The sequence below is a fragment of the Chiloscyllium punctatum genome, chromosome 14 (genome assembly GCF_047496795.1).
Source record: "Chiloscyllium punctatum isolate Juve2018m chromosome 14, sChiPun1.3, whole genome shotgun sequence".
Classification (NCBI taxonomy): Eukaryota; Metazoa; Chordata; class Chondrichthyes; order Orectolobiformes; family Hemiscylliidae; genus Chiloscyllium; species Chiloscyllium punctatum.
The window spans coordinates 29,976,196-30,120,374 of NC_092752.1; the positions used below are offsets into that span (position 1 = coordinate 29,976,196).

Sequence of the window (144,179 nt, forward strand, 5' to 3'; positions counted from 1 at the left end):
CGAGATAGGCCAAATAGTCTCCTTCTGTGCTGGAATGACTGTTTATTTTTATCTGTTTAAGGCAATGTCATTAACATTGCTCAGTGGTTAGCACTGTTGCCTCACAGCACAAGGGTCCCAGATTCAATTCCAGCCTCAGGTAGACTGTGTAGAGTTTGCACATTCTTCCCGTGTCTGCGTGGGATTCCTCCCACAGTCCAAAGATGTGCAGGCTTGGTGAATTGGCAATGCTAAATTGCCTGTTGTGTCAGGTGCATTAGTCAGGGGTAAACGTAGGGGACTGGGTCTGTGTGGGTTGCTCTTCGGATGGTCAGTGTGGACTTGTTGGGCCGAAGGGCCTGTTTCCACACTGTAGGGAATCTAATCTGAATAATTGACATTATTTAATTTTCATTGTGCTATTTATCTTTCATACAATAAAAGTATCACTACTTGCAACGAGAAGCTCAAAACATCAAAAGCACTTTTGTAACCAAATGATGAAACGGAATTCCCTTTAAAATTTTGATTCGCACAAAAAGAAGTAGTTTTAATGCCAGAGCTATAACATTATCACCATAGTCATGACTGATCTAGTTAATAGGAATTTTACTTGTAACTGACATTTGAACTGACATATTCTTCATAGTTATTAGATAAATTGAATGAAATATTTAGACATCTTATGATAGCAATGGGTGGAAGTGGCCAAGGGTTCACCTTAACCGCAATTTTTGTTGACTGGACACATAAGGAGATCCAGTAAGAATTTAGATTGAGTTAGTATTTATTTAAGTGGTCATAAATCCAAAAGATATATGGCCTTACTGGTGTATTTACTGACTGACTTAGCAGTGGTCAATAAGAGTGACCTTAAAGAAAAGTTAGAATAGCTCGGCCAAAGGTTGAAATGGACATGAAGCCCCCAGTCTCAATCAAGCATATGGGTGGTGGGCAGAAATGGGATTTCAGGTGACAGTAAGTCACGACCAGTGAGGCTAATGTTTTCATGTACTAATTGCTGAACTGATTGGAGAGGAATGAAGGCATGGGCAGAGGAAGTCCAAGATTTCCTTGCAGGGCATGAATGCATGCCCATCTCTAGCCTATGAAGATATAAAACAAAAAAAAATTATTAAAAAATCTTCAAGAACTGAAATTGATGGAAAAGCTCAGCAGGTCTTGCAGCATCTGTGAAGAGAAATCAGAGTTAACATTTCAGGTCGAATGACCCTTCCTCAGAACTGATGGTTACTAGGAAAGTTTCACTTTATATGCAGAAAATAGGGTGGGGGGGGGGGAAAAGGGGATAATAAATAGGGATACAGCACAAAAAGAGAAGAATTTTTGGACAGATAAAGGAGTAGATAATGATCTAGCTAGGAGGGTGAAAAGCTATTAATGGGGATTGTTAGTGGCTAACAATGGCTTGTGTGTAATACCAGACAATGTAATAACAAGGCCTCGTGTGTGGAGGTTTGGAAAGGAAGAGTTCAAGCCCAAAAGTTATTGAACTCTATATAGAGTTCAAAAGGCTGCAGGCTCCGCAAGAGGAAAATGAGGTGCTGATCTTCCAGCTTGTGCAGAGCTTCACTGGAGCACTGCAGCAAGCCTAAGACAGAGACATTGGTCACGGAACAGGGTGGCGTGTTAAAGTGGTAGGCAATTGGAAGCTCAGGGTCTTTTTGTTGTCAGAACATAGGTGTTCTGTGAAGTGGTCACCCAGTCTATGCTTCATCTCCCCATTGTAGTTGAGACCAAATTGTTAGCGGCAAATGCAGTAGACTAGATTGTGTGAAGTCCAGGTAAAGTGCTATTTCACCTGGAAGGTGTGTATGGGCCCTTGGATACTGAGGAAGGAAGTAAATGGACAGGTGTTACACCTTCTGCAGATACAGGGGAAGGTGCCACAGGACTGTGGGGGGGCATTGGGAGTGAAGAGCAAGCAAATTAGGATGTCCCAGAGGGAATGACCCCTATAGAAGGCTAACAAGAGAGGGGAGGAGAATGTGTCTGGTGATAGCAGAAAATAGACGCTAACAATCCTCTGGATGGGATAGTAGGTGAGGACAAGGGGGACCCTATCGCTGTCGTGGGAGGGAAGAGAGGATTGAAGGCCAAAGTACAGGAGATGGGTTGGACCCGATCAACAACGATGCTGGGGAATCCTCTGTTGAAGAAGGTGGACATTTCAGAGGCTCCCTTGTCAAAGTTGGCAGCTTCAGAACAGATATGATGGAGACAGAGCAACTGGGAGAATACAATAGAGTCTTTACAGGAAGCAGGGTGAGAGAATGTGTAGTCAAGGTAACTGTAGAGGTTGGTGGGTTTATTGTGGATATTGGTAGCATGCTATTCCCATAAGTGGAAACAGAGATAGAGGAAGGGAAGGGAGGAGTTAGAGATGGACTAGGAGAAAATGAGAGTGGGATGGAAATTGGAAGTAAAGCTGATGGACTCTTCCAATTCCAGATGAGGGAAGCAGATGATGATATCATCAATAAACCGGAGAAAGAGTTCAGGGTGGGGCTGGAATAGGACTGGAACAAGGAATGTTCCACATACCCCACAAAGAGACAGACATAACTGGGGCCTATGCGAGTATCCATAGCCACCCCTCTGACCTGAAGAAAGTGACAGGAGTTAAAAGAGGAGGCTGGTGGTGGCTGGGGACAGATTAGGCCTTTGTTCCAGGAAGCAGCGGAGAACCCTGACACCATTCTGATGGGGGATGGACATGTAAAGGGATAACACATCCATGGCAGAGAGGAAGCGGCTGGAACCCACAAACTGGAAATGCTGAAACTAGGGTAAATTGTCAGAGGAATTGCAGATGTAAGTGGGCAGGCACTGGACCAGGGGAGAAAAGATAGAGTCAAGGTAGGAAGAGAGGAGTTCTATGGGGTAGGAGCAAACAGAAGCAATGGGCCTTCCTGGGCAGTCCAGTTTGTGCATTTTGGGAAGGAGGTAGAAGCCAACTGTGGCTGGGGTTGAGAGGCTATAGGCTTGGGATGGGGTGGGAGAAGAGATCACCAGTTGAAATGAGGTGACCATAATTCACACAATGGCTTGATGTTCCATGGTGGCATCATAGTCGAAGGGGAGCTAGGAGGAGGTATATGAGGGCTTGCACTCAGCCTCTGCAATGTCGAGGTCAATCCACCAGACTACAACAGACCACCCTTATCAACAGGCTTAATTACAAAGTCAGGGTTGAATCTGACTCCATGGTAGTCAGTCCCTGGGAGGATAGATTGGAATGGGCAAATGGGGGGGGGGGGGGCAGTTGGCAAAGAAATTGAGGCAACCTATTTCATGTTGACAGCTCTCAATGAACAGGTCAAGTCCAGGTAAAAAGCCAGAGGGATGGGTCCAGGCGGTGGGTGTGTTGAAGGTGGACAAAAGGAGTCTGTGGGACAGGGATAAGACTCTTATCCAAAGAAATGGACATGGAGGCAGAGACAACAGGAAGAAGAGTTCAACATCATCTTGTGCCCAAAATTCATTAAGGTGGGGACACAGAGGGATAAAACTGAGACCTATGATAACTATAGAACGTTCAGCATCAGAAAGTGGAAGGTCAGGAGGTGGGATTGGGAGAGGGGATGGAGTCAGATGTGACCAATTTGCAGACCACCTATCTTCTATTTACAAAAAAAAAGACCCAGAGCTTCCAATTGTCTGCCATTTTAACACACCATCCTGTACCCTGGCTAACACCTCTGTCTCAAGCTTGCTGCCGGGCTCCAGCAAAGCTCAACACAAGCTGGAAGAACAGCAATTCGTTTTCCTCTTGGGGACCCTGCAGCCTTTTGGACTCAATATCTAGTTCAATAACTTTAGGGTTTGGGCTTTCCCATGTCCTTATCCCAAACCTCCACACATCAGGCCTTGTTATCACATTGTCTGCTATTATACTCAATCCATTGTTAGTCACTAACAATTCCCATTAATAATTATTCACTCTCCTAGCCAGATAGCTATCCACTTTGTCCAACTGTTCTTCTCTCTCTTTGGGGTCTATCCCCACCTATTGTTTACTCCTTACCACTTCTTCCCTACCTTCGGCATATAAACTGACATTTTCCTAGATACCATCAGTTCTGAGGAAGAATCACTTGACCCGAAACATTAACTCTGATTTCACTCCGTAGATATTTCCAGACCAGCTGAGCTTTTCAAAATAATTTTAAAATATGCTTTCTGGGCATCTTATAATCCCGAGCTGGTCAATTGTTGCATAACTTCTATCAAACAGGGTAAAATTCTGTTTTTTCAATAGAATGTCAGAGGATTCTCTGGATGGAGATGGTGATGTGAAATATTAGAAAGCTGGAAAGGTTCTGAGTCGTAAGCAAAATTACATCAGTACTAATTTCCCAGAGCTGGGTGAAGGATGTGAACTGGATATATTCGACACATTTGTGGTTGATGCAGGTTGCTTGAGTTAATGGTCTTCAAATATAAGCAATCAATTAGCTTTTTGAAATAAGACTTGTGGATTTTGTACATTTGGAAAAAAAGGCCAAAACCTAACAAAGTTCTTTGAAAAGGCAAAGTACGTTTTTGAAGCAATAAGTATCTCTTTGGAGAATGTTAAGACTATATATTAAAACTGTTAAAGGGGGGTGGATAAGATCTGTGAAGCTATCAAGTTGTCATGTAAATCCCCAGCTCTCTTTTTGAAAGAGAAACAGATTTGTGTTGGAAAAAAAAAACTGGTGTTTGCAAGTTGACTAGCTGTTTGCTGAATTGCTTAAGGGAATGTGGGCCTTTTTTGACTTTGCTGCTCTTCTATTACATTCTTTACAAGTTGAAAGTCACAGAGCAATGAGGTGCATTGTTTAAACAGAATAGAGCCTCCAAACTCTCTCTGTAATCAGCAGGCTCGAGGCCATTAGTCACTCTGATCAAAAATATAACTGTCCTCAGGGGTCTCTTAGGTTTGCAGAGTTAGTAATACCCCAGAATTGGAGGTGCAAACATTTGGCCATCTAAAATCAATTCAGTAAGGCATGACTATCTCTCATGGGCAAATGCTATATCAACTAGTTCAATTTCTGTATTTTTAACAGTGACAATTTGTCCATTCTACTCAACCCAGTATTGCATTTTACCTTTTTTTCTTCAGTCAATTGGCTCTGTAATGCATTTTTGGAAGATGTGATGCACTGCACAGTTGCTTCAAAATGATACTTTTCCTTTTAGTAATTGTGTGCTTCTCACAAGAAAATGCTGAAGTGTGTGTGATATTGGTACTGACCGGGGAAACACCAGGGAAATTTAAATCTAGAAGGTTCCGCCACCTTGTTGATTTACTACTCATTAAGACATTTCCTGACCATGTAATTTAGAGTGTCACAATCCAGTAAAAACTATCTTTCATGCACTTTGGATAATATGTTGGTGCTTATGCAGCATTCTCAGTGCATTTTTGCATGCAAATGTTCTTTGGTAGCATAATAGATCAAGTTCAGAAATGAGTATCAGGCAACTTAACATTATAAAGTAATACTATTGATTTTTGGTTACATTAGCTCATAAAGTCCATTAAATAGCATCTGTTATGGATGGAAGGAGGGATGAAATTCAATACAGAACAGAAAGATGGTCCAGTGATCACAATAATCTGCTATTTCAAAAGGAAATCACACAATTAATATGTGGATGAATTTGGAAGAACTGGACTGTTGAGTTCCCAATAACTGCTGTATATGTTATTTTTCTTTGTACAAAATTATCAAGAACAGGCTTCAAAATAATTTCAGCAAGGAAAAAAAAACCTGGAATTATCATCATCTTCCATTCATTGGTACCTCAAATGACCTCCAAAAAACAGCAAACCATGAATAAAAATTAGGTGTCATCAGCAGGCAATAGCTGCAATGCAAAATATTCATTTAAACCTGTATTTCAGATGATGGCATGTCTCAAAATGTAGCTGCATTAAGGCCTACAAGTTTTATCAGAGGAATGGTGTAAAGTGAAATGTGGCTCCCACATAGAGTTAAAGGCTTTTCCTGTTTCTCTTGTACAATCGAGAGTGATTGTACAGATCGCCCCAGTCACTAGACAAGAAAGCAGCAACCAAATACAGTTTTGAACTTCCCTAATCCACCACTCTCTGGTCCAGCAACCTCTGCATTTTGGCAGCTGCAGTGCTTCTAGTTGCCCCTGTGTTGGCACAATATGAACCTTTATTCTGTGGTGTAGTGAGAGAGATTTATATATATTTTAATATAATTTATTTTTAAATTTGGACTTTTCAAAGCTTCATGTGCTCTGTACTTATTAAGTGACCCTCTCCTTACCAACGTATAACATATGGTTTCCCCTTCATTTTGGTCCAAGATATTTCTGTAATTTCCTCTCTCCATCTACAATTAATTGTCTGTAATTTGTTTCCTCGTTCATTCTTCCATGCAAACATTTTCTCTAATTAATGAAAAACTTAATTTTTTTAATTGCATGGTGAAAAAAGTCAACAAATTAATTAGCGTAACACATACTTTTTAAACAGTGTTTTAATGTTATTCTATACATTGTTCCTTTAATTTTATAGATCAAACCAATATTTCCAAGAATCCTTTCAAAACAAAAAAGTAAAGAAGCCAATTTAAAACCACTATTTTGATTTGGAAACTAAACTTAGAATTGTATTAGCACTGAATCTAGTATAAAAATGAAGTTTCCAGAAATGGTTTCAGTAACAAAGAGACATTAGTTAACATATAAAGTTACAAGGAATCACTGGGTACAAATGATTAATAAACAAACTTAAGTAAACTTTTTTATAAAGCAGCATGAAAATCAAAGTGCAGGTGCTCCAGTTTTCTACAGAGAATGTCTTAAATTAATGTCTTAAGTTGAATAAAATGCAATGAAAAGTGGGGTTTGGAAAAATGGGACTAAGTATCGCCTATAATTTACAATACAGATAAAGAACACCTGACAACTCTGGTGAAACTACTGTACACTCAAGTTTACTAAATGTTATATTGGTTTATATGGTAAGTTTATAGGACATTACTTCATTTAACCTGTTGACTAAACAGCAGCAACCACCTCATCCCGAGATTGCAGAAATCTCATAGTCATTTGCTGAAGTGGTTGGTTTTCCCATAATTCTGATATTTTTAGCATTTGTAATCCTGGGCATCACTAACCCAGCTTTCTCAAAGTATCTCACCAAAGCATTCTCAGTTAGAAAGGAAGCTAAAAACTGCTCAAAGGTGATAGCCCAATCTTTGTCCATACTGCCACTCCTGGGAAGAGGATTTTCATTGTTATTGCGCACAAGCACAGTGTCCTCTGTGATGTCCTCACACTGTAGCTTATCATCGTCATTAGATCCAGCACTCAAAACAGAGTATGAGGACATGGAAGTGTCATCTTTTGTTTCATCATCTGAAATCAACATTGCTGAAGATACTCCATTGTCTTTTGGTGAACTGTTATCCAGTTTAATGTCTTGCAATTCACTAGAAGCCACCTTTTCATCACTCATTTCATCAGCAATTGGGCAGAAAGAATCTCCTTGTCCATAATGCAATGGCTGGTTTTCCTTTTTTGAGTGTACTCTGCTGTTGCTATCATCACTTCTGCCTGCTTCCTGTGTTGACTGACTGACAAATTGTTTTCCTACTTCACCAATCTCCAAAAGTAAACTAGTTACAGCTGCAGTTGAATGGTACAGTTCTTGCTCATTTGCATCTTCACTGAACATGTTGTACAGAGTTCTACATAGTTCAATGAACTGTTCCTGCAAAAGATCAGGAATAAACATGAAGTTACCATTGGTAATTTGGAAAATTATAAAATTACTTACTGATCTCGGCACAAAGGATACCTACTTGATTCAATTTAGGTAGGTCTTTGATACTCTCTAACTTATGCTCCCTTTCTTGTGCCCACATCCTGATATAATGTCGGTAATCATGAGAGTTTGGTCGTTTATCAACTGTAAAAGATCAAACTTCAAACTTAACAAAAATGTACAGCTATAAATTAAATTTGGAATTATTAAAAATGATTACAGCAAAACCTTTTCATTAATACAGTATTATCCAAATTAAGTGTATGGATCCTTCACAGTCAAAATTGGAATACTTTTTAATGAATAAGTCTGCAGAGAATTATGTGATATTGTTTTTCTACCTTTTTCATTCCTTAGGTTTACAGTGACAAAGCCATCTTCTGTTTCATGTTTTGCCCTGGTCTCAACATCTGTATCAATTGAGAATAAATATTGACAAGTTATTATACTTGTTATCAATTCTCTTCATCATATTGTGTGTATCTATGTGTGTGTGCACGCGCGCACAACATATATAAATATAGCTTTTAAAGCTATTGGGCAGAATCCTCTTTGAAAAATATCAGCATGTTGACAACCCACACCATTAGCAGGGGGCAAATCTTGAATCATTTTCTAATGTTCACCTTTCCTTTCCTCTCAATATTTCTTTCTGTGCCCTGCATGATCCCACCATTCACTAAGTGTCAGACCACCTGCTGTCCTTTTTATGCCATTTGTGTCTCACAATTACAGCACACAGTTTGAGCTGTAGAGTGCAGTAAGTTGAATACTTAAATTGTGTAAGCTGCAAGATGCCCTATTTCAACAAAATTTGGTCTGTTATGTTCTACAAAGTACAATTAAAGTTTAAAAAAAAAACAAAGAAATTCTATTCACTTTATTAACTTGTGTTCTTTATTGGAACCAACAGCTATCATGTATTTTTGCTTATCATGATGGAGTTGTTAATTTTATCTTTGAATCTCTACAATTCCTCCAATCACAAAGACAGTACTCAAGATAGAGTCAATAATGCAGTCCTTTAAAATTATTGTTAAAATGAAATAAACAAATGACTTTGATATGTAAAGACTTAATTTATTCAAATTGCTCCTCCGAGATTAATCCCCTCACTTACAGAATAAGTTGTGAACTTTTGTTGCACATTCTCTCCAAGGCATGCATATACCAACTTCAGTAAGGAGATCAAAACTGCATCCAGAACTTTTGGCATGAACTCAACAAAGCTCCATATAATTGTAGAGAGACATCTTTTCACTTATACTGATTTCCCTTCATAAAAAGCTGTCATAGCATCTGTTTTAATAACTGCATGCCAACTACTTATGATTTGTCCTAGGTCCATAACAATAACATTTCCCTTTCTTTCACGTTTCTAAGAAAAATTCTTTCAGTGAGACTGAATCTAATTTTTTTTTAAAAGCTAAATTCGAGTTGCATTAACTGTATTGCCAAACATGCCTTGTTATCTACCACATCCCAATGGCATCTGTCACATCCAATTCCCTATCCATTGTGTCACATGCCATTCCCAGAACAACTTGAAACTCAGCAGCTACCCCACAATTCACTGGTATCTTTTGCACCCACGCCAATTTTAAAAACACATGGAGCCCAGTGGCACTGTGGCTCAGTTTGTTAAAGTGCCTTCATCATAATCGGGAGACTGTGGTTTCAAATCCTAATGGTGCCAGTGTATTTTTGCACATGGACGGCAGTGAGTTGAGGGGTGCATAGGTTAAGTTATTATATTTTACATTAGGATTAAACCTCAGCACAACATCGTGGGCTTTAGGGCCTGTTCTGTGCTGTAGTTTTCTATGTTTCATGTTCTATGTTCTAAAAAAGCACCATCAGTGTGGACATTTGCATCAGGCAACGTAGACAGAGATTGGTGCCACAGGACCTTGTGATCTTGCTGGTCAGTGTGGTGCATATGGGAGACTTCCTCTTCCCTTAGTGGAGACCATGTTAGTCTGATCAGAGGATACCATTAGGGTTAAAGCAGTCTCAGCAGTCTGGAGGAAAACACAATACCAAAGGAACTCCACCAGCATAAGTGCCACTGACCTCTCTTTGACACCTCACATCCACTATCTTTGCTACAGTACCTACCTCCTACCAAAGCTCATGCTCTACCACCCTCCCTAATACTTGCAATCCATTCCCTGATTACTGTCACACATCCCAATTCCTGATACTACTTATCATGCATGCCAACCGCGTTGCCTATCACTCACTCAGACTCCTCTCCATCTGTACCAAAAGTAAAGATACAAAATATCATATTGGAGACAGTGGGGGGCCAAGGATGTAATGTGAATGAAGAATATGAAGCAATTAATCTTAATTAATAAAACATACTGGGTAAAATAATGGAACCAAAAACTGAAATTCCATTGACTTGTTGGCCTACATTCTAAGATTCTAATAGAAGTGAATATTGAGATGAAGAACGCACAAGTGTAATCTTCCAAAATTTTCAATGGAATATTCTTGGACAGAACAATGGATCAGAAAGGATCAAATGCAACTCATTATTCAAAGAAAGAAGGGAGAGAGTAAACAGGGAACTACAGGGCAGTAATGATGCCATCACTTGGCAGAAAATATTGAAATCCATTAATGACTTTACTTGGAAAATGATTAGGATTTTCACTCAGGGCACTTAAAAAATTATAGTATGAATCGACAAGGTTAGCATGGCTTTGGAAAAAGAAGTCATGTTTGACAGACCTTGGAGGATGAAATGAGTGGAGCAGATGAATGAAATCAGTTCAATAGTGTATTTGGATTTTCAAAAGGCTTTTGGTGTGGTGCCACACAATGGATTGTTGTATAGTATGCCCATAAAGTAGGGTATAATATCAGTTAGAGGACTAGTTAATGAACAAACAGGAGAGTCAGAGCAAATATCATTTTCATGTGGGCAGTCTCTTGGCTAGTGGTGTGCAGCAAGGATCCATGCTTGGCATCTAAAATCGCTTGGATGAAGGAATTGAGAGTAATCTATTTACTAATGGTACACGGTATGTGTGAAAGTAAGCTGCAAGGAGGATACAAAAACTTTAAAGAAAAATAGATAAATGAATAGAAAGAAGGGTGGCAGATAGTTTATACTGTGGGGAAAATGTGAAGTTATTGATTTAGTTAGGGAAGGATATGAAAACAGAGGGCAGAATATTATAGGCATATGGACAATATGAGCTTCGGTGAGATTTGTTGTGGAATTCTACAATAAGTCGAAAAGACCAATCTAGATCTCTTTCCAAGTTTTATGCTTTTTATAAGCGGAGTAATGAATCACTCACTAAGCAGTGTGAGTTGCCAATCAAGGGAAATTGTTGCTTGTTAAAAGCCTTGCTAATGGCTCAACTCACGTCATCCACTTTCTCTAGTACTAAACTCTCCAAACAAGTTAGACATTGAGAGAACTTGAGATGAAGCTAGAGCCGTGATACCAAGTACACAGCAAATTCAGTTTGCTTGCTCTGAATGACCTCCATTATGGACTCCAGGCACTATCTTGTTAGGAGAAAGTGAGGAATGCAGATGCTGGAGATCAGAGCTGAAAAATGTGTTGCTGGAAAAGCGCAGCAGGTCAGGCAGCATCAAAGGAGCAGGAGAATCGACGTTTCGGGCATAAGTTCTTCTATCTTGTTAGGCACAATCCATGGACATCACCCACAGACATTGGAACTGATATATACCAGCCTCTAAGAACCCTCAAGGTAATCTACAAACCCCTTACAGGATGCTTCTGCACATCAGTGCTGCATTTTGGACTGCAGCAACAGCTATCATGGCGATGATCAGAAAGAACAATTCGCACTCAGGTACATCAACCCTACTCATAGACTGGGCCAGGCAGCATTTCTGGACTCTTCACACTGTCATTGCGCTGATCCCTTTGACCCTATATGGATGCTCATAGCATCCTTGCTTTGGCTCTCAGCTAGAGCTAACAAGCTAATATTACTTCCGTCTTGTCTTGCTATTTTATGCAGACACAAAGGGAGGAGTTTTGTCATTGTCGTCAACGGACCTTGGTCAAGTCAAGGGGGAATACTCTTCAATCATAACTTGAAGTCAGAGTGTTTTTGGGTTCCCATGAAAAGTGAATTCTATTATTGTATTCCACCAAATATCAAAACCTTGAACAATATCTATTAGTCAGAGCACATGTTCAATGGAACATATCAGAAATTAAAGATCTGTATGGAATTTCTTCCCAATTGAACACATCATCTACTTAATAGCTACCAGCTTTTCTTGTTATGTTATTAAAACCAGAAAACCAAGATTTCAGAAGAATGTTACTTTTATCCAGTAAGCATAGTTTGACCTTGTAAACTCAGTCTGTCACCATGCCTTCCCTTTTTGCAGTCCTTTATACCTTGGTCCATTATATAATCAACTTGATCCATAATATAATCTCTCATCTTGACTTACAAACTGTATAAATATATAAACAACACAAAATAAAAACTTACCTTGTACAGTTTCAGGTGTTACATCTTCAAAGAAGTATTGCGTGGCTTCAAATGCAGAATCAGGGTCCTCTTGCTCATTGAAAATTGGTTCTAAGAACAGTAATGAATGAACAAAATAAGCATTTATTTCAAAAAGATTTAAAGGTATAAAGCATAAAAGCTGTATTTGCAACAAGTAGAATACTGATAAATCAAATCAAAGTCAGAGGGCTAACTGAAATCTGTAGTTCTGATAACTTTAGGCTCTGTAACAAAAAAGCAAAAGAGGTGTTTGTGTTGGAAAATGGGGTGATAATGGCTGGGAAATTGAATAAGATTGATTCCACGCAGACTATGGAAGCCAGTTGTTTTGTGTGGTGTGAAGGAAGATTGGTGCACATATTTCCTCTTAACTGTAGGTAGGCACGGCACGACCATTTTCTGATTCTTACTAAGTTCCCAACAGATCTAACTCAGGGTGACTTCAAGTTGTCCCATAGCAGAAGACCTACACGTTTTTCACGCAAAATATTTTTACTTTATTTTCAATTTACCTGACGGAGAAATAGTAGGGGGCCCCCATCTGAAAGGAAGCTTTGCCAGTTTATCTCCAACATCATAAGTATGAAATTTTCATGCCTAAGTAGCTGGTATGCTCAACAATTTGAGAAGCACACAACCATGTAATGCATAAGGTGACGTGATTTATGTGTTAGAAACGTCATACCAGGTTCTACCTTGAGATACTGCCAGACGTTTCTGAAAGAACTATGATATCTAGAATGACTATGTGTACTTGTGTTAGCTAAGCGGTTGATATGAAGCTGCCTTATTTGCGATAAGGATGCCTGTGCCGATGTATTGCAGTTACTACACTTGCCAAGACAGCAAGGATCAGCAATGGCTCAAAATGTAGCTAACCCTGCTTGGATGCATGCTGCAGTGCTGATCTATGAAACGGATGGTAGTGTGCAGTTGCATAGAAGCAAATATCTTTACATGTATTCCATTAGGCACCAACCCATTAGCATTAACAGATATAGAAGCCGAGAGGTAGGTTCCATTGTTAGTTATCTGCAGAATTAAGTCTTAAATTCTAATTCTGAAGGTGAAAGTGAATTCTGTACTGTGGGAAAAACATAGAATTATAGAATCCGTAAAGTGTGGAAGCAGACCATTTGGCCCATCAAGTGCACACCAACCCTCCAAACGGTATACTACCCAGACATCCCACCCTATCCCTGTAACCGGCATTTCCCATTGCTAATCCACCTAGCCTGCACATTCAGGACACTATGGACAATTTAGCATGGCCAATCCACCGAATCTGCATTAATTTGGACTGTGGGAGGAAACTGGAGTACCTGGAGGAAACCCACACAGACACGAAGAATGTGCAAACTCCACACAGATAGTCAGTTGAGGTTGGAATTAAACCTGGGTCCCTAGTGCTGGGAGGCAGAGTTGATCGCTTCTGCATTGTGGCTACAAAATTGTCAAAATATAAATATACATGTGCCTAAATGAAAATTAAAAGGTTTTTGTATTGTGATTTAAAACGTTCTTTCTCAATGGAATCTCCTGACTTGTACAATACAATTAATATTACATAATTTCTTCAGATATATTTTCCATTCTGGCTTTGCAAATTCAAGTGACATCAGCAAAATGACCAGTCACTAATCATTTCTTCAGCCAGAGAGTGGTGGGCCTGTGGAATTCATTGCCGCGGAGTGCAGTGGAGGCCGGGGCGCTAAATGTCTTCAAGGCAGACATTGATAAATGCTTGATGTCACAAGGAATTAAGGGCTACGGGGAGAATGCGGGTAAGTGGAGTTGAAATGCCCATCAACCATGATTAAATGGCGGAGTGGACTTGATGGGCCGAATGGCCTGACTTCCACTCCTATGTCTTATGGTCTTATTTCTTGATGAAGTACAAAGCAGTAAAACATGCAAGATTTTAGAACATCATTGAAAGAAAGTTATTCAAATACTTAGATTTGTTTTAGAAACTTCCTATGAAATTGTACAGTAATGGAGTAATTTTCTCATTAGAACTTGACTCTAAAATGCATAACATTTCTTACCAGGAAGTACGTGTATCTTATACAACAATTTCAATTTTTCTACAAGATCGGCATGGCACATTGTACCTATGAAAACAAATCGCGTAATCTAATTAAAACGGTCTCAAAAGATTATGTACTCAAGCAAATACAATACTCACTGTTCAACTCTGTTTGGATTTTCTCCCCATTTTGACTTCGCTTATAACTTAAAAAGATTAGTTACAATAGAACACTACCATAGTGCTTCCCAGGAAGGGAAAGCTTTTTATCCATAGGTTTCTAAGTAAAAAGAATCTATTTAGATATTTTAGGGCAGAATTCAAGCCCTAAAGTTTGGGCAATTAGGTCATGCTCACTATTGTACTTTAAACAATAAAAAGCATATTTAAAAAGGAGACCTGCAGGTATTAGAACTTGGTTGGAGTTCCAGAGTAGCTATAGCTCCACTGGAGCTTGTAAATCCAAAGCTAACCACATTGGGGATTGCAACCTGCAGTTTGGGAAGTTGTCTACTACAGTTTAATGAAAACAATACATGATGTTCTATTCATACAAAAAATTATTATTTCAAGAACACAGTTAATTTCCGTGAACTAATGGAAGAAATCACCGAACAAAACACAAAAGAGTAATATAGAAAGTGAAACAACTGACTTTGGGAAGATAGCTTGGTGTGTTTATTAATTAATAGCTTTTTTTCCAGCTCCATGGCAGCCATTTTCTATTCCCAGTTGTATGCTATCCAGAGTGCAATAACTCCAATACTGGATGTAGGTTTGCTTGCTGAGCTGGAAGGTTCATTTCCAGACATTTCTTTACCCTACTACTAGGTAACATCTTCAGTGGGCCTCAGACGAAGCAATGCTGAAAGTTCCTGCTTTCTATTGATATGTTTGGGTTGGTAATGTCATTTCCTGTTGTGATGTTATTTCCTGTGGTGAAGTCACTTCCTGTTTCTTTAATCAGGGGGTGGTAGATGGGGTCAAACTTGATGTGTTTGTTGATAGAGTCACAGTTGGGATGCCATGCTTCTAGGACTTCTAGTGTGTCTTTGTTTTGCTTGTCCTAGGATGAATTTGTTGTCTCAGTCAAAGTGGGATGAGGAAGGACACCACTTTGACTGGGACAACACATCCATCCTAGGACAAGCCAAACAAAGACATGCACAAGAATTCCTAGAAGCATGGCATCCCAACTGTGACTCTATCAACAAACACATCAAGTTTGACCCCATCTATCACCCACTGAGAAAAGGAACAGGAAGTAACTTCACCACAGGAAATAACATCACCACCCAAAAGAAACCCAAACATATCAATAGAAAACAGGAATTTTCAGCATTGCCTCACCCAAGGCCCACTGAAGATGTTATCTAGTAGGGTAATGAAAAGTCTGGAAATGAACCTTTAAGCTCAGCGAGCAAACCTACATCCAAAACCTCAACCTGAGCTACAAATCTTCTCAAAGCTTGCTAACTCCAATACTCAAATTTGTTCACCATGGCAAAGTGCACAGTCTTTCTTCAGCATCAAGCATAGCATTTCCCTCAAACTGTTGTCCTATCACACTGCACATTGTAACAGGTTGGCATATCAAACAATGATCAATCATATGTACGTTAGGAATTATTATCTTGATTATTTTCTTTAAATTCTTAATGTGGAAATGTCAACAGGATCTTTAGTTGTTTACTCACTTAGTTTCCAAACTGTCTCACTAGCAGGTATAATTTAATTAAAAAAATCCTTTCAGTACAATGACATTGTAAATCTTACAACCTTTTGAATGGAAAATAAATCTGTCTACTTACTTAATCCTGTGACAAATTCTTTGAAGTTTATTAAAGAATCTCCATTCTCATCAAGTAGTCGGAATAAGCGTGCAGCTAATATATCCGAATGTGCACCACATGACCAAGGGAAAAGAAGTGTAAATAATCCTTTGAATTGTTCGAAATCAATACGATATTGTTCAAGATAAGGCAGACTAGGGTCATGACGTTCTATAGCATTGCTATTTCCACCCCAGTAACAGCTGGTGAGATGTTCAGCCTAAATGTGATAAAAAAAAGCAAGTTCACAATTTTCAACTGGTGAACATAGATAATATGGAGCAAGTTTAAAAAGATAAATTTTAGTGGCTAACAAAAAAAAAGTATCATGGCAAATGGTGGAAATATGAAGCAGATCTGGTAATATCTATGGAGAAGAAAATAGAGTTGATATGTATTTGGACATTGTAAGCATAGCTAAGTTCTGGAGATATCTTTCTGCATTTCATTTTTCTTTTAAAACCCTCATTAAAATATAGCTCTTTGATCAAATTTTTGCCTAAACTGGCTTGGTATCAAATTTTGCTTTGCATTGCTTCTTGGAACATCTTATTGTGTTAAAAGTGCGAAATAAATAGAAATTGTTGTTGTTTATAAATGATAGCAGATACAAAGTTGTTTATTCAATATGGACGTAATTGTGGAATACTTCCCTTCTAACAGCCATGGATTGAATCCTGGGGAATTACTACATAGATGAATAAGTTATTAAAACCATCTGGTGAGATACTTAGCCTAAACATAATAAAAATTAGAAAGCTTAACAAGTTAAATAATTTTAAATTTTGTTACAACCTCTGCAGCTCAGTTTCCTGACTGGAATAAAGCAGAGGTATTTAAGTAATTTGTCTCTGAAGCAAGAAAAACAAACTGAAATCATTCAGGCAATGGCATTTATGCCTTTGTATTTATTACACTATTTCAGTTACACTAAGGTAGTAACTTCAGCTCTGTCCCTTATCTTCTATTTTAGAGATATGGGGTACTCGATAGTATTTGTTATACATTAACTTTACACATAATACTACAAATAATGACGTCAGCTGAAAACACAAAAAACACTTTGTATGCTAACTTGGACACTGAGATCAAAAAGCTGCTTACCTTAAAAAGGACATACAGTTCTTCCAGTTCATCAATTGTAAATGATGTGTCTGTCACAATAGCTCGAACCTGGATATAAAAAAAGTATTTTTTTAACGAAAAGCACAAATATATTTTTTTTACTGTCTTGTAATTTAAATAAAACTCAAAAATATAAATCAATTTGGAATAGTTGCATTGCTGCACTCACTACATTACGCTTTGTTGTATCTTCAAGAGTCTGAATCACTCGTAGTCGCTGCTTAAAGCGCATCTGCTCAATCACATCAGCTCTGATGCTACCAAATTTCTGAAAAGATGGAATATGCACAATATATGGTGTATATTAATTATATGGAAGCTACATTTGACACAAATAGAAATTAAATCCATTCCACATACTTTCTAAAATAGAAAAAGAAAACAAATTTGTAATTAGTCATGAGCATCTCACCAATTCTGGAGCATGAAACAGCAGAATTAAGGTTAATTTGATGCACAAAAAGCTTCATTTGCCTTCAATTCTTCTAATCTTCTACTGATGTTAATATAGTAGTGTCTTTAATTTAAATATGTTCAAAATTTAAAGCATTTAGATTGTGTTTGGTGGAAATCAAAAGTTTTTGAACTTTGTATTTTTCCTTGTGGTGAGTAAAATTCACTGACATATTTCACTAGCTCATGATTTCCAGAAATAATCTCTTTACTTTTGGAAGTTCTTCACATTTTCATTTATGTCTTCTGGAGCTCATCTCAGAATCTTACAGATGATAAATTATTTCTGCATCCATTATTCTGTCACTATTCTCTTTCTCTTCATTTGCTGTGCAGGTTTGATCAAATAGAGTACAACAGAAATTATGATCTCATCACAATAATAACTATACATAGACATAGTGTTTTCTCCATGCCATGCCTTTTGATACCTTTAACAACAGGCTGCTCCATTGGAGATGGCTCTAGGCAAAAACCAAGGTACCAAGGATTTGGTTCCTGATTTCCTGTTTGTCAATGGACGTGCACTAGCTGTTGTTTTTGAACTGGGCATTCAATGTAGTTTGGACTAATTCCCCAATGCATGCGACGATTTTGGCCTTATGGCCAGCACAAGGAAAACTTAAGCAATGTACCAACCTGTTCCAGAAAAGCCCTATCTTGAGCCCAAGGTTCCAATTCATGAACAAAGTCAAAAACAAAATTGGATGGACTCAGCAGTGTCTAATATCACTTATCTAGGCAGCACACTCTCTTGAGTTGTCTGTATTATGGCAAGACACATTCAAGAATTGACAAAGCAAGCATAGCCTTCAGCTATGGGAATAAAGAGGAGTAAATCTGCCTACCAAACTACAGGTTTACAGGTTAACAGTTTTGTTTTTCTGTTCTACACATACAAGACTTGGAGCCTAACATATTTGGACCAATGTACCATGTGCACCAATAGCATACGAAAAAGTTCAAGTACTTTCATTTGAACCACCTTCAGAATCTTATGGACATAAAATGACAAAAAAGAAAAGTTTCAGATACTGAGGTGTGTCAAGCATCTCTACTATATTGAAATGGTCACAAATTAATTAGGCGCCATGTAGTCAGATGGCTGACAAATCGTTTACCAAAGCAATCTTCTGTACAGAGTCTACTGCATGCCCCCATGGTATTAAAAGAAAGTGCGATAAGAACTCAAGGCTTCACTTAGTTTTGACATCAACCTCTAAGCTCTGGGAGAAACTCACCCACGAGTGTTGCACCTAGCACAGCCAAATACAAAATACAAGGCAATGAAAGCCAAAGCCAGTAACTCATTCAAAACTCAATTGTGCATGGGATCTTATCCTATTTGCAGCAGAACCTTCCATGTGTTGAAAGGCCTTAATGGTCAGCTACACATTTGTTGGAACCCTGCTAAGTACTCCTGATAATGAGTATAGTCAAGTTTGTCTCAAAGGTCAAACAAAGAAATATAGTAGCTACTAAAAAATCCACAACACATCTGCATTCACAGTGGATTTGAGACTCTCCAATTTTCATTCCACCGCTTTCAATTAGCAGAGATAGGTTTAATTTCCCAGAGACATAGGAGTCCACATTATGCTTCAAAGTTTTCCACAATAACTTTTGCAACCTTGTTAGCCTCAACTTTTAGCAAGCAACTATTACGTTGGACTTTGTATACTCTTTTGTGATTAAACCACTTAAAACAAATATTCATCAATATTGTTCATACTAGTCGCATGCTTGATTTCCTATTCCATTTGCCATTCTTCCAAACTTTCACAAAATCTGCATTTCTTTTCAAAATTCTCAAAATCAAAATTCAGAAATGTCAGACTGACTAGCATTTGAATATTCAATTTCTTCGCACAATTCAAAACGTCTCCTTGCTTGTGCCAGAAGTTAGGCTGCTCTTTTCAAGCAATCTTGAAACTTCACTTCCTTATCCACATTATACCAACAAGCATTGTAGATAAGTGGAAAGCAGGCCAAAATCAGATTGCAGCTTATGGTTTAAATCTCACTCTTGTTAAAATGTGATATTTTAACACATTATTTTTTACATAACTAAGAATTACAATAAATTAAATATAATTGTTAGTGCAAGGGGAAGGAGAGTATAAGAACGATTGCACTAAAACAAAATTTGATCAAAAGGCTTATACATTTATTTTAAGTAGGGTAAATTTCATGTTTTAATATCTATAACCTGCAAATTCAAATTGTGAATATAGGTTGGCCAGTTCAGTGGGTTATTTGGCCTCCTAACAGAAAGGAGGACCTCCACCTTCCCCACTGCTGACAAAATGTTTGGATGTTGGAAAAACAAGACAAACTTTACATTCTCCACCCCCTCCCCCCCACACCCCCATGCTTTGTTGGCAACCTCCATCTTCTAAGCCTGTCCCTCGATGACTAATAAAATCTTAGCCAAAATATTGCACAGAGTGTAAGTATCAAATGGTGTTCCTTCAACTCTGCCTTTCATGCATCCCTTGCTTTCTTGTTCCAACCTTAGTGTACATTTCTTCGATCACCTCGGGCTTGTCTTAACAGGTAGCCCATAAGGCACAGAGAGACTTAAAGGAGGTCTTGTGTTGCCTGCACACTTTTGTTCAAAGCACAGATTGATGTAACTGGGAGATTTTGAACAGACTCCTGCTCCAGCCAGAGGCCATTATTCTTCTGTAATTGTTTCTGTTAGGCTCACTGGTGATGCAGGAAAGTATGAGGACAGTCAGCAGGCCAGTGGCAAAGGTGTTGAGTCGGACAGCTATTTACAGGCAGCAAGGTATGGAGAGTTAGGCAGGTTGCCAGTGGTTGCAAGAACAGCACAGTTTGAATTTTGTAACACTCAAAAGAAATGCACAACTTTGATTTATTTATTGTCATGTCTATTTTATTACAAAATACAATGAAAAGTGTTGTACAACATCTTAAACACAGAAAAATAAACCAAAACATAGAATATAAAGGCAGAAGAATAAAGAAACAAAGAAGTGTTCAACTTTACATTACTTATTGCTAAATGCTCTATCATTGGCCACTGATCTTGTGGCCAGGCACGAGTCCTTCCACCGTGCAACAGAAATGAAAATCACCACTCTTCTGCGCCATCTCGCTTCCAACGCCCTCACCACTAATGTGTCCTCAGTGGACCTTGCCAATGCAGATGTCACCGAAGCTACCATGTGCTGCACCATGAGTCCACTTTAGGCCCACCTCTCTGATGCAGCCATTGTACCAGGCACAAGCTCACCTCCACTGACCCCTCACATGAATCTGTATTGGACGCAAATGCCACTAGGAACCCAAACACTCTCCAACACCACTGAGTCTGCCCTGGGTCAACTTGCTAACCACCATGAGTCTGTGCTGGGCCAATTTGATGCTGCCATTGTCCTCACTGCAACCAAGTTCTTCAACAGAAGTAAAATAAAGGAGGGGAAAAAAAAAGAGAGAAAAATTTAAAAAGAAATTAAATGAAAAGCGGATGGAACAGTTGAGCCCTGGGCTCAGAAGCCCTACTCCATCACATCCAATGCCATTACAACAACCTCATACTGCTCTTCAGTAGCATTAATCACCAAACCCCCTGGGCTTGACACAGTATGACTGAGGAGAGAGAGGGGAGAGTGCAGAGTGCAAGGGGCTGGGTTGATGGGTGAGTCAGCGGGTGGTGGGTGCATTGGATAAATCCATGATTTCAAAATGAATAGACACATACCTAAAAAGGGAAGGAAAGCCCAAGGTGAAAGGTAACCTACTTCAGACAACCCCTGCCCCCCATGACATGAATTCTGCCAAGGCCACCTGATAGCATGCAGTGGTAGGCCAAGGACTAAACTCCTTAGTCTATCCCTGATTTCCAGGGCTTGCAGCCTAGTTCTTTTTGCTCTCCACCTCTGCTTCTTAACTGAAAAGGCAAAGAAAGGTTTTATTAATTAGCTTTGTTGCTTGTTACATTTGAATTGTAATCATCATTATTCATTTAAATAATCAACTTACTGCTTTGGAGCAGATTTTTTTTTCTTCACAAAATTCATGACTACTGCTGTGGCAAACCTTTATTTTTTAAACTCTACTTTCTGTGCTGCTGAATGGAGGAAAAAAATGCATCACCTGCCCACTATAAAAAAGGTTGATCTTGTTCCTGAGCTTTAGAATTCTCTTTCCACCCACGCTCTTCCTTTTAGAGGTTCTTTAAAAGGTAAGTCTTTGACCAAGCTTTTAGTCACCGTCCTAATATTTCCTTAACTTAAAAATAAAACCAAGAATTGTGGATGATAGAAGCCAGAAACAAAAACAGGTTATTGCTGGAAAATCTGTGGAGACAAAGCAGAGTTAACATTTCAGGTCTAGTGACTCTTCCACAGAACACAGGTGCTGCCAGACCTGCTGAGATTTTCAACAATTTGTTTTAGTTTCTCATATTTTCCTTACTGGTTCGTTTTGAAATCTAAGTTCGATTTCCTACAAAGGGAACACACAGGAATAATTTCCTTATGTTAAAGACTACAAAAACAGAAGTTGTTCTTGTAGAGCTGCTCAATGTTATTGTGTACATTATATTGAAATAAGGAAGACTACATCCATGGGGTATCCCCAAGCACTTTACAGTCAATTAATTATTTCCCTGGTGTAACAAATAATGTATACAAATCAAGCAACCAATTTGCACACAGGAACGTCCCACAAACAGAAATGAAATTAAGTTAATTTCTTTTGAGATGTTACTTGGGGGATGAAAGTTTGGGAAATCAGGTGCACCTTACTCTTCTCTGGCCTCCCAGCCAAAAAAGTCACTGGATTGTTTACAACCACTTAAAAAAGCAAGTGCTCTGAATTACAACTCATTCGAAAGGTGGCACGAATGCTTCAGACCTTCAGTATGGCAATAGAGTTTTCTAAACTTAAGCAGCACTCCTATGCAAACATGGCAGCTTGCATCTTAATACAGCCAATCTGCTCGTAGGCTCTTTTGAGAGAGGAATCAGTCTATCTTAATATGGAAATATCAATTCTGTAAGTTGCTCAGAAGTTTGGTATAGAGGTTATATAGAAAGCCATCATAGTATAAAATAGTCAGATGTTCAATCAAAACATCATAAAAGATAAATCTAGGGTAAGGGGGATTTAAAATTCCATTTAATTGACTGTTTTCTGCTAAATAGGCATCTAGACACTTTATTCTCTTTACTATATTGTTTCCCAACTACTTCTGCAGGAAGGACAGAATTGAGACTACATTAAAAAAAATCATCTGTTGTTATCCAAGGGTTTTATTTTTAAAGAATCGAATTTTGGTACACTTTGGGTGGCCTGTGAACCAACTTAGTTCTCTTCCAAAGTATGTTACCTTAAATGAAGATGGGAGTTTCATTGCAATGATCTCATCAATATTTCATTTCTATTGCATTACGATGTCCAAATTACAGCTTTATGATATTCCACAAGGAAAAGCCAGCAATACAGTCAACTTTCCTTTAAGGCAAAACACTGATAAACATTTGAAGCTTTAGGACGAGGGAAAAAAAAACAAAAGGAGGCTGGATTAGTTTTGGATTTTTCTAGCAAAGTGGTAAGGCAGATAATGGTCTCCTTCCTGACTATGGTAAATGTTTACTTAAGGTCTTTTAGTGTCATTTGTAAGTTCCAGATACACCGCCATTTAATTTGGTGACTTCATTGTGATAATTTATATCATAACTGTATAAAACATTTTCCAATACTCCAACAGATGTCTATTACCTAAAAACATAAATTGAGACAGTACTTTTTCATTTCACAGTCAACAGCAACCACATGAATTCACCAAACTGAATTTAGCTTATAGGGGCTACTCTTAACACTCTGGTTTAAAATTGACGTTAGGAATGACAAGAAACATAAATTACATGGACAGTTGCTAGTTTTCTATGCTTACTTCAATCTTTAAATTAAGATTAGACTGAAAGTAATGAGTTTGGAAAAAATGATCAAGTTTGATGATTAGAGAGTACGATCAACAGCTGTCACTGAATCATCTGGCTCTTCCACAATTCAGTCCAAGTGTGAAGATAAGCCAAACATGTTTTGTCAACATGTTTTATTCCCCCTCTTTGTTTTGAGCTTAGATCATCCTCTTCTCTAAAATGTGATTGAAGTTAAACATCAGTAACATTTTATTCAAGGCTTCAGCTATCAAAAGACCCTTCACTCAAATCAAGATCATATTAGAGATAGCAGAACACTGTTACTCACATCATATGAGCTCCTGATTAACTTGAAGATATCAACTTCAGGGTAAGGATCTCCATCGTCACTGAGAAGAGAATGAAGATGAGGAATGGGTGGCAATGTGCTGTCCTTGTTCGTCACACTGTCCAAATATCTAGAGAACCAAAACATTTTATGTTGTGAATGCTTTCATGACAGCTGACTAGCAGACGTCATTTAATAAGGGCAGTTTCTTGACTGTCAAAAGTTCAATTTATTACAGCGTTAGAGAATTTAAATAATAAATAATTTCTCTTGAGATATGGAAGGCTTTACACACAATGCAGTAATTTCTCCCCATTGTATTACATTAAGTTGTACTACAAAAAGAATATATATTCAAAGTTCAATGCAATTTACATTGGTATGAATACAAACAAAATTACAATAACGGAATCTAAAAAAATGTTCTGTTTTATCTATCCTAAGGAGGATTATTTGGTACCCAATTATTTCTTTTGTCAGATCAAACTGAACCACAAGCATTAATGAGTTATTAGACATGGGAATCTTGCTAACGATTGCTAAAAATGTATCTATTTGTAACATAACCTGAAAGAAATTCTCTGAAATCAAATTTTTGAAATTTTATGTACCCATTTTATTGTAGAATTGTTACAACAAACTGATTTTTTAAAAAAATCAAAAAGAGCAAATAAAATTAACTCACTTTCCAAGAATAGTCATGGCCTCGCCATCATCCTTACAATTCAACAACTTTTCAATATTAGCATCCAACACAGCAAGAGCGAGTTGAAAGATCACTTTAATTCCCTCAAAGAAGAAACAGTCCACGACAACAACAGCACTTTCAAAAGGCATCACACTGAGGAAGAGTGTGAGGAACCAGGAAAGCGAGATGGTTGATATAACACCCAAATACTGCATACAGTCATACAACTGTGGCACATAATCCCTGGTAAGCTCTTCAAACACACCCTGATCCACCAACGCACCTACAGAAAGGAGAAGAATAAATGTTAAATATTCAAAATAACTGGCTAAATTCACATTAAAGAAAATAATATTACAAGCTTTTACATTAGTGTAACTGTCTTTAAATCGGTCTTATTGCCCTTCCCAAAACATGTTTGGGATGAATAATATAACCTGCATAGGGCACCACAGCATTCTCTTCTTTTTAAAAAAAAGTACAGAAACATATGGGACAGGCTAGGCCAGCTTCTTTGAGTCCAGACACTCTTCTATGCAAAGGACAAGTGAAACAACAGAAATATATTAACAACAAATTCGGAGGAAGGGTCACCAGACCCAAAACGTTAACTTTGATTTCTCTTCACAGGTGTAGCCAGAACTGCTGAGCTTTTCCAGCAACTTCTGTTTTTATTAAAAACACAAAGGATTATGGGTAATCTAAGATGGAGGACAGGAAAAAATTGTGGCTATAAGAGCTGCTCCTTTTTTTGAGGTAATTTAAGTGATTTCCTCAAATTCCAGGAACAGCAATTACTGTTTTATATACTGTTGCATTGTTTTGGAACTGGGGGGGAGAAAGATCAAAACAACGGCATTTTAAAAAGGAGCAAGACAGACAAAGGTAGCGACCACATGGTCAGAGAAAGACACCTATACTGCTGTCTGACACAGCAGTGAATCTGCACAGTTACTGCCTTTGCTGTTTGAATTCCGGTATCTCTGGACATTAGAGCATGTCTAGGAAAAATTAACAAACAGCAAAATTCATAGTTGACCTTGGAGGAATCTGTGTGGGAGAGCTCACAGCACAGGAACAGAAAAGTGCATTGCTTTAAGTGTAGCCTTGCTGTGAATATACAATAGTGAGTTCTTTCTTGTTTTATTGAGATCTGTCTCTTGATTAAATTTTAAAAACATAAGCCATAAGTATTAACTTAGCCTGGAACAGTGTTTTTTTTAGAGCAATAAGAAAATGTTATTTTCTGGGTCTGTAGATTGTGAAGGTGCAAAGACAGCCTTTAATAGATCGATGTGCTCTTTCTGTTGGATGTGGAAGTTTATGGAGAGTATCCATGTTACTGATGATTATGTCTGGACGAAGTGTCTTTGGTTGCAAATCCTATCATATCACATGGATCAGATGGAGCAGCAGTTAGAGGCAACAAGAAATTTACAAGAGCTAGAGGGTGTGATGGAGGGCAGTTATAGGAAGGGAGGAAAGTCGCAGATACAGTCAGGTAGAAGAGTTAGCTCCAAGAAAAGTAGGTTGGGTATGCAGGTAGTACAGGAGTGTCCTGTGGCTAATCCTATCTCAAATAAATATGCTGTTTTGGAAATGTAGGGAGTGATGGGCTCTCAGGGAAATGCGCATGAACAGCTGGGTTTCTGGTATCAGAAATGGCTTTACTATAAATGAGGGGTATGTCAGGTTCCAAACTATCAATTGTGATAGGGGGACTGTCTAGTCAGAGATGCAGACTGACATTTCTCCAGCAGGCAGTGAAAAATCAGAATGGTATGTTGCCTCCCTGGTGCCAGGATGAAGGATATCTCAGAGGGTGCAGAATGTTCTGAAAAGGGGAGTGGGAACAGCAGAAGGTCATTATACACACTAAAACTAACAACATAGGAAGGGAAAAGGGTGAGATTCTGAAGGGAGAATATAAGAAGTTAGGCAGGAATTTAAAAAGAATGTCCTCGAGGATAGTAATATCTGCATTACTCCCAGAGCCACAAACTAGTGAGGGTAGGAAAAGGAGGATGGAGCAGATGAATGTTTGGCGGAGGAGGTGGTGCAGGGGAGAAGGGATCACATGAGCACCTTATTGGGATAGTATTATAGACCTCCCAATAGTCAGCGGGAAATTGAGAAACAAATTTGTAAGGAGATCTCAGTTATCTATAAGAATAATAGGGTGGTTATGATAGGGAATTTTAACTTTCCAAACATAGATTGGGACTGCCAATGTGTTAAGTGTTTAGATGGAGAGGAATTTGCTAAGTATTTTAAGAAAGTTCTCTGATTCAGTATGTGGATGTACCTACTAAAGAAGGCGCAAAACATGACCTACTCTTGAGAAATAAGGCAGAGCAGGTGACTGAGGTGTCAGTGGGGGAGCACTTTGGGGCCAGCGACCATAATTCCATTAGTTTTAAAATAGTGATGGAAAAGGATAGAACAGATTTAAAAGTTGAAGTTCTAAATTGGAGAAAGGCCAATTTTGACGGTATGAGGCTAGTTGACTAAAGAAATTAAGGGTTTGGTTAAGAATAAGAAGGAAGCATATGTCAGGTATAGACAGCAGAGATCAATTAAATACTTAGAAGATTATAAAGGCAGCAGAAGTATACTTAAGTGGGAAATCAAGAGGACGAAAAGGGGACATGAGATAGCTTTGGCAAATAGGCTTGAGGAGAATCCAAAGGATTTTATAAAATATTAAGGACAAAGGAGTAACTAAGGAGAGAATAGTGCCCCTCAAAGATCACCAAGGCAGCCTATGTGTGGAACCAAGGATATGGGTGACGTACAAAATGAATATTTTGCATCAGTGTTTACTCAGGAGGAAACGGAAGATATAGAATGTGGGGAAATAGATGGTGATGCATCTTGAAAAATTTATATATTACAGAGGTGGTGGTGCTGGATGTCTTAAAACTTCTACAAGTGGGTAAATCCCCAGGACCTATATTTCATAGAATCCCAACAGTGTGGAAACAGGCCCTTCAGCTCAACGAGTCCACACCGACCCTGTGAAGAGTGACCAACCCAGACCCATTTCCCTATTACTCTACGTTTTACCCCAGACTAGTGCACCTAACCTACACATTCCTGAACACTATGAGCAATTTAGCATTGCCAATTCACCTAACCTGCACATCATTGGATTGTGGAAGGAAACCAAAGCACTTGGAAGAAACCCACGCAGACATTGGGAGAATGTTTCTGTGTGGAGTTTGCACAGTCATCCAAGGCGGGAATCAAACCCAGGTTCCTGGCGCTGTAAGGCAGCAGTTCTAACAACTGAGCCACTGGTTGCCTGATCTGATGTACCCTCGAACTCTGTGGGAAGCCAGGGAAGTGATTATTGGGCCCCTTGCTGAGAATACGTTTAGCATCAATAGTCACAGGTGAGGTGTCAGAAGACTGGAGGTTGACTAACGTGATGCCACTATTTAAAAGAGATGGTAAGGAAAAGCCAGGGAACTATAGACTGGTGAGCCTGACATCCGTGGTGGGCAAGTTGTTGAGGGACATGAGTTACATAGAAAGGCAAGGACTGATTAGGGAAAGTCAACATGGCTTTATGCATGGGAAAAAGCATCTCACAAACTTGATTAAATGCTTTGAAGAAATAACAAAGCAGATTGACGAGGGCAGAGCAGTGGACTTGATCTATATGGACTTCAGTAAGGTGTGCAACAAGGTTCCTCATGGTAAGCTAGTTAGCAAGGTTAGATCTCATGGAATACAGGGACAACTAGCCATCTGGTTACAGAATTGGCTTGCAAGTAGAAGACAGCGGGTGGAGGTTGAGGGTTGCTTTTCAGACTGGAAGCCTGTGACCATGGTGTGCCATACGGATTGGCACTGGGTCCACAGCTTTTTATCATTTATATACATAATTTGGATGTGAACATAGGAGATATAGTTAGTAAGTTTGCCAATGACACCAAAATTGGAGGTGTAGTGGACAGCGAAGAAGGTTACCTCAGAGTACAATGGGATCTTGATCAGGTTGGCCAATGGGCTGAGAAGTTGCAGATGGAGTTTAATTTAGATAAATGTGAGGCGCTGCATTTTTGGAAAAGCAAATCAGAGCAGGCCTTATCCACTTAATGGTAAGGTCCTGGGAGTGTTGCTGAACAAAGAGACCTTGGGGTGCAGGTTCATAGTTCCTTGAAAGTAGAATCACAAATAGATAGGATAGCGAAGAAGGCATTCAGTATGCTTTCCTTTATTGGACAGAGTATTTAGTATAGGAGTTACAAGGTCATGTTGCAGCTGTACAGGACTTTGGTTAGGCCATTTTTGGAATAGTGTGTGCAATTCTGGTCTCCCTCCTAACAGAAGGATATTGTGAAACCTGAAAGGGTTCAGAAAAAATTTACAAGGATGTTCCTAGGGTTAGAGGATTTGAGCTACAGGGAGAGGCTGAACCGACTGGGACTGTTTTCCCTGGAACGTCGGAAGCTGAAGGGTAACCTTATAGAGGTTTATAAAATCATGAGGGTCATGGATAGGGAAAACAGACAAGGTCTTTTCCCTGGGGTGGGGGGAGTCTGGAACTAGAGGACATAGGTTTAGGGTGAGAAGGGAAAAATGTAAAAGGGACCTAAGGGGCAACATTTTCACACAGAGATTGGTGCACATATGGAATGAACCAGAGGAAATGGTGAAGGCTGGTACAACTACAATATTTAAAAGGCATCTGAATGGGTATATGAATAGAAAGGGTTTACAGGGATATAGGTTAAGTGCTGGCAAATGGGACACATCTGGTCAGCATCCACAAGTTGGACCAAAGGCTCTGTTTCCGTGCTGTACATCTCTATGACATTGTTTTTTCCTTGAATCCCTGATTAATTAATTCAATTGAAAGTATGAGGGAAATATACAGTTAAAATAAATTATTGACAGAACCAAAATGTAAACAATGAGTGGCGGCTCAGTGGTTAACCCTTCTGCCTCAGGGACCCAGGGACCCAGGATCAATTCCAACCTTGGACGGCTGTCTGTGTGGAGTTTGCATGTTCTCCCAATGTTGTGTGGGTTTCCTTCAGATGATCTGGTTTCGTCACACAGTCCAAAGACATGCAAGTTAGGTGGATCGGCAATGCTAAATTGTCTGGAGTGTCAGTGGATGTGTAGTCTAGATGGACTAGCCATGCAGGGTTAAGGAGTCAAGGAGAGGGGTGGATCTGGGTGGGATGCTCTTCGGAGGGGCAGTGTGGACTCGATGGGCTGAATGGCCTGCTTCCACACTGTAGGGATTCTATGATTCTAATGCTTGAATACTTTACAAGGTGGAATTAAATTGGATGATTATGTCAAGATTTTTATTTAAAATGGGTGGAATTTAAGTTCAAGATGTAAATAAGCAATTTGTTTTAACCAGTGGCAGAAGAGAAACAACATGTTTGCAATAAACAGCTTTTTCTTGTTATGCATGGAAACCTGATTAGTGTTTCCTTTTAATCTGGGCTAGGTCTGTCATGTAAATGAAAACTTTGATTAGTTTGGTTAAATCTTTTCAGGTTGTGGTGACTGTGGGAATAGTGGGGCATAATTTCTAAGGTGCTACTCATGAAACCGAAGGCAAAGCCAGTATCCATTGTGTTTCTAATTAAAAAGGTGCTGGCTCAGTGTGTAGTACAACTACAAATGTCTGAAATTGTACTCAAGTTTGGCAAAAACATGAACAAGTTGAGCAGCTGAAATGTGCTTTATTCTAGAAAGCAATTTTATTACCATTCATCTATATTGAGCTTCCTGAGCAACAACAAAAGAAACAGATGCTGGCAAAACATCTTTAAAATTCCTTCAAAATAAGTAGAGGCTAATTGTTTCAAATTTAATTCCTCTGGCTCTAAATTACTGGAGAAATTCTTTACAGTTAATTAGCTAAGATTCTTCACTATTTGTACAGAAGCAGAAACACTTAAAAATGCAGCTTTGTGATATTTGTTTTGACTACTTCTCTTGCATGTACAAATATTAAAAAAAATAGCGGTTTTAACAGCAGCAGGGAAAAGATTACCTTAGGAACAACCTTGGTTATCCGAACATCAATTATCTGAACAAGATCTCAAGGTCCCAAAGTTTGAGATCGGAAACCAGACTCTGTCACTACCTGCAGAAACTCTGTTTCCGAGACGGACTTGTCCACCAATGAACTCAGCAACTTCTCTCCCACCCTGCCGCTCTCTCTCTTGCTTTCTTCACTGCTCTTCTGCTTCGTTTTCTCTCTCTCTCTCTCACATGGTCTCTGCCCCTTTCTCTCTATCTCCTTCTGACTCTCTTAGTCTCTCTCTCTGTCATACACAGCAGAAAGCTTCTGACAGCTGTTCTTTCAGCAAGTACATTTACAGACTTACATGCAGCTTTTTTTCCCCGATACTTTAATTACAATCTGAAGTTTAGGTTCAACTATTTTAGACAATTGGTTATAGACTTGGGTACCTCATTCAATGACCCAGATAAGTGAAACAGCACGTCTCTGAGCAGAGACACTGACAGAAACTCAGGCAGAGATTTGAGAGCCCACATAAAACTACAGAAAAGATGGCCCTGATCCATTCCAGAGTATCTTTCGATTTGATTTTCTCAAGTCAGTGCTTCTGGCTGAGGCAGTGTCATGAAGTTTCATTTACACTTGAGAATGCTTCCTTCGTTTATGTTCAGATCAGTTAGCCAAACAATTAGTTACCAGAATAAAATACTCCCTGCCCACATCGTTCGGATAATCAAAGTTGTTCTGTAATGACTTAGATGCTGAAACTAAATGCAATTTCTCCAGGTTTGCAGATAATACAAAACTGGGTGGAATGGTGAACTTTGAGGAGGCTACAGAGCTGTTTCAGTGCGATTTCATCAAGTTGAGTGAGTGGGTAAATGCAAGGTAGATGTAGTATAATGTGGGTAAAAATGAGGCTATCCACTTAAGTGAAAACAGGGAAGCAGATTATTATCTGAATGGCAATAGATTGGGAAAGGTGAGGTGCAATGGGATCTGGGTATCACAAAGTAAGCACATAGATACAGCAGGTGGTGAAGGCAGTAAACAATATGTTAGCCTTCATAGCACAGGGATTCAAGTACAGAAGCAGGAATTTCTTGCTGCAATTGTATGGGGCCTTGGTCAGACCGTATCTGGCGTAGTGTGTACTGTTTTGGTCTCCTTATCTTATAAAGTATGTTCTGGTTTCAGAGAGTGCGCAACAAAGGTTTACTAGCCTAATTCCTATGCTGACAGGACTGCTGTATGAAGGACAATTGGATCAGTTAGAAATATGTTCACTGGAGTTCAGAAGAATGAGGAGGGATGTCATAGAAACCTACAAAATTCTAGTACAACAAGACAGGATAAGCACAAGAGGATACTCATGATAACCAGGGAGTCCAGCACTATGGGTCACAGTTTAAGAGTATAGGGTAAGCCAGTTAGGACTGAGTTGAGGAGAATTTTGTCGCCCAGGGATTGGAGAGTCTGTGGAATTCTCTGTCACAGAAAGCAGTTGAATGTTTTCAGAAAAGAGATAAATGTAGTTCGATACACTAAAAGGATCAAAGGGTATGGGGACAAAGCTGGAACAGGGTATGGAGTTGGATGATCAGACATGATCATATTGAATGGCAGAGCAGGCTCAAAGGCCAATCAGCTTACTCCTACTCCTATTTTCTACGCACGCACGAGTCACCTCTGTGAAGACATCACTACTGAACATCTTTTCATGCTAAATGTAGGTCTTGAACTGTAAATTTGATTATGATACAATGAAAAGGACAAACTGGATAAAACAAACTGAATTGACAGACATTTATTTTGCTAGGAAAAATTCCATTTTTTATTTAGCTGCCCACTTAGGTCAGCGGGCAGACCCCTCTCCAATGAACAATTATTTTCCTTGCCATCAATACTACATTTTAGCACTTTCCACAACTAAACCACACTTACCAACCACTCTAGTGTTATAGTAGTCTGGCAGCATCCGTTCACAAAGTGCAACTAGCAACCAGAAAGCTTCCTCTTCTTTTGCATACAACAGTAGCACTGAAGTAACAATGTTCATTGCCTGTATTTGCAAAGATAAACAGTATTCAGTAAGATGTTGTATAATCTATTTTATATAAAAATCCATTTATAAACTTTAGTCTTTGTCACAAATAACACATCATAAATTAGTAATGCTCAAGTAGGTTGGATCTTCTGAACACATGAAAATTAATTTAGCAAAGTTAGTTATCATTGAATAATACCATAAGGTCTTATTGTACGGAAGAAAGCTATCATTCTGGATTCATAAACAGCTATCTGTTTAGTTCTCACTTTGCCTCATTCAAATATTTACCACTTCGACCATTATGGATTATATCCCCATTAATATCCCCATCAAATCTTTGCATATAGCATAATCTCATAACTGTTAATGTATTATGGATGTTACATTTTTGCTGCAAACCCACTAAGTAGTGAAAATATTTAATAATGGAAATCTTCACAATGAATTACAGTTCTATCAAATACCTTCTAAGTATTCTTAATGCTGTGAACAGAGCCTCAATTTCACTATTCTCTCCTCAAGCCAAAATCTTCTCATCCCTTGTTTAATTTCATGATTCTTTTTAACATCTCTTCTATGGAGTCTTGTCTACAGTTAAGGTGGCAAAAATGAGACATAATATTCCACCTAACATATGATTCATACAAATTTAACATTGTGCTTTTATATTACTTACATTCTATTATTCATAAGTATAGAATTATATTGTTAAGGATCATAATTTAATTTACCAACCTGAGAGCTTTTAAAGATATTTGCATCTAATATTTGCTTCATCATGATTTTTTTTCCTGCTATTTGCTTTAGATTTGGCAGATGTTTATTTCATCTTATTTTACATTTTAATTGCTCTACATATCCAAAGTGGTCTATGCTTTTCCGACATAACACCTTTACTTCCTGAGGGAACAAGTTGTCAGCATCCTAATTTCATTTTCTGTTAAAACTATTCGTATTGTTTATGCATCTTATCTTTTTTCCCCAGATTAATTAGTGCTATGGCTCCAGTTGATGTTGTTACTAGAAAAGTCAGATTTCAGACCGAAATCTGGCTTGATGAATTATACTTGGCTTTTTTGGTTTTTAATAAGATGGTCTCTCACTGAAACACAAGCAAAATGTAGCAGATTGGTTTCAACAACAAAAGCTTACAAAGCAAGAAAATTAAGAATTTAGAATAAACCCAACTATATACATAACACTTAAACTACCCCATTAATCTCAGAATACTCCTTTTCAGATTCCAAAAATACAACTGTATGTACCCAAAAGCACCCAGTATTTACACCAGAATTTAAAAAACAAAATCTTTCTCTCAAACCTTGATAGGCTCAATTTAACTGTGGCTATGACTTCCAGTCTGGAAAATCTGACAGCTCCAGGGAGAAGCTTTCATACACCCGAGTTTAAAAGTATTCTGCTTCAAATAATCTCTTCAGATTTTGATTTGAAATTATGACCAAATTCCTACTTCTAAGGTAATCCCCTTATATCTTTTTATTGTTAACATTAATTTATCTTAATATTAAAGACTCAAAACTAAATTTAAAAATAAAATGATAATAAAATATATATTAAAAAGCAGATCTTACATCACACTTGCTTAATTCCCTTTAATCTCAGAAATTTCTCCAATCAATGAACTTTATCTTTAATATATTTTCATATATTTTCTTCATTGTGTTTTTTGAATATGTTGCAGTTCAAGCATGGGTTCATGAAAGGCAGGTCATGCTTAACTAATCTGCTGGAATTCTATGAAGACATTACGGGTACAGTGGGCAAGGAGGACTCAGATGATGTGGGGGAATCTAGATTTCAAGAAGGCATCCAACAAGGTGCTGCACAAAATACTGCTGCATCAGATAAAGATACATGGCATTCTGGTTAATGTGCTAGCATGGATAAAGGATTGATTAACTAACAGGAAGCAAAGAGTGAGAATAAATGAGTACTTTTCTGTTGGCGATCAGTGACTAGTGGTATACCTCAGGGATCAATATTGGGACTGCAATTATTCATAATTTACATTCTCACATCACACTTGAAAGCCAAAATTGGAAATACTGTGGATATCAAATCTAGAGCCTTACCCATTCAAAAAATGCCATGTAATGCATTACTCATTAAAATGCTATTATATTTCAATTAAAACAAGAAAATAATTTTATAAAGATTTATATGTCTCATGACAAAGCAAAGTATTTAAGCACCAGGATTCTGAGTGAATTAACTCCACTGTTGGCTTTGTCAATGTTTTTGAAAATTGAAGCACACCACTGTTGCATTACAATATTATTTACCTGGCAATATCCTATGTTAGGATTTCGGAAAGCATAGGCAGTGAGTACCCGTCGCAGAGCACCAATTCCCATCTCATTCTGAAATGCTGGATGCTCAGGGAGCGAGCGGTGTAGATCCCTCTCTATTTCTTCTGTGGCTAGGTTGTACTTTCCAAGGGATTTCTCCACCAAATCGGAGTAATATCCAGGATGGGTGGCCATCTCATTAATGGCACCTGTAAGAACATGCTTTTATATTTTACAAAATGAGCAAAGTTGTATAGTTTATCTTAGGATATTTTGAATCACAATAGTTGGCTTCAATATATAACACTTTAATGGTCTCATTAAGTGAAAGAATGGTGAAGTAAGAGTAAGAAAGGAAAGACAAAAACTTTTCATTTTAAGATTGAGATTGCAATGGGCAATTTCTTTTTTTTTCACCTTCTAATAAACACGGTCATTAATAAAAGTGAGTTTTATTGTTGATCTTGAAGCTATTTTGTTGAATATTTCCTCTTTTCCTTTAGGTGGAATTAAGGCAAATTCTAGTTTAAGAAATTCTCGATAATATTAAATTCTATCAGGAATAAGGCATTCCCTGTTTGCAACTAAAAGGCTGTGCTATTAACAAAAAGAACAAAATTAAATAAAGACTAAATTAGAAAGATTTTTCTATTTAGAGTCACAGAGTCATAGAGATGTACAGCACGGAAACAGACCCTTCGGTCCAACCTGTCCATGCCAACCAAATATCCCAAACAAATTCTAGTCCCACCTGCCAGTTCCCGGGTGCATATCCCTCCAAGCCCTTCCAATTCATAAACTCATCCAAATGCCTTTTAAATGTTGCAATTGTACCAGCCTCCACCACTTCCTCTGGCATCTCGTTTCATACACGTACTACCCTTTGTGTGAAAATGTTGCCCCTTAGGTCTCTTTTATATCTTTCCCTCTCACCCTAAACCTACGCCCTCTAGTTCTGGACTCTGCCACACCAGGGAAAAGACCTTGTCTATTTATCCTATCCATGCCCCTCATGATTTTATAAACCTCTATAAGGTCACCCCTCAGCGTCAGACGCTCCGGGGAAAACAGCCCCAGCCTGTTCAGCCTCTCCCTATAGCTCAAATCCTCCAACCCTGGCAACATCCTTGTAATTTTTTTCTGAACCCTTTCAAGTTTCACAACATCTTTCCAATAGGAAGGAGACCAGAATTGCACGCAATATTCCAATAGCGGCCTAACCAATGTCCTGTACAGCCACAAAATGACCTCCCAACTCCTGTACTCAATACTCTGACCAATAAAGCATACCAAACGCCTTCTTCACTGTCTTATTTACCTGCGACTTCACTTTGAAGGAGCTATGAACCTCCACTCCAAGATCTTTGTTCAGTAACACTCCTTAGGACCTTACCATTAAGTGTAGAGGTCCTGCTAAGATTTGCTTTCCCAAAATGCAGCACCTCGCATTTATCTGAATTAAACTCCATCCGCCACTCCTCAGCCCATTGGCCCATCTGAACAAGATCCCGTTGTAATCTGAGGTAACTTTCTTTGTAGTCCACTACACCTCCAATTTTGGAGTCATCTGCAAACTTACTAACTAAACCTCTTATGCTCACATCCAAATCATTTATATAAAGGACGAAAAGTAGTGAACTCCACTGGTCACAGGCCTCCAGTCTGAAAAACAACCCTCCACCACTACCCTCTGCCATCCCATGGGGAACCTTGTTGATCACCTTACTGAAGTCCATATAGTTCACATCTACTGCCCTGCCCTCATCAATCCTCCTTGTTGCTTCTTCAAAAAAATTCAATCAAATTTGTGAGAAATGATTTCCCACGCACAAAGCCACATTGACTCTCCCCAATCAGTCCTTGCCTTTCCAAATACATGTATATCCTATCCCTCAGGATACCCTCCAACAACTTGCCCACCACTGATGTCAGGCTCACTGGTCTATAGTTCCATGGCTTGTCCTTACCACCTTTCTGAAAGTGGCACCACATTTGCCAACCTCCAGTCTTCCAGTACCTCACCCGTGACTATCAAGGATACAAATATTTCAGTAAAAGGCCCAGCAATCACTTCCCAAGCTTCCCACGGAGTTCAAGAGTACAACTGATCAGATCCTGAGGATTTATCCACTTTTATTTAATGAAGATAATTTTGAAAGGCAAACCTTGATGATACTTTCAAAACAAAAAACAAGTATAGTGCTGATCTAATCTTCTGTCTTGCATACCTGAAAAAAGTAACCAAAGCTCCCCCCTCATACTTTCAGGGATGCCTTTCAGTACAAGCTCCTGAGTCTTCTCTGTGCGATACATGCATACTCCACGGCCATATTCAGCAAAGTGAACTTGCCAGGATTGCTCCTTCATTAGTTCCTTTGCCTAGTTGTCAGATACAATGTAAAAAAAATGAACAGTATACGAATTGTGGACACTAAAGATTTCATGGCAAATATACACATTCATTTTCTAAACTTTAGAGTTTTAACTAACAACTATCAGAATTGGATTTTTAACATAATGAAAAGTAATATCTATGGAACATTTTGCATTAAATTAATTGCACAAATGTATCACTTTAAAAAAATGATTAAAGTGTTTTAAAAGGTCAGGTCACTGCCATAGTATTAATAAGGCATCTTGTTTTAATAATCAGCACTTGCTTCACTGTCTAAAATGGCATCACTGTCAACTCTGCAGTGCTGTTTTTAAATTTCAAATTTCAAACTTGCAGAAAGCAGCACAGTGTTTTTCAACGAACTGCAGTTTTAATAGATTCTTGGTAGAAGTGGTGAGATGCAAGACTACCACAACTCTCAATGACGGAGTTAGATTCTGTATTATGGGGAGGATACAGAACATAGTCAAGACATGCCTCTTGTAGATGAGTTGAAGACACACATTGGTAGGAGTAAAAGAGGAATTTATCTGTTTTATTTAAAAAATGGGAATCTTATTTGCATACCTACTTTAGTTGGGGATTGTGCAGATATATCTGAAATAGTCTGAGGTATCTTTTTTGTTTTCTTTATAGAATAGGATGCATATTTTTCAATAATATTTCAGCTTGTATATAATAATTCATGCACAATCAGGTCAAAGATCACTAGGTTTATACTAGATATGCAGCAATTTAAAATGAAAACGTCAACAATCCAAAAGGTACGTGTTAAAAAAATCTAATAAATTTATATATATTAATATATGAATAAGCAACATATACCACTTTAGGATTGAATTCTTCAGGTGATCTGCGACGATACATTGTCATAAGTGTTTGTGTAGCTATTGGAATACTATTTCCATTTAGATTAAGCTGTCGCTCTCCATCTGTGTCAGAGGTAGAACTGAGACTTCTCTGTGGGCTACCTGAAACAATACTGCTTTGTCTGGAAAATACCTGGAAGGCAAATAGTTAGAAAACTGTTTAATAGTAAATCATGATGCTCAGATTAGTCTTTAATAGAATTAACATATTTTAATACATTTTGCTATACTTTAAAACAAACAAACAAACAGTAAACTTGAGTGTTCCAAATATTTTAAAAGTTATCAAAAGGTCATGGAAAACTGTTGGAAAAAGTTGTAGAAGTTTAGAGATATCAGCCTTAATTATCATCAGATTATGTCATTGCACAATCAAAATAGTTATCCAGTAAATCTAAATTACCACAGTAACTTTGTATCATTCACAGTAGCATGTGGTTTGTTGATAAAAATATTCAAATTAAGTAGGAAGTGCTTCCCTCACTTTGTCCAACAACATGATCCAAGATCAAACAAAATGGAGCAGCCTCAAATGGTAAGTTTCATCATTATTCGTATTCAGAAGTATTTATGGGACTGAATTTTGCATAGAAATTAACAATGAAACAAACAGCGTGATCTATATTAAAAATTAAGTGGACAGCAACATCTGGAGTATGCACATGCTCGGTTAAAATTCAGAAATCCAGAGGCAGCAATCTGAGTTACTCTGTTTCGCCATCACCTGTATTTTAACCTGCTTTCTGAGAACCTAGACAATAACATCCATGTAAAAGTTTAAACTTGCAATATTCCTGAGATATTCCTGAAAAGGTTAGAGTTGATTCATTCTTCCGTAAGTAACTTGTCAATCAGCATGGTCAGTAAAAGTTGCTATGAAACACACAATGTGCTCCTAGAAATTTAGTCTTAGAAGTATGAAGTCATGTTCCTTCAGAAAGTAGTTAATATTGGACACTAACTAAAATTAAATGTACATTGTTACTTTGTCTGTCTCTTTGAACACACTCTCTCCCTTGTTCTAATTGCAGCTTTCTTTCCCTATCTTTATGTTACCTTCTAGGCATAATTTATTTCAAACTCATAATTCTTGGTGACCACCTGGTCAGGTCCACGCCCCCCAACAACCCACCCTCCCGTCCTGGCACTTTCCCCTACCACTGCAGGAATTGCAAAACCTGCGCCCACATCTCCTCCCTCACCTCCATCCAAGGTCCCAAAGGAGCATTCCACTTCTATCAAAGTTTTACCTGCACATCCACCAATGCAATTTATTGTATCCGTTGCTCCCGATGTGGTCTCCTCTACACTGGGGAGACTGGACGCCTCCTCGCAGAGCGCTTTAGGGAACATCTCCGGGACACCCGCACCAATCAATCCCACTGCCCTGTGGCCCAACATTTCAACTCTCCCTCCCACTCTGCCGAGGACATGCAGGTCCTGGGCCGCCTCCACCGTCGCTCCCTCACCACCCTGGAGGAAGAACACCTCCTCTTTCACCTCAGAACACTTCAACCCCAGGGCATCAATGTGGACTTCAACAGTTTCCTCATTTCCCCTCCCCCCACCTTACCCCAGTTCCAACCTTCCACCTCAGCACGGTCCCCATGACCTGTCCATCTTCCTTTCCAACTATCCACTCCACTCTCCTCTCTGACCTATCACCTTCATCCCCACCCCCATTCACCTATTGTACTCTATGCTACTTTCTCCCCACCCCCCACCCATTTATCTCTCCACCCTGCAGGCTCCCTGCCTCTATTTTTGATGAAGGGCTTTTGCCCGAAATGTCAATTTTCCTGCTCCTTGGATGTTGCCTGACCTGCTGCGCTTTTTCAGCACCACTCTAATCCAGACTTGGGTTTCCAGCATCTACAGTCCTCATTTTTACCTTGGTTTATACTCTGCATGACCCAATAAGAATTTTTGAAATATTATTGTTTGACAACAAATGCCTTTTCTTATCTTGCTCACAAATCACACAGATCCTCTCTAAAGACCACCAACCTGAATTAGATGTTGACAAAGGAGGTTCTTTGTACAAAGAAAGCCCTCAAAATGCACCATAGACATCTATCGACATAATTTGTGTGTTGTCACAGACTGCAAAATAAGTCATGGTCACCTAGAAAGAAAATTCCAATCTATTTCACACCCAGGGACTTATTAGCTACTGAGAATTTGAAGAAAATGCTGAGATTTGTTTCATTTAGAACATTCAGAGGCACCAAAGTGAAGTGAGCAGCAAGCCTTTCATCTCATCTCAAACAAGGTTCAAACACATATTAGATTTAAGAGTAGTCTAAGCTAGCTCACTTCATAACCCGATGATACATCTCAGATTAAGTATGCAACCCAGAATATGCGCTGAATTAAAAAGAATATATGCAGCAATAGATTAGGAATATTTTTAAAGCAATATTCACCACCTTCCTTTTCTTAATTAAGTATAATCTTCAGTATTTCTTAAAATGTTACATTCCGTTACTGAAGAATCTGAAGCATAAACAGGTTTTGATTTATAGAACTTGGTTGTGCAATGTTACTTTAGACATTTTGGAAATGCTATAACATTTCTAGTTATAGCTTCAGATTATATGATGTGACATTTTACAATTGTTTCTCCATGCAAAGATTCATTCATTAAAAGTTATGGCTTGGTAGTTTTAATCATTCTGCAATCAAACAAGATTATTAAGCACATTTCAGAGTCAATATACTACTATTCAATACAAGCGATCTCCAAAATATCCTTGATTTCAACTTTTAGTCTCTCTCCGTAAAATACTTCAGACAGCAAGGAATTCTGATTTTCAGAACTTAGCATTACAATGAACACTACTAATTTCTTAAAATTTGCTTCACAGATGGTATTTTCCCACATACCTCATCATCTGAACCGAGACTGCCTACAATTTCTTTGTCAATGCAAATTTTTGATGTTGTTTGCTGTAAGAAGTCAGAAATTCTTTGCACCAGGAAGTCTCGGTCTTTCAGGTTGGCAAAAAAGAAAGTCATCCTATTCTTGGTACTGATAGATAATGGGCTTGGAAGCACACTTGAACTATCTGCCTTCTCCACTATTGTCACCTAAGAAAGGAAAAGGTTATACATCTTTCAGTTTATTCATGGGAAACTAGCAAGAATCACCATGACATCACTTAACAAATGAAACACGCTGCTCCTCAGTGAGTTACCGGACTTTAGTACAGTTGTACTGTTTCTGCTATTCCCATTTACGGCTCCTGTAGATATGTATTTGTTTATATTTTTCATCAATTATCATCCCTTTTTGCTTTGTGCCATAAACCTTTCATCATTTAATTGCTCCCACTTTCTGCCTTGCCTTAGCTCAAACTGAAGAAACCTGTTAGATCTCTTAGGTTTTTCTAGTTCTAATGAAAGGTCATTGGCTTAAACATCAACTATTTTTCTATCCACAGATGCTACCAGACCTGCTAAGCGTTTGCTGCTTGTATTTCACATTTCTAGCATATCTTATTGATGCTCTATCATACTAGAGTTCAAGTCAGAAAAATGAATTGCCCTTCCAACCCACACCACTGCTCCTTACTGTGTACAATGTGACACATTTCCAGACTATTTAAACATATTGACACACTAAGAGCATACATGTCAATACAGATCTGTCCACGTGGTGCTTTGTCTTTTGGTCATGCATATCTTTGCAGAAAGAAATACAATTTGTATTTAAGGCAAGTGTTGTGTTGCAGGTCCATGACAAAGTGGGTAATCATGTACTTCAAATAAGGGTCACAGCATTCACTGCTGATGTTCAAACATTTTGCAGACATTAACCAGTACTACTGGTAATAATTATGCATACATTTAGCAACAGGTAGAACAAAACTTGGAATTTTACCAGAGAATCACAAACATTACAGCTCTGAGCACCAAGATTTTGAAGCTAATCAGTGAACTGAGTACTCATTTCAACTCATTTTTATATCTTCTTGCGCCATCTCAAAGCATTGTGAAACATTTTGAATTCTACAGCACTACCCTATTCCTTTACAAAACATTCTTATTCAAAAATTTCACTTTCAAGGGATGTAGCTCATCAACTAAAAACTCAAGCGAATCAGACGGAAGACAGCTACATTGAAATGAATAAATAAATAAGACCCCAACAAGACAAATTTTCACTTTTCCGCAGTCCTTATGAAGAAGTCACGAGAATATCTTTCTTATAACTCCTAAACTGATGGTCAAAACATGTCTTTGTTCTTTATATCTGGGAAGGACACTTAACATTTATAAAAATATGGCCATATCTCTAGTTTCTCTTTAAAGCTGGAACTTACATTTATTGAAGGGTGGGTGGGAACAAGAGGAAAGCATTCTGTAACTCCCGCTTTCACACCATGCTCTCTCAAGATTGAAGCAAAACAAAACTGAATTCTGTTTTAGAACATAGAACATAACGGCGTAGTACAGACCCTTTGGTCCTTGATGGTTTCACAGGTCGGCGTAACAATCTAAAGCCAATCTAACCTACACTATTCCATTTTCATCCATATCTTTATCCAATGACCATTTAAATGCCCTTAAACTTGGCGAGTCCACTAATGTTGCAGGCAGGGCATTCCATGCCCTTGCTACTCTGAGTAAAGAAACTACCTCTGACATCTGTCTAATATCTATCACAGCTCAATTTAAAGCTATGTCCCCTCATGCTAGCCATCACCATCTGAGGAAAAAGGCTCTCACTGTCCACCCAATGTAATCCTCTGATCATCCTGTATGCCTCTATTAAGTCACCTCATAACCTTCTTCTCTCTAACAAAAACAGCCTCAAGTCCCTCAGCCATTCCTCATAAGACCATCCCTTCATACCAGGCAACATCCGAGTAAATCTCCTGTGAACCCTTCCCAAACCTTCCATATCCTTCCTACAATGCAGTGACCAGAACTGTACGCAATACTCCAAGTATGGCTGCCCCAGAGTTTTGTACAGCTGCAACATGACCTCATGGATCCAAAACTCAATCCCTCTACCAATAAAAGCTAATTCACTGACTGCCTTCTTAACAAGCCTATCAACCTGGGTGGCAACTTTCAGGGATCTATGTACATGGATACAAAGATCTCTCGCTCATCTACACTACCAAGAATCTTACCATTAGTCCCGTAATCTTTATTCCTGTTGCTTCTTCCAAAGTGAATCATCTCACCCCTTTCTGCATTAAACTCCACTAGCCACCTCTCAGCTCAGCTCTGCAACTTATTTATAACCCCCTGTAACCTGCAACATCCTTCCACACTATCCGCAACTCCACCGACTTTAGCGTCATCCACAAATTTACTAACCCATCCTTCTATGCCCTCATCCAGGTCATTTATAAAAATTACAAACAGCAGTGGCCCCAAAACAGATCCTTGCAGTACACCACGAGAGGTCCAGGATGAACATTTCCCAACAACTATCACCTTCTTTCAGCTAGCCAATTTCTGATCCACACTGCCAAATCACCTTCAATCCCATGCCTCCATATTTTCAGTAACAGCCTATCATGGGGAACTTTATCAAACACCTTACTGAAATCCATATACACCACATCAACTGCTTTACCCTCATCCACCTGTTTGGTCACCTCAAAAGAACTCAACAAGGTTTTTGAGGCACGACCTACCCTTCACAAAACCGTGTTGACTATCCCTAATCAACTTATTCTTTTCTAGATTATCAAAAATCTTATCTCTTATAACCTATTCCAACACTTTACCCACAAACGAAGTAAGGCTCACTGGTCTATAATTAGCAGGGTTATCTCTACTCCTTCTTGAACAAGCTATCCTCCAGTCTTTTGGCACTACTCCTGTAGACAATGACAACATATAGATTAAAGCCAAAGGCTCTGCAATCTCCTCCCTGGCATCCCAGAGAAACCTAGGATAAATCCCATCTGGCCCAGGGGACTCATCTATTTTCATACTTTCCAGAATTGCTAACACATCCTCCTTGTGAACCTCAGTCCTGTTTAGTGTTGAATCTTTTGTCAGCTACAAGATTCTCAGACTTTATTTGGTATTTATTTTAGTTCTCATTGCTGAAATAAGAATTCCAACATTACGTCCAAAGTAAGAGTCAGATTAATTCTATTTTGATTAAATTTCCATCGTAAAGACTCCTTGAATAGGCAAAAGCTTTTGATTGCAAGCAACAGTCCAAATCTGATTAATGTTTTTGATATAAAACAAAATAACAATTGAAATACAACTAAAAGAAAAGTCGACTGGCATTTGGCACACAAGTCCTGGTGGAAGTGAAAATGTTGCACTTTGAGCATAACTGAGCCATTAAAAACAACTGTTACCTAATTTATACAGCCAGAAATGGACAAATGAGGCTCAGAAACTCTTCAAGGTTTCTAAGAAAAGACCAGTTTAAGTCACCTTAGTTGGCACACACCTCTCTTAGAGGAATAATAAGACTGCATAGGTTTTCCTCCTTACTGGTGAAGCAGATGTAATTAGTAGAAACAAACATCTGACCCACGACGTGCATTTTACTGAATGGTGTCCAAAGGGTGCAGTCTGTGTGTCCATCCAGACGTTCATCTTTCGGAAGTCGGAATAAAGCTCTGTATCGTTCGCTTTTTGCCCTAGCATCAAGGTCCCTTCAGTTTCAAAAAAAAAAGTTTTATTAGCGGGGCTTGACCTTAAAAAGTGCATTGTACAGTGCTAAATGAAATGAATCACACAAAACCAGTCAAATGTCTTCACTGGCCCCAGGCAGAACTGCATAATAAAATGAAAGCTCAATGATATCTAAATTCATTTGACAAATCACTAACCGTTTTAGCACAGAAACTTTTTGAGGAGACTTCTTTTTCAGTCGTGGAAGTGATCGGTCTTCTTCAAAACCTTCATTATCAAGCAGCTGTCTCATAGCAATATTGGCTAGTTGTTCCATTAGTTTAAAGGTTTCTCCAATATTGAGGAAAACTGAGAAAATATATTCACTGCACCTTGTGCTCACTTTGATCATTTCAGGAAACAGCAATGTAGTATTCTTTTCCAGCTGGGTAATGTCTGCCCATCGAATCACTAATTTAGCTAAAACAAAACAAAAAAACCCAAAAATGGCTTTTTGTGCTAACACTTTACCACAAAGAGAACAGCAACAAAAAGATTCCTAGTTACCTTTCAGAATTAGAGGAACTAAAATCTCATTTATACATAGAGTAGTGCCTCGACTTACGAACTTAATCCGTTCCAGGACCCGGTTTGTGAACCGAAAAGTTCACGAACTGAATCAATTTTTCCCATTGTTCAGGTAGCGTAAGGATGCTTGGATGTAGCAACCAACGCTGTTCAAAGTGCACGCACCAAAGATGAACTGAATGAGATCACGTGGGGCCCGAGAGCTTTTGCGTTCAACAAGTGTGTAGCAAAACAGAACAATGAAACCATGTGGTCACACCTTGAAACCACGTGGTCTCACTTCGTTCATACCTTGAATTTCGTACGTACGTTGAAGCAAAATTTTACATACAATCCTGTTCGTAAACTGATTTGTTTGTGAACGGGGTCGTTCGTATATCGAGGCACTACTGTATTTTGATTATGAGACAACTTGCATCAAAATTAGTAATATTTAGGAATGTTACAATATACAATGACAATGTAACTCGTATATTCAAGTGGCTATTTAAGTCTTTAGTGAAATAAAAGCAAAATACAGAAACATTTGCAAGCAAGTAGTTCAGAAAAACACCCAAACATTCAATTTTGTAAATATCTGTAAAAGCAAAGGTTTCAGCAGAAGTCTGTGAATGGAAACGTTCCTATTTTCCTATTAAAGTTTGCTTTCTTATCAATTAGCCTGTAACCACATTTCAATAAAATATGCCTCTGCACATCCTACGCTATTCGATATCAGTTATTCTGCCAATTAGAAAGTACTTGCCTAATTGAACGTCTAGATTTGAAGTGTGTCCAGACAAATTTTACTATCAATTCTGCTCTTAAAAAATAAAGAATTATATTAGTTAATTTAGTATATGGCATTTTGTTCATTTTTATTTTAAATTAAGACACATTCAAAGATTCAAGCATAGGGTGAACAGATTGAGGGAATTATCTGAGCAGTCACTATGGTGCCTTTGGAAGCTTCAATAATGTTATAACAACCATATCTGCTGACATGAATAATATCACATCATTTTAGCTGTTAACTCAAGTTATACACAGTTTAGCTTAACTTCAGAGTTAGAGTTACTTTTGATGCTTATCAAATGCGATACTAATGTAGAAGAGGTGGGGTGACGTTTGTCAACTCCAAATCCACACCGTTCAACTTATTAACTAAATCAGTTACTTCTAGAAGATTATTCAGCAGCCTAAACTTGGATGGTGATGAGATGGAGTGAGGAATGTCAAGTTATTCATATATTCAACATTTGGGATTAATTCTGTAAGTTAGATCGCTGAGCTTGAAGGTTTGTTTTCAGATGTTTCATCACCATACTAGGTATCATCAGTGAGGGTCTCTGGTGAAGTGCTGGTGGTATGTACCACCTCTCTATTTATAGGTCTAGGTTTCTTAAAGTAGGTGCTGTCATTTCAGATCATCTTTTTTTAAGGGAAGGTAGATAGGATTTAAGTCAATGTGTTTATTGATGGAGTTCTTGTTAGAATGCCATGCCTCTTAAGAATTCTCATGTGTGTCTTTGTTTTTCCTGTCCTAGGATGTCTGCATGTTGTCTCAGTCAAAGTGGTGTCCTTCTTTGTCTGTATGCATGGAAATTAGTGAGAGTGGGTCATGTCTTTTGGTGGCCAGTTGGTGTTCATGTACCCTGGTGGCAGGTTTCCTGCTAGTTTGTCCGATGTAGTTTTTAAAAAAAAAGTTCTTGCATGGTATCTTGTAAATGACGTTAGTTTTGCTGGTGGCATCTTATGGATATCTTCCCTTGAAAAAAAAAACCCAATAATGACATCACCCACCTTGAGAAACCAAGACCTATAAAGAGAGGCGGGACATACCACCAGTGCTTCACCAGAGACTCTCACTGATGATGTTACCTGGTAGACTGACGAAGCATCTGAAAAGAAATCTTTAAGCTCAGCAAGCTAATTTACAGATTTACCATCAATCTGAGCTACAAATCTTCTCAAAATTTGCTAACATTTGGGATTGTTTTAAAAAAAAAGTCCAACTTCAATACTATAGTGTTAACTGCTACTCTATTTTTCAAGTTGAATATAAAAAAAGAATACTATACCTTCTTTTCCCAGCAAAAATGAGTAAAAACAGAGATGATTAATGCTGAGATACATCCAACCCTGCCGTGGTACCCGACCCTTCCAATAACTACAAGAGTAATAGTTAACCAGCTTTTCTTCTTCTGGCATCCCAAATAGCTTACGAAATTTTAAAATAGCTTCTTTAAATTTATCTGTGTCATCATCCTCCTTTATATCATTATTTTTGTTATATTCTGCAATTATACCCTAGAATCAAAGAAAATTATTCACAGTTAAGACTAATACAATGCCATACTATATTAAAACAAAGACTGTTACAAAGACACAGAAATAAAATCAAGTTTATCTTTCCAAAAATTAAAAATGAAGAGGGAAAGAGGAAAAATATTTTTAAAAATTATATAACACGAGTAAACGTTTAAAATTAACATTTTCATTCTAAAGTTGGGAAAAAAAATCAAGTCACTGAAGTTCCTTGTAACATCCATTCTTTCTGAATCAGTATTCAGTGTTAATCCTGCTATATTGTTCAATTTTTAAATAATTCATCCATGGGGTTGTTTAGTTGGGGGGGGGGGGGTGGTGGTGAATGGAGTTTCGTTAGGCCAGCATTCATTGCCCATCCCTAATGGCCCAGAGGGCAGTTAAGAATCAAATCACTTTGCTGTGGGTCTAGAGTCACATCAAGGTCAGACCAGGTAAGAATAGTAGTTTCCTTCCTTAAAGGATATATTAGTGAACAAGATGGGAATTTTCCAATAATTCAACAATGGCATCATGGTCATCGTTCAACTCTTAATTCCAGATCTTGTTCATAGAATTTAAATTCTACCATCTGTGGGATTCAAACCCAGGTCCCCCGAATATTACCTGGGTTTCTGGATTAACAATCCAGTGATAATACCACTAGGCCATTACCTCCCATGAATTATAAATTCATCATGTACTTTAATATTTAGCTCAGTTTAACTATTGTTATTTTGGCATTGGTTACCTGTATTTTACCCTTAACAAATGTAGTGATATCATTTTCATTCTCAAAGATTGAAAGTGTCTGTAGTAAATTGTGCTCCATCCATTCCCAGTGTTCAGTTATGTCTTTCCTTGAGCCACCTAAGGAAGCAATAATATTTCAAATATCTAGGAATCCATGTTTATATCTTTCTATTCAAATCAAACATATCCAAACAAATGGTATTACTTATCAGTTGAAGATATATATAAAGATTGTAGTATCAAGGAGGTAGCTAATGGAATTAACAGTTTTCCTATCCCAAAAAAGAAATAAAGAACGCTAAACATCAGCTACAAAAAAAGAATGAGCTACAAAAAAAAAGGTAGTTCATAGGAACAGTCTGAGCCAATGTTGTCAGAGAGAAAAGTCAGTTTTAATTATTCTTTATTCTAAAAAGCTTGGAGGTCTCTGGAACAGTGCAAGATTGGTAGCCAGGACCTACATACAGTCAGAAACAAAGAACATTCTGTTTATATACAGTCACATGTATTATGTGATAGATAATCAAGAACATTCATCTTCTGTTAGTTATATCAGTCTATACAACATTATAAAATAATCCAATGCACTTTACCTTTTTAATATGCTAATATTTCTTAGTTCTATGTTGGCATTCTTAAGGACTGCACCTCAAGAGAACTGGGATCAACATCCGAGCAAGGAGGTTCAGTTCAGTGTGGGGAGAATTTCAAAACATTCGGCAGGGCTTTTGTGCAAGGAAGTAGCAATGGAAAAACAAGTTGCACAAATAATTGAAAGATTCAGGAATCTGAAGTCAGAAACAGCAGTTATCTGGTGTGATCAGAACATAAGAAAATTCATAGAATCCCTACTGTGTGGAAACAGGCCATCCGCTCCAACAAATCCACACCGACCCTCTGAAGAATATTCCACCCCCCAACCCCATTACTGTACATGTTCCCTGTCTAATGCACCTAACTTAAACATCTCTGAACATTGTGGGCAATTTAACTTGGCCAATTCACCTAATCTGCACATCTTTGGATTGTGGGAGGAACCGGTGTACCCGGAGGAAACCCACACAGACATGGGGAGAATGTGCAAACTCCACACAGTCACCGAGGTTGGAATCAAACCTGGGTCTCTGGTGCTGTGAGGCAGCAGTGCTAACTACTAAGCCAACTTGTCGCCCTAAGATAGGTTTGCAAACATATAAAACATGGTAAATAGCCCCATGAGATGGGATTGATAATAAAATCCTTACCACCATAAAGTGCAGGGATTGAGTAATAAATATTTTAGGATATAGGTGCTTAGGAAATAAAGGAAAGGAAAAAAAAGGTGTGAGTGAGATCATGTGAAAATACTGACTTAAGAGGATATAGTGATGGAATCAAAGACCGAGAGCTGGATCTTACCAGAAAGCAGTGAAGTGTCATTCTTGGTGAGTTTCATGCAGTATTTTTCTCGTTGAAGCCTAGCAAGTTTGCTCACAGTCTTCTCAAACTCACCACACTCCAAAATGTGCCCTGCTTGTCGTATTTTCCTAATCACCCCAGTCAGAAGTGCTCGTAGCAATAGAATCGGAACCAGGAATAAATATCTTTAAAGCTCAGCAATCCAACACTGGTGATCCACTGCTGCTTTGCATGGTTCCTGTCCATTGCCCCAGACACGTAAAGAGAGAAATTGGCATCCTGCTTTAAACACAGAACCTTGGGATGGTGGTATGAATAGTCAACGTCCATGGAGTATGCTGTGAGATGTTACTGACTGTTGTTCAGGATGGTGCGAGGTGCAAGCAGCAAGTTGGCATTGCCAGGTTACTGCTCTTTCTTGCTTGGAATTGACACCTATCAGTTTCTACCAGATGGGCAAGAGAATGAAGAACTGTATATAAAGAAGGCAAGATGATATAATAGCAAGAATGTCAATACATGTAAGTAAGTCTCTTGCTGCTCACTGGTGAGTATTGAGTCTCACTGTTCACTCAGTGAGAGAATGGGACTTTTTGCTCTCAGCATCAAAAAGCTCCTCACTAGCCATCTCTAACTTTCTTACTAATGCCTATGGCAGTCAGAGGCTAGGAAGATATCTCCTAGATTCTACTGATGTGGAAGTGCCGGTGTTGGGCTAGGGTGAACAAGATTAGAAGTCACGGAACACCAGGTAATAATCGAACATGTTTATTTAAAATCACAAGCTTTCAGAGCACTGCTCTTTCATCAGGTGCTCTGTTAGACTATAACCTGGTGTTGTGTGACTTCTGACCAGAATCTATTGATTTAGAATTAAAAATCAACAGAGATGCCGTTACACAACTAGATCCATTCTTTAGGTCACAAATTGCTAGGAAGGATATACAGAAGCAAACCTGCAGCCAAGTGACAAAGAGGTTCAAGAACTATAGGAGTAAAGAAAATGGGGACTTAAATTATCATATTGACTGGGATACTAACAGTGTAAAGGACAAAGAGAATTTCAGAATTCCAGTTCTGATGAAAGGTCACTTGACTCAAAATGTTAACTGCTTTTCTCTCTACAGATGCTGCCAGGCCTATCCTCCAGCACTTTGTCTTTGTTTCACATTTGCAGTTCTTTATCTTATTTATAGAAGAATTGCTGAAGTGTGTTCAGGAGAATTTTCTACTGTTCTGGTCAAGTGAAGCAGGAAGCAATCAATGGATTGGATTTTGCAGAATGAAGTGTGTCAAGTTTACAGGTGTCAGCAGGGGACCACTTAGGGAACAGTGATCACAATATAAAGTACAAGTCAAACGTAGAAACAATACTTAGAGGAGGACCTTTTTTTTGCTGGTTAAGAATTGATCTGGTCAAGGTAAATTGTAATCAAAGACTCACAGGCAAAATATACTTCAACAAGACAAGCCATAAAAATTGAGAGTCCAGTTATTGTTAGAGTACATTCCACAAAAGACGACAAGACAACCAATTCAAAAGCACCCTAGATGTCAAAGAGGATGTAGAGCAAGATGAAGCAGTGAATGTGTATAATAGATGCCAGATTGGCAATAAAAGTGAAAACAATGCTGAAACAGGATAGTTGCTAAATTGTTCTGTCTTCACTAACACAAAAGAGCATTTAGAAGTCTCCAATACGCATACAGACAATGAAAGGGTAAAGGAGATGCATTGGGACTAATTATGGACCTTAAAAAGTACAGGACAACACTTTGAACTTAGAAAGAAATTATCAAATACCCAATGTGAAAAAAGCAAGCTGAACCCACATGAAACAAAATACTGGATAGAAAAAAAGCTGACAAAGTAGTACTGCAAAGGTAGTTGAATTTAAGTTAGGTATGCCACCATATATAGATGGCACGCAACTGAATATACCAAAGGGAATTATGGAAGTACTTGCCATAATCTTTAAATCTTTCTTAGGTAAAAGGGAAGTACCAGGAGGTGGAAACATTGAAATTCCTGCCAAATGAACCATCAACGATAGACAAGCCAAATAAACATCAATGGCATAGAGATTTTTGGAAATGTTAATCCAGGACAAAATAGCAGTCACTGAATACAAGTTTGGACTAACTAAGGCATGCTAGCATAATTTTGTTAAAGACAAATTTTGTTGAACTAACTTGATTGAGTTGTTGGATAGTAGAAAAGATAGTAGAAAAGGATAAGGCAACAAAATCAGTGTCTATGAACACACAGATGAAATACCATATAATAATGTTACTATCAATGTTACCATCTGGAGGATCCAAGATGGTGGCGATCGGATAGGTCTGCTGTGCTAGGGCTCCACACCAAAACCCAAGTAAGGTGGGTTTTCACCACCACTCTCGCGAGTCATTCATAAGAAAAGTTCATTAAAATAACAAAGTACCTAGAACCTTTTCAATTCGCATCCTGACAATCTGGGAACAAGATGAAGTCTAATAAAGGAACGGGAGCCAAAGGATTGCAGCCAGCAGGGCACTCCCCTACAATACAGGAGACGCCGACTGCAGTAGCCCAGACTCCCATGGCGACACATTTGTACCTGTTGGACCAACAGAAACTAGTCTCAGAGTTTGTTAAACTCAGAGAGAATTGACTCGGCACTGGAACCGATCTCTGCCATGCTAAAAAAGCATGAGCAGGAGATCCAAACATTGGATTGACACGTCAAGGCAGTTGAACAAAGGACTGCAGTGTCAGAGACTGCAGCGAAAAATTCAGAGGGATGGATCCAAACACTGGAAGATCGGGTTCGGACTCTGTTGGATCAAGTTGATGACCTTGAGACTCCAAGGCTATAAAGAGAAGCAGCTGACAATGGAAGCCTCCAGAAGACTGGAAAGTGATTCACAGGCCTTGGTTGAAAAGGGTCGAAAATTATGTTTTTTCAGGACTTCTCTGGTGCCATAATCAAGAAGAGGAAATCCTTTGATGAGATCAAGAAGAAATTGAGAGACTTAAATAACCAATACTCTTTGAGGTACCCGGCAGTACTGCGCTTTCATCATTGAGGGTCTGTTTATAATTTTAACTCAGAAGAAAAAGCGAGGAACATTTTGGATTCTTTGAAGTATGTGATTCGGGTCGGTGGATTAAAAAAAAAGACAATTATGGACAATGGTGAGGGGTGAATTTTTTAAAAATGGAAAATGAATGGGGTCGATGTATGGAGGGGACAGGGTGGGCACCCGCTGTTATCTCCCATCTGTGTAAATAATAGGTTTTCTTTGTCTTTGAATTGCTTGGGTCTGGGGTGCACCTTTAGCTGGAAGGAACCAGGATGGTTGTAAGGTTTGGGACGAATACACCCTTTAGGAAATCTCCAGCGGTTTGTTGCTTATATGTTTGTTTGGTTCAGTTAAGTGTAGTGGTTAGTTTGTTTTAGTTCTGGTAATATTAGATTAGATTAGATTAGATTACTTACAGTGTGGAAACAGGCCCTTCGGCCCAACAAGTCCACACCGACCCTCCGAACAGCAACCCACCCAGATGCATTCCCCTACACCTAACACTATGGGCAATTTAGCATGGCCAGTTCACCTAACCTGCTCATCTTTGGATAGTGGGATAGATTTTAGATCTTATAAATTCTCTATTTTTTCCACTCAGCACAGAATAAGTTTCTTCTTTTCAGGGTCTGCGGGCAGTCATGGCTCATGGTTCGTTTAGATGGTGCATCTGGAATATAAAAGGGATCCACTCTCCGTTTAAAAGAAAGAAGGTGCTCTCAAACCTAGAAAGGAAAGGGTTGACATCGCTCTGCTGCAAGAAACACACTTAACAGTCAGGGTATATGTGAAGTTGCAGTAGGGAGGATTTGGTAGGGTATTCTTCTCCTCTTTCAACTCCAAAAGTAGAAGAGTGCCCATACTAATAACAAAAGAACCTCCCATTCCAGATAGTACAACAAATCAAGGATGAATATGGGCGGTTCATCATTCTCCAGGCCTTAACACACGGGGAAAGAGTATGGCATCCTGAATGCTATTGTCCCCCGGCGCACTGCCTTAAATTCTTAATTGATGCAATCTCTAAATTAATGGCTTTTGGGGCACACCATATCATCATAAGAGGAGACTTTAATTGCCTCATGGACCCCGAGGTAGACAGCAAACCAATGGGTCTCTTGGGTATCTCCCTGTAATCGAAACAGGTAGTGGACTTGTGCAGGGAGTTGAAGTTTGTGGATGTGTGGCGATATCTCCACCCTAATGGTAGGGATTTTTACCTTCTAGTCCAACCTGCACAAAATGCCACATGAGAATTGATATGTTCTTTGCTTCACCGATCTGTTTGGATTCAGTATTGTCCTGCAGAATTGGGAACGTAGCTATCTCGGACCATGCGGCAGTGTACTTAGATCTCAAAATTAAAAAGATGATGGAATAGACACGTGACATTGGCGCATGGATCAGTTTCTTTTGATAGCATACCTCAAAAGAGAGTTCGGAGCTTTCTGGGACATCAAATCAGGTACGGCTAGTAATCCATCAGTGCTTTGTGACACTGCCGACACGTACTTAAGGGATTTGATTATCTCATATTCAGCAACAAGGAAAAGGCAGAGAGGTGAGCAGCAACAGATGCTAGAGGCCCAGCTAAAAGCAACCGAATAGATATATTATGACAGACCATCTGTGGTCAAGCTGCAGAGGGTCATGGCTCTCCAGGCTGCTCGGAATTCAGTGCTTATGCAGGCAGCGAAGAGGAATGTCTCCTTTGCAAAGCAAAGGTAATTTGAATATGGGGATAAGCCAGGCAGATATTTGGCTTATCTGGCTCGGAAGAAAAATGCTCCACAGTCTATTGTGTCCATTAGGGAGAGAACTGGTACTATCACTCACAAGTCGAAAAAGATTAATGTCATATCGTGGAAATTTTATGTGGAGTTATACTGGTACTAGGGCTGCAAGGATGGGTTTGCAAGCATGGAATCCTTTTTCAAGAACCTGGACCTCCTCAGCATAACTGCAGAGCGAGCCTCCCTTATCCATGTTCCCCTAACAACACAGGAGGTGCAAGCGGTGGTAAGACAGCTCCAAATTGGTAAAGCACCTGGCTCAGACAGGCTCCTGAATGAGTTCTACAAGGAGTTCATAAATATGTTAGCTGAGCCAATCCTGGGAACGTATAATCACTCATAACCAAGACTGCCTTCCAGGGAGGCTAATATCTCCCTCATTTTAAAGAGGAGGAAAAGACCCGGAGGACTGTGCCTCATAGACCTCTCATTGCTGAATGTAGATTTTAAAATCCTGTCAAAGATGCTGGCCCTGAGATTGGAAAAGGTTCTGCCAACATTATAAAAGACGACCAGAAGGGTTTCATTAGAGTCTGTAGCTCTTCAAATAACATCAGGAGAGTGTTGAATATAGTGCAGGTGTGCCAGCAGAGTTCAGGGTTTGGTGGTCTCCTTGGACACTGAAAGGTTATCGTATCTTTTTGGTGTCCTAGAAGCTTTGGTCTTGGGGGTGGGGGTGGGGCTTTCACTAGGTGGGTGGCAATGCTATATAGTGACCCTAAGGCGGCGGTACGTACAAGCAGGGTTGTCAAATAACTTTAGCATTTCGAGAGGCAGCTGACAACGATGACCTCGCTCGCCACTGTTATTTACCTTCATAATTGTACCGTTGACAGAGGCCATTCAGAAGGACCCTGAAATAGTGGTGCCAAACGTAGAAATAGGACAGCACAAAATTACTGTCTACGCTGATGACGTTCTCCTATTTTTGGCTAATCCAGAAAAGTCCCTACCCTGGTTAATACACAAAATTAAATTATTCACCGTCTTCTCCGGATATAGAATAAACTTTACAAAGTCGGAATGTATACCTGTGGGGGCTTGGTGGAGGGCCTGACCTGGAGGATGGAAAATAGGTTTTCTTTACCTGGGTATTTTTATTACCCTTGTTTTCTATCATTTGTACAGAGCTAACTTTGTGTAATTATTTGATAAGATAAGACAGGATATGCAGTGGTGGGAGGGGTTACCAATATCATGGTTATGTTGAATAGCCTTGATTAAAATGAACTTTCTTTCTCGGATACTATATCCTATGAGAATGCTCCCGCTGTTGCTGCCAGATAGGTGTTGCAGAGGTTAAATGGCTGGCTTACGTCCTTCATCCGGTGTCATAGACGCCCTCTCATTAGATTTACTAAGTTGCAGCTCATGCAGAGTATGGTGGGGCCGGGATGGGGGGGGATTCTGCCAGATTTGATGCGATATCAAATAGGTGCCCTATTGTCATATGTGGGTGACTAGGTGTGCAAGTATCCTGGGTCAATATGGCTTGACATCAAGGCTTCTCAGGTGAGGTGTCCCCTCAATAATTTACTCTTTAAGGCTAGGATGAAATCCATGGCTGAGCATTGTAAAAGCCCTATTCCCCTAAACACGGTCAAAGTGTGGAGAATAATGCGGCAGGGCGAGGGAAATCCAAGGAGACCACCAAACCTGGAATTAACCTCTGCTGGCATTGCTGTACTATACTCAACACTCTCCTAATGTTATTAGGAGAACTACAGCCCCTAATAAGCCTTTCTAGTTGTCTTTTATAATAGTGGACAGCACCTTTTCCAATCTCAGAGCCAGCATCTTTGACAGGATTTTAAAATCTACATTCAGCAATGAGATAGGTCAATACGAGGCACAGTCATCAGGGTCTTTTCCTTTCCTTAAAATGAGGGAGATATTGGCCTCTCTTACATAAATTCACCTAAGACGTCACCGTTTACCCCTTTAGTTGGAGCCCCAGGATTTAGGTCGGGGTCAGTGGACTCCAGCTTTAAGGCAGGGGAGGTCAAGGGAGTCTCCTGTTTGGGAGATTTATTTGAGGAAGAGGTCCTGTTGTCCTCTGACCCATTAAGTCACAAGTTTAGTTTAGTTTAGTTTAGATTACAGTGTGGAAACAGGCCCTTCGGCCCAACAAGCCCACACCGACCCACCGAAGCGCAAACCACCCATACCCCTAACCTAACACTATGGGCAATTTAGTATGGCCCATTCACCTGACCCAGCACATCTTTGGACTGTGGGAGGAAACCGGAGCACCCGGAGGAAACCCACGCAGACATGGGGAGAACGTGCAAACTCCACACAGTCAGTCGCCTGAGGCAGGAATTGAACCCAGGTTTCTGGCGCTGTGAAGCAGCAGTGCTAACCACTGTGCCACCGTGCTGCCTATGGACGACTTAGTAAGGACCTCTTCAATTATTTCCAGATTAGGGACTACATGCAGAGAAAGACCACGCTCTTGGCTCAGCCCTATAAGTCTGATAAAGAGAGGGGCGACCTGGAGGATATGGAAAGATTCTATGGAGTCTGGAGTCAGGAACTAGGAGAAGAAATTTCGTTTGAAGCATGGGAGGACATATGGGAGAATGGGAGGAAAATCTTGTTATGGAATAAATAGCAAGTTGAAGATTCTTCACAGGGACCATATGGCTCCAGAACTGTTGGCAAAGTTCAAGAAAGGAGCATCTCCAGGATGTCCTAAATGTAAAATCAACACAGGCACCCTTACGCATTGCTTATGGTCATGTTACAGGATCCGTGAATATCGGGGTGCCATAGCTAGTGAGTTGGAGGGGATTCTGGGAGTAGATGGGGCTGTTCACCCTAATAAGAAGATTTGACAGAGGCATTCACATTCAGAAGGGATCTATACAGTGTTATTAGAGAAGCTATTTTAGCTTGGGGAAACATCAAGAAACAGATGACACAAACCTAATGTGACTGGCAAAAGATCCAGAAATAATTTATTTTTAAAAATAAAACACAGCAAGTGCTTACAAACTAGAATGTTGTCCCTGAAAAGATGCTGAAGGCTGACTAAATTCACTACTGCCCATTTTACAAACCCATTGAAATTGAAAGCTCCACCCAGATTATTAATTGAATCTATTGACATATCTATAGTTACTAACTACAGCCAGGATGACTTATCTTTGGGTAAGTGCAGCATGGGCTTCTGGATACTGCTTTTCCACAATTAGAAGGCTAATGTATATTGTTGGGAGTCCAAGCAGATACATACTTGGCAACCATTTAACACCAAATCTGGTCAGAAAGTGTGCAATGTTGATATTAAGACCACAGTGTTCAATAGCATTATAACCTCACAGGTGTTGAAGTGCTCATTGAACATTGACTGGGCTCAACATTTCATCAAGTTTAAGTCCAGCATGGTCAAAATGCAATAAATAGTAGAGGTCAGCCATACAATTCTTTAAGATCATGTCCTTCAATAAGATCAGAACTGAGCTGACTGAATATTCACACTTCCCAAGTCACATTCCTATCACTCAAAAAACCATCAGTTATCATCTTGATTATATCAGCTGTCTGTAGTATAGAATTGCAAAAACTCAACTAAATTATATTGGTTTAAAGTAATTTGATCCTAATCCTCTAGTTTTAGATTTTCCAGCCACAGTAAAGAGCTTCACAGCATTCGCACTGTCAAATCCTCCAAAGAATTTTACATAATTCAGTTGTTACTACTGAACTCCAGAGAATAGAGACCAATTCTACTCAAATCTTTCTTCATAGCAAGATCTTTTCATCTCAGGAAATAATCTAAAGAAAATGCGAAAAAAAATTCACTAAGTTATATTATCTTTTCGTAGGTAAGATGACTAAATCTGATCACAATACTCCATGTATGATTTCACCAAAGCTGTAAATAATTGCAAAGGTTTTCCTTGCTCTTGCACTCCAGTGCTCTTACAACAGAAGCTAATATTCTATACATATTCCTACGATTTGCGATATCTGCATACTAACTTTGATTTGTGTTCAAGGACATTCTAATGCTTTTGGATATGAACATTTACTAATCATCAACCTTTTAAAGGGCATTCTGCTTCTCTATTCTTCCTAATAGAGAGTAAATAAGTTCCACATTGAATCCCATTGAGGCATCTTGTCATCCACTAAATTTGTTTATATCTCTTTGAAGATTTCTTGGGTCCTCTTCACAACTTGCTTTCCACCATCCCTCCACACCTGCTAACCATTATAAGGTCATCTAACTTTGATATATCATGGCTGAATCCTTTAGCTAAGTCACTGATATATAGATTGCCAATTGCCTGAGGCAAAGCACTGATCCTTGTGGTAACCCAATACTCATTGCCTGACAACTTGAAAATAGCCTATTTATCGCTACCTATTTTCAGTTAAGTAACCAGTCCTCAACCCTTCAATTCCAACTGCATTAATATACTGTAATGGCCTCATGCGGCATCTTATCAAATATCTCTTTCAAATTTACATGTGCCACATTCACTGGCTTCCCCTCATCCAACCGGCCAATTGCACACTTAAAAAAAACTCCAACATGATTCCCTTTTGTAAATCCATGTTGATTTTGTCTTATAATGCAAAAAATATCACGTTTACCACATTCTATTCCTAACACTTTCCCTTTTACTAATGTCAGGCTAATACGTAAACATTTTGTTTTATTCCCCACCCCCCCATCCCGACTTGATGAATTATACAATTCAACAGTAAAGAATGAGTTGCTTATTCTTTTGCACCAATCTTTCTGCAAACTCTAATATGGTCAACCATAATAATTTCTTTGAACTCCTATCCTCCAATTTTGTGGGAATGAATTTGCTTCACTCTTACCAGATTGATTTTGGAAAGAGAATCTCCAGCAATGGCTGGGCTTCCCACACCATACACAGTTGGACACATTCCTTTACTTCACACAGATTCCTGTTATTTTTCCTTGGACCTCAGTTATCCATTGTAACCCTCTTCTGAATATGGGCCTTATGTTAATCTGCTTCCAAATCTCTGGAATCTTCAGTTTATGCGGTCTTTCATAGTTTTTGTCAGTACAGTAATTTGCATTTAAATTGCAAACAAATTGCCAAGACACTTCACAGAGCCATAATAAAAAAGGACATCAAATCAAAGTTGGCAATATTTGAAGAGGTGACTTCAAACTTCTACTCCTAGTTCTCATGTTCTTGTCCAATACTGTACCCCAGGTAGCAAAGCAAACAGGCAGGTCTTGAAGTGGTAATCCATCCCAGAAATACTAACATCACCTCGGTTATATATTTAGCACTTGAACATAAATGCAGTATTACACTGGAGTAATTTTACAATTAAACAAACCTCACGTGCATCTGTTAAGTAAGTTACAAAGATAATTGGAATCTTTATAGGTGGAGTATAAAGTCTAAAATGAAGGAAGATATTCGGAAATGCCTAAAGATGAAGCTAATTTGCCGAAGGCAGACCACACATCAAAGACAAATAACACAGTATGTTCAATTTGAAAATAAATTGACATAAGTTACAAAATAGCCATTTTCACCTAAAATATGCTAAATTGCATAAATTATTTCTTTTTTAAAAAATAGAAACAGCTCATGCCAAAGGTGGCAATGCACACCATCAAAAGATACACAGGAAACAAAAAGAAACCATTGTTGCAGCAAAGTTTTTAAAAAATTTTAACTATACTACTCAAATGTTTTGGATGCATCATTGAATTCGAAATAGGGTCCTCAAAGGTGAAAGCATTTTATCGGGCAAGTACAGCACTTGCAAAATATTAACCTTAGCACTCGCACTATCAAGGTTTGAACAAAAGCAAATTTTACCAATATTGTTCCATCTCTGGGTTCAGATCCAGGAACGAGGGGGAGGGAGAAAGGAGAGGGAAAACAAAGCAATTGTAAGGTTTTAATATCCAAATTGCACAATAATAATGAGCTATCCTTTTAGCACTTACCACAAGCAATTGTCCAGTAGACTAGGGAGTCAGGAGTCTGGTAAAGGATTCTATATGGTGCAACACGAGCACTGGAATCCAATACAACATCAAGTGTCCCAACAAGCAAACCTGCATTGAAGGCCCCAAAACAAGACAAGTTATTCCAATAATTACAACTAAATAAATGGACAAACAGTTACTTGGTATCTAAATATTGCAAAAAGTTCATGTTCAAATCTTTCATCCTAGATCAGTCTTGTTTTCTTGCTATGAAAAGTAATTAGTCTACTTATGAAAATTATTATGGACTATTTGAAAAGGTTTCTCTTAAAAATACTGATAAGTACCGCATTCTTACATGAAGTTAAAGTATAATGTGAAATAATTTAAATACAGAATGTCTAGTATGTCATTATTGAGCAAATGAATGTTCTTCTGTCAAAATGTAGCTATAATTTAAAAGATTATTTAACAACTCGTTCTCACTCTTTACACATGAAAAGCTTTTCGTAAGTCTAATAATCTGAAACATTGAAAAATATGGCAACATTTGAGTTGGTCATGTGATCCAACAACAGCAAAGTAATGCAATGTAATGAGAAATTCATGAGTGATAATGAAAGTTGCGAAATTAGGAAAATGTGAAAATTAGAAAGTGCTTAAAATTACAATACAATTAATTTCTTCGAGATTATATGCTCCTTGCTTGGACTGCTTTCATTTTTACATTATGATGTCTTTTGATCCATTTCCCTTAGATTTACAAGTTATTCATGGAATGTGGGCATCACTGGCTGGGCCAGCATTTATTGCCGATGTATTGTTGCTCTGGAGAAGTCACTGCCAAGTCACTTTCATGAACCACAGCGGTCCATATGCTGTAGGCAGAACCATAATGCTACTCGGAAGGGAATTCCAGGATTTTGACTCAGCTATAAACTTCCAAGTCGGAATGATTACTTGCAAGTGGAGATGTTCTCATGCATTGGTTGCCGTTGTCCTCCTTGATGAAAGGTGTCAAAGTCTGGAATGTGTTGTCTGAGGAGGCGAGTTAATTTCTGCAGTTCACACAGTTGCGACAGAGCATTGCTGGTGGAGTGGATAGCGTGTGGATATGGCACCAATCAAACTCTCTCCATTTCTTGGATGATGTCAGGCTTTGAGTGCTGTTGGAGCTGCACTCATCCAGACAAACAGGGAGTAACCATCACACCCCTTGTAGTTGGTGAATAGACTTTGGGGAGTCAGGATGAGTTACTTGCCGCAGAATTCCTAGCCTCTGACCTGCTCCTGTAGCCAGTACATTTATATGGCTAGTCCAGTTCAGTTTCTGGTCAACAGTAATCCTCAAGGATGTTGATAATGGTGGAATTCAATAATGCCACTGCCATTGAATATCAAGGGAAAATAGCTCAATTCTCTTGTTGGAGGTGGTCATTATCTGACATGTGTGGTATGAATGTTACTTGCCATCACCCAATTAAACCAGCTTACAACAAATTCCTGCTTTCCAAAGCTCAGAACAGTGATTTATCATTGTTGCCTCATTGCTGAATACATTCTAAATCTGAGTACTGAGGTTTGTAACATATGGTCTTAAATTCATATGGCACTTGTATCGAAAAAGAATACCTTCACAGAAGAGAATAGCATTTCACTATTCTAGATATTTTCTGATCAACTCATTTAGAGTTGTTATTACACACCTCTGGAGGCGAGACTTGAACCCAGGCCTCCTGGCTCAGAGGTAGTTTCAGTAACATACATCATAACAGCCCTCTAAATATATTTATAATCAGCCCATTCAAACATGTTGCTGCACACTTCTGGAGCAGGTTTGACTTGAACTTGGATCTCCTGTCCAGAGGTAGGGACATTATCACTGCACCAATTGGGCCCTTTTTTCATGTTCTAAATACCTTTTAATCAACATGTTCAGAGACATTAAGCTACAACTCTGGAGCAGGTGGGAACTGAATTTGGGTCTCCTAGCTCAGAGGTAGGGACACTACTGTTGCACAACAGCCCCTTTTTTTTAATGTTTTCTTAAAATCCAGAAGTGCACAATGCATGCACAACTGAACAGCTTTTCCCCCAAAACACACATGGTACTTTCATCTATTATCCATACCACTACATCAATTGTTTCCAATTGATCAATTTACGTAAAATGCACAACAATGACAATGAGGGAGAGATAGGGAGAGGAGGAGAGAGTTAAATCAAAATGGAGTTGGAGGTGAAAATAAGGCATTCTATTTGGTACGGTGCTCACATTGGTCTAACAGCATCAAGAGTGTTAGTGGAGACCACATGCTCCCTCTCAAAGGACTGCTGGGCATGAGTATAGCCATGGAAGAGGGACAGACATTTCACAACTATTATCCCCTTCAATGGCCACCTTGGACCTTACACGAGATGTCTAGAGATTCGGACAGTGGAGCTAAACTACAATGAAAAGCTAAAAAAAACCCTTCAAATAATTAAAGAAGGGGGTTGCACCCATTCACAACTAATATGTACATGGTCGACAGACTCCACAGCACCACAATATAAGCAGCTGATATTTCATCCACCTTGTTCGTGGAACACTAACTTTTGCTGTCTATATCCCTTAACATCCGATGTGCATCCTCTTCATAGTTTACATTTCCACCTGGCTTTGTATCATCGACAAACTTGGATATATTACACTTAACCTCATGTTTTCTAACAACCTGTTCAGAAACGTAATGATTCATGTCTGGAGCAAGTAGGACTTGAACCCTGGTCTCGTGACTCTGAATTAGGGACACTACCACTGCACTACAAACACCTCTTCTTCTTAAACTCTAAAAACAACTGTTTATGAAGACCACTTCAGACCCTTTATGAAGTTTGAATATTGTTTTTTTTGGGGTGGGGAGGGGAAAGTACAGAACTCATTAGTACCCAGGTCCAATTTCAGCCTTGTGCGACTGTCTGTTCAAAGTTTGCATGTTCTCCCGGTGTCTGTGTGGGTTTCATCCAGGTTCTCCAGTTTCCTCCCACAGTCCAAAGATATGCAGGTTAGGTAGATTGGCCATCCTAAATTGCCCCATAGTGTCAAAGGATGTGCAGGCTAGCTGAATTAGCCATGGTAAAATACAGGGTTTCGGGATAGGTTTGGAGGCCAAGTCTGGGTGGGATGCTCTTCCGAACTTAAAACTCAATAGGCTGAATGTCCTCTTTCCGCACTTCAGGGGTTCTATGATTCTAAGCTGCACTCACCATAGACCAGATAGAGAATGTGCCTGTATTTCACAATTCAATAAAGTCTCTTCTTATTCTTCTATATTCAATAAGTACAAGCCAAACCAACTCAACGACTCTTCACAAAAAAAAACTCCAGTTCCAGGATAAATTTAAATGAACCTTCTCTAGACCACATCCAATAAGTGGACCAAAACTGTGCACAATATTCCAAATGTAGTCTAATGCGCACATTGCACAGTTTTAGCAAGATTTTTATATTCTATTTCCTTTGAAATAAAATCCAACATTTCATTTGTGTTCCCCATTACCTGCTGATCTTGGATACTGGTTTTGTGTTTTAGGCACGACAACTCTTAATCCTCTTTGGCTTCAGCTTTCTGCAGCTCTTTTAAATAATATTCAACTCTTATATTTTCCCTTTCAAAAGTGAATAACCTTACATCTTTCCAAAATATATTTTATCAGCCAAGTTTTTGCCCACTCGTTTAACTTATCTATATCTCTCTGCAGACTCCTTCTATTATCCTCACCACTTGCCTTCCCATCTAAGTTTAGGTCATCCATAAACTTGGTGACAGTAAATTCACTTCCCTCATTCAAGACATTAACATATATTGTAAATAAATGTGGCCCCAGCACTAATCCCTCTTGCACTCCTTAGATACAGGCTGCCAATTTGAAAATACTCATTTTTCTAACTCTCTGGCTCCTTTCGTTAACCAACTCTCTATCCAAGCTAATAGACCAACCCCAACACCATGGACTATTATCTTTTTACATAGCCTAATATGTGGTACCATAACAAACACTTCTTGGAAATCCACATCTATTACATCCATTGGTTCCCCTTTATCTATTCTGCTTGCTACTTCAAGAAGTTTTAATAAATTTGTCAGGTATGATTTCCCATTCATAAAGCTATGCTGATGCTGCTTGATCACATTACATATTCCTAAATGCTCTGCTATTACATACTTCATAATAGACAATAGCACTTTCCTGTAACAGACATGAAGGTAATTGGCTGAAAAGTACCTTTTTTTTGTCTTTTTCCTTTAAGAAAGTGTAACATTGCCATTTTACCAAACCTTCAAGACTTTTCCAGAATCTAAGGATTCTTGGACAACTACTACCACTATTTCTGGAGTTATTTCTTTTAGTATCCTAGAACACATCCTTTCAGGTGCCTTTACGGGGATAACTGTTGGACCTGACTGCAATGAATGAACTCTTGTCACAAAACTGAATTTCACAACCATTAGTCTTTTGATCCAAAACATGTCAAATATTATAAATAATATTTAGAAAATGTTTTAGGAACTTTAATAACATTGTGGATAACGGAGAACATTTAATGGCAGGCTGAACAGGTCACAAAATAAGTTTTAGAAAGGTTGCAACACAGCAGATGTCTTTGCCAGACCTTCCTCATCCTTCCCCCATAACCCTGTGATTTTTCTCTCTTACCGAATTCCCTTTCTAAAGCCATAATTGAATACTCATCCATGTAATGCATTTAAAATCCTAACCACTTGCTGCGTAAGAAAAAGTCTTCCTCTGCACCAATAATTTGTTTACCAGTCAATTGTGATCTGTATCCTATAGTTATTGACCAAACAATAGGGAGAGTTTAACTCTATCTACTGTCTACAGCCTTCATGACTTTTAGCAGCTCTAACTAAAGTACTCTTTAATATTCTGTTCTCCAAAGTGAACTCTAGTTTCTCCAGTTTATCATATAACTGGAGTTCCTCATCTCTGAAATTACTCAGTCTTTTTCTGCATCTTCTCAAGTATGTATTAGAACAATCAAAAATGACAGACAGGGGACAAAAATTTCCTGAATATAGTTCAGGAATTCATGTGGTCTACATGAACTTCCAACAAAATGCTGAATTCTATTGGCAGGATGCAGAATTGGAAGGTACCCTATCACAGCTTTATTGCCAATGTATGCTGATGTGGAAGGGAGGCAACAGTGGTTTTATTGCTGCACCGTTAATCCAGAGACAAAAGTAATGTTCTGGGGACCTGGATTCGAATTCCACCATCGCAGATGTGGTATTTGAATCCAATAAAAAGAAAAGTCTGGAATTAAGAGTCTAATGATGACCATGACACTATTGTCGAAAATTGGAAAAACCTATCTGGTTCACCAATATTTTTAAAAGAAGAAAGCTAGCAGACTCACACCAATGTGGCTGACTTAGGGAAGGGCAATAAATGTTGGCTTTGGCAGTGAAGTCATGAATGAATATTAAGAAAAGTTAATGGGATGTGCTTTACCAATAATGGAGCCTCAAATTAATATAGTATACAATAGTAAGTGATGTTAAACAACGAGGCAACAGAGGTCTTATGCAACTTCATGTTGCCCATAAATTGTTATAGTACTTGGTATATTGCAGAAATCATTTAAACATTAAAAAAAATAGGATTTGCTTTTGCAAACTGAACATGAATAATACACTAATTTCTGGATTAGTGGTGCTGGAAGAGCACAGCAGTTCAGGCAGCATCCAAGAATACACTACTTCATCTGATTATTCAGCACTTTGAATATCTATGATCATGTTTAGGCATTATGTAACTGATCACTACCATCTTTAAGGGCAATTAGAAATGGCCAATAATTGCTGGCGTAGTTATCAATGTCCACATCCAATGAATAAATGAAGAAATTAAACAGAAAAATACATCTAAGAATTACAGTGTCAATGGTGAACACAACTTTTCCAATTATCTTATTTGGTATTTCTTGCATGAAATCAAAATTCTTTCATCATCCCAAAACAAAAACAAATCAAGAAGTGAATTCAAACTTGAAATCTTTATCAATGACCCAAGTTAACTATACCTTATTTGGATGAACACCTGCTTCATTGTTAGCATGGTACATTATGCTAATGTGTACAATATTGTATAATTCTGCATCATGCCAATAGGCAAAAGGAATCACTCGATGTCTGCCTTGTCTAAATGTTGTTGTTGTAGATCATTTTTCTTTCTACACCATGAATCCAAAACTAAATTTGTACCATCTCACTCAATGGAAATTTAATGCCTGCCAATAACTTAGACAAGACTGTTCCTAATCAAGACACTTCACATGAACATTATCAGATATGGAAGGGCAGTCTTATGAGGAGAGTTTGAATTGGTTGGGCCTGTATTCTTTAGAATTTAAAAGAATGAGAGGTGACTTTGTTGAAATATCTAAAATTCTTCAGGGACTTGACAAGTTAGATGCAGAGAAGTTGTTTCTCTTGTGGGAGAATTTAGGACATAATCTCAGAATAAAAGGTGGCACATTTAAGACAGATGAGGAAGAATTTCTTCTCTCAGAGGGTACTGAATCTGTGGAATTCAGGCTGTTGAGCTGGGTTATTAAGTATACTCGGAACTGAGGCAAATGGATTTTGAATCAAAGGTCACTGTTTTAAACTCTAGTAGAAACAAATCCAGCTGTCCAACCTGTCCCTATAAAACAACCCACTCATTGCAAGTAATCTGCAATGAAGTGCCTCCAACAGTTTAAATAAGGAGGTAAAAACTCCACACAGTATTCAAGATGTGGTCTCACCCATATCCTATATAATTGAAATGTGACATAATTACTTACATGTTTACTTCCTCTCTTATTAAAAGAGTGCCATTTGCCTTGTTGATTACATGCTGAACCAAGTTCTGTATTTCATGCACTGGAAAACAAATTCTCTGCATTTCAGAATTCTGAGGTCATCCTCCATATAGCTAAGTTTCTGCTTTCTTATTCTTCCTGCCCATTTTCATACATTATACTTGTTTACCAGATATTTGTCCACCCATCTACATTCCTCCTTATGATTTCTTCATAACATGCTTCCGACCTATCTTGGTGTAATTTAGCTACAATGTCTTCCCTCCCTCATAAGACTCATTGATATGAATTGTAAAGATTTGAGGCCCAAGCACAGATCATTCCAGGACTTTACTCATCATATCCAGTCAAAGATCCATTTATACTTTCCCTGTTTTTTGTCAGCCCATCTTCTCTGCATTCTAACATTACCTTGTACATCTTGAGCTTTTATTTTCCACAATGACCTTTGATGTGGCATCTTCTCAAATGCCTTTGGGAAATGCAACTACAGTATGTCTACTGGGTCTTTTTTTAATCCAAAGTGCTTGTAATTCTATCAAAGAACTCCAAACGATTGATTAAACATGATTTCTCCTTAACAAAAACATGTTGATTGTTCCTAATTACGTTTCTGTAGTGGGTAGAAACTAATCCCTTTAAATGGCTGATTCGATGATAAACATGAAGCTAATTGGCCTATAGTTTCCTGTTTTCTGCCTTCCTTCTTCTTGAACAGAGGGGTTATATTTTCTACTTTCCAACCTGATGAAACCTTACCTGAATCTAATGAATTTTTGAAAATTAACATCAATAACACTACTACTGCATTAGCAACCTCTTCTAGGTCTGGAGACTTACTAGGCTACAGTTCCATCAGTTGGCTTAGTAGCACTTCCCTCAAAACTGTCATTTCATCATGTTCCTTTTCTCACTTCCACCTCCTGTTTTACATCTATTGATGGATTTTTTTATCCTTTATAGTGAACGTAGAAGCAAAAAATTTGTTCATTTCATTTGCTAGAATTTCCTTATTATCTACTATTAACTCGCCATTATCACTCTAGAGGGCCAACATTCACATTTTACTTTTTTCTTGAGGTACCAGTAGAAACTCTTGCTACCATTTTCACATTTCTAGCAAGCTTCCAGTCATACTCGAACTTGTTCCTTCTGATTAATCTTTTAGTCATTTTCTACTGTTCTTTATATATTCTGACTAATCTGACATGTCACTCTCCTTTCCACAAGTATCTACCTTGTTCTTTGGTTTGATGCTTTTTCAAACTTTTTCAATTAACAGATAAAAAGGTCCTCCCTTTATAATTATGCTAAAGAAAGATTCTACTTTGACAATGAGTATTTTGAAATATCCCTTTAAATATCTGCAACTGCATCTCTACTGATCTAACTGCCAGTTTAGTATGCCAGTTCACTTTAGCAAGATCAGCTTTTCTTATTTAGGTTTAAAATACTAGTCTTATGATGCAAGCTTCTCCCTTTCAAGCTAGATATAAAATTCAATCATAGTGTGGTTGCTGCTTCCTAGGGATGCCTTTTCTCTGAGGTCATTAATTAGTCCTCTTACGTTATATTAGACTTGGTATTATATAACCAACTCTCTGGTTGGTTCCAAAATATGCTCTTCTAACAAACTGTATGAACTCCTCATCCAGGCTATTACTACTGCCAATGTGACTTTTCCAGTTTATATGCAATTTAAAATCACCTATGATTATAACCACCCATTACCATAAGCACCCAAATATAATTCTAGTACACTTTGTCTCACATTGATTTTTCTGTCAGGTGAGTAGCAAACTACTCCCACAAGTTATTTCTTTCCCTTACTGTTCCTCATCTCCATCCAAAACAATTCTACATCCTGATCTCTTGAACCAAGGTAATCTCTAACTATTGCATGACTTGATTAAGTTAAAAATTACACAACAACAGGTTATAGTCCAACAGGTTTTATTGGAAGCACACCAGCTTTCGGAGCACCGCCCCTTCATCAGGTGATTGTGGAGGACACAATTGTAAGGCACAGAATTCTGTAGATTGACCCCACTATGCAGTGCCCATTTTTCCCAGTACTGATGCCAGTGGCTGTCAAACCAGATCTCACTTCTCCCACATCGGTTTTTGAGCAATATGTTCATCTTTCTAATTTTACGTACCTGATGACAATTTGTGACTAGCTCAGGTAATAGAGACTATAACCCTTTAATTTATGGCCTAATTCATGTTCTCAATGCAGATCCTCCTTCCTAAATCTTCACTCCAAATGAACTAACATTAATAAATTTCCACATTGTAAGGATTTCAAGAGATGCTAGACTCTAAGTGTTTTCTTTGTGTCACTACAAAATATTTATCCAGTCAGAAAAAAAAAGGCTTTGTCATTGAGCTACCAAGAGTTATCATATACAGAAGTGCCTTAGAAACAGAACAGAGACAACCTTGGTTTCCAGTCCATGGTTTTATATGACTTTGTACCAGTTCTTTTCAAGCTGATCAAGGATATTTTAAACTGCAACAGTGTACGGTTGTAGCAGTCTCCCATCTCTGCAGCAACCATAGGTACAACCTCAAAATACCTACAACAAGATGACAAATTTTATTTCAAGGTAAGTGAAATCTTGCAATAGTAACCGCAAAACCGAGCATAAAACCATATCTTAAAGCTACAGGTATGGCAGATTATTTTTCTGGGAAAATGTTGAAGATGACGAATGCAATAAAGGTATACAATAGTAAATATTCTGTAGTCAAGATCCACTTTTGTGTACATCAGTTCCCAACTGAAGAAATACAATTTCTAGCTGGAAAAAAGTCAGAAATCACATGACACCAGGTTAGAGTCCAACAGGCTTAATTGAAATCACAAGCTTTCAGAGCATAGCCCCTTCAGGTGAATTGAGAGAGAAGCACACAGACACAGAATTTATAGGTAGAGAGAATAAAAGATCACACAAATGGTGTGAATGGGGTACAGTTTTGGTTTACTTATTACTTCGGTTAGATCTTGGCATGCAAGTCTTATACCTATCATGTTATTCCAGTCATTTGGTTTGTCTCCAGCAGCACCTTTTTTTTTATAATTATCTCTGTCTCATTTAATTGATTATAGGTTATCCCTTCACTTGTTATTCAGCTATTGACACTTTATTCACACCATTTGACACTTTTGATCACCTGCACAGACTTATTATTTGACACCCCACTCACACCATTTGTATAATATTTTTGTTCTCTCTGCCCTTGATCTCTCTGCCTATAAATTCTGTGCCTGCATGCTTCTCTCTCACTTCACTTAATGAAGGGGCTACATTCCGAAAGCTTGAGGTTTCAAATAAACCTATTGGACTATAACCTGATGTTGTGTGACTTCTGATTTTGTCTGCCCCAGTCCAACACCAGCACATCCACATCATACCTGGAGAAAAGCATTTAGATAAGCTATTCAGTTTAATTAGCACTATTATAAAAATATTAAACACTGTACATCTGCATAATTTTGGCCTAAACATACAACTAAACAAGTGAAAGTGTGATCTACATGCTCAGCATTACTCTCCTTATTGCTTAGAGGTAAGTGTTATTGGCAAACCGTAAGTTTAAAAAGTCACAGGGAGGCTCCAATTACACTTTGTGACTGCTGAATCATAACAATTTGAATACAAAATATTATACATCCACTAAAGCTCAAAATGTGAAAAAAAACTAAAAATTTCAGATATCATTAGATATTTTTTAAAAAACAGAAAATCCTAGAACTACTCAGCAGGTCTGCCAGCATTGTGGGAAGGAAACAACTAGTGTTTCAAGTTGACAATTGTTCATCAGGAAGGAAGTGTGGATTGCAGATGCTGGAGATCAGATTTGAAAAGTGTGGCGCCGGAAAAGCACAGCCGATCAGGCAGCATCCGAGAAGGACAGCCAACATTTTGAGCATGAGCTCTTCATCAGGATGCCCCAACACACCACCTTTCGACAAATATTGCTAGGCTTGCTGAGTATTTAGAGCAGGCTTTACTTTTATTTTAGATTTCCATCATCTGCAGTACTTTGCACTAATATGAATAAAGGCAGGGTTTGTTTAGTTCAAGCAGGTAGGACAGTAAATCATTAACAAGTTAGGGAAGAAAGGGATAAATTCTCATAGCCATCACAATGGTATAAATCTTGCAAAGTGAATCAACCATTTGTATTACAATAAACACAATTTAACTAATCTCAATAAAAGTAAAAAAAAAATCGATCAAGTTCGAAAACATGTGAATGTTCCGCGCCATTACATTACTGCTCACAATGTGATGATGAAACTTTTCCCACAAATTTATTTAAAATTTAGTCAAAAGAAATGCTACTATGATAGCAGAAATTAAACACCTTGCCTTCAATGATGATGATGAAATGGTTTGTTTTACTTTTGGACTACTTTTTCAACAGCTTCAAAAGATAGAGCTTAGTTTTTTCATGGATTGGGTAGAATTCATGATGTTGACTTGTGTCAAATTGAACATGGAATTCTACTTTAATCTCAGGATTTAATTAAAAGATGTTCAAAGCCAGGCAACCCAATGGACTCTAAGAAAGTTGCACAGCTCTTCTCAGGAGACTTTTACATATTCAGTACAGTACATGTACAGTATTACATATAATACTGTAGCCAAATGCAGGATGAAGGTGCATCTCAACTTCTGAAATCCTCTTCAAAAAATACAATTTATGAACTTTTTACATGTTCATTTTTTTTTCACACCAAAATAATCCTGAACCCTGGACATATCCTAACCATGTTTGTTGATGCTAACTTGTTTAAGTTGGAAGTAGCACCAATCACAGGCATTTGGAAAAGGTCCTCAAAAAGACTTAGTTTTAAGTTATTGGCCTGCGAGGTAAAATACATTTTGATAATGTATATGAATAGATTTTTTTGTCAACTGCTTCATTATAAATTTAGATGTCTACGTTTATTTAAAAAAACCCCACTACATCTCCTCAGTTTTGCTATTTGACTACAAACACCAAATCAAACTGTTACATAGAAACATAAGAACAAACAGCATGATTTTAAATAAAGACAGCAGATACTGAAAATCCAAAATAAAACTAAAGGCCAGACATATCCAGAAAATCAGGCAGTACATTCAAGCAAAGAGAGTTAACCACTCATCACAACCAGGAACTTTGATTGCTTCTCTCCACAGAGATGTCTAACTGTTGAGTATTTCCAGCATTTTCTGTTTTTAATCACAGAAAGACTACATTTGGCTGCACTCCATCTGTAGCACCGAAGATTGACTATCTAATTCAAATAGTTACATTAACAAACTTAAAATTGTATCCTGTCTTTGGCTGCCTTTGAAGACTAACAATACAAGTTTATTTGGAAGCTTCAAAAAAAAAATCCTCTGCAAGTGTATAGCACAGCTACATCAGTTACTGTCAGCTTATCTCAATAAAGTGCAAGAATCAGAAGCTACAATGGCAGCACAACCAATGCGAAGTATTATAAATGATATGGCCCAGTTTGTTCTATGTTCCAGACATTGTGCTTCAGTTCATTTGCTGTTGTTACTCCACTATTGTTGTTGGTCCACTAATATACAAATAAGCATACAATGCTGTTAAATAAAACAAAAACAGTATTTTTCTGAGCCACAAAGATGCATAGTATATCATTTCATACATCACAACTCTCAAATCCATGCTCGACTCCTTTATACATGTATCTCATGACCAAAATAACAAACTCACAAAATCCTAAGAGGAGAATGAATACAAAATACAAGTAATCTCTTGCTCTTTGAATGCTGCCTAACCTGCTGTGCCTTTTCCAGCACCACGATTTATCAACTCTGATTTCTCCAGCATCTGTAGTCCCCATTGTCTCCATCACATTACCTGGAAATGTAAACTGTCAATGTTTGAAGGTGGTGATGGTGGCGGCGGTACAAAGAGTCTGAATATATAGTTTTCACATTTGACCACAATTATCCTCTAATATTATGCATTGAATCCAGACATTAAGGACATCCCTTGGATTGAACACAAGTGGATTGGGAAAGTAAATAAAAAGCATTCTAAATTTGTTGGAAAAATAAATAAGAAGCATTCATCTGGTCCTGGACTACAAATCAGTGATGTCATGAGTAGACTAGAGGGTGAATGATGTCAGTAAACTAATGGTAGGGTGAGCAGTTCCTATTTATTTTAGAAACAGAAAGGAAAATATGACAGACTGTATAGATTTTACAAACGTTGTAATTCCTTCTTAATGTCTAAGAACTTGAAATTGTGTAGTACCTTTATAAAATAAAATTATCTTCCAGAAAATATTGAATTTTCAGATTTATTGAAACTGACTTTCAGTGATGCAGACTTCAGAGACATGTGGCCGGGAGCAGCTCAATAGATTTTCATTGGAGTTGACATTTTGACAGTCCAAAGCTGATCCAAAGCTGGCTGACCTCAGAAAAGCAGCATCTACCTCGACAAGTTTAATTTTAAAAACTATCAAAATAGTAGATATAATTTTCTAGTAGGTAATAATATTCTTGTCAAAGAAATACATTTTAAACAGAAAGAAATTAGTTGTCTTTTCATTTTTGATGCATTTAACAGGGAAAGAGCAGATAAAGCTTTACTCAGCAAATGGAGATAAGACTCAAACTGGCATTTATATAGGAGACCAGAAGTAAAAGGATCATTAGCATTAACTTCAAGAAAGTCTCCCAAAATATTATTGTTTACATGAATAAAACCAGTAGATAGCAACTCTTATTCAGGACTTAATGTTTCCTCAGATTAAAGATTGTTTCAAGCTGAAATATAGTATAATTGCTTTCTAACAATGTGATTTTCCAGGATTAAAAATAACCATTAAACAAGGTGCATTGTAGCTCTGCATCTATATTCAATGGTTTCTAGACTGAGACACAGCTTTGGTCACATGACAATAAAAGGTTGATCTGATAACACAGGAAGCAAAGCTTTTGCCTGGAAGCCCTTGGGATGATAACCTACAATACAAAGAAGAACCTTACAGTCTGTAGCAAAGCTGTGTATAGCCATACAAAGATACTTGCAGAATTTACCAATAAAAATCACAACACTATAAATAGCTCGCATCAGGCTTGTTTATAGAGAGCACTAAACAATCTTGTCCAGAATTCTTTTATTAAAACAGAATTAAGGGACTTTGGGGTGCAGGTAATCAGTTCTGTGAAAGTGGAGTCGAAGGTAGACCGTGGTGAAGAAAGCCTATGCACGATTGCCTTCGTTGGTCAGTGTGTTGAGTATAGGAGTTGGGATGTCATGTTGCAGTGGCACAGGACATTGTATAGGCCACTTTTGGAATACTAGGCGAAAGTGAGTGCTGCAGATGCTAGAGATCAAAGTCAAGATTAGAGAGATGCTGGAAAAGCACAGCAGGTCAGGCAAAATCCAAGGAGCAGGAAAATGAGACGCCTTGTCCTGAAGAAGGGCTTTTGCCTGAAACATCGATTTTCCTGCTCCTCAGTTGCTGCTTGACCTGTTGTGATTTTCCGGCACCAGTTTTGGAATACTGCATTCAATCCTGGCCTCCCTGCTATAGGAAAGATGTCGTTAAACTTGAAAGGGTTCAGAAAAGATTTACAGGATGTAGCAGGGATTGGAGGGTTTGAGTTATAAAGAGAAGTTGAATAGGTTGGGGCTTTTTTTCTCCTGGAGTGTCAGAGACTAAGGGGTGATCTAATAGCAGTTTATAAAATCTGCACAGATAGGGTGAATAGCCAAGGTCTTTTTCCCAGGATAGGCAGTCCACAACTAGAGAGAGGAAAGATTTTGAAGAGACCTGAGGGGCAGTTTTTTCAAGCAGAGGTGGTGCATGTATGGAATGAGCTGCCACAGGAACTGGAGGAGGTGGGTGTAATTACATTTAAAGGCATCTGGATGGGCACATGAATATGAAGAGTTTAGAGAAAAATGGACCAAATGCTGGCAAATGGGACTAGATCAGCTCAGGATATCTGGTTAGCATGGATGGGTTGAACTCTATGATTCTATGTCAAAAACAACTCAGCTAAACAGAAGGGATAAATGAGAAACAGTAAGTTTACACATACTGGAAGCACACTGGCTCCAATATCTCATTGGGGGAATTTTAACTAACAATTGTCTACACCACTAAACTATTTCCAACAGACTGAAGTGTACTCATGTAAAAGTACCAGACGAAAGTATTATTTTTGTCAGAGAAAACTGATCAAAGGAGAAAATCTTGGGACATCATTTACAGTTGTTCTTCAATAATTTCCCACACTTGAATGTCACTAAATTAAATCCAAAATACATATATGTATTTCAATAGTAGGGTACTCCGATCTGTTAGATAATCACAGCATCCAAATAGACAATTAATCCCAAACATTTAACGAGTCATATGTGGTTTATGATGAACATATCTCAACAAGTGCTGAATTGAGAGACTGTGGATGAAAACGCTGAACAAAAACTTTACGTACCCTTAAATGGCAATATAGTAATGCAGAATTTGCATTCAGTAAAATGATGTATTCTAGGTAAGGCAGGGCGAGAGAGGTCTTATGTTTACACAAACAGTAAATGACAGCTATTCGCAATCACTCAGCTGGCGCACGTTTGCATTCTCAGATGAGCATCAATTAAAAAAAAACACACACGTAAATAAGTAGTAGGCATTGACACTTACCAGCCAGCCCTCCACTCCCTTCTCCATGTCCCTTTCTCCTCTGCAGTATGAAGTACGGGTTGGCTCTCTCGGTCACCCACAGCGCGTTGGCCAACACTACTTCCTCCGGATTGACCCACATCCCCGGTGGCCGCGGCGGTTGGAGGGAGGGAGGGAGGGAGGGAAAGAGCGCGAGCGAGCCGAGCGGCGCCGCGTGAGGGTGCTGACTATGTAAGCAGCAAGGACCGCAGCATCACCGACAAGAGCGCGGCGGACAACGGATTTTACACCACAGAGGGGTGGGAGCAGGAGCAGGTGGAGGAGGAGCTGCCCCTTGCCTATAATCAATGGAACCACCCGATTAAAACGAGTACATTGCCTCCGCTATCGTTTTCGTCGTTCTTTTTTTTAAAAAAAGACGTTAAATGACAACAGACGTCTTGGACAGCCGATTAAAACATAAACCAACGGATCGCCGATTCAAAAACATACGGACGACGGCAGCAGGCAAGCGTTCCCCCGGCGCGGTGTTATTGTCACGTCATAACGTCAACGTTAAACGCTTCAATGAAATAAATGAAGGGAATCGGATTGGAACACGGCAGCGGTTCAAAAAGGGAGGGAGAGTGGGGCGCGAGGTGGTCTCATGCAGCGTCCGTTATTGTTGCTGCTGTGTAGTTGTTGTTGTTGTTGTTGTTGTAGTGGGGCGAAGCGCCGATCGCTGGCTTTATTTACCCTTTCGCCCAGCCGGAATGTCAACATGTAGTAACAGCTCCCGGCGCACTGTCACGTTGCGGTATCAGTGAGCACCACCCTATTGACTCTCACCATTACGTCTCACGACAGCTAATCTCCTCCCCGCTCACCCCGTGTTGCTATTGTTCTGACGTTCCTTGTTCAAACCCTTTTCCGAATTAAACCAGTGCCACGAAGCACAAAGAACAAATGAACTGCGAAATGAGCACGACCCGGACAAGTAACCCAAACCAACATAGACTACAATCCTATCAATATCGAAAGGCATCGCCAGTTTAACCTTGGGGGGTGGGGCTTTTTTAATGGTACCTCGGACAAGGTGTTTAAAGCTTCAAGTCATTTTTTGGTATAAGGGGAAGGTTTACAAAACTAGTGAGCCGAATTTATCTTCGACAATCTATTGTTGCATAGGTAGGACTCTTGTACTGCAGTGCTACCTCTTGACTAGAAGGCCCGGATTCAAGTCCCACCTGCCTTCAAGCTGTGTCTTACTATATCTAAATTGGTTGGTTAAAATATCTACAATTGCATTGGTGCATCTGGTAAAATTTATCATGTATTGATCTTACATGGCTCACCTGCCAGTCTTGAGTTACTCTCTGGCAGTGTGTTCAAGAGATTGGCTGATTGCAATTAACACAAAAGATACCTGCTTTTAAGTCACAGTTTAATATTAAATTCCTTTCTATAGGTAAATAAATGACTACAAAATACCAGTCCTTGCCTTTTAATTAATAAGATACATGTTTACATCCTAGGGTGCATAACTGCCTTATTTTAAAAAATCCTTATCAAGATGTTACTTAACTAGGCATCAGTGTTACACTACCTACCACATTGCATAAGCCTATGCAGTAAAGCAGAAAAAAGTTTGCAAGTTTTAAAAAAATCTTGTTGCTAGAGATTATGGCCTCTTTACAATTTTATCGTTTCACGCCAGCTTTCTTAGTCTATTGACAAGGTACCACTTGGTAGACAAATTAGTAAAACTTGGTCACATGGGATTCAGGATGAGCTTGTCAATTGGATACAAAATTGGCCTAACAGTAGGAGGGTTGTTTTCCAGACTGGAGGCCAGTGACCAGTGTTTTTCCACAGAGATCGGTGTTGGATCCGCTTTTGTTTGTCACTTATACAAATAATTTAGATGAGCATGTAGAAAGCATGGTTAGTAAGTTTGTTGATGACACCAAGATTGGTGGTATAGTAAGTAATGAAGAAGGTTATCTAAGAATACAAAGAGATCTTGATCAGTTTTGGTTAATGGGCTGAAGATTGACAAAAGGAGTTTAATTTGGATAAATGTGAAGTATTGTATTTTGATGAAAGAAATAAAGACAAGCCTCGTGCATTTATAAGTAAGGTTTTAGACCGTGTTGGAGAACAGAGCAACCCAGCAGTTCAAGTACATTATTCTTTGGAGTTTGCATTACATATAGATAGTGTCATGGAGTCATAGAGATGTACAGCGCAGAAACAGACCCTTCGGTCCAACTCATCCATGCTGACCAAATATCCCAAACCAATCTAGTCCCACCTGCCAGCACCTGGCCCATATGCCTCCAAACCCTTCCTATTCATATACCCATCTAGATGCCTTTTAAATTTTGTAATTGTACTAACCTCCACCACTTCCTCTGGCGGCTCACTCCTCTGAGTGAAAAAGTTGCCCCTTAGATCTCTTTTATATAGAGTATAGAGATGTACAGCATGGAAACAGACCCTTCGGTTCAACCCGTTCATGCTGACGAGATATCCCAACCCAACCTAGTCCGATCTGCCAGCACCCGGCCCATATCCCTCCAAACCCTTCCTATTCACATACCCATCCAAATGCCTCTTAAAAGTTGCAATTGTAACAGCCTCCACCACTTCCTCTGGCAGCTCATTCCATATACGCACCACCCTTTGCGTGAAAAAGTTGCCCCTTAGGTCTCTTTTATATCTTTCCTCTCTCTCCCTAAACCTGTGCCCTATGGTTGTGGACTCCCCCACCCCAGGGAAAAGACTTTGTCTAATTATCCTATCCTCATGATTTTATAAACTTCTAAGGTCACCTCTCAGCCTCCAACGCTCCAGGGAAAACCACCAGCCTATTCAATCTCTCCCTATAGCTCCAATCCTCCAACCCTGGCAACATTCTTGTAAATCTTTTCTGAACCCTTTCAAGTTTCACAATATCTTTCTCATAGGAAGGAGATCAGAAGTGCACGCAATATTCCAACAGTGGCCTAACTAATGTCCTGTACAGCTGCAACATGACCTCCCAACTCCTGTACTCAATACTCTGACTGATAAAGGAAAGCATACCAAACGCCTTCTTCACTTTCCTATCTATCTACGACTCCACTTTCAAGGAGCTATGAACCTGCACTCCAAGGTCTCTTTGTTCAGCAACACCACCCCCCCTCCCCCCACAGTAAATACTGATGCAAAACACTCGTTCAGTATCTGTCCCATCTCCTGCAGCTCCACACAATGGGTGCCTTGTTAATCTTTGAGGGGCCCTCTTCTCTCCCTTGGTACCCTTTTGTTCTTAATGTATTTGTAAAAATCCTGTGGATTCTCCTTAACTCTATTTGCCAAAGCTATCTCATGTCTCCTTTTTGCCCTCTTGATTTCTCTCTTAAGTAGACTCCTACTGCCTTTATACTCTTCTAAGGATTCACTCGATCTATCATGTCTATACCTGACATGTGCTTCCTTCTTTCTCTTAACCAAACCCTCAATTTCTTTAGTCATCCAGCATTCCCTATACCTACCAGCCTTTCCTTTCAATCCTAACAGGAATATACTTTCTCTGGACTCTCATTATCTAATTTCTGAAGGCTTCCCATTTTCCAGCTGTCCCTTTACCTGCGAACATCTGCACCCAATTATCTTTTGAAAGTTCTTGTCTAATACTGTCAAAATTGGCCTTTCTCCAATTTAGAACTTCAACTTTTAGATTTGGTCTATCTTTTTCCATCACAATTTTAAAACGAATAGAATTATGATCACTGGCCCCAAAGTGCTCCCCCACTGACACCTCAGTCACCTGCCCCCTGCCTTATTTCCCAAGAGTAGGTCAAGTTTTGCACCCTCTCTAGTAGGGACATTCACATACTAAATCAGAAAATTTTCTTGTACACACTTAACAAATTCCTCTCTAACTAAACCCTTAATACTATGGCAGTCCCAGTCTACGTTTGGAAAGTTAAAATCCTCTAACATAACTATCTTATTATTCTTACAGATAACTGAGATCTCCTTACAAATTTGTTTCTCAATTTCCCTCTGACTATTAGGGAGTCTATAATACAATCCCAATAAGGTGATCATCCCTTTCTTATTTCTCAGTTCCATCCAAACAACTTGCCTGAATGTATTTCCAGGAATATCCTCCCTGAGTACAGGTGCATCCCTTATCAAAAATGCCACTTCCCCATCTCTCTTGCCTCCCTTTCTGTCCTTCCTGTAACATTTGCTTCCTGGAACATTAAGCTGCCAGTCCTGTCCACTCCTGAGCTATGTTTCTTTAACTGATATGATATCCAGTCCCATGTTCCTAACCATGCCCTGAGTTCATCTGCCTTCCCTGTTAGGCTTCTTGCATTGAAATAAATGCAGTTTAATTTATCAGTCCTACCTTGTTCTCTGCTTTGTTCCTGCCTGCCCTGATGGTTTGACTTGCCTTTGTTCTAAACTGTACCAGTCTCAGACTGAAATCTTTCCTCACTATCTCCCTAGGATACCCCACACCTTATTAGTTTAAATCCTCCTGAGCAGTGCTAGCAAATCTCTCTGCCAGTATATTAATCCCCTTCCAATTTAGATGCAATCTGTCCTTCTTGAACAGGTCACTTCTACCCCAAAACAGCTTCCAATGATCCAAAAATGTGAATCCTTCTCCAGTGCACCATCTGCTCTATCCTCCTATTCCTGCCCTCGCTAACTCGTAGTACCGGGAGTAATCCAGATATTACTACTCTCGACGACCTCCTTTTTAAAATTCCTGCCTAACTCTCTGCAATCTCTCTTCAGAATCTCAATCTTTTCCCTTCCTATGTCATTGGTTCTAGGGTGATTAAAATGTGTTTAACATGCTTGCCTTCATTGCTCTGCTCTGACCGTTGGGTATAGGAGTTTGGTTATGCCTCTTATGGAGTATTGTGTCCAGTACTGGGGTTTCTGTTATAGGAATAAAATATAAAGATAGAGAGAGTTCAAGGGAGATTTATCTGGATGTTGCTGGGAATGGAGGGCTCGAGTTATAAGAAGAGGCTGGATATGTTGTGACTTTTTTCCACTGGAGAAGGAGGTTGAGAGGTGACTTTATAGAAGTTTATAAAATAATAAATGGTATAGACAAAGTGAGTGGGTAAGTTCTTTTCCCGAGGGTGGGGGATTTCAAGAAGAGGGGGCATATTTTTAAGATGAGAGGAGAAAGTTTTTTTAAAAACGGCAATTTTTTTTTAGACAGTTTGTGTGTGGAATGAACTTCCAGAGGAAGTGGTGGATGCAGGTATAGTTATTATGTTTAAAAGACATAAATACATGAATAAGAAAAGTTTGGAGGGACATGGGCCAGATGCAGGCAGGTGGGACCAATTTAGTTTGGGATTATGGTCTGCTTGACAGATTGGACCGAAGGGTCTGTTTCTGTGCTGTATGATTCTTGTGTTGTCTGCATCCTTATTGATGTTTAAACAAACTATGTACGCATTTACAAACTCGCAGATAGTTGACAGCCAACATTCCCAATTGCCTGGGACCTGCTTTCACGAATGCAGACAAAGGTAATTCTGATAATTGCTTGCTTACATGCTCTTGGAGCTTGCCCTATCCTGAATTCATTGCTTCAAAGGAGAGGTTTTGGCCTAGGTTTACGTTGGTAAAATCAGCATTCCCCTGGTTACATAGTGACTGAATAAAGAATCAAAGTCAGAAACTATTCCCTAAAAAGAGCCTGTCAAAAGCATATTTTAAAGAACCCAACAATTGCCTGCTGCATATCAAAGATAATGTAAGGCTTGGTCTCCTTAACCTGCACTATTTGCCTTGATTTCCACTCTAACCAAGTATCAACACCACATAAAAGTATATCCTAGATTTGAAAATTCTGCAGCTAATTTTCCATAAAAGATTTACACATAAACAAGTGTAACTGACAAATAGCTTCCCTTGACTATTCACCCATCTGTTGGAGGTCAAGAGGTGTTTGAAATGTGTGGTGACAAGTTGGTTTCACACAAATTCTAAACAATGGCCTACTTAGTATATTTTTAGTAATGGAACACCTTCCATTTCAGATATCCCATGACAGCATCAAACATTGTGATGGAGAGTAAAGCTCCTATGCTCTGCACCAGTAAAGTGCCTCAATCTCAACTTCAGAGGACACCTAATTAAGCAACAGCCTTTCATTTCACTCCAGTGGCTCAACCAGGCACCATGTAGTCTTTCTGAATAAGGTTGCCAAAATATGCTGATGTTTGGAATGCCAGCAATGGCTTGGTTCTTCATGATTATTAACTCAAACATTGTGAGATGATTGGTAAACACTATTAATGCTGAATCATCCATAATGACTGGCTCTTATTCTCTAGGACAGCATGGTAGCTCAGTGGTTAGCACTGCTACCTCACAGTGCCAGGGACCCAGGTTTGCTTCTATGTGGTGTTTGCTCATTCTCCCTGTGTCTGTGTGGGTTTCCTCCTACAGTCCAAAGATGTGCAGGTTAGCTGGATTTTTTAAATGCTAAAATACTAATCGTGTCCAGGGGTGTGCAAGCTAGGTGGGTTAGCCATAAGAAATACAGGGATAGGTTCGGGGTGGGTGGGGGGGAGTGGATATGAGTGGGATGTTCTTTGAAGGATCGGTGTGGGCTGAATAGGCTGCTTCCACACTGTAGGGATTCTAAGATTCTAATTTCTTACAGTTGGAATTAGCCATTCCTTTAAGGCTGAATCCCGATGATATCATCTGCATGTACTTTTAGAATAACAACTTGCATTTCTATAGCACTAGTAAAATATCAAAAATGTGAAGTTGTTCATTTTGGAAGTGAGAAAACAAGAACATTATTATTTAAATGGAGGAAAAAATGCAGAAATATGCAACAAAAAGGGATTTGAGGTATTTGTGCATGAAACACAGGAAACTAGTATGCAGGCACAGCAGGAAATCAGGAAGGCGAATGGGATGTCAGCCTTTATTTCAAGGAGATTAAAGTATAAAAATAGTGAAGTCTTAATGCAACTATACAAGGCACTGGTGAGACCATATCTGGAGTGCAGAGAGGAGTATTGGTCCCTTTTTTAAGGAAATATATCATTTTTATTAGAAACAATTCAGAGAAGATTCACCAGGATAATTCCTCACATGGAGGGATTGTCTTCTAAGCAAAGGCTGAAACTCTACTCACTGAAGTTTAGAAGACCAAGAGATTATCTCATTGAAGTGTATAGGATTCTTAAGAGACTCATCATGGTAAATACTGAGAGGATATTTCCCTTCATGAGAGAGTTGAGTTGCAGAGGGCATAGTCCTGGTATAAAGAGACACCAATTTAAGACTGAGATGAGGAGGAATTTCTTCGCTCAGAGGATTGAGAGTCTTTGGAACTCCTTGCTGCAGAGAGCTGTGTAGGCAGAGTCCTTATGTATATTTAAGACTGAGATAGATGATTGATCAATTCTTGATCTGTAGGTGAATCAAGGGTTACAAGGAAAACGCAGGAAAATGGACATAAGGAAAGTTGGATCAGCCCTTGAATGGTAGAGCAGGCTTAATGGCTTACTCCCTGTGCCTGTTTCTTAAAGTATAATGATAGAATTATTAAACCAGGGATATGCAAGAGGCCCAAATTGAAGGATTGCAGACATCTCAAAAGATTGAAGGGCTGAAAGAGGTTACAGAGGTAGGGAGGGCAGAGACCTAAGGATTTGAAAAAGGTGAGATATTTTTTGATTGATGTATTGCCAGAACAGGAACCATTGTATTTAACGAGCATGGATCAGGAGCTACAATGCATTGTGTATGGGGGAAATTTATTGCTGACCATCTTGTTTTAAGAGCTATCTGTCTTGTTCCTGATCATGGCTGCGTGCAGTTACTGTGTGCAGTTCTGGTTTCCAAATTTGTTACTGTGTGCAGTTCTGGTCTCCAAATTTGAGGAAAGACATTCTGGCTATTGAGGGAGTGCAGCGTAGATTCACGAGGTCAATTCCTGGAATGGCGGGATTACCTTACACTGAAAGACTGAAGCGACTGGGCTTGTATTCCCTTGGATTCAGAAGACTGAGAGGGGATCTGATTGAGACATATAAGATTATGAAAGGATTGGACACTCTGGCAGCAGGCAACATGTTTCCGCTGATGGGTGAGTGCCAAACCAGAGGACACAGCTTAAAAATACGGGGTAGACCATTTAGGACACAGATGAGGAGAAACCTCTTCACCCAGAGAGTGGTGGCTGTGTGGAATGCTCTGCCCCAGAGGGCAGTGGAGGCCCAGTCTCTGGATTCATTTAAGAAAGAGTTGGATAGAGCTCTCAAAGATAGTGGAATCAAGGGTTATGGAGAGAAGGCAGGAAGAGGATACTGATTAGGAATGATCAGCCATGATCATATTGAATGGCGGTGCAGGCTTGAAGGGCTGAATGGCCTACTCCTGCACCTATTGTCTATTGTCTATGGCTTAGATTTGCTGCCACTATACTCTTTTAGGGAAAGGGTGTTTAGGATTTGGATTTCCTTTTGTCTGGTGTGATAGAGGAAAACTGCTTAGTAACCTAATGAGAAGACTCTTAACTAAAATGTAGTTTACTGAATGTTAGCAACTAAGCACAAGTTTCACTGATCAATAAACATTGTTACAAAAGTTATGAGGAAAACCTGAATGGTAGATCTTACACCTTTGAGATTCCAAGCTGCTCTTCCACCAGCTTTGTACAATGTCATCATAGTAAGTGGCGCTCAAGGCACTTCTTGGCATTAACTGTTTCAGACCTTCACGTCCTAATACAATACAGTCCATAGAATTCTTATGTGAGCATGAGATTAGAAGACGAGAGGCCAGCCACGTGACTATGTCTAAAAATTACAAATAAATGGACGAGAAAACAGATGTACTGACCAGAGTTGCTGCTGGATGATGTTACAGGGATTATTGTAGGCAGTTATAGTGCTGAAATGGACACATAGTTGGAAGCTCGTCTCGGGGGTAAACATTAAGATTGTGAATATCTAGCTGAGCTTCAGACGGATGGCAGAAATAGAAATAGTACGCAGAGATTGCTGTTTGTATCAGGTACAAAGACAATTGTTTCAGTCTTCCAAATACTTAATTGGAGAAAATTTCTCATTCAGTATTAGATGTTGGAAAAGAAGTGGAAGAAATCATAAACAGTGAAAGAATTCAAAGAGATAGAGGCAAGTGTCAATAAAAATAAATGCAAAAACCTCAAATGGGCAAATGAAAAAAAATGAAACTTTGACTTGGTTCACATTGTTTGCAAATTTTATTTTAATAATATTCTAAAAGTAAGACTTTTACATTTATCTCTGTCTCCATTCCCCATTGAGTACCCAAGTGTGCAGAGTGTGACTGTCATAATAGGGCTGATTTTAAGTTGAGGTAGTCCTAAAATCACAAGACTGCATTCACCATCCCATTATCTGAATTTGAGCCCTACTATATTACTAGTACTTCAACATTATTTCTTCAACACATCCAGTTCGACAACAACTATGAAACAAGTACTCAGGTCCTTAGTATCTTTGTGGAATTCACCTATCTAGACTTTTTCATGATTTTTATATTGGAATATCTATTATTTTCCATCTAAACTTTCAAGGACTTATGAGTTCAAGATATGAGTTATCCTGGATACTTGGCTGTTGTTGGAAGAAGAGTTATAATGTAAGCAATGTTTTTGGTCTCTGAGGAAACCACACATGAGGAAAACTTCACATGCATTTATATCTTGCCCACCTCTAGCCGTTATGCCTATATTCAGGCACCTCCAATTTTCAAAGGGGCATTGCATCAGGAGATTTTGAACGTATGAGTTGGACTTTGTCAATTTGTTGCTAAGGTAGAATATCACAACAAGTTCATAGGCCTTGGGTTAAACAGTTCATTCCTGATTTATTTGAGTTCTGTTTTAGAGTTTTGTGTACTAGTTGCTTTCTTTCTGTCATGTCATATAAGTATGTTATAGAATAATATTCTTAAATTATTGGTGACAAATACAATATACCTAGTTAGAAGCATGTTTTCCTGATATTTAATAAATGTTGTAATTGCGAGTAATGTGCTGATCAAATGTTTAACCTAATACCAACGATAGATTTAGTTTGACAGTGTCTGAACAAACAGTGCCCAGAGCTGGGCGAAAAGTGGATGCAACTTATACCATAGAATTGCTTGAAGTCCTCTGTTTGTCAGTTGAATATCTGCTTAAGTACTTTTATTTTAAATATTGACCATATTTAATGTGGACAATTGATCAGAGAACCAATGGGAAACTTTTGTCACTTTTCACCAGGAGGTCTGATCTGCACTAAATCAGGCCTCCTTAATAATTAAGTCTGAGCAGCTGGCTAGTCAGAGTTAACACCGCCTAGGGCAGTACTCACCGACTGTGATAGGCTTGCAGGAGAGATTGGAGATTGGTCACTAGATAAGAGTGAGTGTGGGCAGGATGGAGGCATCGGGATGGGTGGGATCATTGTTGAGGTGTGAGGAGGGAGAGGGATAGGCACAAAGGAGAGGTATGGATTCTTACAAGGTGCCCTTGTTTCTGATTCTCTCAAACAAGCACATTATATCATAGATAAGGGACACCCCCATCCTTCCACATGGCAAGAAACCACTTGTTTCTGGGCTGTTCCTGGATGGCAAGTCCCCCATCACCCATCAGAATATGATTCATCAGCCTCAAGTCTGTGAAATGGTTCTGGGCAGGGCTTTCCTACTCTGAACACGATCAAATGGAGGTGTGATAGCAGCAAGATTTCCAACTGACTTATGCAATCATAACTTCCTCCCCCAGTATACCTGAACTCGTCTGAGGGGATGGGGAGCACTAAATCCCATCCATTGTGTATAGGATTACTATTAGTTGGTTAAGATATGTCTGCTATATTAAGACATTACAGTGAATTAAGTTTAAATTATAATATCAGTGACCCTTTTTAATGCCTTATTTTGGTGAATATCCTAACCAAACGTACAACAATTAGAGGAACTTTTTCCCTAATGAAATGTTGCTAGCCATCGGGATCACTGGTAATTTGAACTTTTCTATTTTGAAGTTCAGCAGTGAGAAGCTTCAATTAAAGCAGAAGGGCTGAAAACTTCTTCAAAACATTTGGAAGCCTGTAAACATTACAGAATTGGAAAACAAAACCTTCATTTTTTGAGGTATGTTAGTCCATGTTCCTGTATAATATGCTATCACAGCTCTCTGTTTATCATTCATAATGCCAGTGAATTTGTAACTTTGGAACTGCTCCACCATTGTTAGAACATAAGTCCATTGTGAACAACATGTACAGTTTAAAAAAAGTGGTATGAATTATAAATTTATACATTATTAAACTAGTCAATTTATAAGATGACCATTAGATGTTGAAATTCCATGTGAGCCTTCTCCTTCCACCTTACTTCATCTCATTTGATCAATATATCTTTCTATTTCCTTGCCTATTATATATTTACCTTACTTCTCGTTAAATGCATCTATGCTATTTGTTTCAACCACTATGTGACAGCAAGTTCTACATTCTCAATTTTTAAGTAGTTCTTTTTAAGTACCTTATTATATATACTAGTGACAATCTTGTATTTACATAACAAATATTGGTCTTCTCACAAGTGGAAATACCTGCTTTTGTGGAATTTAATGCTCGTCAAACACTAACCGAGTAGGTCATACCTATTAGGTTTAGCTTTGGCTATCTTAGTTAATTGGAGGAGATGTTCACTCCCTGAAACAGATTCTTTTGTCTATTGAGGGACCTAACATTGGGAAGGGAGATTTGCAAGAAGTCAATCCCCTATTTTCACTATCAACACTCACATTTGTATAAAATTGAACCATCCATTTTTGTAGAAAATTATCCATCCATGGAACCCCATCTTGCACACTTAGCTGTTGCTGGAGGATCCCTTGGCAATCTTCTGTTAGGCCATAGTGCAATACCAATGTTGTCATTGTACCTTGTAATACTGCTGGCATTACAGAGCTGCTGGATTTGTTTGCACTTGTATCCTGCTGAGGCTTGAATTAATGGTAAGTCTTGACTCTGTCTAGATAAGCAATAGGATTCTCACCAGCTCTTTAGCTGGTGGCTGAGAAACCAGTCACCTCCACAAGAGTCCTGTGTTTCTGTTTACCCTTGTTCTGGTGGTGAAACATGGCCCCTCTTGAGTCTGTGTGGTTCAAACAAAGAGATTTTTAATTGAGTATGTGCAAGGGAGAAGCTCAACTCAGTTACTCAATGAACTTCTCAAAAATAGAGTGTTCAGCACACATTTATAAATCCCAACCTCAAGAAGGCCCTTGTTATCGCAACCTTCAGCTTTGGTTCTGCTAGTTTCATGGTAATACAATTGTTTTGTCTGAATTTTCAGGTACTCTTCTTGCTCTGCATAACAATGAATATTATACATGTCTGGCTGTCATTGTTACAACATGGCAGAAATTGAGTATTACTATAACACCTATTTTAATACAATCACACATTTAATTTTAACCCTATTGATATTAACGCATTCAACCCTACTTCATGATAATCTTATTGTAAATCAGTTTGGAACCACAATTCCTTTCTCGAATTGTATGAATTATTAAAAAATAACATTAGCTTCAGTCATTTCAAATCTTTTGGACGTAGGTTTGCTCGCTGATCTGGAAGATTTGTTTTCAGACATTTTGTCACCATACTAAGTGACATCTTCAGTGAGCCTCCGAATGGAGCACTGGTGGTGTAGTCCACTTTCTATTTATATGTTTGAGTTTCCTTGGATTGGTGATGCCATTTCCTATGGTGATGTCATTTCCTGTTCATGAGTGGGTCATGAATGTCAACTAGCCACAAAATGACATGACCCACTCTCATTAGTATCCTTACAGATGAGGAAGGACACCACGTCGACCGGAACAACACATCCATCCTAGGACAAGTCAAACAGAGACAAGCACAAGAACTCCTAGAAGAATGGCATTCCAGCTGGAACTCTTACCAACAACACATCGACTTGAATCCCATTTACCACCCCCTGAGAAAAAGAACAGGGAATGACATCACCATAGGAAATGACATCACCAACCCAAGGAAACTCAAACATATAAATAGAAAGTGGGCTACACCATCAGTGCTTCAGTCAAAGGCTCACTGAAGGTGTTACCTAGTATGGTGACGAAACGTCTGAAAATGAACCTTCCAGTCAGTGAGCAAACCTACATGCAGAACCTCAAACTGAGCTACAAGTCTTCTCACAACTTGCTAATTTCAAATCTTAATTGGGACTTTCACTTTTGTACCTATGTTTATGAGATAGGCACATTAGGACAAGAAATCTAGTCAAAATTGAGATAAAGTTGAAGCTCGTGGAATTAAATGGACATTTGCTGCATGTATCTAAAATGGCTGAAGAAGTCAGAAGGTATTGGTCAACAATTGTTGGAGTAGAGGAAAATATATGTTGGGCTTCTTTAGGGGTTCATACTAGAACTACTTTTCTTGATATATGCTAATGGGTGGACAGACACAACTTCAAAAATTATAGATGACACTTAGTTTATAAGTGTTGTGAATTGTAAGGAAGATTGCAGTATTCCAAAACCATGTGGACAGTCTTGTAAATGGATGGACTCATAGCAGATGAAATTTAAAACAAAGAGCAATGTCATAGATGTTAATGGGAAGAATAAGTAGAGGCAATACGAAATGAAGCATGGAATTCTGAAGACAGTAGAGGTGCACAAGTTTTTGAAAGTGGTGAGGTGGGTTGAAAGAGTGGCTTAAAAAGTATCTAGAATCCATCCTTTTATAAAGAGGGACATAAAATACAAAACAAGGATTATGACAAAGCTTTAAAAACACTTGTCTGTCTACAACAGTCCATTTTGTCCATTTCTAGCTGTTTTTTAGGAAGACAGAAAGATTTATGAGAAGTTTTCTGGGATGTGGAACTTCACATGATATCTTAGATCATCTGGTGTTGTTCTCAAGACGTTCAGGCTTATGAGGGTCTAGACAGAGTAGATAGAGGAAAATATCCCCTTAGTAGAAGGGTTGAGAACCAGAGGAAATAGGTTTAAAGTGATCAACAAAGTAGCAAAGTAACATAGGGAAAACATTTTTATGCAGCGAGTTATGACTAGAAGGAGAAGACTTATCATGGTCTTGAAAATAGAATTGTTTAAACAACTGAAGATGAGAAAATCGCAGTATTACAAGAAAAGAAGAAGGGAATCAGCATGGTGAATGACTCTTGCAGGGCCAGCATCAGTTCAGTAGGCCAAATGGCTTCTTTCCATGTTCTGACCTTTACAAGATTCATTCTTTGATTCTTTGAAATAAGGAGGAATGTTATCATTATACACAAAACCAGAATAGTCTAAAAGGCCAGCTATCAAATCATATTCTGAGATGTATTATAAAAAAAAATTTTTTTTAAATGATAATCATTAGAAAATGTAAACATAATTTTTTAATCTCAAAATAGGGTTGTTTACACAGATCTTAATGTCAACTCCTTTCCTGTGGATTATCAAAACCTGATTAAAATGATGAAATGCAGATAACATTGAATACTGTATTGAGGTTTGGGTAGGCGAGAGTGCATTGCATGTCTGGTTTCTGACCTCATTATCTAAATTTCCCTTCCCCATTATGCAGATAAACAAATTTCACTGTGAACGACCACCAGAGGTAAAGTATAAACCACAAACGAATCGTTTCAGCCTACCTACTTTGTTTGTAGGAGTTCTACTGTCTGGGTTCTCTATACTAAGCTTTGAAAAATGTGATCAAATTTGAGTGACGTAGAGACGGTTTCACATCTGTGGTTGGCCTTAAGACAGCATTATGAAAATAGTAAGCCAGATCTTGCTGGAAAATGAATGCAGTGTTAATTATATTGGTTTCTTAAAACCAGGAAAATGAAAATTCCTTGGTGCTCAATTCTGCATTTTTCGCTAAATTAATTCCTAAAATTAATCAGACGAGTAAAGCAAATACTTGTTGGTGCAAGGTATCTCACAGCCTGCCCTGTTAAGATTTTTTTGTGTGTGCCTTTCAAGTCAAGATGTTTTTACACTGTGATTTGCACTGAAGTGTGAGCCATTAATTCTGTGCTGAGGACAACATGGTAGCAAAGTCTGGGAATTTCATTAATGAAAGGACGAACAGTATATCTCTTTAATGGATGAAATTTAATGATTGCATAACAGTACAACATTACGAAGCAGCAAATTGTGTAGCACCTTCAGGGGATTAAGTGTTATGCTGCAGACCCCAGAATTTGCTTGCCAATTTACATTTGGCTTACTTTTCCTCTCAGTCATTTCTTTCTCTCTCTTAGTTCAATCTTTATTTTCCTTCTCCTTACTTTTATTTCTGTAGATGATTAGACCCTGATTATCCCTACTATGTTGTTTCTATGTTTCTTATGCAATCATTAAATTTCATCCATTAAAGAGATATACTGTTCGTCCTTTCATTAATGAAATTCCCAGACTCCTCTTTGCTACCATGTTGTCCTCAGCACAGAATTAATGGCTCACACTTTAGCGCAAATCACAGTGTAAAAACATCTTGACTTGAAAGGCACACACAAAAAAATCTTAACAGGGCAGGTTGTGAGATACTTTGCACCAACAAGTATTTGCTTTACTCGTCTGATTAATTTTAGGAATTAGTTTAGCGAAAAATGCAGAGTTGAGCACCAAGGAATTTTCATTTTCCTGGTTTTAAGAAACCAATATAATTTAAAGTCCTGAAAGTCAGACAATAAATCAATTATTCAACTCTATGATGATGTGTATGTCTGCAGAATAATGCTGCGGCTCCCTAGATAAACTTCTTAAACAAGTGCTGGTGGTGTTCAATGCTTCCTCAAGAGATGATGTTTGAAAGCCAGTCCTACAACTAACCTTTCCTAATGATTCTATGCTTTACTCCTTGTTTCTGCTCTCCAAATTTAAATTTCTCAGTCGTAGTTTAATTAGGGGTGGATGCAGAGAAATAATGTGGCATGTCAACATCAGTATCAATCTTTTAGATCAAATGCCCTGAAGCTGTGAATTTATGTAATCAAATAATCCCACACCACTTATCTTTCCCTTACAGCCCTGCAAACCTTTCAATTTCAAGTATTAATTCAGTTTTCTTTTTTCAGGTTCTTTTGGATAAGCTTCCATCACCTTTCCAATGGTGTACTCCTAATAATTCACTGCATCTTGTATCCCTAGGTATACTTCAACCATGCCTCAAAGCTGTTATTTTTTGCTTTCCTCAGCTGAAATTAATCTTGGCCTCCAGATAAATCAACTTTTAGATTATCCTCTGGGACAAAGACAACCCAAAATGCTTTAATATGCCACCAGCTTTACGTTTTATCCCATATCAAAAGCCATATTTAAGCAACTTATCACAGTGTTGTCTCAAACATGACACACATTGCCTGCTCTCACCAGTGGTAAGCTTGAAGCGCATTTAATTAGACAGGGTGGTATGTACCAAACATCCGCTACCTTCCCACCTCCACCTGAATTACACTCTCACATGTGCTCGGCCTTTCATTCACTTCTGATTGTGGGCCCTTACATGGTCAATAATTACCTCTGTTGCAATCAACACCTCTGTTGGAACAGAGTTGGGTGTGTTGCCAAATGGAATGCACAGCAACGGCAACCATGTAGTCCCATTTGTCACCTCTGATGGGGAGTGGGGTGGTGTGTCTCTTGAGCTTAAACACTCAAGCGCCTGATTGGGGAACTGAAAAACAGGAAAGAGGTGCTGCTGCAAGCCATCCCCGGCCCTTCTGCTGATCCTCCTTCCACACTGCTACAACTCCCAAAGAGCAAAGCTACACCCACCACATGACTTAGAGTCATAAAGTCATAGAGAAGTACAGTTTGGAAACAGACCCTTCAGTCCACTTAACTGCAGCCAGGATCACTTCACTGTTCTGGGACTCTCGTGCCTGATTTTCCAGCAGGAACCATGAGCACAAGAGCTGCTGGTTTCTGAGTAGCTGAGATATCTGTCCCTGATTGCTGGTTCCATGGGAAGTTTACCATTGTGCAGTTGGCTTATGGCTCAACAGGCTTTCACATAAAGAGGTAGAGTGATGTTTTTGCCAGTTTTCCAATCTGCAGGTAAGACTCAAACAGCTCAACAAGATTTCATGAATTGAGGCCATCTAGTACCTCTGCTGCTGTCCCCCCACCTGCTCCTGACCTTATACCAGTCTCACAACAGTCCAGTCCTGATCCTGCAACAGAATTTTATAATCCAAAAAGTTTGTTTGAAAAAGCCAGAATGGTGTAGATGCTGAGAATCTAAAATAAATATGGAAAAATACTGGAAATATGCAGTGTGTTCTGCAGCATTTGTGAATAAATAAGCAAAAAGATCTGTTTCTTCACAAAAATGAAACACGTGAACATTTATTCCTATTATCCTGTTCACAGGAGGTAGGCATCACAAGCCACAATAGAATTTATTGCTCATTCCTAGTTGCTTAGAGAGCAGTTAGGAATCAACCATCATTGCTGTGGATCTGGAGTCATATGTAGGCCAGACCAAGTAAGGATGGCAGATTAGTTCCCTAAGGGGCATTAATGAACTAGATTGTCAATCATTTCATGATCATTGTTAGTGTCTTAATTCCAGATTCTCTTAATCAAATTCAAATTCTACCAGTATGTAGACAGGTAAACAAGGGGTGATGCCATATTGGATTTGATACTGGGGAATGAACCCAGTCAGGTGTTAGATTTTGAGGTAGGTGAGCACTTTGTCAACAGTGACCAGAATTTGGTTATGTTGCAATAGCAATGGGCAGGGATAGATATATACTGCAGGGAAAGAGGTATAACTGGAGGAAAGGATTTAGGATTCATAGGATGGGGAAGGAAACTGCAGAGGATGGACACACTTGAAATGTGAGTTTATTCAAGGAACAGCTACTCCGGGTCCTTAATAAGTATATACCTATCAGGCAGGCAGGTAGTTGTCAAGAGAGGGAGCCATGGTTGACTAAAGAAGTTGAAGCCCTTGTCAAGAGGAAGAAGGAGGCATATGTGAGGATGAGGCAGGAAGGCTCAGTCAGGGGGCTTGAGAGTTATAAGTTAGAGAGAAAAGATCTAAGAGACGGCTAAGATGAACCAGGTGGGGACATGAGAAGTTGTTAGCGGATAGAATCAGGGACTTTTATAGGTATATCAGGAATAAAAGAATGACTAGTGTAAAATTAGGTCCAATCAAAGATAGTAGTGGAAAGTTGTGTGTGGAATCTGAGGAAATAGGGGAAGTGCTAAATGAATACTTTTCATCAGTGTTCACATTGGAAAAGGGAAATATTAATGAGAGTATGGAGAAACAGGCTACTAGATTAGATGGGATTGTGGTTGACAATGAGGAGGTTTTAGCAATTTTGGAAGATTTGAAAGTAGATAAGACCCCTGGGCTGGGATGGGATTTATCCTCTGATTCTCTGGGAAGCCAGGGAGGAGATTGCAGAGCCTTTGGCTTTGATATTTATGTCACTATTGTCAACAGGAGTAGTGTCAGAAGACTGGAGGATAGCAAATGTTGCCTTGTTTAAGAAGTGGAGTCAAGACAACCCTGGTAATTATAGGCCAGAGAGCCTTACTTCGGTTGTGGGTAAGGTGTTGGCAAAGGTTATAAGAGATAGGAATTATGATCATCTGGAAAGGAATAATTTGATTAGATATGGTCAACACAATTTGCGAAGGGTCGTGCCTAACTAACTTTACTGAGTTCTTCAAGAAAGTGACAAAAGAGGTGGATGAAGGTAAAACGGTTGATGTGGTGTATATGGATTTCAGTCAGGCATTTGATAAGGTTCTACGTGGTAGGCTTTTGCACAAAATATGGAGTTTCGGGCTTGAAGGTGATTTAGCAAATTGGATCAGTAATTGGCTAGCTGAAAGAAGAAAGGTGGTAGTTGATGGGAAATGTTCAATCTGGAGCTCAGTTACCAGTGGTGTGCCACAAGGATCTGTTTTGGGGCCACTGCTGTTTGTCATTTTTATAAATTATCTGGATGTGGGTGTAGAAGGATAGGTTAGTAAATTTGTGGATGACACTAAGGTAGGCAGAGTTATGGATATTGCCAAAGGATGTTTTGGGTTACAGAGGAACATAGATAAGATGCAGAGCTGGGCAAAGGAGTGATAAATGGAGTTTAATGTGGAAAAGTGTGAGGTAGTTCACTTTGGCTAATGGTAAAATTTGTGGCAGTGTAGATGAACAAATAGATCTTGGTGTCCAGGTACATAAATCCCTGAAAGTTGCTACCCAGGTTGATAGGGTTGTTAAGAGGGCATATGTTATGTTGGCGTTTATTGATGGGGGATTGAGTTTCAGAGCCATGAGATTATGATTCAACTGTTCAAGACACTGGTAAGGCCGCACCTGGAGTATTGTGTACAGTTCTGGTCACCACATTATATGAATGATGTGAAAGCTTTGGAAAGGGTTCAGAGGAGATTTACTAGGATGTAGCCTGGTATGGAAGGAAGGTCATATGAGGAAAGGCTGAGGAAACTGAGGATGTTTTTGTTGGAGAGAAGAAGGTTGAGAGGTGACTTAATCGAGACTTATAAGATAATCAGAGGGTTAGATAGGGTGGACAGTGAGAGCTTTTTTCCTCGAATGGTGAAGGCTAAGAAGAGGGGACATAGCTTTAAGTTGAGGGGTGACAGATTGAGGTCAGATATCAAGGGTAGTTTCTTTACTCAGAGAGAAGTAGGGGCGTGGAATGGCCTGCCTGCAACAGTAGTAGACTTGTCGACGTTAAGGGCATTTAAATGGGCATTGGACATGCATATGGATAAAAATATGGAACAGTGTCAGTTAGATGGGCATCAGATTAATTTCACAGGTCAGTGCAAAATCAAGGGCAGAAGGGCCTGTACTATGCTGTAACATTCTGTTCAATGTTCTATTTGTCATGGCAGGATTTGAACCCAGAGTATTACCTGCACCTATAGATTAATAATCCAGCAACTATACTAGGCCTTCACCTCCCCACTTCACTGACCAATCAGTTTATTGCCCTGGCTCAATGGTAATTAACTAATGGTTTGCTTTCCTGAATCACCAGTTGTTTTGCCTTTGAAATCACTACCAACAAAGGTAATGTTCCAAGTCCAATTTAACATCTCAGAACTGAAGAAAGCTGGGTAATGATGATGTTGATAAGAGACTGAATAGAACAAATGGTGAGGATGCCCACAGCAAAAGTCAAAGTGAGTGCTCATGGTGGTAAAAGATCGATATAAATGCAAAATAATTGTGAGTGTGAATAGTAGAAAATGGATCAGCTTTAATGAAAGCAACACAAACATAATTTTGGTGGGGGGGGGGGTGTGGAGAAGACTTTGTAATCAAAACAAGGGCAGTGTTCACAAGAGCATTCTTACATTTCTGTTTTAGGATTGCTTCAGTGCTCCGGTGAAGCCAATTCAAGCTGATGAAACAAAATCTTGTTTTCTGCTTAGTGTGATGATATATGCCTTCAAGAGAGATTTGTTCAGTGTTGCTGAGGTGTATGCTCCATGGAAAGCAGAGTAAAAAGCTTTGTTTTTTTAAAAAATTAGACAAAAGAAGCATGAGTGAGTGGAGTCAGGTTCACAGAGCCAGGTTTTGGTTTTGGTTTTAGTTATTGAAGTTGAGGTTTTTAGATTTGAAATTGCTAGATACAGCTTTCTCTCTGCTGCCAGATTCCTTCTGTCAGTGTCCCTTTTTCCTGAACTGGAGAAGATAGCAAGTGAGGGAAATCTGTTTTGCTGAATTTGCCTTTGCCAAGGGTGTGTTTTGGGAATGTTGGAACAGTTGACAAGTAGTAGTTAAATGATATTTTATTAGGTCTTATAATAAAGTTGTGCCAATATTTTGCTTGTATTTAAACTACTGTAAGAATAATGTGTGCTTTGCTTACAGCCGAGTAGTTCCACCAATCGAATCACGTTGGAACACAGCACCTTACGCTTGCCTGTAAAATAAGATAAAAGTTAGGGTTTAGACTATCTCCTTAATACATTTGAGGGGGTTTGGTCTGATTCACAACATTTGCCACTTTACACCCTTCAGCACTCAACATTGAGTTGAACAACTAGACTTACTGACTTTCTCTAGCACTTAATGTTTTTACTCCAAATCTTGAATGCCTGCTCTGTTCAAAGATGATCAATTTCTGTAGGGGTTTTCAAGCACACATTTGGTCCCACAATGGTAGCACATTTTCTTTTGGAAAAATTGAATTGTACTTAGTATACTGGCTAGTTTAATGTAGTTATGTGACCTCTGCCGCTCATGGAAGTGCCTTTGTGTGCAGTTTGTGGCTGCTATAAACTGCATCACTTGATGAATACTGTCAAGAATAGTACAACTGAAAATGTGGATTTTCAAAGCTGCAAAAGAGGCAACAGTTGAAATGAAAACAATATTGAGTTACTGGATCAGTAAAAATGCTTGTGTATTTTCCATGTTCTGCTAGGGAAATGAAAGACGAAATGGAGAAGAATTGGATTATTTTTCCATTCAGTGGCAAAATAAGTTTGTTAATTAGCACATATTAGAGATAAGGAGGAATGTAATAGTAGTTGGGGACTGTATTGTGAGGGGAATTGCCAGTGTTCACTACAGTAAAGAGCATGAGTGCAGACCACTGTGTTGTCTACCCAGTACTAGGGCTTATGATATCTTCTCTGGGCTGGAGAAAAACTTGTAGTGGGAAGGGAAGAATCCAGTGCTCATGTTCTATATCAGTACCAATAGCATAGATAAAACAGGCAAAGTAGTTCTGCTGAGGGAGTATGAGAAGTTAGATGTAAACTAAGATGAAAAGCTTAAAAAGCAATAATATCTGTGTTACTTTCTGAGCCATGTGCAAATTGGCATAGGTTGTATAAGATTAGAGAAATGGCTTAAAGATTAGTATGAGAGCAATGGGTTCTGGTTCATGAGGCACAGGCATCAATATCAGAAAAATTGGGATCTGTATCACTGGGCGGTCAATATTTCAACCATGCTGTGATTGATATTCTTTCAAGCCACATTACGAGGTAAGCAGAAAGAGCAGAAAGATTGTCAATCACCTGATGAAGGAGCATCGCTCCAAAAGCTAGTGTGCTTCCAATTAAACCTGTTGGACTATCACCTGGTGTTGTGTGATTTTTAACTAAAATAAACTGGGATATTAGGCTAGATGGTAGATCAGTAGAGAAGCAGTGGCAAATATTTAAAAGATATTTTAGAATACCCATAATAAGTACATTGCTTTTTTAAAGAAAAGTTCCAAAGGGAGGACTCACTATTTGTGGATTTCCTTAACTTCTTCAAACTTAAATAAAAATAACTGTGCAAATGAGTGGCTGGTCAGATGACTGGTCAGAATGACAGAGAATGACTAAAATACTAATTAGGACAAATAAGTTACTTCATGAGAAGATATCAGCTAGAGATATAAAGCAGGTAGCAAACATTTCTATAGGTATCCAAAAAAGAAAGGAGTAAGTCATGTGAGTTTTAATGATCTAGAGGCTGAAAATGGGAAGTTAATTGTAGATGTAATAAATAAAAGTTTTCCTCTGTCTTTACTATCAAGGTTAGAAAAAAATCTGAATGATACATGTAAATCTGTATATTGAAGCAAAGAGGAACTTAGTAAGATTCTAAATATTTGGGAAACAGTACTAAGCAAACTGATGGAGCTGCAGGTTGATGTGTGTCCAGGTCCTGATGGATTTTATAATAATGGAAGTAGCTAATAGGGTCATAGATGTGTTGGATTCTGGAAAGTTCCAGTAAAGCAGAAAGTAACAAATATTCAAGCTGGGAAAGAACAAAAATCAAATTAGAGACCAGTTAGCTTGAAGTCTTCAATGTAAAAGTCACAAAATGATAACAAGTTTAGAGCCCAGTTCAGTGCAAAGAATGAAAATTTTGAGTTTCAGATAGAAGCTGTCAAATGCAGTCCCTCCACTCATCTCCACTGAAGCAAGTCTAAAACTAAGAGTAGTAATCCTAAAAATGGCAGAAAATATTTGTATTAGTTCACAGGCCACAAAACCATTGACTGTCGAATTGATTCTAAAGATATTTTTACTAGTTTTTGATATCTTTCTGGTTAATATTATTTTGAAGTAGATGAGAGTCTGAGACCACTTCACCATTTGCCAAGGAGAGTGGCAACTAGTCTCAATTCCCTCCTCTGGCATCTCCTTACTCCTAGGCTGCTGTTCTACTCAGGAAGTGTCACTCCTGCGGCAATTACTATTGCCCAGCATGTCTTTAATGGGACATGTTTGATTCGTTGTTGGTTGTTCATCTAGTATGTGCTCATTCCTAGGGTAATGTTCCACTCTAGGGAGTGTCATTCATGTGTTAACTCCTGTTATGATAACTGTTGTTGCTGATCTACTTCCATTTTTGGAGAACAATAGATCTCAGATACTGGTGGTTGTTCTGTCTTCTATGTAGATGGTGAGATCACATCTTCCGTATCAACTGCATGCAGTGAAGGAACAGCTTGTCTAGTTGTACCCATATGTCTGTGTTGTGACAGTATATCTGGGAGTTAGGATTACTGTGTATTATCAAAATGACAACTGATCCACTCAGTTCTTGAGTTGCTAGATAGATTGACTGTGTTGAACAAGTTAAAAGTTTACTCTCGGAATGAATCTCTAATGCTTGGCTCTGACAATGATTTTGCTGCTATTAATGGCTTCAGTAGTTTTTTTCCCTGTTGAAAGTGTTGTTGGCAAATAGCATGTCTTTAGTCTTTGGACTACACTACTCTCCATGTCTTCATTTGATGTCTAGGATGTCATATACCACAAACAGCTCTTTATTTTGCTTAAATTGATGCTCATTAAAAATACTGCAATGGCTGATTCTTAACTCATTTCTTATGTCCAGGGACAATGGACTACTTCTCTTGCATTCTTCAGACTGGAATCAATTCCTTATTGGCCTTCAAGAAGGTGGTTCACCATCTCTTTAGAGGAAACATTATTATTTTTGTTATTTAAAATATGTCATCTTGGGCTATCACTTCATCTAAGCACAGTATTCTCTCTGCTGTTTCCTTGCTCTTTAGGTCATATTTTCATCATTATGTCCTGCACCACTTGGAGAGTTGCATCTTGTTGTATAGCTCACTTAATTTAGCAAGCCACTTAAGTTTCAGATTCAATGTCTCTGCTGGGTTAATAACTTCCAGAGCACATCAAGCTGTTGCTTCCCATTGAAGTTGAAAGATTTCACACTCTTTTCTAGCATCCTCCAATTTCTTCAAAGGGAGTGCTGTTCTCCAGAGCATATCAGCGATGTACATCTGTTTCCCCTGCTTATATATCACATCCTGATGATATCTCACAACATAATAAACTATTTGCAGATACTATGGAGGAGATAATAGCGATTTAAGGAAGATACGTGGTTGATGGTCAAAACTTGATGTTACTTTGTCTTACCCAAAGAGCTAATTATCAAAATGCCAGGGTGATCTAGCACTCTTTCTGAATCTGTGATGTGGAAGTGCTGGTGTTGGACAGGAGTGGACAAGGTCACATGACACCAAGTTATAGTCAGCAGGTTTATTTGAAATCAAACTTTTATAGCACTGCTCTTCGTCAGATGAACTGTAGAGAGGCACATAGGCACAGAGTTTATAGCAGAGAGATCAAAAGATTATGCAAATGGTGTGAGTGAAGTGTCAACAGGTTGATTGATAAGTCTCTGTAGGTGATCAAAAGAGTCAGATGGTATGAGTAAAGTGTCAACAGCTGAATAACCTATAATCCGATTAATTGAGGTAGAGATATAATTGCAAAAAAGTTAAAAATAAGATGGTGCTGGAGACAAATCAAATGGCTGGAATAACATGATAGGTAGGAGTTGTACGCTGTGAGCCTAACCAAAGTAACAAATAATCCAAAACTGTGTAAGTTAATTAAGCTAGAGAGATCATATGTAACACATTATCAAGGTAATGGTGTCAAAACAGTACAGTAAGGAAGATTTTACATATAGAACAGTATGGTGGGGTTATATGTAGAGTGACATGAACCCATGACCACTGTTGAGACTGTCTTAGAACATTGAACATAGAACATTACAGCACAGAACAGGCCCTTTGCCCCTCGATGTTGCGTCGACCTGTGAAATCAATCTGAAGCTCATCTAACTTACACTATTCCATTCTCGTCCATCTGCCTATCCAATGGCCATTTAAATGCTCTTAATGTTGGCAAGTCTACTACTGTTGCAGGCAGTGTATTCCATGCCTCTACTACTCTGAGTAAAGAAACTACCTGTGACATCTGTCCTAGATCTATCTGCCCTCAATTTAAAGCTATGTCCCCTTGTTCTAGCCATCGCCATCTGAGGAAAAAGGCTCTCACTGTCCAATCTATCTAACCACCTGATTATCTTGTATGTCTCAATCAAGTCACCTCTCAATCTTCTTCTCTGTAATGAAAACAGCCTCAAGTCATTTAGCCTTTCCTCTTAAGACCATGCGTCCATACCAGGCAACATCTGATTAAAGTTCCTCTGAACCCTTTCCAAAGCTTTCACATCCTTCCTATAATGTAGTGACCAGAACTGTCCAAGTGTGGCCACCCGAGATTTTTGTACAGCTGTAACGTGACCTCATGGTTCCGAAACTCAATCCCTGTACCAATAAAAGCTAACACACATATGCCTTCTTAACAACCCTATCAACTTGGGTGGCAACTTGCAATGATCGATATACCTGGACACCAAGATCTCTCTGCTCATCTACACTACCAAGAATCTTACCATTAGCCCAGTACTTTGTATTCCTGTTACTCCTTCCAAAGTAAATCACCTCGTGCTTTTCCACGTTAAACTCCATTTGCCACCTTTGAGCCCATCGTTGCAGCTTATCTATTTCCCTCTATAATCTACAACATCCTTCATCACTATCCACAACTCTACCGACCTTAGTGTCATCTGCAAATTTACTAACCCATCCTTCTACGCCCTGATCAAGGTCATTTATAAAAATGACAAACAATAGTGGACCTAAAACAGATCCTTGCAGTACACCACTAGTAACTGAACTCTAGGATGAATATTTCCCACCAACCACCACCCTCTGTCTTCTTTCAGCTAACCAATTTCAGATTTAAATCGCTAAATCACCCTCAATCCCATTACTCTGTATTTTGTGCACTAGCCTATCATGGACAACCTTATCAAACTCCTTACTGAAATCCATGTACACCACATCAACCACTTTACCCTCATCCACCTCTTTGGCTGCCTTCTCAAAGAACTCAGTAAGGTTTGTGAGACACGACCTATCCTTCCTAAAACGATGTCAACTATCCCCAATCAACTTATTCTTTTCGAGATGATTATAAATCCTATCTCTTATAACCCTTTCCAACATTTCTAATTTCCAGGGTTGTCTGTACTCCCCTTCTTGAACAAGGGGACAATATTTGCTAGCCTCAATTCTTCTAGAGCTATTCCTGTAGACAATGATGACAGAAAGATCAAAGCCAAAGGCTCAGCAATCTCCTCCCTGGCTTCCCAGAGAATCCTAGGATAAATCCCATCCAGCCCTGGGGACTTATCAATTTTTACACTTGCCAGAATTGCTAACACCTCCTCCTTGTGAACCTCAATCCCATCTAGTCCAGTAGCCTGTATCTCAGTATTCTCAACCACATTTTTCTAGTGTGAATACTGATGAAAAGTATTCATTTAGCCCTTCTCCATCTCCTCTGACTCCATGCACAACTTCTCACTACTGTCCTTGACTGACCCTAATCTTATTCTAGTCATTCTTTTATTTCTGATATACCTAGAAAGCCTTAGGGTTTTCCTTAATCCTTTCCACCATCCACTTCTCATGCCCCCTCCTGGCTCTTCTTAGCTCTCTCCTTAGGTCTTTCCTGGCTAACTTATAACTCTCAAGCATCCTAACTGAGCCATCACATATCATCCTAACGTAAGCCTCCTTCTTCATCTTGACAAGAAATTCAACTTCCTTAGTAAATCACGGTTCCCGCACTCGACAACGTCGTCCCTGCCTGACTGGTACATACTTATCAAGAGCCTGCAGTAACTGGTCCTTGAATAAGCTCCACATTTCAATTGTGCCCATCCCCTGCAGTTTTCTTCCCCATCCTATGCGTCCTAAACCTTGCCTAAACACATCGTAATTGCCTTTCCACCAGCTATAACTCTTGCCATGCAGTATATACCTATCCCTTTCCATCGCTAAAGTAAACATAACCAAATTGTGGTCACTATCACCAAAGTGCTCACCTACTTCCAAATCTAACACACTGGCTGGCTTCATTACCCAGTACCAAATCTAATGTGGCCTCACCCCTTGTTGGCCTGTCTACATACGGTCTCAGGAAACCCACCTGTACACATTGGACAAAAACTGACCCATCTAAAGTACTGGAACTATAGCATTCCCAGTCAATATTTGGAAAGCTAAAGTCCCCATAACAACTACCCTGTCACTCTCACTCCCATTGAGGATCATCTTTGCTATCCTATCCTCTACATTTCTGGAACTATTTGGACGCCTACTGAAAACTCCCAGCAGAGTGACCTTTCCTTTCCTGTTTCTAATCTCAGCCCATACTACCTCAGTAGACGAGTCCTCAAAATTGTAATACTGTAATACACCCTTTGCCTAACAATGCCATACCACCCCCTCTTTTTACAATTTTCTCTGTTCTTACTGAAACAACTAAATCCCAGAACCTGTAATAACCATTTCTGTCCCTAATCTACCCATGTCTCTGAAATGGCCACAACATCAAAGTCCCAGGTGCCAACCCATGCTGCAAGTTCACCCACCTTATTCCGGATGCTCCTGGCATTGAAGTAGACACACTTCAAACCAACTTCATGCTTGCTGGTGCCTTCTTGTGACCTTGAAACCTGAGTTCTGACATCACTACTCTCAACACCCTGTATACATGAACTACAATTTCAGTTCCATCCCCCTTCTGAATTAGTTTAAACCCACCTGAAGAGCATTAACAAATTTCTCCCCCTAGGATATTGGTACCTCTCTGGTTCAGGTGAATATGTCCTGTTTGTATAGGTGCCACCTACCCCAGATAAAGCCCCAATTATCCAGGAACTCAAAACCTACCTTCCTGCACCATCCAGTAGCCACGTGTTCAAATGCTCTCTCCCCCCCCCATTCCCCTTGCCTCGCTAGCACATGGCATGGGCAACAAACCAGAGGTAACAACTCTATTCTAGCTCTAAGCTTCCATCCGAGCTCCCTGAATTTCTGCCATCTCTCTTCCTACCTATGTTGTTGGTGCAAATATGGACCACGACTTAGGGCTGCTCCCCTTCCCCCTCAAGGATCCCAAAAACACGAGCAGAGACATTATGAACCCTGGCACCTGGGAGGCAACACACCAACCGTGAGTCTCTCTTGTTCCCACAGAACCTCCTATCTGTCCCCCTAACTATGGAGTCCCCAATGACTAATGCTCTGCTCCTCTTCCCCATTCCCTTCTGAGCGACAGGGACAGACTCTGTGCCAGAGACCTCTGCCCTATTGCTTACCCCTGATAAGTCTTCATGGATGCAAGCTTGGCTAGCAGTTTCTGCTCGGTGATTTTGCTTTGTTGTGTATCTTGAAGGCTGTCTTGGAGGACATTTACCCGATGATCAGAGGCTGAATGTCGTTGACCGCTGAAGTGTTCCTCGATTGGGAGGGAACATTCCTATCTGGCTATTGTTGCGTGGTGTCCATTATCCATTGTTCTAGTGTCTTCGTCGTCTTATGAATTTACCATGCCTCAGGGGCATCTTTGCCTGCAGCATTTGAGGTAGACAACATTAGCTGAGTTACAGGAGTATCTGCTGTATACATGTTGGGTGGTGTTCCCAGGTGTGATGGTGGTGTCCATGCGGATGATTTGGCATGTCTTGTAGAGGTTGCTATGACGGGGTTGTATGGTGTTGTGGTTGATGTTGCCCTGAAGGGTGGGTAGTTTGCTGCAAATGATGGTCTGTTTAAGGTTTGGTAGTTGTTTGAAGGTGAGAAGTTGAGGTGTAGGATGATCTTGGCACGATGTTCGTCGTCATCGATGATGTGTTGAAGGCTGTGGAGAATATGATGTAGTTTCTCCGCTCCAGGGAAGTACTGGACAATGAAGGGTACTCTATTGGTGGTGTGCTGTGTCTACCTTCTGAGGAGGTTGTTGTAGGTTTTTTTGCTGTGGCACATCGGAACTGGCAATGGATGGGTTGAGCATCATATCCCTTTCTTATGAGAGTGACTTTCTGTTGACACTTTACTCCTACCATCTGACACTTTCGATCACCTGCATAGACTAATTTTCAACCTGTCGACACTCCACTCTCACTATTCGTATGATCTTTTGATCTCTCTCTCTATAAATTCTGTGCCTATGTGCATCTCCACACTTCACCCCATGAAAGGGCAGCACTCCAAAAGCTTGTGATTTCAAATAAACCTGTTGAACCATAATCTGTTGTAGTGTGACTGCTGACCATTCTCAACCTGAGCATAGCATTCTTCAGTTTGAATTACTGCTCTGGATGCAAATGCAACTGGTTGTCCTTGTTGCATAACAGTTCCTTCAATATTGTCTCACCAGTATCACACTTTAAGGTGACTTCATCATTGGTGTTGCAGTACCTCAGCACGAGCATTGTCATCAATTGTTTTATTCTAGTGAAAGATGTTTTATTCTAATTAAAGCTGCTGTTGTTCTGTTCCCCAATACTACTACACACCTTAAGCAATAAACTTGAATAGAGGTTCCAACTTTGATGAGAAACTAGACAAGAACCTTGCTGAATAGTTTGGAATCCCAATAGATTGTTGCACTGGTTTCACTCCTGTTGATCATTGCATCTCTGGTACAACTCTCACTTGTCAGGATCTGGGTGGAATCCCTTTGCTATCAGTATATGATTCATGTGTTTGACTTCAAGCATCTTCAATTACATACCTTTTTCAGCCTCCAGCTCATCTGATGAGGTCTTTCTAGTAGTTGCACTAGATTCTGATTGTGTTTTGCATTGACTTGTTTCATTATGTCTTCACACCCATTGACCAGCAATATAATTTGATTCACTCTGGGAAGATCATTAACTATCTAATGTTGCCTGTGTTGATACTTTTCAGGAACAGCAGAAATGCCAAATGCTATGCAAAGCCAACTGTATCTCCAGGAAAGTGTCCAGATGTGTAAGAAAATAACTCTTTTCATCCAGATTCACTTGCAACTAACGATCCTGAGCATCATAGGTAGCAAAGGCCTTAGCCTTAGAAAGTTGTGAAAAAATTTCTACAGTGTTTGTCATGGAGTAGTGGAATCTTTTGAAGATTTATTGAGATCCCTTGAATCTATGTATATTCATAATTTAAAAGGATTTTTCAAAGCCACCAAGTTGCTAATCTTGGTCACTTCCTTGATTGCTGCTTTCTTTACTGCTCTTCTATCCTGTCTTTCAGGTTTGATGGCAGCTGGAACTCTATTTAATGGATGCTGGGTTAATCTTAAACTCTCACTTACATTTAAATGATATTTGTCAGGAATTAATCTAAGATGTATAAAGACAAAATAATCTTTTAGATCCATTCACCAATCAGTAGGGCTTATTGGCCTGTTGAAATGTTGCAAATTTATTTTGTCTCAGGTAGCAAATCCAAGTTTTAAGCATGAATCCCTGCATTGCGGAAAGAGGCCATTCAGCCTATCAACTCTGCACCCCCAACCCCCTGAACAGCATCCCACCCAAACCCAACCCCCCATCCTATCCCCATAACCTCGTATTTACCATGGTTAATCTGTCTAACCTGCACATTTCTGGACAGAATGAGACAATCTAGCATGGCTAATCCAGCTAACCTGCACATTTTTTGGACTATGAGAGGAAACAGGAGTACCCAGTGGAAACCCAGGCAGACTTGGGAAAATGTGCAAACTCCACATTATCTATTTTAAGTAGTTTTATTGCTGTCATAGCAAAAATAGTGTCAGAGCACACTTTGGGGCAATTTTTTATGTTTGTCACATGGGCAGTACACTGGTGGAGCATATTTCCCACCTCTTAAAGCAGCCACTTAATTTTTGATCATTTAATCATAAGTAGTATTCCTGGAGCAAAGACAAAAAAACTTTATATATTTACAATGGTAAAGCACAATTAATGTATTACTGCTAATTAGACCACAACATTTTGAGAATTTAAGCAAAATTCATTTGCACAATATTTCAAATTTACTTTTCACCAAGTAATACTCATGCTGAATAGATATATGAATAAATCCACTTGATGCTAATGCTTTGAACATCTCAGAGCTTTCTATTGTTCACTCAACAATGGACTTAGTATTCTCACAATAATAACATTTATGAATTATTCACTGCCCTTGATAAAACTATGCCATAGCACACCATCAGCAGATGGTGTTCATTTTGCATTCACAATATATCGTTCATTGAAATGACAGTCAATTTTTTATAAAGATCAAATATAAGGAAAAAGTAAATTTGTGAAGTTGTCAAGTATTATTTTACTATTCAAAGCTATGGGCATACTATGATATAAAATATATGAAGAGATAAAAATAAAACTACATAATGCAGATTTCACACTGTTAGACTTTTGACAGTAAATCTCCAAGCTCCTTCATACAAAATATAATTATCCATCATGAAATATTTATCTCATAGATTTCATCATTCTTTTTCTATCTGTCATAAGACCATAAAATTATAAGACATAGGAGCAGAATTAGAATATTTGGACCATTGAATCTGTTCTGCCATTCAATCAGGTTTGATATGTTTCTCAACCCCATTCTCTTGCATTATCCTCTTAACCCTTGATCCCCATACTAATCAAGAATCCATCCATCTCCATTTTAAAGACACTTAATGAAATTAGATAATGAGAGTTCAAAGACAGTATGTTCCTGTTAGTGAGAAGGACAAGGCTGATAGGTATAGGGTATGCTGGATGATGGTCAAGAAAACGTCGGTATGTATCAGGTATAAACAGTTGGGATTGCATGAATCTCTCGAGTAATATAAGGACAGTTGGAGTATACTTAAGAGGGAAGTCAGGAGGATAAAAAAGGGCCATGAGATAGCTTTGGTAAATAGAGTTAAGGAGAATCCAAAGATATTTTATAAGTACATTAAGGGTAAAAGAGTAATTAGAGAGCGAATAGGGCCCCTTAAAGATCAGCGCGGCCGTCTCTGTGCGGAACCATGGGAGATGGATGAGATATTAAGCAAATATTTCACGCTAGAACTTACTGTGGAGAAGGACATGAATGCAAGGGAAACTAGGGAAAAGTGATGTCTTGAAAAGAGTTCATATTACAGGAGAGAATGTGCTGGAGGTCTTAAAATGCGTAAAGGCAGATAAATCACTAGGACTTTGTGGGAAGCTAGAGAAGAGATTTCAGGGCCCCTTGCTGAGATATTTGTATCATCAACAGCCATGGGTGAACTGTTGAAAAGCCAGGAAGTTACAGACCAGTGAGCCTTTGGTCAGTGAGGGGAAGTTTTTGGAAGGGATTCTGAGGTACAGGATTTACATGTATATGGAAAGGAAAGGACTGATTAGGGATAGTCAACATGGCTCTGTGTGAGGGAAATCATGTCTTACTAACTTGATTGAGTTTTTTTAGGAGATGACAAAGAAGATTGATGAAGGCAGAAAGGTAGACGTTACCTATATGGACCTCAGCAAAGCATTCAACAGGGTTCCATATGGTAGACTTTTTAGTAATGTTAAATCACATAGGATCCAGGGGAAGCTAGCGATTAGATATAAAACTGGCTTAAAGGTAGGAGACAAGAGTGTGGTGGTTGTTTTTCAGACTAGAGGCCTGTGACCAGTGGTGTACCGCAGGGATTAGTGCTGGGTTTAATGCTTTTCATCATTTATACAAATGATTTGATGTGAATATTGGAGGCATGATTAGTAAGTTTGCAGATGACACCAAATAGGTGGTGTAGTGGACATTGACAAAGATTGTCAGAGTAAAATGGGGGACCTTGATCAGATGGGCCAATGGGTCAAGGAGTAGTAGATGGAGTTTAATTTAGATAAATGTAAGATGTTGCATTTTGGTAAGGCAAACCAGGGTAGGATTTATACACTTAATGGTAGGGCTCTAGGAAGTGTTCTGAACAAAGAGACCAGGGTTGCAAGTGAATAGTTCCTTGAAAGTGGAGTCACAGGTAGACAGAGTGGTGAAGATGATGTTTGGCATGCTTGACTTTATTGGTCAGTGCACTGAGTATAGGAGTTAGGATGTTATGTCATGGCTATACAGGATATTTGTGAGACCACTTATAGAATACTGTGTACAATTCCCTTCTATAGAAAATATGTTGTTAAACTTGAGAGGATGCAGAAAAGATTTACAAGGATGTTGTTGGGACTGAAGGGTTTGAGTCATAGCAAGAGGCTGAATAGGTTTAGGCTATTCCCTGCAGGGGAAAGTTTTAAAAGAACCTGGGAGTTAACTTTTTCCACATAGAGGGTGGTGCGTGTGTGGACAAGTTGCCAGAGGAAGTGCTAGATGCGGGTTTTATGCCCATATCCAAAAGTTTCAAGACAGACTGGCTGATGAGAAGGCAAAGTTAAAAGCTGTAGTCAGGTTCTATAACACTGTTTATTACATATTTGGACTAAATACATGACATTGAGATATTTTAGACCAAATTAAAAGCTGTATTTGCATTCTATAATGCTGTTTATTACATATATAGACGAAAGACATGACCTGAGATATATATTCCTGTTTTTCTTTTCCTATCTCATACACTACCTCCAACCACACTGAGCTATTTCTACCCAGTTTGGGATAGCTTTGTGACATCATCACAAGATTGTTCCAGAGTCCTTAAAACCCTGCATCATAAAAAATTGATTAGGATCTTTACAAAAAGGCGAAAGATTTAAAAAAGACATGTGAGGTGAATTGTTTACACAGTGTGTTTCATGTGTGGACTGAACTGCCTGAGAAGTGGTGGATGCAGGTACAGTTACATTTAAAAGACATTTGGATAAGTTAATCAATAGGAAAGGTTTGGAGGGATGTTGACCCTGCACATGCAGGTAGAACTAGTTTAATTTAGTAATATGGTCAGCGTGCATTGGTTGAACCAAAGGATCTGCTTCCATGCTGTATGACTCTGTGACTAATAAATGAGTTATCTATATAACTAGTTTTTACAACACTTAGTGCATATATTTCCTTATATCTCTCATCCCTCACCAAGTCATTGATGTGATTCATCTGTATCAAGAGTTGGGTCAGGAAAGTCCACCACAAAGAATAGAAATGCTTGAGGTGAGATCAGGATTAATCGATATGATGGTCTGGGATGTTGGTTTAACTGCAAGAATGTATGGGAAGTTAGTTAATTTCTTCTTCACAGAACATATACAGAACATATACATGTTCCTGTACAGCCCAGGAACACGTCCTTCAGCCCATGATGTTCTGCCGAAAATGACGCTAAATTCAACTAATTCCTTCAGTCTGCCCTTGGGACATATCCCTCCATTCCTTGTATATTCATGTGCTAATCCACAAATCCCTTAAATACCCCTATCATATCTGCCTCCATCATCACCCTGGCAGCGCATTCCAGATTCCTACCATTCTTTGTATAAAAACTTGCCCCCACTTCTCCTTTTCCACCCTCACCTTAAATGCATGCTCCTCAGTATTAGACATTTCAACTCTGAGAAAAAGATTCTGACCATCAACCCTATCTATGCTTTTCATAATTCTATAAAGTCTCCCCTTAGCCTCCGCCACTCAAGAGAAAACAATCTGAGTTTTTCTAACCTCTACTTATAGCTCATACCCTTTAATCCAGGCAACATCCTGGTAAACCTCTTTTGCATCTTTTCCAAAGCCTCCACATCCTTCCTGTAATGTGGTGACCAGAATTGAACACAATACAGGAAGTGTGGCCTAACCACACTTATAAGGTTGCAACATGACATCCTGATTCTTGTACTTAATTTCCCTACAAATAAAGGCAGCATACTTTACACCTTCTTTACCACCCTGTCTACTCGTGTAGCCAATCATCATTGATAGCGTCTGAATCAGGAGATGGTGTTGTTTTTCTGAGAAAAAGTCAATGTTGGTTGTCCACATGTAGTATTGATCTGATCTTCCAAGTTCTGTTCAAAGACACAAATATACTTACAAATGATTTAGTTTTGTGTTTGGAATATTCTTTAGACTGTTGCACAATAATTTACATTTTTCAGAGTTAGGGTAGGTCAGAGCAGAACAAAGGTTAAATACGGTGTAGTACTGGCAGCTTCCTCATTCTTGTAATTCCTGAGAGACAAGGCAATTAGAATCCTTCCTCCTTGATCCTTATGTCAAGATTTCTGACCTTCCCTTCAACCATCGAGCCTCTGATACTCCCCACCCTGAGATGTGAAACACCCTTACTGCAGAGCTGTACAAAACTGCACCAAGACATCCACACATCTAATTTCTTCAACCAAGCTGACAATGTTCCCTCTGCATCATCCCAATATCTCCAATCTCCCTATAACAAAGTCAACTATTTTAAAATGACATCTTCCCATTTATATGCATTCTTTTGATACCATTATGAGGAAACTGTTGAATTTAATTATTTGGTGTCCAGTTCTCATCTGTTAAAGTCACTTATGAAAGTAATGAATAGCTGTTATTCCTGAATGGAAGCATCAATCTTCAACAGGATTCTCTTCTGCTGACCACTGGAAGTCAAGATCCCCAACTCTGTGGCCTTGGCAGTAGCATGCAGCAGTCGCAAGTTCAACAGACTGCACAATCACCAACAGTGAAGTGCGTCCTTTTCATTTAGTGTCCATCAGAAATTTTTTGCCTGGTGTGGACTGGGTAAGAGCCTTCACAGTTGTCAGCCTCACCTGCTGATCCTCCCTTCTTTTCCCAGATGTTGAACTTGTTGCTCCTCTTTATCTAACTTCCTGCCACCCAAAATAAATAAGCAGAAAAAGCAGTCTTCATAAACAGTGAAGAATTCATTATGGTAATTAAAAATCACAATTAATCAAACCCGGAGCTCAGAAATTGCTTGAAAATTGATTACTCAAAAACACTGACAAATCCAAGCGTTTGCACCTTTAAATCCAATTTGTAGTCATGTCAGTCAGTTTGTGAACCCAATGACTAGATTTTACTCCATGGATTTTTCACAAGATGCAATTTTTGACACACCCAATTAAAGTTAGATTGGTGTCCTAATACAGCATAAAATCCCAATTTCTGTCTATTAATGTTTTTATTAAGTGGTGTTTGTTGTATTTCTCTATACTAGAGTTAAAATTGCAGTTACTGCTTTATCAGCCCATTTCCGCTCAGTAGGTTCATTAACATTTGAGTCCTAAAATCCATGGGCCAACTGCTAACCTTAAATTAATTTCTGATGTAATTCTTAGCAGAGTCAGATTATTCAGTAAATATTTACAGCAGCAGAATCACTCCTAAGTGGGCATTAATGTTCTGAATTTTGTAAGCATGAGCAGTGTCAGCATGCTGTCCACTGTGGATACTGAAAGGAAGGTGTTATTTGATACAATCTGACAGTTGTTGCATCATGCAGCCTACACATAGAGAGTCGTTTGGCAATGAAATTCATATACTCTATTTCTTAATTATGTGATAGGTAGAATCTGTTTTTACTCTTAATGGCAGCATCCTGTTAGTGAAGATTATTATTTGCGTGTTTACCACAAAGTAGTGTTGTGAGACAGTTAGCTTCACTGTTACTCACATTTTTGGGTAAACTGAGGTGGATTGGGCATTTTACAGGACCAAAAGTACCAGCCTTAGGCCCATCTATGAATTTGCTCAATATATAGTGGCTATGATTTGAGCAGGGTATTATTGACCATTAAAGTGCAGAACTGTTTTGCTTGTCATTAAAACACAGTGTCAAGTTAGGATGTATCCCAAGCAAGTCATTACTTTGCACTATAATGAAAATAAAGCAGTTTATGACTCAAACCAAGCTTTGCTTTTCTCATCCACTTTGAATGTATAAATAAAACACAGAAGTCTGTTCCATAATAAAGGAATTTCATTTCATGATCACTCCCACATTTCAAGATTCCTAACTGTATGAATAGATAAAGAGCAGACATAACAGATAACCACACTGATGGAGGGCTGAAACCAATGAAGCAGAGTAGATATCAGACAGATTCAAGATTATAAATTAGATGCTTAGATTGAATAGACTAAAAAGGAATTGTATTATAATAATTTTTGGCTGGATGTTTCCTTTTTATTGGCAATACATCCATAGGTGCTGGGCCAAGAAATGTCTGTTAGTGTGTCAAAATCAATCATAGAAATCTGTGGAAGATGAGAAATTAAACATCAGAAGCTTAAAAGGTCCTATGCTGAGAATATAGAAAGAGAATACAGATATAACAGAGAGCTTGGGGAAAAAAAACAAATTGTCGTTCAAAGGTTAAGTGTGATATGCAAATTTATTCTGCAATTTGGAAACAATGTAAGACAGACAGAAAGACACACACACATGCGCACATATATACGTTTGTGGGGCGGGTTTATATTTGCAGAGTTACATTATACTTTGCTCAAAAACTGCATGAATTCATGTAAGACTCTGTTAACTCACTTTTTAGATTAGAATCAGTCTAAACATTATGGCATAGACAGAGAACACACTTCAACATATCATCTGGCTAACACCAATTGTTACAGTTAACCTGAGAATGTAACTTTTAAAAAAGTTTTGTGATTTATATATGAAAGAAATGAAACTATCATGGTATTTGAACAGATGAAAGACTCAACAAACAATCAAGGTATTTTTCAATGTATAATTTCAGTTACATCACACTGTAAACTTTTGCCCTAAATTCTGTGTCTTACAATTGTGTCTCCACAACCAGCTGAAGGAGTGGCGCTCCGGAAGCTAGTGCTTCCAATTAAACCTGTTGGACTATAACTTGGTGTTGTGTGATTTTTAACTTTATACACCCCAGTCCAACACCGGCATTCCAAAACATTTATAGAGCACTGATAACATGACCTATAGGCAGCTGGAATGCTTGCTCAGTCAGGATAATTTGGAAGTGTCAATCACAATGGTTTACTGACTGTTGGTAAATATATTGCTATTCTAAGGAAAAGACTAACATCAATTAGAGGCAGACAACAGCAAATAGATAAATGCTGGCGCCATGACTTCTGAAAGCAAAGGTGGGAAGAATTAGCTTCAAGCAAAACTAATGGAGCAGTCATCGTACATTTCCTTAACTTTTAAAGCTGAAGAATACTATCTGATAAGGATGGAATGTGGACTCCTGTTGAACCTAGAAATTGAAATAGAGCTCCACAAATTTACATGTGGTGTGCAAAGAACACGTGCTTAAATACATATCTGAGAGTAATACTCGAGTCCTTGCAAACTCTTTGGCAGCACCAGAGTTGAACAGAAGAATAGCCATTCTCAGGGGTTTGTGTACACAACTGTCATATAAGACCATAAGACATAGGAACAGAAATTAGGCCATTTAGCCAATAAAGTCTGCTCCACCATTCAGTCATCCTGATGAAGGGCTTTTGCCCGAAACGTCAATTTTCCTTCTCCTCAGATGCTGCCTGACCTACTGTGTTTTTCCAGCACCACACTCTTGACTCTAATCTTCAGCAACTGTAGTATTCACTTTTGCCCTTATAAGTATCTCAACCCCATTCTCCTGCTTTTTCCCCATAACCCTTGATTCCCCCTTGACAATCAAGAACCTATTTATCTCAGTATTAAATATACTCAATGACATGACCTCCACAGCTTTCTGTGGCAATGAATTCCATAGATTCACCACTCTCTGGCTGAAGAATATTTTCCTTATCTCCGTTCTAAAAGGTCTTCTCCTTACTTTAAGGCTATGCACTCTCTCTCAACAATGGAAACAGCTTCCCAATATCTACTCTGTCCAAACCATTTTGTATTGTGTATGTTTTGATTATATCCCACCCTCAACCTACTAAACTCCATAGAGTATAAACCCAGAATCCTCAAATGTTCCTCATAAGTTAAGCTTTTCATTCCTGGGGCCATGCTCGTGAACATCCCCTGAACACGCTTCAGGGCCAGTACATCCTTCCTGAGATATGGGGCTCAAAACTGCACACAATACTCGAAATGTCTGTCTAGAGTCTCAGAAGTACATCCCTGCTTTTATATTCAAGTCCTCTCAAAATAAATGATATCATTGCATTTGCATTCCTAACCGTTGACTCAACCTGCAGGTTTACCTTGAGAGAATTCTGGACTAGAACTCTCAAGTCCCTTAGCCCTTGAGACTTCTGAATTTTTCCCAATTTGGAAAAAAGTCCATGCCTCTATGTTTCCTGCCAAAGTGCATGACCTCACACTTTCCCACATTGTACTCCATCTGTCATTTCTTTGCCCAATCTCCTAACCTGTCCAAATCCTTCTGTGGCCTCCCTGCCTTCCCAGAGATACCTGTCCCTTTTTGTATCATCTGCAAACTTAGCCAGAATGACCTCAGTTCCTTCATCTAGATCGTAACTGTATAAAGTGAGAAGTTGTGGTCCCAACACTGAGACTTGTGGAACACCACTTGTCACCAGCTGCCATCTTGAGAAGGACCACTCTCTGCTTTCTGCTAGACAGCCAAGCTTCTATCCATGTGAGCACTTTGCCTCTGATACCATGGGTCCTTATTTTATTCAGTAGCCTCCTGAGCGGCACCTTGTCAAAGGCCTTCTGAAAGTCCATTGGCTCTCCTTGGTCTAATCTGCTCATTACTTCCTCAAAGAATTCTAGCAGATTTGTCAGGCATGACCTCCCCTTGATGAAACCATGCTGACTTTACCTTATTTTACTATACACTTCCAAGTATTCAGAAATCTCATTCTTCACAATGGATTCCAGGATCTTAGCCACAACCAAGGTTAGACTAATCAGTCTAATTTTCTGTTATTTGCCTTACTCCCTTTTTAAACAGGGGTGTCACGCTAGGGTTTTTCCTCCCTGATTCTAGCATTTCCTGAAAGATCATCACTAATGCCTCCACTATCTCTTCAGCTAACTCCCTTAGAACTGTGGGATGTAGTCCATCTGGTCCAAGTTACTTATCCACCTTTAGGACATTCAGTTTTTCTAGCACCTTCTCCTTGGTGATGACCACTATACTCAACTCTGCCCCCTCACTCTCTTGAGTTTTTGGGATATTTTCGTGTCTCCCACCATGAAGACTGACGCAAAGTAATTATTCACTTCCTTGTTCCCCATTACTAAGTCTCCAGCATCATTTTCCAGCAGCCAAATGTTCACTTTTGCCTATCCTTTTTTCCCCTTTATATGCCTAAAAAACTCATACAGTCCTTCCTTATATTACTGGCTAGCTTACCCTCAAATTTAATCTTCTCCCTCCTTAATTCTCTTTTTTTGTTGCCCTCTGTTGGTCTTTGTAAGCTTCCCAATCCTCTGGTTTCCCAGTGCCCTTCTCCACATTACATGCTTTCATTTTTGCTTTTATGCTTTCCCCGACTTCCCTAGTCAGCCATGGTTGCCTCATCCTTCCTGTACCATGCTTCTTTTTCCTCGGGATGAATCTCTGCTGTCTCTCTTGAATTTCTCCCAGAAACTCCTGCCATTGCTGTCCCACTGTCTTTCCTGCTAGGCTCCTCTCTCAGTCAGTTCTACCCAGCTCCTCCCTCATGCCTTTGTAGTTGCCTTTATTCAGCTGTAATACCATTACCTCTGATTCTATCTTCTCCCTCTCAAATCGCAGCGTAAATTCAATCATATTATGAGCACTGCCTCCTAATGTTCCTTCACCTTAAGCTCCCTTAGCAAGTCTGCCTCATTGCACAGCACTAAAACTAGTATTGCCTGTTCCCTAGTAGGCTCCACTAGAAGCTGATTAAAAACGCCATCTTGTATACATTCCTCAAATTCCTTTTCTTGCAATCCACTACCAACCTGATTTTCCCAGTCCTCCTGCACATTGCAAACCCCCATGTCTTTTCTATCTCCTGGTGTATCTTGCGCTCTGGCTCCTGACTACTGTTTGGAGATCTATACATAACTACAACTATGGCTTTTTTACTTTTGCAATTCCTCAATTCTACCCACACAGATTCTACACCATCTAACCGTACTCGTTTCTTACTATTCATTTAATTTTATTTCTTATTAATAAAGCAACCCCACCCTCTTGCCTATCTTTTTGATAGGATGTATATCCTTGAACATTCAGCTCCCAATCCTGAGTCCCTTGCAGCTACATCTCCGTGAAGCCCACCATGTCATACCTGCCAATTTTGATCTGCGCTCAAGCTCATTTACCTTTTTCCTTATACTGTGTGCATTCAGATATAACACCTTAAAAGCCCTGTATTAACTGTCCCGCTTCTCATTGTCATTTGTTTATCCAGTATGATTGAAGTTTGATTGCTAACCTTTTCCTTATACTTTGTCCTATTTGTTGTTGTGGTTCTGTTTGCGGAGCTGGGAATTTGTCTTGTAAACGTTTCGTCCCCTGTCTAGGTGACATCCTCAGTGCTTGGGAGCCTCTTGTGAAGCGCTTCTGAAGCTCGGCGAACAGAACCACAACAACGAGCACCCGAGCTACAAATCTTCTCCCAAATTTTGTCCTATTTGTGTCTGTGCTGGAGATTTTAATAACCTCTCCTGAGTTCTGGATTCTTATCTCCTTCTTTAATTTGGGTTTTCTAATTTCCCCTATAATTTAGCCCCCCCCCCCCCCCGCCCTCCAATTTAGCTAAAAGCACTGTCTGCAGCCCTAGTTATGTGAGCTGCTAGGACTCTGGTCCCAGCATGGTTCAAATGAAGACCATCCCCACAGAATTGGCCCCTTGTTTCCCAGTACTGGTGCAAATGTCCGATGAATTCAAACCCATTTCCCCCACTCCAGTCTTTGAGCCATGCGTTTACCTGCTTAATCTTATTGACCCTATGACAATTAGTTCATGGCTCAGGTAGTAATCCAGAGATTATTACCTTTTTGGTTTTGCTTTATAATTTAGCTCCTAGCTGTTCATACTCCCTTAGTAGAACCTCTGTCCTAGTTTCATCTATGTCATTGGTACCTTCTGGATCTTTACCACTGGATCTTTACCATCCCACTCCAAGTTCCTCTGCCGCCCGGATGAGATATCCCGAACCCGAGCACCAGGCAGGCAACACAACCATCGGGACTCTTCATCCTGATCACAGAGAACAGTGTCTTTGCTTCTAATTGTACTATCCCCAATTACAATAACATTTTTCTTCCCCCACTTCCATGGCTCCCTGCACCATGGTGCTGCGATCAGTTGGCTCATCCTCCCTGCAGTCCCCATTCCCGTCCACACAGGGAGCAAAACTCTTGAACCTGTTGGACAAGGATATGTGCTGAGGCTCTTGCAACTCTACCTCCTAGATCCCTCTATCTGCCTCAGGCACAGCCACACCATATGAACAAGAAGAGGTGTGTTACAAAGGTCACTTGAGTGGTTAAACAAATTTTTTCATGTCTGATAAATGCAAGAAACTAAACTGGCTAATCTGGTTTCATTCCCATAACATTGACTTCTTTGCCTCCTGGCTTGCTGTGTTCTTCCAGCCTCCTGTTTGTCTAGTTTGGGTTCCAGCATTTGCAGTTTTTTGTCTCTAATCTGGTTTCATTCCAACCCTTGCGAAAAAGAAACTTATGAAGAGGTACGCCAAGCCCAAGATTGAAAACTTTGTCAATTTGAGTACTTTTGTTTTCTTGATCATCTATCAGCCTGTTGCTCAAATCCCTTATGAGTGAATACTACAATAGTCACACAGTTTAGAAAAAGCCCCCTTATGAGCTTTCAACACTGTTTCAACACTATTAGTCATGCTGAAAGTAGATATTTGCCACAATATTTGATTAGGCATGGCAATGGGAGCTGTCAATTGGAATATCTGATAGTGAGGTTGGAATACTTTTCACTTGCTTGAATGAGTGCAGCTTTGACAACACAAGAAACTCAACACCATCCAGAACAAAGCAACTTGCTTGATTTTTTGCCCATTCACCTCCATCAATATTCCCTCATTTCAACACTAATACATTCTGCACACCATCTTAAAAAAATGCACTATAATAACTCACCCAGCTTTCTTTGACAGCACCATCTAAACTGGAAACCTCTACAACTAGAAGGACAAAGGCAACCGATGCAGAGGCACATACCTGCTCCAAGTTCTCATCTAAGACACACACCATCCCAACTTGGAACTCTATTGCCATTCTTTCAACAGTGCTGGGTTAAATTCCTAGAACTCCCATCCTAATACCACTGTGAGTGTACCTATATCCCAAGGACTGCAATGATTTTAAGAAAGCAGGGGGATCCAAGATGGTGGCGATCTGAGAAGATCGCACTGCAGAGCTTCGCATCGCAGTACAAGTAGGGCGAACTGTCCCCATGACTTGTCCGGACTTGTCCTACCTGCCTATCTCCTTTTCCACCTATCCACTCCACCCTCTCCTCCCTGACCTATCACCTTCATCCCCTCCCCCACTCACCTATTGTACTCTATGCTACTTTCTCCCCACCCCCACCCTCCTCTAGCTTATCTCTCCACGCTTCAGGCTCACTGCCTTTATTCCTGATGAAGGGCTTTTGCCCGAAACGTCGATTTCGAAGCTACTTGGATGCTGCCTGAACTGCTGTGCTCTTCCTGCACCACTAATCCAGAATCTGGTTTCCAGCATTTGCAGTCATTGTTTTTACCTCGAACCTTTAACCTGCCCAACCCAAGCCATTGTGATATCTTGGGATTTTGGAAAGATCATGGAGTCCCAAGAAACTTCTAAAAATTATCTTACCTGTGTTTCCAGCCATCCAGAGATGTCAGAAAAGGGAGGAGCAGCATCCAAGACCGGGTCTGCAGTTCAGCCTGCAGGAGGTTCGGAGTCGATTACTTTCCAGGCTCTGGTGAATGACCTTTTGAAATCTCGCGAGATGGTGGGGAAACAGATTGAAGAGAAGCTGGCTCCAATCTCTCTCATGCTGCAGAAGCATGAGCAGCAGCTGGGAGACCTGGAGAAGAGGACAGATGAGGTGGAGCACAGGGTCACAGTGGTGGAAGCTGATGCCAGTTCATCCAAGGATAGGATCCAAGCCCTGGAGATGCAGGTCCGTAATTTGCATGACCAAGTGGATGATCTTGAGAACAGGGGCAGGAGAAAAAACATTCGGATCATTGGTCTACCTGAGGGTAAGGAAGGTGAATGGTCTGCAGAATTTGTTAAGGACTAGCTGCTGAAATTCCTTGACTTGGAGGCTGGCATGAGAGGATTGAAGATAGAGAGGGCTCACCGGGTCGCAGCGTGGAGATCGGGTCTGGGTCAACGTCCTCGTCTGGTGTGATTCCATCATTACTGGGATAAGGAGAATCATGGAGGTTTCCAGAGTCCAGGGGAACGATCCGAAGGCCTTAATTTACGAGGGCTCTAAGATCATGTTCTTTCGGGACTTCTTAGCGGCAGTGATCCAGAAACAGAAATCTTATGACGGTGTCAAGAGAAGACTGAGGGAGCTTGGGAATCAGTATTCCCTGAGGTACCTGGCAGTGTTTCAATCACCATTGATGGATCTGTACATCTCTTTGACACGTCAGAGAAGGCAAGAAACTTTGTGGACAAACTAACCTAATTTGAACAATTTTAGTATGTATAAAGAGTGTTGTTTGGATAGGTGTTTATCACTCTGTAAGAGAAATTGAGGAAAACCAGTTGGAGCTTTATCTTTCTCTTTTTCCTCTATTGATAATAATTTGGTTTAAGCTATGTCTGGCAGCAGTTGAGATGTACATTTTCAATTTCTAAAGTTAGGATATACCAAAGGATGGGTGGGGTATTTATTTCCTTTTTTTAAAAAAAAATGTTTTTTTATTCATATTGGTATTCTATGGGGTGTTTATAATTTTCTGCTTGTATTTGCGGTGCAGCTCCAGCTGGGAGAAGGGAAGGTGGTTGGGATGGCTAGATGCCTATTTATGGGCAGTTTGTGATGGGTAGTTGCCCCCTCTGGGCAGGGGATGAGTTCCTCCACTCAACACTGTTGACGCTTTATATGTTGGTTTGTTTTTTGGTCTTTGTTGTTTTTTATTCTCAATAGTTTTGTAGGTTTGTTAAATGTAGTGGTTTTTGTTTATGTAGTTTGTATATTTGGTGGATCATGTGACACTAAGGCTCAGCAGTTTGTGGTTCGGGTTCTGTCTGGAATTTAAATGTTATTGCAGAAGATGATGGCGAATGATTTGATTAAATGGTGTACCTGGAATATCAAAGGAAGTCACTCACCAATTAAGAGGGAGAAGGTACTCTTGAGACTTAGAAGGAGAAGATGGATATTGCTTTGTTACAGGAGACACATTTGGATTGCAAGGAGCATTTGAAATTACAGCAGAATGACTATGACCAAGTTTATTTTTCATCATTTAATACCAGAAGTAGGGGAGTGGCTATTTTGGTTCAGAAAAATCTCCCATTTAAGTTGTTGGAGTGTGTTAAAGACACACATGGGAGGTTTGTAATTTTTAAAGCCTTGATAAATGGGGGAAAATATGGTGTTTTAAACATTTATTGCCCTCCAGCTCATCCCCTTAAATTTTTGGTAGATGCTTTTTCTAAACTGATAAGTCTCAAGTCCCGGCACATCATTATAGGGGGAGATTTTAACTGTCTCATGGATCCCACAGTAGACAGGTTGCCCAATGGTCCCTCAATACCCTCTTACAAACTAAACAGCTAGTGGGTCTGTGTGGGGAGTTAGGGTTGATGGACGTCTGGAGGCATCTCCACCCTACAGGTAGGGATTTTACGTTTTTCTCCAATCCCTACAGATGTCACATGAAGGTTGATTTTTTTCTGACCCCTGCAGTAATCCTGGATTTGGTGGCATCTTGTGCGATTGGTAATGTTACCATCTCTGATCATGCTCCATGCTTATGGTTAAGATTAAAGACGTTACAATGGGTTCCAGGTACTGGTGAATGGATCCCTTTATCCTCAAGGATAATAAGTTTGTGGAGTATTTCTCTAGGGAATTTCGGGCGTTCCTAGACAGCAACATAGGCTCAGTTGATAGCTCATCCATTCTCTGGGTAACTGCCAAAGTCTATGCCAGGGGGCTAGTTATTTTATATTCTGCCAGTAGGAAGTGGCAGAAGAGTGAGCAGCAACATCTTCTTGATGCACAGTTGAAGGCAGCTGAGAAGGCCTACTTTGACAGACCCTCATTGGTCAAACTACAGAGGATTACAGCACTGCGGTCTGCATTAAATTCTGTGCTCACGCAGACAGCAAAGAAGGAGCTGGCTTTTGCAAAGCAAAGGTTATACCAATCTGAGGATTGTGAGAAGGGGCAGGCCAAAATGGAATCTTTTTTAGGGATCTGAAGCTCCTGGGTGTGACTCCCGAACAAGTCCTTTCTCAATACCCCGTTATCAGACCAAGAAATGCAGGAAGCTGTGCGGCAGCTTCAGAGTCGAAAGGCACCCACTCCTGTTGGACTTCCCAGTGAATTCTATAAGGAATTTGCAAGTAAACTGTCAGGCCCGATGCTAAATATATTTAATGACTCATACAGTCATGATTGTCTCCCACCATCTCTGAGAGAGGCCAATATTTCACTTATCCTTAAAAAAGGAAAGGTCCTGGAAGACTGTACTTTGTACAGGCCCATCTTACTCTTAAATGTGGACTTTAAAATCTTCTCTAAGACTCTCGCGTTAAGGCTGGAGACTGTGTTACCTTCTATTATTAAAGAGGATCAAGACAGGCTTTACAAAGGGTCGCAGATTCTCCAATAATGTTAGGAAGCTGCTTAATGTATTTCAAGCATGCCAACAGCAGTCATTGTTGATTTCTTTAAATGCAGAGAAGGCATTTGATTGAGTTGAGTGGCCATACCTTTTCTATACTCTAGAGCGGTTTGGTTTGGGCGAAGTCTTCATAAGATGGGTAAAGGTTCTCTACGGTGGCCCTCTCGCAGCGGTCATCACCAACAGGGTACGATCAAGCAATTTTAATATTTTTTGGGGCAGCTGGCAGGGCTGTCCCCTTCGACCATGCTTTTTATGTGGGTGATTGAACCATTGGCGGAGGCTGTTGTTGGGGATCCCAATATATCAGCTCCAGAAGTGGAGTCAAAATTACATAAGATTTCATTGAATTCAGACGATGTCCTAATTTCTTTTTGACAAATCCAGCAGTTTCAGTGCCTCGCCTGATAGAATGCATTCGCATGTTTGGCGCTTTTTCGGGGTACAAGGTTAATTTTGCGAAAATAGAGGCTAAGCCTATGGTTGGTCTTACAAAGGAGGACGGCTTGAGGGCGACTATAGATTCCCACTTAGGTGGTCACAGTGGGGGTGGGGTTTGCGTATTTGGGCATATTCATTACTCCAGTTCTGGATTGGCTGTTCAAAGCCAATTTTATCCAATTATTTGGAAAAATTAAACAAGATCTTCAAAGATGAGATGCACTTCCAGTCTCGTGGTTGGATTGGATAGCGCTTATCAAGATGAATATTCTCCCTCATTTGCTCTACCCTATATGGATGGTCCCCCTGATTTTCAATAAGCAAACACTCTGGAGGCTGAACGGCTGATTCAGCTCCTTTATTTGGCATCGTAAGCAGCTCCTCATTAAATTAGCCAAACTGCAACCGCCTCAGATTGGGGGAGAGGACCTTCCAGGCATTAAAAATTACCATTTAAGCTCGCTTTTGTCCTACGTGAGTGATTGGGTTTGTGGGGACCCTCTTTCAATATGGTTAGATATCGAAGCCTCCCAGGCAAGGTGGCCACTTACCAGTTTGCTGTTTCTGGACAAAATGAGGACAGTTAGGGAATATTGCCTTAACCCAATAGTCATTAATACTGTTAAAGCATGGAGGGCAATTCAGCAGAGGGAAGGCAATATTGACAAAACATCTTTGTTTACACCTTTAGTGGGTATGCTGGGTTTTCAACCGGAGACGATAGGTTCAGGATTTAAATGTTGGGCAGTTAGGGGTGTGTTTTGCAAAGGCAATTTATGCATAGGGAGACGTAATGATGTCCTTCGATCAGTTAGTACAGAAGTATGAGTTATCTAATAGAGACCTCTTTCCTTTTTTCAAGTTAGGGATTTTATTCAAAAAAAGACCACACGTTTGACTGATCCCTGCAAATCCAACATAGAGATGGGGGTGCTAAGTGCTAAGAGTACACTCTCTGTCAGTACTTTATTTGGGAGGTGCACCCTCAGATGAGTTTGATTGACTCTGCAGGATGTGGGAAAGAGAGCTGGGTGTTGAAATCTCCTCAGAGGCATGGGAGGATGTTTGGGAGAATGCAAGAAAGATATCATTTTGCAATAAGACCCAAGCTTTACAGTTGAAGATTCTCCACAGGGTCCACTTGGCTCTGGACCGTTTGTCAAAATTTAAACCAGGAGTATCTTGAGCATGTCCCAAGTGCAAGATCTGCACGGGCACTCCTACCCATTGTCTTTGGTCTTGCGATAGGCTTTAAACATATTGGAGTGCTGTGGCAGGCACAATGGAGAGGATTTTGGGTGTAAGGGTGGAGAAGGACCCTATGTCTCTCCTTTTGGGCCTGCCCACTTTATTTCCTGCAGACGCGCATAAGAAAAATCTTTTCACTATTCTCACGTTCTGTGCAAGAGAGAATATCTTGCTGGGTTGGATATCCGAAAACCTCCCAGGCCTGTTGGATTGGTGAAAAATTGTTATGGAGCACGTTCCCCTGGATTTCCTCACAAATATGGTATACCACAAAACTGAGAATTTTTACAAGACATGACAGCCCCTTTTGGGCTACTTTGACACAGATTTATCTGCCACACCAACAAGGGCTTTTATATGGAGGGAGGAGGAACTGTGAACATATGAGCATTTTGTTTAGCAGGGCTGAGTTATTACTATTTATTAGTTTGTTGTTGGTTATTTATCTGTTTAGTTAAATAGTCAGGTTGGGGTTTTTGTATTCTATGTTTTTCTATATATGTTTATACATTTGTACATGAGGGTGGGTTGGGGATTTTTTTTTATGTGGATTTTTTTGTACTGTTTTGAATTGTATTGTTTTGTACTTGTGATATTAAAAAAATCTTTTCTCAATAAAAATATATTTTAAAAAAAAGAAAGCAGCTCACAACAAACTTCTCAAGGGCAAGTAGGGATGGACAGTTAATCGAGCCCACAATGCCCCCATCCATGGTGAAACATGCACACCAAAAAAACCTGTTATTTTGTGCTGGTGCATTTTCTGTACTGTTAATAAAAAGGATGCTTCACTTTTAGAATTTACCACTGTTAAAGCAGAGCATTTTTTATAAAGGAATTTGACAGTGCTTCATTAAAGAAGATTAATAAAAGGTGTGGGCTGCGTGTAGGATCTTGAAAAAAAGTCTGTATGACTCATGGAGCAAACACAGTTACAAGCTAGTTGTAGACATTTGTCAGTGTTTTGTGCACTAAATGATTTCCAAACCTTCTGTAGTGATTGGAACAAGATCAGCCAGGTGGGTATCATAGAATATGAGTTACTGATTCGGGCTGTTAAATTGGCCAATCAGGGAGCCCTGGTTGACAGAAATAAACAGGAATGTTTTTCCTGGTGGTGGCAATTGAATAAAGATTCGTGCACTTTGTGTCTTTCACTGTGTTTCACACCTGCACACACACACACACACCATGGATGCTGGGGAATAAAAATAAGCACTACCGCACTTAGGCGGTAGTGTGGGGGTTAAATTTAAAAAGAAAATAAACAGGAAAAAAAAATATAAATATACATGGTTTTGATCACACAGCATTGCCCTTTGATGTGAAGGGCAGTGTTTGTCACTGGCCACTCGGGTGTTTTCCCCCCATTGTGAAGAAAAAAAAATAAAAAAAAAATAAACAGGAATGTTTTTCCTGGTGGTGGCAATTGAATAAAGATTCGTGCACTTTGTGTCTCTCACTGTGTTTCACACCTGCACACACACACACCATGGGTGCTGGGGAAAAAAATAAGCACTACCGCAGTTAGGCGCTAGTGTGGGGGTTAAATAATAAAAAAAAAACAGGAGATTGACACACACAAAAAAAAAGAAAAAAAATAACTATGAGATGAGGGCAGTGCTTGTCACTGGTCACTCGGGTGTAAAACGAAAAAAAGAAAAAATAAACAGGAGTGTTGGGCAGGTCCGAGGACCTCCTTGTGGGTCTGCTCCTGGGCCTGGCCAAACTGGCCATCAACAGATCCAGGCAGTGGGCCGTGGAGGGGGTCGTTAGTGCCGACTGCCTGCCCCTCTTCCGGGGTTACGTTAGGGCCCGGGTGTCCTTGGAGAAGGAGCACGCGGTGTCCACCGACACCCTGGAGTTGTGACTGGCCACTTGAGTGTTTCCTTCCCTTCTGGAGAGATTGGACCATCTTGTGACTGTGCAAGGACTGTTCCTGTTGCTGCTTGGGGCCTGCCTCCCTGCTGCTGCCTGGGACTTTGGAGAGGCCTGCCTCTGCTGCTGCTGCCTGAGGCCTGCCTCTGCCTTCGCTGCCTGGGACTCGCCTTGGGCCCCCTCCCCAGGACCTCCACCACCACCACTGCTGCTGCTGTGGCCTGAGGAGAGGCCTGCCTCTACTGCTGCTGCTGCCCGGGGCCTGCCTCCGCCTTTGCTGCCTGGGACTCGCCTTGGGGCCCCTCCCCAGGACCTCCACCACCACCACTGCTGCTGCTGTGGCCTGAGGAGAGGCCTGCCTCTACTGCTGCTGCTGCCCGGGGCCTGCCTCCGCCTTTGCTGCCTGGGACTCGCCTTGGGGCCCCTCCCCAGGACCTCCACCACCACCACTGCTGCTGCTGTGGCCTGAGGAGAGGCCTGCCTCTACTGCTGCTGCCCGGGGCCTGCCTCCGCCTTTGCTGCCTGGGACTTGCCTTGGGGCCCCTCCCCAGGACCTCCACCACCACCGCTGCTGCTGTTGCCTGAGGCCTACCTCCACCACTGCTGCCTTGGGCTCGGTTTTGGGGCTGCCTGGGACTTCCCTTGGGGACCCTCCCCAACAGGCCTGCCCCCCCCACTGCTGTGACTGGAGGAACTGCCTGGGACTTGCCGGAGGCCTGCCTCCACTGCTGCTGCCTGGGACTTGCCTTGGGGGCCTTCCCCAACAGGCCTGCCCCCCACCACAGCTGCAACCGAGGAACTGCCCAGGACTTGCCGGAGGCCTGCCTTCCACCACTGCTGTTGCCTGAGGCCTGCCTCTACATCTGCTGCCTGGGACTTGATTTTGGGGCTGCCTGGGACTTGCCTTGGGGACCCTCCCTAACAGGTCTGCCCCACACCGCTGCGACCGAGGGCCTACCTGGGACTCGCCTGAGGCCTGCCTCCACCGCTGTTGTCGCCTGAGGCAGGTCTCCACCGTCGCTGCCTGGGACCCTCCCTGCGACCTCCACCACTGCCGCTGCCAGAGTCCCGACTCCACCACCGGCAGCAGAGGATGGCGAGCCCGAAGGTCGCGGGGCCCAGCCGCACCTACGCCGGGGTAGCCGCTGCCTTAGGCTCGGCTGGCCCAGCCCCGGCTGCGAACCACACCCCCTTCAGGCACCTGGCCAAACGCCTGGGGGTCAAGGCCTATCCCCACCCCAATATGAGCATCGAGGCCTGCAGCAAGGCTATGGCTAGTGTGGTCGGCCCACTGGCCATAGTCGCTGCGGCCCGGATGTACGGGAAGGCCGTATTTTTCCTAAAGACCGAGCAGGCGGTCCACCTGGCCGTGGAGAGGGGGCTCGCTGTGGGCGGGACGCATTTGCCCGTCGACCCTCTGGAGGTCACGGCCCAGAGGGTCGTGATCTCCAACGTCCCGCCCTTTATTGCCAGCGAGCTCCTTCTCCCCCACCTCACCACCTTGGGGGAGATCCGGTCAGGGATCCAGCCGCTCCTGCTCGGTCTGAGGGACCCCGCCCTCCGGCACATCTACTCCTTCCGTCGCCAGGTGTTTATTTGCCTGGCCCGGGAGGAGGTCACGGAGGGCTCCTTTACCCTCCTCCACGAGGGCGCGGCCTACCGCGCCTTCTGGACGGCGGACGGCGTGCGGTGCCACCTGTGCCGCGAGGTGGGGCACATTAGAAGAAACTGCCCCACCCAGAAGGCCGCCCAGCCCTCGCCAACGGCTGACGGTGGTGCCGCCGCGCCCACTCCCCCTCCCCCAAAGTCAACACCACAGGCCCCGGCACCGGAGCCTGAGCCGGAGGCTTCCGATCCTCCAGCCTCCGGCAGGGAGGGGGGTGAGCGTCCAGCCGGCCGGAAGGCGCTCAGGAAGGCGCGACGCGTCAGGCCCGCCCACGGGGAGACCACCCTATCCCCATCCCCGACACCCAGCCCACGACCTGCCCCGCCCCGGCACGACGATGACCCTGCGGCCGTGCCAGCGTCGCCCCGGCGCGGGAACCCTGACCCCCAAACCCCCGGACCCGTACCCGACCCTGACCCCACGTCTACCCCCTGCCCCGATGGAGAAACCCCTGGGGCTGCGACGCCTGCCCCAGGCCCTGCAACACCAGGCCCCGGGGACCCCGAGCCCGAGCCCGAGCCCGAGCCCGAGCCCGAGCCCTGCCCCGCCCAGCCACACCCTGGCACTAACCTGGGGGGGACCACTGCTGCCCAATCTCCCGCAGCCACCGTGTCTCCAGGCCCCGGAGAGGGAACTGGGCCCCTGCCCCGCCCGCTATCACCTGATAAACCAGGGGCGGGGCAGGAAGTGACACGGCTGACCCTCCCCACCCTGGCCACGCCCCCTGCCTTCCCCCAGCCAATCGTATTCCGGGAAAGGCTGGGGGGAGGGGCCTCAGGCCCCATGACCACCAAGGCGGGCGGGGAGGGGAAGGCCCATAAATCCCCCCCTGTCTCTCTGGGGAAGAGGGGCTGGCCCTTGGAGGGGAGAGACAGTCCTGCAGCGCGCCGGCGGCGCTGCCCCTCTCCAGGGGATGGGCCCACAGGACCCACCAACGATCCCGCACCGCGGCCTGACCTGCCCAACAACGACGACGAGGGCCGCGGTGCGGGCGTCGACAAAGGACCCTTTACTGGGTCGCCGAGCGGCGGAGGGGAGGTAGGTGTTATCCCCGCTCCTCCCTCCCAGACTGTTCTTCCGGGAGCCTTGGCCCTGGGGGATGACCTTTTCCTGGGGGATGACCTTTTCCCCGAGGAGCCAGGCGTCCCGGTGTCGGGAGGAGAGCGGGGCCCCGAGCCTCCGCCGCCCGACGACCCGAACTCGGGGCGTTCCGGGACGGGGTGCGCCGAGGAAGGTACCGCCGGTGACCCTGGGGGTGGGGTCGCCGGGGGTTCGAGGCCTGTTGGCGGCGCCGGACCAGCCCCCATCCCCTCGGTGGGGGAGGGGTCGGCGACCGAGGGCGACCTCCCGGAGGAGGGTTCGGGATCGGTGGCGGACACCGGGGACGACGCGGACTCCGTCTGCAGTGACGTTTTTGAGTCCCAGGTGCCCCCCGCCGATCTCCCCCTCATCCCCCTCGAGGAACTCCGGGAATTTGTCGAGGAAACTCGAGGTCGCCGGGATAGAGCCCAACTGGCGCTCGACCGCTGGAGCTCTTATGAAAAAGTTTATTGGTCGGTCCACGCTGCTCACCAGGCGCCTGGGCTCGACGTCAACGAGCGAAAGCGAGTCAGGAACTTCCTGGGGGCACTCCTGGTGAGGGCGAGGGACTCCTGTGCCCCTCCCTCGTCCTCCCAGTAATTGTATTTGTTTTTAACTGTACTGGTGGTGGTAGCACAATGCTTCCGACATGGAGACTACTATAGCCAGCCTCAACATCAACGGCAGCAGGGAGTCACAGCGCAGATTCCAGACCCTCTCGGTCCTTCGGGACGGGAGGTATGCGGTGTGCTTCCTGCAAGAAACCCACACTACCCCGGGAGACGAAGCCACCTGGCTCCTGGAGTGGCGAGGGGGGGTCTACATGAGTCACCTCACCCGCAGATCTGGCGGGGTGGCTATCCTGTTGGCCCCGCATTTTCAGCCCGAGATCTTGGGGGTCAGGGAGCCGGTGCCAGGCCGTTTGCTTCACCTGACGGTTCGGCTGGGGGGCGCGGTGCTTCACTTGGTGAATGTATACGCTCCCCTGGCCGGGCCGAGGCAAGCGAGCTTCTTCGAAGAACTGTCCGCTCATCTGGCTTCCATCGACGAGAACCAGTGCGTCGTCCTCGGGGGAGATTTTAACTGCGTCCTCGAGGGCAGGGACCACGGCGGTACCCGCACTGGCTGCGCGTCGGGGAAGAGGTTGGGGGACTTGGTCAAGTCCTTCGACCTGGTGGACGTCTGGCGGACTCTCCATCCCGACTCCATCGCCTTCACCTTCGTGAGGCCTGGGGTCGGAGCGTCCAGAATCGACCGCCTGTACGTTTCGCGGGCGTACGCCTCCTGTTTTCCGAAGGCCTCCACGCGGCAGGTGTCGTGCACGGACCATCACCTGGTGTGGGCGGAACTCCTTCCGTTCGGCGCCAGGCTCGGCTCCGCGTACTGGCACTTTAACAACCTGCTGCTGGAGGACGAGCGGTTCCGGGACTCGTTTCGTCGTTTCTGGGCCGGCTGGAGAAGGAAGCGGGGAAGCTTCCCCTCCCTGAGGCTATGGTGGGACGTGGGCAAGGCTCACGTCCGCGTCTTCTGTCAGGAGTACGCGAGGGGGTCGACCAAGAGGCGGAAATCCAGGATCGCGGAGTTGGAGAGGGAGATGCTCGACCTGGAGTCACGCCTCGGTCAGCCCGACGCGGACCCGGCCCTGCGCGGGGTGTACGAAGAGAAGAAGGCCGCGCTCCGGGACCTGCAGCTCGTCGGGGCTCGGGGCGCGTACGTGAGGTCGCGGATCCAGCTCCTGCAGGACCTGGACCGCGGCTCCCCCTTCTTCTACTCGCTGGAAAAAAGGCGCGGCACCCGTCAGCAGCTCCTTGTGCTGCTGGCCGACGACGGGTCCCTCGTCTCGGATCCGGAGGGCGTCAGGGCCCACGTCCGAAACTATTACACGGCTCTGTTCTCTCCGGATCCGTCCAGCGAGGACGCTCGCAGAGTTCTGTGGGAGGACCTGCCGCAGCTCAGCCCGGAGGACGCCGGAAGGCTCGACGCTCCCGTCACCTTAGAGGAGCTGACCGGCGCCCTCGACCGGCTCTCGAGGGGCAAAACCCCGGGGCTGGACGGGCTGACTGTGGAGTTCTTCAGGGCGTTCTGGGACGTCCTGGGGAACGACTACGCACAGGTCCTGGGGGAGTGTCTAAATGCCGGACAGGTGCCCCTTTCTTGGCGCAGGGCGGTCATCGTCCTGCTGCCGAAGAAGGGGGACCTTCGTTCTTTGAAGAACTGGCGTCCGGTCTCCCTCCTCAGCACGGATTACAAAATTTTCGCCAGGGTGTTGTCTTCTCGCCTGGCTTCCGTGCTGGCCCACATGATTCACCCGGACCAGTCCTACACGGTCCCGGGCCGGAGGATACACGACAACGTCCACCTGGTCCGGGACCTGATCCATTTCTGTCGACGGGCTGGTCTGCCGAGCGCCTTCCTGTCCCTCGACCAGGAGAAGGCGTTCGACAGGGTCGATCACGAGTACCTGCTCGGGACTCTGCGGGCGTTCGGGTTCGGGACGCGGTTCGTCGCCCGGATCCGACTTTTGTACGCCGCCGCAGAGTGTCTGGTTAAAGTTAACGGGTCCCTGACGGCGCCCCTTCGCTTCGGGAGAGGAGTGCGTCAAGGCTGCCCCCTGTCCGGCCAGCTGTATTCCCTGTGCGTGGAGCCTTTCCTGCGCCTCTTGCGGAGGAGGTTGTCGGGGCTGGTTCTGCGCGGCGCGGGCACGGGGGTGGTCCTCTCGGCCTACGCCGACGACGTGCTCCTCACTTTCACCGACCCGGCTGACCTGGGGAGGATGCGCGAGTGCCAGGCCGTGTACTCGGCGGCGTCTTCCGCCAGGATCAACTGGGCCAAGTGTTCCGGACTACTGGTCGGCCCGTGGCGGGTGGACTCTCTGCCGGAGGAGTTACGGGGGTTCAGCTGGAGTACCACCCATCTCCTCTACCTGGGGGTCTACCTCAGCCCGGCTGAGGAATCCTGGCCGGCCAACTGGCAGGAGCTGGAGGCCAAAGTCTCGGCTCGCCTAGGCCGCTGGACAGGACTGCTCCGAGTGCTATCTTACAGGAGTCGAGTGCTGGTCATAAACCAGCTGGTGGCCGCCATGCTGTGGTACCGGCTGGTCACTTTGGTCCCTCCTCCTGGCTTTGTCGCTGACATCCAGAGAACGTTGGTCGACTTCTTCTGGGACAAAAAGATGCACTGGGTCGCCGCGCAGGTTCTGAGTCTCCCTATCGAGGAGGGCGGTCAGTCGCTGGTGTGCGTCCGCACCCAGGTCGCGACGTTCCGCCTTCAGACCTTGCGGCGATACCTTTACGTCGAGCCTCCTCCTAGGTGGTGCGCCCTGGCGACGTATTTTTTCCGCCAGGTGCGTAACCTCAACTACGACACGCAGCTCCTGTTCGTCGACCGTGACGGTTTGGAGGTCGCCCTCAAGGTGCTGCCTGTCTTTTACCAGGACCTGATCACTGTCTGGAACATGGTCGAATCGCGTCGCGCCTACCCTCCGGCTGGAGTAGCGGCTGTCGTCAGGGAGCCGTTGCTCAGGAATCCGCACCTCCGTACTCGCGGGTTCGAGTGGCTGTCGGAGGGGAGGGCCGTGGCGGCGAGGGTGACCAGGGTCGGGGACGTGCTGGGTGCCGGGGGCCTGGGCTGGACGCTGCCGCAGGACATAGCGAGCAGGGCAGCGGTAGACGTCCGGTACGTGGCCACCGCCATCCGACGCCTTAAAACGGCGGTGCTCGGACCCGACGTAGTGCACCAGTTGGAGGACGCTCAGGTGTGCGGTGGGATCCCGTCCGCGCTCACCCCGGCCCGGACGGAATTTCACATTGGCCCCAAGGTCCCGTACTTCCCGCGGGAGCCTGTGCCCCACAACCTGAGCCGCCTCCGGAATTTTAATTTTGTTTCTTTTAAGGATATTAAAAGGAAGGCCCTGTATAGACTGCTGCTGCACACCGTCCACCTCTTCTCCCTCATCCACCGTCCGGACACGCCTTGGCGTGCCCATTTGCCACCGGGCGGCGGAGATCCCCAGTGGAGGGCTCTCTACGCGGGAGTCCTCCCCCTTTCTCTCGGGGATCTGGGGTGGAGGGTGCTGCACGCAGCAGTCCCCTGCAACCGCAGGTTGCGGTGGTTCACGGACTCCCAGCCCAACTGCTTGTTCTGTGGCGCTGTGGAGTCCGTGGACCATGTATATATTGGGTGTGGGCGTTTGCACTCCCTTTTTGATTTTTTTAAGAACCTTCTCCTCTGTTTCTGGCTGCACTTCAGTCCCACGCTCCTGATCTTCGGGCACCCGGTACGGAGGAGGGAGGGCAGGTCCGAGGACCTCCTCGTGGGTCTGCTCCTGGGCCTGGCCAAACTGGCCATCAACAGGTCCAGGCAGCGGGCCGTGGAGGGGGTCGTTAGGGCCGACTGCCTGCCCCTCTTCCGGGGTTACGTTAGAGCCCGGGTGTCCTTGGAGAAGGAGCACGCGGTGTCCACCGACACCCTGGAGTCGTTCAGGGAGAGGTGGGCGCCGCAGGGAGTGGAGTGCATCATTTCCCCCTCCAACTCTATTTTGATTTAGTCCCTACCCTCCCCTTCACTGTTTTGATCACACAGCATTGCCCTGTGGTTTGAAGGGCAGTGCTTGTCACTGGCCACGCGGGTGTTTTTCCTATCTTCCTGGTGGTGGAAATTGAATAAAGATTCGTACACTTTGTGTCTTTCACTGTGTCTCACACCTGCACACACACACCATGGGTGCTAAAAAAAAGAAAAAAAAAAAAAAAATAAACAGGAATGTTTTTCCTGGTGGTGGCAATTGAATAAAGATTCGTGCACTTTGTGTCTTTCACTGTGTTTCACACCTGCACACACACACACACACCATGGATGCTGGGGAATAAAAATAAGCACTACCGCACTTAGGCGGTAGTGTGGGGGTTAAATTTAAAAAGAAAATAAACAGGAAAAAAAAATATAAATATACATGGTTTTGATCACACAGCATTGCCCTTTGATGTGAAGGGCAGTGTTTGTCACTGGCCACTCGGGTGTTTTCCCCCCATTGTGAAGAAAAAAAAAGAAAAAAAAAATAAACAGGAATGTTTTTCCTGGTGGTGGCAATTGAATAAAGATTCGTGCACTTTGTGTCTCTCACTGTGTTTCACACCTGCACACACACACACCATGGGTGCTGGGGAAAAAAATAAGCACTACCGCAGTTAGGCGCTAGTGTGGGGGTTAAATAATAAAAAAAAAACAGGAGATTGACACACACAAAAAAAAAGAAAAAAAATAACTATGAGATGAGGGCAGTGCTTGTCACTGGTCACTCGGGTGTAAAACGAAAAAAAGAAAAAATAAACAGGAGTGTTGGGCAGGTCCGAGGACCTCCTTGTGGGTCTGCTCCTGGGCCTGGCCAAACTGGCCATCAACAGATCCAGGCAGTGGGCCGTGGAGGGGGTCGTTAGTGCCGACTGCCTGCCCCTCTTCCGGGGTTACGTTAGGGCCCGGGTGTCCTTGGAGAAGGAGCACGCGGTGTCCACCAACACCCTGGAGTCGTTCAGGGAGAGGTGGGCGCCGCAGGGAGTGGAGTGTTTTATTTCCCCGTCCAACTCTATTTTGATTTCATCCCTCCCCTCCCCTCCACTGTTTTGCTCACACAGCATTGCCCTTTGATGTGAAGGGCAGTGCTTGTCACTGGCCACTCGGGTGTTTTGCCTGTCTTGGGAGTTGGATCAGTGTATGACTGTGTGTGCACACGTGCAAGGACTCTCCCTGTTGCTGCTTGGGGCCTGCCTCACTGCTGCTGCCTGGGACTTGCCTTGGGGCCCCTCCCCAGGACCTCCACCACTGCTGCTGTTGCCTGAGGAGAGGCCTGCCTCCACTGCTGCTGCTGCCCGAGGCCTACCTCCACCATCGCTGCCTAGGACTCGCCCTGGGGCCCCTCCCCCGGACCTCCACCACTGCTGCTGCTGTTGCCTGAGGCCTGTCTCCACCACCGCTGCCTGGGACTTGATTTTGGGGCTGCCTGGGACTTGCCTTGGGGGCCCTCCCCAGGACCTCCACCACCACTGCTGCTGCTGTTGCCTGAGGCCTGTCTCCACCACCGCTGCCTTGGACTCGCCTTGGGACCCTCCCCAACGGGCCTGCCCCCCCACCACTGCTGTGACTGGAGGAACTGCCCGGGACTTGCCGGAGGCCTGCCTTCCACCACCGCTGCCTGGGACTCCATTTTGGGGCTGCCTGGGACTTGCCTTGGGGACCCTCCCCAACAGGCCTGCCCCCACCAACTGCTGCGACCAAGGGCCTGCCCAGGACTTGCCAGAGGCCTGCCTCCACTGCTGCTGCTGCCGCCTGAGGCCTGCCTCCACCACCGCTGCCTGGGACTCGCCTTGGGCCCCTCCCTACAACCTCTGCCACTACTGCTGCCTTGGACTCAATTTTGGGGGCTGCCTGGGACTTGCCTTGGGGGCCTTCACCAACAGGTCTGCCCCCCACCACTGCAACCGAGGGCCCACCTGGGACTCGCCTGAGGCCTGCCTCCACCGCCGTTGTCACCTGAGGCAGGTCTGCACCGTCACTGCTTGGGACTCTCCCAGCAAACTCCACCACTGCTGCAGCCGGAGGCCGAACCCAACACCCGGGCAGCAGAGTATGGCGAGGCCGAAGGTCGCGGGTCCCAGCCGCACCTACGCCGGCGTAGCTGCTGCCTTAGGCTCGGCTGTCCCAGCCCCGGCCGCAAACCAAACCCCCGGGGGTGAAGGCCTATCCCCACCCCAACATGACCATCGAGGTCTGCAGCAAGGCCATGGCTAGTGTGGTCAGCCCACTGGCCATTGTCGCTGCGGCCCGAATGTATGGGAAGGCCGTATTTTTCCTTAGGACCGAGCAGGCGGTCCACCTGGCCGTGGAGAGGGGGCTCACTGTGGGCGGGACACATTTGCCCGTCGACCCTCTGGAGGTTACGGCCCAAAGGGTCGTGATCTCCAACGTCCCGCCCTTCATTGCCAGCGAGCTCCTTCTCCCCCACCTCACCACCTTCGGGGAGATCCGGTCAGGGATCCAACCGCTCCTGCTCTGTCTGAAGGACCCCGCCCTCCGGCACATCTACTCCTTCCGACGCCAGGTGTTTATTTGCCTGGCCCGGGAGGAGGTCACCGAGGGCTCATTTACCCTCCTCCACGAGGGCGTGGCCTACCGCGCCTTCTGGACGGCGGACGGCGTGCGGTTCCACCTGTGCCGTGAGGTGGGGCACATTAGGAAAAACTGCCCCACCCAGAAGGCTGCCCAGCCCGCGCCAACGGCTGACGGTGGTGCCGCCGCACCCACTCCCCCTCCCCCTCCCCCTCCCCCACAGTCAACACCACAAGCCTCAGCACCGGAGCCTAAGCCGGAGGCTTCCAATCTTCCAGCCTCCGGCAGGGAGGGGGGTGAGCGTCCAGCCGGCCGGAAGGCGCTGACGAAGACGCGTCGCGTCAAGCCCGCCCACGGGGAGACCACCCTATCCCCTTCCCCGACACCCAGCCCACGACCTGCCCCGCCCCGGCACGACAATGCCCCTGCGGCCATGCCAGCGTCGCCCCGGCACGGGAACCCTGACCCCCAAACCCGTACCCGACCCTGACCCCACATCTACCCCCGACCTCCAAAGTGAAACCCCTGGGGCTTTAACGCCCGCCCCTGGGGCCCCAGAGCCCGAGCCCCGCCCGACCCAGCCACACCCTGGCACTAACCTGGGGGGATCCACCGCTGCCCAGCCTCGTGCAGCAACCGTGTCTCCAGGCCCCGGAGAGGGAACTAGGCCCCTGCCCCGCCCGCCATCACCTGATAAACCAGGGGCGGGGCAGGAAGTGACATGGCTGACCCGCCCCACCCTGGCCACGCCCCCTGCCTTCCCACAGCCTATCGTATTCCGGGAAATGCTGGGGGGGGGGGGGGCGAGGCCTCGGGCCCCATGACCACCAAGGTGGGCGGGGAGGGAAAGGCCCATAAATCCCTCCCTGTCTCTCTGGGGAAGAGGAGCCAGCCCTTAGAGGGGAGAGATACACCAGCAGTGTGCCGGCGGTGCTGCCCCTCTCCAGGGGACGAGCCCACGGTACCCCCCAAATGGTCCTGCACCGCCAAAACCCCCAGGGGCTACAGCAGGGCTTCCTGCTGCCTCAACTCCTCTGGCCCCGGGGGGGGGACTTTAACAACGATGCGGGCGACGACAAGGCGAGGACCCTTTACTGGGTTGCCGAGCGGCGGAGGGGAGGAAGGTGTTATCCTCGCTCCTCGCTCCTCCCTCCCAGACTGTTTTTCCGGGGGCCTTGGCCCTGGGGGATGACCTTTTTCCCGAGGAGCCAGGCGTCCCAGTGTCGGGAGAGGAGCGGGGCCCTGAGCCTCCGCCGCCCGACGACCTGAACACGGGGCGTTCCGGGACGGGGTGCGCCGAGGAAGGTACCGCCGGTGACCCTGGGGGTGGGGTCGCCGGGGGTTTGATGCCGGTTGGCGGCGCTGGACCAGCCCCCATCCTCTCGGTGGGGGAGGGGTTGGCGACCGAGGGCGACCTCCCGGAGGAGGGTTCGGGATCGGTGGCGGACACCGGGGACGACACGGACTCTGTCTGCAGTGACGTTTTTGAGTCCCAGGTGCCCCCCGCCGATCTCCCCCTCATCCCCCTCTAGGAACTCTGGGAATTTGTCGAGGAAACTAGAGGTCGCTGGGATAGAGCCCAACTGACGCTCGACCGCTGGAGCTCTTTTGAAAAAGTTTATTGGTCGGCCCACGCTGCTCACCAGGTGCCTGGACTCAATGCAAATGAGCGACAGCGAGTCAGGAACTTCCTGGGGGCACTCCTGGTGAGGGCGAGGGACTCCTGTGCCCCTCCCTCGTCCTCCCAGTAATTGGTTATTAACTGTACTGGTGGTGGTAGCACAACGCTTCCGACATGGAGACGACTATAGCCAGCCTCAACATCAACGGCAGAAGGGAGTCACAGCGCAGATTCCAGACCCTCTCGGTTCTTCGGGACGGGAGGTATGCGGCGTGCTTCCTGCAAGAAACCCACACTACCCCGGGAGATGAAGCCAGCTGGCTCCTGGAGTGGCGAGGGGGGGTTCTACATGAGTCACCTCACCCACGGATCTGGCGGGGTGGCTATCCTGTTGGCCCCGCATTTTCAGCCGGAGATCTTGGGGGTCAGGGAGCCAGTGCCAGGCCGTTTGCTTCACCTGACGGTTCGGCTGGGGGGGTGCGGTGCTTCACTTGGTGAACGTCTACGCTCCCCTGGCCGGGCCGAGGCAAGCGAGCTTCTTCGAAGAAGTGTCCGCTCATCTCGCTTCCATCGACGAGAACCAGTGCGTCGTCCTCGGGGGAGATTTTAACTGCGTCCTCGAGGGCAGGGACCACGGCGGTGCCCGCACTGGCTGGGCGTCGGGGAAGAGGTTGGGGGACTTGATCAAGTCCTTCGACCTGGTGGGCGTCTGGCAGAACCTCCATCCTGACTCTATCGCCTTCACCTTCGTGAGGCCTGGGGTCGGAGCGTCCAGAATCGACCGCCTGTACGTTTCGCGGGCGTACGCCTCCTGTTTTCCGAAGGCCTCCACGCGGCAGGTGTCGTGCACGGACCATCACCTGGTGTGGGCGGAACTCCTTCCGTTCGGCGCCAGGCTCGGCTCTGCGTACTGGCACTTTAACAACCTGCTGCTGGAGGACGAGCGGTTCCGGGACTCGTTTCGTCGTTTCTGGGCCAGCTGGAGAAGGAAACGGGGAAGCTTCCCCTCCCTGAGGCTATGGTGGGACGTGGGCAAGGCTCACGTCCGCGTCTTCTGTCAGGAGTACGCGAGGGGGTCAACCGAGAGGCGGAAATCCAGGATCCGGGAGTTGGAGAGGGAGATGCCAGACCTGGAGTCACGCCTCTGTCAGCCCGACGCGGACCTGGCCCTGCGCGGGTTGTACGAAGAGAAGAAGGCCGCGCTCCGGGATCTGCAGCTCGTCGGGGCTCGGGGCGCGTACGTGAGGTCGCGGATCCAGCTCCTCCAGGACCTGGACCGCAGCTCCCCCTTCTTCTACTCGCTGGAAAAAAAGCGTGGCACCCGTCAGCAGCTCCTTGTGCTGCTGGCCGACGATGGGTCCCTCGTCTCGGATCTGGAGGGCATCAGGGCCCACATTTGAAACTATTACACGGCTCTGTTCTCTCCGGATCCGTCCAGCGAGGGTGCTTGCAGAGTTCTGTGGGAGGACCTGCCGCAGCTCAGCCCAGAGGACGCCGGAAGGTTCGACGCTCCCGTCACTTTAGAGGAGCTGATCGGCGCCCTCGACCGGCTCTCGAGGGGCAAAACCCCGGGGCTGGACGGGCTGACTGTGGAGTTCTTCAGGGTGTTCTGGGACGTCCAGGGGAACGACTACGCACAGGTCCTGGAGGAGTGTCTAAATGCCGGACAGCTGCCCCTTTCTTGGCGCAGGGCGGTCATCGTCCTGCTACCAAAGAAGGGGGACCTTCGTTCCTTAAAGAACTGGCGTCCGGTCTCCCTCCTCAGCACGGACTACAAAATCTTCGCCAGGGTGTTGTCTTCGCGCCTGGCTTCCGTGCTGGCCCACATGATTCACCCGGACCAGTCCTACACGGTCCCTGGCCGGAGGATACACGACAACGTCCACCTGGTCCGGGACCTGATCCATTTCTGTCGACAGGCTGGTCTGCCGAGCGCCTTCCTGTCTCTCGACCAGGAGAAGGCGTTCGACAGGGTCGATCACGAGTACCTGCTCAGGACTCTGCGGGCATTCGGGTTCGGGACGCGGTTCGTCGCCCGGATCCGACTTTTGTACACCGTCGCAGAGTGTCTGGTTAAAGTTAACGGGTCCCTGACGGCGCCCCATCGCTTCGGGAGAGGAGCGCGTCAAGGCTGCCCCCTGTCCGGCCGGCTGTATTCCCTGTGCATGGAGCCTTTCCTGCGCCTCTTGCGGAGGAGGTTGTCGGGGCTGGTTCTGTGCGGCGCGGGCACGGGGGTGGTCCTCTCTGCCTACGCCAACGACGTACTCACTTTCACCGACCCGGCTGACCTGGAGAGGATGCGCGAGTGCCAGGCCGTGTACTCGGCGGCGTCTTCCGCCAGGATCAACTGGGCCAAGTGTTCCGGACTACTGGTCAGTCCGTGGCGGGTGGACTCTCTGCCGGAGGAGTTACGGGGGTTCAGCTGGAGTACCACCCATCTCCTCTACCTGGGGGTCTACCTCAGCCCGCCTGAGGAATCCTGGCCGGCCAACTGGCAGGAGCTGGAGGCCAAAGTCTCGGCTCGCCTAGGCCGCTGGACAGGACTGCTCCGAGTGCTATCTTACAGGAGTCGAGTGCTAGTCATAAACCAGCTGGTGGCCGCCATGCTGTGGTACCGGCTGGTCATTTTGGTCCCTCCTCCTGGCTTTGTCGCTGACATCCAGAGAACGTTGGTCGACTTCTGTGATAAAAAGATGCACTGGGTCGCCGCGCAGGTTCTGAGTATCCCTATTGAGGGTGGTCAGTCGCTGGTGTGCGTCCGCACCCAGGTCGCGACATTCCGCCTTCGGACCTTGCGGTGATACCTTTACGTCGAGCCTCCTCCTAGGTGGTGCGCCCTGGCGACATATTTTTTCCGCCAGGTGCATAACCTCAACTACGACACGCAGCTCTTGTTCGTCGACCGTGACGGTTTGGAGGTCGCCCTCAAGGTGCTGTCTGTCTTTTACCAGGACCTGATCACTGTTTGGAACATGGTCGAATCGCGTCGCGCCTACCCTCCGGCTGGAGTCAGGGAGCCGTTACTCAGGAATCCGCACCTCCGTACTCGCGGGTTCGAGTGGCTGTCGGAGGGGAGGGCCGTGGCGGCGAGGGTGACCAGGGTCGGGGATGTGCTGTGTGCCGGGGGCCTGGGCTGGACGCTGCTGCAGGACATAGCTAGCAGGGCAATGGTAGACGTCCGGTATGTGGCCACCGCCACCGCCACATGCGTGATCCCACGGTATCTCTCTCTCTCTCTCTCTCTCACAGCTTGCTCCAACTCTCTCTGACACTGCTCGCTTCCACTCTCTCTCTCCCCCACACTGAGGTGCTCGGACCCGACGTAGGGCACCAGTTGGAGGACGCTCAGGTGTGCGGTGGGATCCCGTCCGCGCACACCCCAGCCCGGACGGAATTTCACATTGGCCCCAAGGTCCCGTACTTCCCGCGGGAGCCTGTGCCCCACAACCTGAGCCGCCTCCGGAATTTTAATTTTGTTTCTTTCAGGGATGTCAAAAGGAAGGCCCTGTATAGACTGCTGCTGCACACCATCCACCTCTTCTCCCTCATCCACTGTCCGAACACGCCTTGGCGTGCCCATTTGCCACCGGGCGATGGGAATCCCCAGTGAAGGGCTCTCTATGCGGGAGTCCTCCCCCTTTCTCTCGGGGATCTGGGGTGGAGGGTGCTGCAGGCAGCAGTCCCCTGCAACCGCAGATTGCGGTGGTTCACTGACTCCCAGCCCAACTGCTTGTTCTGTGGCGCTGTGGAGTCCGTGGACCATGTATATATTGGGTGTGGGCGTTTGCACTCCCTTTTTTGATTTTCTTAAAAACCTCCTCCTCTGCTTTTGGCTGCACTTCAGTCCCACGCTCCTGATCTTTGGGCACCGGTATGGAGGAGGGAGGGCAGGTCCGAAGACCCCCTCGTGGGTCTGCTCCTGGGCCTGGCCAAACTGGCCATCAACAGGTCCAGGCAGCGGGCTGTGGAGGGGGTCGTTAGGGCCGACTGCCTGCCCCTCTTCTGCAGTTACATTAGAGCCCGGGTGTCCTTGGAGAAGGAGCATGCGGTGTCCACCAACATCTTGGCGTTGTGACTGGCCACTCGGGTGTTTCCTTCCTTTTGGAGATTGGATCAGTGTGTGTGACTGTGACTGTGTGCGCGCACACGTGCAAGGACTCTCCCTGTTGCTGCTTGGGGCCTGCCTCACTGCTGCTGCCTGGGACTTGCCTTGGGGCCCCTCCCCAGGACCTCCATCACTGCTGCTGTTGCCTGAGGCCCACCTCCACTGCTGCAGCCTGGGACTTGCCTTGGGGACCCTCCCCAAAAGGCCTGCCCCCACCATTGCTGCAACCAAGGAACTGCCCAGGACTTGCCAGAGGCCTGCCTCCACTGCTGCTGCTGCCTGGGCCCCTCCACCACCACTACTGGTACTTCTGCTGCTGCCTGGGGCTTGCCTTGGGGACCCTCCCCAACAGGTCAGCCCCCACCGCTGCGGCCTAGGACTTGTCAGAGGCCTACCTCCACTGCTGCTGTTGTCTGAGGCCTGCCTCCACCACTGCTGCTGTTGTCTGAGGCCTGCCTCCACCACCGCTGCCTGGGACTTACCTTGGGCCCCTCCCTACAACCTCCACCACCACTACTGCTGCTGCTGCCTGGGACTCAATTTTGGGGCTGCCTGGTACTTGCCTTGGGGACCGTCCCCAACAGGTCAGCCCCCCACCACTGCGACCGAGGGCCCACGTGGGACTCGCCTGAGGCCTGCCTCCACCGCTGTTTTTACCTGAGGCCGGTCTCCACCGTCACTGCCTGGGACTCTTCCCCACAACCTCCACCACTGCTGCTGCCAGAGGCCAAACCCAACACCCAGCAGCAGAGTATGGCGAGCCCGAAGGTCGCGGGGCCCAGCCGCACCTACGCTGGGGTAGCTGCTGCCTTAGGCTCGGCTGTCCCAGCCCCGGCCGCAAACCAAACCCCCTTCAGGCACCTGACAAAACGCCTGGGGGTAAAGGCCTATCCCCACCCGAACATGACCATCGAGGCCTGCAGCAAGGCCATGGCTAGTGTGGTCGGCCCACTGGCCATCGTCGCTGCGGCCCGAATGTACTGGAAGGCCGTCTTTTTCCTCAAGACCGAGCAGGCGGTCCACCTGGCCGTGGAGAGGGGGCTCACTGTGGGCGGGACATACTTGCCCATCGACCCTCGAGGTTACGGCCCAGAGGGTCGTGATCTCTAACGTCCCGCCCTTCATTGCCAGCGAGCTCCTTCTCCCCCACCTCACCACCTTGGGGGGGAGATCCAGTCAGGGATCCAACCGCTCCTGCTCGGTCTTAAGGACCCTGCCCTCCGACACGTATACTCCTTCCGGTGTTTATTTGCCTGGCCCGGGAGGAGGTCACCGAGGGCTCATTCACCCTCCTCCACGACGGCGGACGGCATGCGGTTCCACCTGTGCCGCGAGGTGGGGCATATAAGAAAAAACTGCCCCACCCAGAAGGCTGCCCAGCCCACGCCAACAGCTGATGGTGGTGCCGCCGCACCTACTCCCACTCCCCTGAAGTCAACACAAGCCCCAGCACCGGAGGCATCCAATGCTCCAGCCTCCGGCAGGGAGGGCGGTGAGCGTCCGGCAGGCCAGAAGGCGCTGAAGACACGTCCCGACACGTCAAGCCGGCCCACAGGGAGACCACCCTATCCCCTTCCCCGACACCCAGCCCACGCCGGCACGACAATGCCCCTGCGGCTGTGCCAGCATCACCCCGGTGCGGGAACCCTGAACCCCAAACCCGTACCTGACCCTGGCCCCACTGACACCACATCTACCCCCCACCCCGATAGAGAAACCCCTGGGACTTCGATGCCAGGCCCGGGTGCTCCCGAGCCCTGGCACTAACCTGGGGGGATCCACCGCTGCCCAACCTCCTGCGGTGACCTTGTC

The 144,179-nt window shown here is 42.2% G+C and overlaps 1 protein-coding gene and 1 long non-coding RNA gene across 2 annotated transcripts; one reads left to right on the plus strand and one right to left on the minus strand.

Annotated features, from left to right (window-relative positions):
* Window positions 1–6,485: 6,485 nt before the first annotated feature.
* Window positions 6,486–76,459, minus strand: tbc1d9 (TBC1 domain family, member 9 (with GRAM domain)). The gene is made up of 21 exons (XM_072584122.1): window positions 76,304–76,459; window positions 60,747–60,857; window positions 48,529–48,647; window positions 47,552–47,780; window positions 45,122–45,383; window positions 44,737–44,944; window positions 41,190–41,393; window positions 38,260–38,436; window positions 37,268–37,418; window positions 35,034–35,248; window positions 32,625–32,742; window positions 24,680–24,965; window positions 23,995–24,124; window positions 17,468–17,566; window positions 17,278–17,346; window positions 16,153–16,393; window positions 14,361–14,426; window positions 12,292–12,381; window positions 8,137–8,205; window positions 7,833–7,939; window positions 6,486–7,741 (listed from the first exon to the last, which is right to left on the minus strand). The coding sequence occupies exons 1-21, from the start codon at window positions 76,422–76,424 to the stop codon at window positions 7,046–7,048; spliced, it is 3,768 nt and encodes a 1,255-aa protein (XP_072440223.1). The 5' UTR covers window positions 76,425–76,459; the 3' UTR covers window positions 6,486–7,045.
* Window positions 76,460–76,630: 171 nt separating this feature from the next.
* On the plus strand, window positions 76,631–114,332 carry LOC140485698 (uncharacterized). The gene is made up of 3 exons (XR_011962410.1): window positions 76,631–76,789; window positions 87,345–87,448; window positions 106,472–114,332. It is a non-coding gene; the product is annotated as an uncharacterized lncRNA (long non-coding RNA).
* The last annotated feature ends 29,847 nt before the right edge of the window (window positions 114,333–144,179 follow it).

Excerpts from the sequence above, each read along its gene's own strand:
- tbc1d9 (XM_072584122.1), bottom strand. The coding sequence starts at position 76,424 with ATGTGGGTCAATCCGGAGGAAGTAGTGTTGGCCAACGCGCTGTGGGTG. Across the intron at positions 16,394-17,277 it reads AACTGTATGTCCTTTTTAAG|GCTGAACATCTCACCAGCTG; the intron begins GTAAGCAGCTTT and ends TATCACATTTAG. Across the intron at positions 7,742-7,832 it reads ACCTACCTAAATTGAATCAA|GAACAGTTCATTGAACTATG; the intron begins GTAGGTATCCTT and ends GATCTTTTGCAG.